Here is a 129,583-nt window from a genome sequence, read left to right as displayed (position 1 = left end):
GTGGGATGACGCCAGCGAGAGTGGCACTCGACTGTGATGAGTTGGAGGTGGACTCACAAGATTTGGCACTCCACTGTGATGAGTGGAAGGTGGACCAAGGGAAAGATAATTCATTAAACACGCGCTGCGCTGGTGCACTGAGAATCCAAACGCTATGAGTATAGCGTCAATTGGTGCAATGCAAAAGCATTGCACATGAAGTGCAATGCCTCCCTATTCCCATGCATTAGCATAGGGCTTTTTCGGGATGCATTGCACGTAAGGTGCAATATGGCTGAGGCATTGCACGTATGGTGCGATATCTCAGCTGCATTGCACCATACGTGCTATACTCATAGCGTTTGGAATCTCAGTGTGGTTTCGGGTTTGGATTAAATGACGGCATCGCACAGTGGATTCGCCAGAAGACCGGCGCAGGCGGCCAAAACTCTAGACGCGTTTCGAGCTCCAGAGTCGCTAAGCAGGCCTCGAACCGAACGAGTGACCCCACCAATGGATTCCTCGTTCGGAGAGCAATCCATTGGTGGGGTCACTCGTTCGAGTCCCATTTAGCGACACTGGAGCTCAAAACGCGTCCGGGACTTTGGCCGCCTCCGCCGGTCTTCTGGCCCACTGTGCGCTCCTCGCTCGACTCGCGGCGCGGCCCGTGGCCCGGCCATCGGGTGTCGCATACAAAAAGGCTGTCATTCACGACACGCGTCAAAAGCCAACGTCATCGCCTTGAAAGTCCCCGGCGTTTCCTAAAAACCAAAACGAAAACGCCAAACAAACAACGACAAAGAAACGCCGCAGCCGCCGCAGCTTGTCCAGCCCAAGGGCGAGAGGAGAGGAGAGGCGGGAGCCAAGTCCGGGGTAGGTCGCTCCGCCAGGCAGCGCTGTGTTGCGGGCCGGCCTACCCCGCTTTTCGCAGGCGGACTCGACTCGCGTGGCGACGCGGATGTTTGAAATGTCGCGAACCCCTTGAATGTTTATTAGGGTTGCACACCATAAAACGCGGTCCAATGACGACACTCATTCTGCCTGTATGACAGTGGACCGGCGGGGCGCGGTGCCTCCGCCGCTGTCGTCAGCGTAAGCGACGTAAGCTTCGCGAGCGCGCCCTCCTCCCATCCTCATTGCTACATCAAACACGCCAAGTTCCAACAAAGTCATCTGATGGCAAACCGTGACACTCGGAACGCGTCCTGATTCCGTCCAAATGTTGCCCGTGGTGACACTGTGCGTTTCTCGCGCTTATCGGGCCCCGCGCCGGCAAACCAAAACCACTATGCGGCGTCGCGGCGCGCGCTGCGGGCTGCCTCCGAGCGTCTCTCGCTCTGTCTCTCTCGCACCCCTCCGAGGCGCCACTCGAGTGCGAGCGAGACAGAGCGGCGAGAGCGCAGCCTGCTTTCGGCAGAGTACTCTCACGCACGTTGCCAAGGGCTGCCTTGCCTATCCCGTGCGTATCAGGCGGGGGGAGGGGGGGGCGGCCACTTATTTGCCAATCTCTCATAATATTCAGGAGCTGTTGCTGGCCATGGCGGGGCGGGGCGGGGCGCCGGGGCGTGCGGTGGGCGCCGTGTCCTTTGGAGCGCCCCGGGGCCCCCGGCCGGGCCTCGCAGCGCCGACAGCAGACACCGCCTGGAGGCCTGTAGACACAATGCGACGCCTACTAAAGGCGACAACAACGGCTGGAACGCTCTGTAGACTCATTCCGATAGTCGTCGCTCTGTCTCTCTCGCACTCAAGGGGCGTGCCCTATAGGTGCGAGAGAGACAGTGACGACTCTCGGAATGAGTCCGCTGGGGGTGAACGCGCTCGCGGCGAGGCCGCGCGCTTTCGACCAGCGCGCTGTCTCTCTCGCCCTTCAGCGGGACGCTCCGTGAGTGCGAGAGGGACCGGGCGGGTTGTGACGTGGTCCCTACGAGGGCAAATGGCGAATGCGCTCGTCGTCACGGCACTGCCAAGGCACCGCCCCGGCGATGTGCTCGACTGCCAATCGGCAGTGCGGCGGCGCGGCCGCTCCGTGGCGCCTCGAAGATAAGCGGCATCCACGTGGCGCCCGTGGCGGTGACGCGGCCCTCTCTGCCACGCCGCGTCGCCGCGCTCCGCCACCGTCTTGGAGAAGCGCACTTGCTGCACCTGACGACACTGATACACTGATAGTGGCGCCGGTTACGCCACATGAGCGTGATTGGCCTTTCGGCTTTCGCACTCGCGCTGTCTCTCTCGCACTCGCGGGCCGCGCCGTGCCCGCAGTGCTTCTTTAGCGGCTCCCCCGGCAGCCGGCGCACGCGTGGGCGGCCGGCGATACCCCTTGACTGCGGAATGGCGCGGGGTATCGAAGCGGTGACGCGATGCGTGTGCCCCAGTGTGTCCGCCCAGGTTGGCGACAGAGTGACTGGGGACTGGGCGGCCTGGGTAACACACGACACGCGACTTTCTCTCTCCCTCTCCCTCCCTCCGCCGGACGGACGCACGGACTTTCTTCCGGCCACCACACTGCCACCGATGACGCGGCACGCGGCGGGACGGCGGCTGGGCCGGCGGCGTGGTCGTCATGACGGCGATCAAGTGTTATCGGAGAAAGGAAAGGGGGCACCTTTTACCTCAGCGTCTCTCTCTCTCTCGCACTCGTGGGACGTCCCGTATGGTTGCGAGAGGGACGGCCTGCCCGGTGTGCACCGACAGTCCACACTGGGCCTCTGATCTGGCCTTCCCTCGCGACGTACCCGACACTGGAAGCACGTTTCGATAGTATCGATACAGCGACGCCGGTGTATTTCGGGAGCGGGGGCGGCGCGTCGCGCCACTGTCGCCGTGCGTCCCATGCGGCCCTTCCTGCGACAGGCCGGGCTGCACCGGGCGGCGCGGCACACCGGCAGGGCAACCAGGCCGCCAGCCACTTAGGACCCATGCGCTACCACGCAACACGACGCGACTGCCGCCCCGCCGGTCCGCCCGGCCTGCCGCCAAACATACTTTGCAAACCCATTCCTGCTGACTGATTCCGCCCCGCCCTCTCTCTCCCTCTGTCACACTGTACGGCGTGGGGGTGCGAGAGAGACAGGGCGCCGACACACTGTGTGGAATCAGTCCACCAGAGTCCTTGGTTAGGACTGTATTGTTTACCGACCCTCACCCAGAGCCACACGCACAGTGGGCCAGAAGACCGGTAGCGGCAGACGAAACTCAAGTCGCGTTTTGAGCTCCAGAGTCACTAAGCAGGGCTCGAACCGAACGTGTGACCCCACCAATGGATTCCTTGTTCAAAGAGCAATCCATTGGTGGGGTCACACGTTTGATTCGAGTCCCATTTAGCAACGCTGGAGCTCAAAACGCTACTAAAGTAGTTCTGGCCACCTCCACCGGTCCTCTGGCCCACTGTGACACGGCCACGCAACGAGCACAGTGTAAATCCCTCCCGAACCACCCAAAGTCCCGAAGTGTGCCGCGCGCCTCACCTCTCCTCGAAGGCCGCCAAGGCCACCAGGGCGACCGAGCGCGCAGACCGCCTCTCGTTGTGTAAGCCGCACGACAAACTCACGCCTAAGTTGGCAAAAGTGTCAATACCTCCCCTCCAAAAAACAGAAAAAAATGGCGGCAAAAACAAAAGAGTGAGGCTCGCCTGCGCCGCGCGGCGCCGCATAGCGCACGGTTGCGTCGGTTACGCCTTCCATTTTCCACGGAAATTACTCCAGGCCGCCCTGCCTGGCCCCGCCGCTCCGGTTCCTTTAAGGTGGCAATGTTGGCGGCATTGATCAGCCAGAGCGGCTGGAACGGCCCGGCACTCCAACAATCGACTTGCCAGTGGTGTGGGCTGCCGGGCCGCGCTGGCCGCCCTGCCGGCGTTTATCTCCATCCACTGTTTCGCTTTGCGCTTGCCGCCTGGCCGGGCCGCCTTGCCGCTCGCACCATGCTCGCGCCGCGCCGACAGGTCGACACGTTGTTCGATGTTCGATCTCTCGATAAGATGCCTCGCGCCTTATCGGCATCGTTTATCTCGACAGCGAGAAGTAGAAGAAGAAGAAGCGGCAAAGGGCCGTCGAGCCTGTCATCACGGGCCGCCCTATTTGCAGGTCATTTCGCAGAGGGCGCCCCGCCCCGCCCCGCCCCGCCCCCAGGCTCTTGAAGGGTTCCGAGCGACCAATGGGAGCGCGCCAGGCCATGACGTGCCGTGCCCTGCCTTGCCTGTCATCGCGCACTTGTGCAACCTGCACGCGTGTGGCGTTCGCAGGAGACTGATTCCGAGAGCCGCTGTCGTCGCTCCGTCTCCCTCCAACCTTTGCGGGACGTCGATGAGTGCGAGAGAGACAGAGCGACAACCTGCGGGGCGCAAGTGCCTGCAAGTGCCGCGATGCACAAGAGGCCCCACGATCCGATTCACGCGCCGACTTCGCCAACCTCATTGGACGGCAGCTAGGCCGAGCGGGCTATGGACGCCGCCGTGGCCACGCGTGGAACCAGCCGAACCAGCAGCAGCAGCAGCGCGCGCGGCCCTAGCGCGTTTTGAATAGTAAACATGTTAAAATCTAGAACCGGAAAAAAGGAACACGGGTCTTGATGGCACGCGCGCGCACGGTACGCACGCACGCGCACGTGTGTGTGTGTGTGTGTGCGGTGTGTGTGTGTGTGTGTGTATGCCCGCACGCACGCCGCGCGCGTGGGCAGGGAGTCGTGTGGTGCCTGCCGGGCTGCCGGGGTGGAAGCACGTTCACGCAGCACGGCGAGCACGGCGGCGCCCTGGCGGTGTAGTGGCGGTGCGGGCGGGCTGTCTTATTCACTCGCAGCCACTCCCCAGGAGAGTTGACTTCCCCGCTCCCCCCCCCCACTCCACCCGTCGCTTCGCACTCGCCACTCTGTCTCTCCGTCCACTCCCTATGCATCTGCATGTTCCTCATCCTCCTCGGAGCGACCACTTTGCCGGTCTGCATGCAATTAAATTGGGGTGACCTTGCCGCCTTGCCTCCGGGACTGGCGGTGGCGAGTGTCTTCTGCCTCCAGCCGTCGTCGCGCGGCCTGCACGCTCCACAAACGCAGTGCAACGCAGTGCCCATGCACGCTGCAGGCGACATGCATGCCACACATGCAGCGCGTGTGTGTGTGTGTGTGTGTATGTGTGTGTGTGGTTCGTCTGCCGGAAGACGGCGCAGTGAGCTCGAGGCCTTACCAGCCTTATTCCCATACCCCTTCGCCTTTACGAGTGTTTACCTTCCTTGACCATGCCTGGCCGAGTGGCTGGCCGAGTGGCTGGCCGGGTGGCTGGCCGGGTCAAACGCCGCGGCGAAACACAAACCGAATCCCGACTGCTAACTGAGCGCAAGGCCGGCGTGCGTGGATCTCGGATCTGGAAGGCAAGCGTCGCTAACTGGCATCGCAAACCGAGAGCGACGAGGCTTGGGAAGCGAAGCGGGTCACGTGGGTGCCGCCGTCCTAACCGAAACAACCTTGTCATTTTTGGGGCACGCCGAGTGCCTCCGTTGCCCCGTCGTTCTGTCTCTGTCGCTCTCTCGGGCCCTTGCGGGACCGCCGCAGGAGTGCGAGAGAGACAGACTGTCTCGGACGTGCCGCGCGGCGCGAGGGCGGTGCCAACCCTAACGGCTTTTCTGGTGGTCTGCCCCCTGAAGCGCCGCCGCACAGTGGGCCAGAAGACCGGCGGAGGCGGCCAAAGTTCTAGACGCGTTTTTAGCTCCAGAGTCGGTATACAGGATTCGAACCGATCGTGTGACCCCACCAAAGGATTTCTCGTTCGGGGAGCAATCCATTGGTGGGGTCACACGTTCGGTTCGAGTCCTGTTTAGTGATTCTGGAGCTCAAAACACGTCTAGAGTTTTGACCGCATACACTGGTATTCTGGCCCACTGTGGCCCCCTCCAAGAGGCCCGCCGGCCACGCGGTGCGGAAAAAACAGCAGCAAGACAAAAAGCCGGGATGGCTGGAGTCGAACCCGCAGCAAATCGGCGTGAGCCATTTTGGACGCGTGGAGCGGCCGGGCCGAAGCAGGCCGAAGCTAACCTTGGGCCTTGGGAGGACTCCAAGCGCCGCGTCGCGTCGCGAAGCGCCAAGCGCGCAGCCAGAGCCGAGCCAGAGCCGAGCCGTGCAGTTCGGACCCGGAAACCAGCAGCGGTAGCATATGGCCTTCCCACACCGCGACTCAAAGCGACGCAAAGCGACGTACGCGACGGACGCACAGCCCACAGCCCACAGCACAGCCCGCGGCGTGGCTGTCTGCCGCCCGCCAACACACAGGTTGTCTACCTCCTCGCCCGCCCGGCTGTCCGCCTGTCTAGCTCCCGTAGCTCGCGGACCCCTATCGCCGCTCGCTCGGTCTCGCCCACATCGATCTCTCGAACCCTCGCTGTTGCTGTGCGCGCCCTTCCGCCCTGCCTCCTGGCTCGCTGCATGGCTTCTCATGAAACCGGCTGGAGAGTCGAAGTTAGCGGTCCAATTCCGAAGGCGACACTCTGAGGTGCGATGCGCTCGCGTCACGAGATGAGAGTGTGCAGGACAGGGCAGTGCAGGGCGCCGCTCTCCGCGACTTTCTCTGAAACAAGGACAAATAATTGACGGAGGCTTGTCAATGGACAGGGACGGTCGGGGACGGTCATACGAATGAGAGTGAAAGCACGGAGGCTGGCGCGTGCTGCCGCGCCAACGGCACACTGGCGTTGGGGTGCAAGCGAGAGAGTGGATCGGCGCGCCGGGATCCAATCCCCGCTCGGAACGCCCAAACTACTCTGGCAAAGGCATGCAGAAGGAGGAGTACTTTCCTGAACGCGGAGTTCGAAACTCAGCGTGGATTGGACGCAGTCGCCGCCGAGAGTCAGTCAGCCCGAACCACGACACATTCGTCACCGTTTTGACCGGTTTTGACCAACTCCCGGCTCCCAAACTACGGCGGTTCGGTTATCGCACTCCGTATAGAAGTCGTGGTAGAGTGAGTATGAAGCAGCAGGCCGCCTTCCAGGCCGTGGCGCTGTGCGAACCGAAGCCGAAATGGCAGTCATTAACACTGGCGCTGTGCGCTGTGCACGCTGTGACGGGCACACTGGCACACGTCACGGCAGTCACACGGCCGGCCGGCACCACCAGGGCACCGCCAGGGCACCGCCAGGGCACCGCCAGGGCACGGAGCTAGCACGCGTCCACACCTCATCAGTGTTACGTCACGGGGAATGGCGAAGCCGGCGAGGCAGGCGGGGCCGCCAAGCCAGCGGCCGTCCAGCGGCAGTCCAGCGGGCCGCACAGTGGGCCAGAAGACCGGTGGAGGCGGCCAACACTCTAGACGCGTTTTGAGCTCCAGAGTCGCTAAACGGACTAGAATTGAATGTGTGACCCCACCATTGGATCGCTCTCCGAACGAGGAAGCCATTGGTGGGGTCACACGTTCGGTTCGAGTCCCGCTGAGTGACTGGAGCTCAAAACGCGTCTGGAGTGTTGGCCGCCTCCACCGGTCTTCTGGCCCACTGTGGGCCGGCGGGACCTGACTCAGGGCCTGCTTGACGCGGCCCAGGCGGGCTGGTGGCGGGCCCCAGCAATGGGCCCCAGGAGGGGCGCGGTCGGTCGCTTTCTCCGGAGCGCTGCAGGAGCCCCGCCAGATGCGAAGCCCCGAGCCCCGAGGGCCCCGGCCGCCTGCCCCCGCACACCCTGCCAACAACAGTCCGACCGGTACACCATGAGAACGGCCCAGCTGTCCAGCGCTGTCCAGCTATCCGTGACAAGTTGACCGAACTGTTGGCGCCGGGGAGCACCGAGGAGGCTCGATTTGGCTGGAGTCGACGCGCTGGAGGCACTGGAGTCTCATTCCCATTACGTCTCGCTTTGTCTCGTCCAGCAGGTGGCAGTCTCTGTTCAGTATTCCAGAGTGAGAGCTTCCGCGATGGTCCCGTCTGGGCCGTGCTGCCTCCGCCACCCACCTCACGCCCGGCCCGTGACGGGGCGTGGTCTGGAGTGGCGCGGAGACGAGTGGGGCGGGCACAGAGTTGAGTGTCCCCGGACAGTCCCTCTTCCTAGCGGACCCATATGCAGCAGCGCCATTGTCGGAGCTTCTGCCCGTTTCCGGCATTGCCTCGTGCCTGCCTGGATACGGAGACACGTGCCGTTCATTCATTCATTCATTCATTCATTCATTCATTCATTCATTCATTCATTCATTCATTCATTCATTCATTCATTCATTCATTCATTCATTCATTCATTCATTCATCATTCATTCATCATCATTCATCATCATTCATATCATTCACATTCATTCATCATTCATTCATTCATTCTTCATCATTCATTCATTCATTCATTCATTCACTCACTCACTCACTCACTCACTCATTCATTCATTCATTCATTCATTCATTCGATTTTCCACCTTTTTGTTTGTTGCAGCCCTGCCACTGTGAACCACCCCGCGCCATGCCACGGGCCGTCGACGCGTGTTGCTGCACTGTAAACCGAAGGGCCGGTCGGCGAGTGGGCGGGAGGCGTTTCAGTTTAACTCGCCTCTCCCCGTTCGCCCCCGTCCCCGAGGTTGTTGTTTTCATCCACGAAGCTCGTCTGTCTAGTCTGTGCGCAGAGCAAGTGTGTGGGAGGAGAAGAACCACGTCGAAGCCCGAAGCAAACCGATTCCATTTTGGCGCCAAAACGGACGAGGCCGGCAGTGGCAAACCGATTCCATTTTGGCGCCAAAACGGACGAGGCGGCATTTGCAGACCCATTCCATTTTGGCGCCAAAACTAGCGACACGGCAGTTGCAGCCGCGTGGAGGTAGATGGCACCAGCGGCCGGGTTGCGGTAGATCAGAGAGGGAGGGAGAGAGAGGGAGAGAGGGGGCGGTGACCTTCGACGAGCCACGGCTCTTCCCTATCTTATCTCGCCACACGGGACTAGTTTGCTCTCTGATTAGAAGGCGCAACAATTGAATTCTGTTAAATTACATCCGCGAATCGGGCGACCGCGTCACCCTGCCGTGTCGGCATCGAGTGTCATCTGCGCGGTGGATAGATAGATGGATGGATAGATGGCTGGATGGGTGGGGGGGTTGGATTGCCACCGGGGGTAGCCTTGCAATCCGCGAGCACGCCCGGACGCCCGATCGGGCGGTACTGCGGGAAGTCTATTTGCGTCCTGAGGGTGCCCCGCCCCGTAGACGCACGCCGCGCGTGGGGTGGCTGTGGCCGGGGGTGGCAGGGCGCGGCCTTAATGCCGTCGTCATTATGCAGTGGGTTGACGTGTCCCCGTACCTGTGGAGTCCGCGCCGAGTCCGCGGCAGGACGCCATTGGTCGGGGCCTCCCTCATCTATTCCGTCCAGTCCATCGACCCACGCGCCAGTATTTCCTATCGAATCTTTATGAATTCTTATCAATGAGTCACGCTTTTTCAGTACACGGGATTCTCTTGAAATGCATCCCTGGCGTAGCCCCTGGTATCGCATGATATGGTTCTAACAGCACAGGTATTCTATATGGGTTTGTGTTAGTGTTGGCTCCAAAAATTCCAGGGGGTGCACTGAAGGATTGCCAACTTAAGACCCTTCCTAGGCAACTGCGCGAGAATAAAGCCCATTGCCCAGTAGGCGGTCAGAGGTCGACACATTGGAACTTTAGAACTGAATCATGGCAAGTTTTGCCTATTCATGTGTCCGGCCTCTCATACATTGCATGCGACGTTGCGGCGTGACTTGGCGTGGTTCGAAGTGGTTCGGCGGCAGGGTGGCGCCACTGTGACGGCGCGGGCGGCGCGGGCGGCGTCGACGGAGCGCCCAGAAGAGGCTGTGAGAGGCGCGGCGCAGCCCTCGTCCGCGAACGGGCGCTGACGAAATCGACGACATGACTTCGCCCTCCACCAGCGCGCCCAGCGCGCCCAGCGCCAGATTCGCCGAAACATGTAAACGCGATAATATCTATCATCTGCTAGAAAAAACGATGCTCGCGTATTGCCGTTGCGTTGCGCGTTGCCGTTCACGTGGCGCGAGGAGAGTCCACTCTCGGTGGCATTACGGTTATTTCCGCTCTCGAGAGCTCGGGCCATCGCCTTCGCGAGGAGCGCCGGGCGTTGTCGTCGCTCTGTCTCTCTCGCACCTGTGCGGGGCGGACCATGAGTGCGAGAGAGACAGAGCGACGACAATGACTCTCGTAGTCGGTCTCCTGGGGGGAGCAAGGAACGACGCAGATAGGAGGGCCGTTTGGGCACACGTATGGTGACGTGGAGTGGCGTGGCGTGGCGTGGCGAGTCACGCGGCACGAGAGGGTGTCCAGACACGAGCCGGGCGTGCATGCGCGGCGACTCGCTCAAGTGCAAAAGGACGGACTACGCGACGTGCGCGCGTGGGCGGCACGGCACGGCTGACCCATGCACCTGTGCAACGCGCCCGTCTCTTCGCTCCGTCTCTCTCGCACTCATGGCGCGTCCCGTGCGGGTGTGAGAGAGACAGAGCGGCTCCTCAGAACAGCCCGGCGGGCTGGGTGACGTCCGTTCCCCGAGAGCATTTGCCTAGCCGATTTTGTTTAGACCCCTATTTTTTCTGTCCGAGAGCGTGTGTTCCGTCCGAAGGGCATTTCTTCTGCTCGAGAGCATTTCTTCCGACGCGTGTTTGCAAAAAGACTCGCGAGGCGGTGACCTAGTTCGCGCGGCCACAGCGGCCACCCCTTCCCGGCCGAGGCCGTCGCCAGGGCCAGGCCGTCGCGGAAGCACGCCCGAAAAGGCCGCGTCCTCGTTGCCCTCAAGACCCCCGAGATAGCGGCAACGCGTGGTCCGCCAAGCATCTGCGAATCGTCCGCAACACGGAGGTGCCGCCTTCAGCCCTCCCCCCAACAGTGTGGCATTCGTACATAACAGTGTATCTACTAAGGGATTCCCTATGAAGATACGTCGCTCTGTCAGATGACCACAGAACCAATAAAGGAACCAATAAAGGAACCAATAACTATTTTCCGCGTCGAGTGACTTCTGCATCGCTGCAGCTGCTATTCCTCGCACGCAAACAACAACAACAACAAGGGAAAACAGCGGCAACAAAAACGGACACGTTGCATTCGGCAAACAGCAGACGACGCGGCGCATTTGACGAGCCGTTCCTGCTGAGTATACATAAAGCCGGGCCGTGTGGACAGTGGGGGAGGAGGGGGGGGGGGGGTCGCGCTCCCCTTCCCGATGCTGTGTGCTTTGCTTGATTCGCGGTTTCGTTTCGCCTCCCCGCTGAGTCGCGTCCCGGAAGTGGTCCGCCAGAGGAGAGAGAGAGAGAGAGAGAGAGAGAGAGAGAGAGAGAGAGAGGAGAGGGGGGGAGGAGGTCTGATTAGGGACCACACCACTCCACCACCGGTCACACTCCCCACTACACACCCTCATCACAATAGAAGGGCCGCGGTCGCAAATTCCCGTAATTTCATTTTTTTTAAATTTAGAATTTTTTAAAATAAAAACACGAAGATGAGGCGAGGCAACCGAAAACCCGGTTACTGGTGTGTGTGTTTTGATTTGCGGACTGGCCCGGCCTTTTTCCTTTTATGATGACTGTTTAACTGATGAGCCGTCAGGCGACAGCGCGCCGGCCGTTCTGGGGCGGCGTGGCGGCGTGGAGGCGTGTACCGAAGCTGTTGACTGCGATAACCCGTGCCCGATTACCTGGATTCGGACCGCGGGCCGCGAAAGCCCCAGTGACACCAAACAAAACCACACACAGACTGTGGACTTGGCCCTGATCGCCGCGAGGCTGTGAGGAGGCTCGCCAAATCACAGACAGCGCCGTTTGTTTTGCTGTTTAGATTTGGGAGTCACCTTCCCGTCCAGTTCCCCAAATCGAAAATGTATAGTGTACGTACGGCAAACATATGCGTTGCCGCCTCGGTCGGACGTGTCTGACCTTTCGCGGCGAGGGCCGTCACTTGAGCGCGAAAGGCAAAAAGAAGGGGCAAAGTCGATCCAACCCCCCAAGGGCCCCAAGGGGATCATTTCATCGATCGGATGGCAATCGCGAATGTCGCCGGTGTGCGGCATGGCAGTGTGGCAGCGCCCGGCAGCGCCGCCGAGCAAATGCAGGCGAAATGGTGTGTCGCTTTAGAAATGGGACACGACGCCTTATCGGAGTGTCAACAGCGCCTCCCGAAAATAGCGCGCCTTAAAAGCCGAGCAGAAAGCCCGGCAGAGAGCCTACCCCGCGGCGTGCCGCGTTGTAGCTCCTGACGGCGAAGGAGGGGGCAGGGCCCGGCAGCGCGCACAGTGGGCGGGCGAGGCGGACAAAACTCTGGACGCGTTTTGAGCTCCAGAGTCGCCAAGCAGGACTCGAACCGAACGTGTGACCCCACCTTCCTCGTTCGGAGAGCAATCCATTGGTGGGGTCACACGTTCGGTTCGAGTCCCATTTAGCGACTGTGGACCCCAAACCGCGTCCGGGATTTCGACCGCCTCCACCGGTCTTCTGACCCACTGTGTGTCGGTAGAAGGCGTGAGAGTGACAGAGACAGGCGCCGCCTTATCGCCATGTCACTCCGACACATCGCCTCGCGGCGCTGACGCTTCTCGTCCGATTTGCGAAATGCCTCTTATTTTGGCGCTTGTTTTGCCTAGCCTTATCTGGCTATACTTCCCCTTCCGCGGCGCGGCGCGGCGCCACGTACTGCGTATTATTGTCTCCGCCAACGCTGCAGCCTGTCGCGCTGTACCCATAGTAATGCAAACACACGCTGCTGGCTGGGCGGGGCTGCACCAGCCAGCCAGCCAGGCCAGGCAGGCAGCGCGCACCAGGAAGCAGCGGGTACATCACACTGTTGTGGTGTCCGGAGTCGCGAGTCTCTGCTCACTGATTATGCCACGGCCCTGCGCTTTTCCGCCGCGATGGCGATACTTGGCAGTGTACACGCGTTTTACGGCGTGCCAGCGAGGACCTGCAGTGTCGCGGGCGCTGCGGGCCCTGCAGGCTGGAGCTCCTGCGAGAGCAAGGATAGGCCGCCCCGCAACGCACCCGCGTGGCGGGGTTGCCTACCCTCGACTTCGCGGGCGCTAGATTCAGCTTCTTGCCTCCGCGAGGGTGCGGTCCTCAGTCCTCGCCCGCCGCCGGGGACTGCAGGGATGCTTCTGTGACCGTTCTTATGGAGTCTAAGGGTGTTGCCGGTTGCCTGGCAACCAGATCCAGTCAGGCAAACAAGCACTGCTTTTACCATCATAGTTGGTAACTGTCACAGGCATCGAATGACCACCAAACCCGCATCCCTCCGGTTGTTCGAGCACCTTTCGTCTAAATTGATATTGATGCATTTTTTATGGCTGTTGCATGCGCCCTAAGCCAACACGACGCCGTTCGTCCTGCCTTGCGACACACTGGTGGCGGGGCAGGCCGCGGCCGAGGCATGCCGGTCCACAAAGGAGTCCTTCCAGTCACTTCCCGAATCGGCGCTAGAGCTCCCTTACTCCATTTTATGGCGGCGTGACAACGTGACAACGTGACAACGCCAAGGCGGCGGGCGCGTCTAGCGCGTGGCTGGCTAGCGCCGGGCCCGCAGCCCAACCCGTGCGTGCCGTCCACCGACACTACCTGACCTTCAGGCGGCACGGCACGGCTCAGGACGGCGGCAGACTTGGGCTGCGGGCATGGACGCTGATCATCATGGTTTGGGCGGCGATTTGGAGGCACAGACGGACACACAGACACCTCGCCGTCGAGCGCCGAGCACGGCGACGACGACAGAGAACGGGCGATCTGATTGCTCTTCGGCCCGTCCGCGTGCGTACGCCGCTACACTGCCAAAACGATTCGCGCGGCTGCTTCGTATTTTATTCCCCCTCTCCCGCCGATAGGACGTTCCAGTGTGGTATCACAGCCGTGCCGTCTGGAAAGAAGTTTAAAAGGCTCCGTCCAGCCGCGCTAGACCGCCTGGTCTAGCCGGCTGGCCGGTGCAGCCTATTCTTGACCGCGCCGTCTCCCTCGCACCCGCTGGGGACGCCGCTGTGAGTGCGAGAGAGACAGGGAGACCAATATCGCCCGGCAGCCGTCCGGCCAGTCCGCGGCATTTAAAAGTGTCGCTATCGCCTGCACGGCGCCTCGCCGCGCCTCGCCGCGCCTCGCCGCGCCGCCGCGAGTGCGAGAGAGACAGACATCGGCTTACCGAGTCGCGCGTGGGGGTAGCGATGCGGGCGATGCGGGCGATCCGAGCCGTCAATCCCGACCCATGCAACGCACTGCCGCCAACACCGCCACGCTGAAAACCAAACGCATCCACCTGGAAAAAAACAATAACAAAAGACAACAAGCAAAAATGTGGTGTGGCGGAGCATTGTTCTGCCCGCTGTCCAGAGGCCCCTGTCCTGTCCGTGCCGAGTCAGAGTGTAGTGGTCAGGTTGGCTGCAGTTCCCGGCTTGCCGGTCGACAGTCACTTCCAAGGGCACTAGCCGCACTAGCGAATGCACCGCCCGACACAGCCGAGTAGTCCCTCGCGAGCAGCGGGGAGGGGCGAATTAAAGACCGAAAAAAAAAGAAGCCCGCCTCAGCCTGCCTATACAGGATGCCTTTCTTTCGACAGTCGCGACATCGGCGCCATAATTGCCTGATTGCATTATTGTTTTCTTGCCCGGTGTGCCAATCACTTTGCTGCCGAGGCCGCCATTTTGTTTTCGGATTTATTGAACCGAGTGACGCGGCTGACGTCGCCGGGTCCACGCGATGTGACGAAGTGACGAACCTTGACTGGTTATCGGCGTTACATTTGTGGGCGGCAATCGCCCGTCCGGGCCTTCGGGCCTGCGGGCCTTCGGGCCTTCGGGCCTGTCGGGCCTGCGGGCCTTCGGGCCTGCGGGCCTTCGGGCCTGCGGGCCTTCGGGCCTGCGGGCCTTCGGGCCTGCGGGCCTTCGGGCCGCGGCTCGGCCGAGGGCGTTAACAACAAAGTGTCTGTGGTGCGGCCACTGCTAGCCGGCCCCACCACGCCGCCGGCCCGCCACGCCGGACCTTCAATGTTCTATTGTGATTAGCGGTGGGGTGACGACTGCAGGGGACAGGCCGGCCAGGCCAAGCCAGACCAAGCCACGGGCAGCCGCAGCCTGCCAAGGTGAGTGTAGACAGCCCGCGGCACACAGACGGACGCCCGGCCGACAGTGTAGGGGTCGCCCGGCCCTACACTGCCGAAAGCAGCACGGCTGCGGCTGAAAGCACCAGTGCAGTGTCTGGGAACACGGGGAGAAATTCACAAAATTGACAGAAGTCACAAATTTTACTAAACCTTAAAAGATTTCCATTTTTCCCAATTTTAAAATTTAAAATTACTCAGTTTAAAAAAAAAAATTTCGACACAGATCGTTTGTAAAAACCAAAAGTGGACCTGGTTTTCATCGAGCGCAAAAACTAAGAAAAGTGAGCCCCTTTTTCCTCGTTCCGTTTCTTCCCATTCCTCGGCTTATTTTTTATCGGTGGCACGTGCGCGATGTCAGTCGGATGCTCGGTCGGCCATTTGCGTGGAAACACAATCCCCATTCCTGTCTCTCCGGGACGAGGCAGCGAGGCAGCCAAGTAGCGAGGCTAACTGTGAATCCGCTTTGGAGGCGAGGCGAGGCGCTAGCCGTGGCGCTGGCCGCGCTAGCAGTGGAGTGGAGACGAGCGCACTGGAAGACCATTTCTACCGGCCAACGTCTCTGCTGTACTCTGCCCAAAAAACTCGCAGAATGAATCTGTGTTTATGGTGGTGAAATTTGTCGAGTTGTTCGGTAGCGTGGCTCGCTCGCAGGTTTGGCCTGCCGGCCCGCCACTCCACTGTCCACTCATCCGCCATACGATTCCGATGAAATTGGCCGTGGGAGCGCTGCGCCGCGCTGGCTGCCAGCTCGGGCCGGGCGGCGCGTGCGGCGGCGTCCACACACGTGTCCCCGCTTGAAATCCACTTACAATGCACCGCACACACAGCGACAGACAGACAGACAGACAGACAGACAAGCTGACAGACAGACAGGCAGACAGACAGACAGGTAGCCGCGGCTTGCCGGTCACTGTCGGGTCAGGTCGAGTCCGTCCTCCCGCCTGTCTGCCTGTCTGTCTGTCTGTCTGCCTGTCTGTCTGCGTCTGTCTGCCCGTCCGCCCGTCCGCGGCCTCAAACCGCTACAAACGCGGCAGCTTCTTCTCTCAATGGAATTCCTGAGGGCAGCGCCGGGCAGCGCAGCGGCGGTGTTACAGTGTTACGTGGACCCCATTCACGAGGTCGCCGCCAGGGGAAGATCAAACTACCGGCTGCACTTTTTAAATTTCAAAGACAATGCATTAAATCTTGCTCCAAACAATCAATATTTTCGATTTGCGACAGCAAGTTCCTCCGTGACCGTCGCCACCGCACCTTCGGTGTGCCATTGGATTGACCCCGCCGGAAAAGTAGGCGGGGAGGGGAGGGGGGAAGGAATATGGCTTTACCGGCCATTCCGGCCGGCGCCACCTTGATGCGTATACAGCGTGAGTCACAACACACCAGGCGCTGGATTTGGGTCCCGGCCGTCACGATGCTACACTGCGTTCAGGACCTCCTAGGAGGTCCTCCGGCCCTCCGGCTGCGTCAGCAGAGGCTCTCACGCTGCTGCGGCTGTCAATCCCTCGCTCACGTGGACCGCGTCACCGTTCCGCTGCGATAGTTTGTAGTGTTTTTTGCTCGGGCCACTTGAAACGAGCAAAACCAACTGCGACACCTGTAAGGCAAGAGCCCGCCACTCCGCCGAGCCAGTCAGTCGTTTTACGACAGATAATAAACCGCGTTGTGGGTGCGTGTGTGTTGACGCGCTCGCAGGAATCGCTCGAGGTGGGAGGACCGGATGGGGTCGGCCCGGGTCGGATCAGCTGAGGTGTCCGCCGCATCGTTTTGTCTTTTGGGCGGCGCCCGGTGGGCCGGACTCGGACTCCTCGGCGGCCACCATGGTGCTACCGTGCCGACGACCTGATGGAGAGGTCGTCCCGGGACGGCCGTCGGCGAGGTGGGTCCCCGCGGGGTCCGCGTCCACGCCGGAGAACCACTGGCCGACCTGGTGGACTTGTCTCACGTTTTGTCTGGTCCAGGACGCAGTCCGAACTTGGAGCAGATTGCTTACCGACCACATCCACCCCTGCTGTATCCGCGTCCCCAACACGTCGTTCACAAACCACGTAACAGTTTAAAGTGTACCGGAGGAACGGCCGCAGTCTCATGTCACGAACGGCTTGGAATAAAACGCCGCCACGCCGTTTGCAAACGGTCCCTCCCCACAGTGGCGACGCAGCAACCGGACACACCCGTTCCCGAGTCTCTCCTTGGCGGCGATCCGCGACACGAAAGTCCACAAGTCCAATCCGAAATTTTGTTTACCTCGCACCGATCCTCGGGGTCCACGACGGCGGCCCGGAGGAGCGGAGGAATCCGAGCCAGTGTCTGTAGTCTTGTCGAAACGCGACATCGGAAGACGATCATTTGAAGAACATTGAGAGCGACTCTTAATGGAAAACATTTTAAAATTAGGCAACTTCTGGCAATACTTACTATTTTAACAGTAAGTTTAGCATTACTGTGCAGTGGTATTTTTAGAGCCGAGGGCGAGCGTCCCATTGCAAAATAGTTTGACTCACTTTCGCAGACTCTATCATTCTCCGGCCAGCTTTGCGAGGCCGATGATCCCACACTGGCGGGCCACGAAAAGAGGTGATCTTAAGGGCAAACACACGCTGCGAGAGGGGTCACCTGCTGCTAAAATTTCCGACGCCTTGATGATTATTTCTTGGGAGTTTTTTGGTTTGTTTTGCCGTGGAGATAAGCCATTTCTTTATTGGGCGGGATGAGAAGAAGAACCGTCCGGCTACACAGCAAGGTTTGGCCTGCTCGGCAAGGACACGATAACATTGGGTGCGTTGCACTCCCCGGGCCGCACTGGAAGGGGGAAGGGGAGGGTGAAGGGGAGGGGGAGGGGGAAGCATCACGCTCGTCAAAGTTAATTCCAGTTCGGGCACCGCGTCGCACCGCGTCGAGGCGGTGGCAGCACACTGCAGCCAAGCCCCGATCACTCCCGAGGATCCGCACTAGCGAAAAATAAAAGGCTCCCTTTTACTGCCAACAAGACAGAAAACGATTGGCATCACTCTGAAAAAGCGTCCGACGGACTGGTGTTGTGAGTGTAGCACACACACGCCATCCACGCGTCCTCCGGGACTCCGGGCCGCCGGGCGGGAACCGCCAGGGAACCTCCGACGGCCGGCCGCGGTCCCGGAATGCTCCGTAGCCAGCAGATTCCGGAGAGTGCTTTCGTCGCTCTGTCTCTCTCGCACTCGCGGGGGTCCCAGAGCTGTAACGGCGATGTCCGGCGCCAAAACGGCCCCGAAAGGCACTGGTCTCGCCGCCTGGACGCGGCGCGCGTCGCTGTGTCCGTGGCAAAGGACGAGAAGACTAAAGGACGACAGTGTAGCGGACCGGTAGCAGGCGGGTGCATCGCGGGGAACGGCCAGAGAGAAAGAGAGAGATGGGCGGACGGGGAAGGGAGACGGCGAATGAAATCATCATGTAAGTGGGATTTAAGGAGGGCAGGCAGTGAATGGGACACGCTACAGTGCGCTCCGGGTTGACTGCCATTGACTCGCGCCGCGGGGCGAGGCGGGGTGGGGCGGGGCGGGGCGGGGCGGGGCGGGCGGGGGGGGCGGGGCGGGGCGCTGGGGGGGGGCAGGTCAACAACCCGCTGCTGGAATCTGGACAGGCTGGACTTCGCTGGAGCTTCGGGTCATACTACTGGCCGAATTCCAGCATGCTCCACTCCACCGCTCGGCGTGCGCACGCGTCGGTGTACGGCCGCCCCCAGTGGACCGCCCCCAGTGCCGCCCCCAGTGGACCGCCCCCAATACACCGCCCCCAGTGCGCCGTGACGGTGATGGCGATGACGAGGAGGATGGAGCCGCGTGGCTTGGTGACGACGACGTCGACGACCTGAGCGAAGCCAGGCGTCCGCCGGCCTTGAAGACGCGCTCCTCGCTGTTCGCGCGCCAAGCGCCCAGGACGAGCCGAGCCGAGCCGAGCCGAGCCGGGCCGCATAAAGGATTGAACTGGACGTGCGAACTGACTGTTGAAATGCAATGCGCATATGATAATGTCCCGCGGCGCGCGAGGGCCAAGCTGTCCTGACTTATGGCGAAACGTGTTCCAGGAAGAATTTTATTTATTTCTATTTAATTTTTATCATTTTTTTTTTCGCGCGCTTTGGCCGTCATAAAATGATGGCATCCAAATTCAGAACGGTCGGGGTTTCCATGTTGTTTCCCGTGCCCAATCTCCATTTCCACGGGGCGGAAAGGGCTTCGCGCTGCGTGGGGGCCACCCCCATCTCGCTGGCGTTTTGCCTCCCCCCCCCCCCCCCCCCCACCCCCCTCTTCTCTTCCTTTTCCTCTCCTCTCTTTTCCCCCTCTCTCTCTCTCTTCTCTCTTCTCTCTCCCCTCTTCTCTCTCTCTCTCTCTCTTCTCTCTCCTCTCTTCCTCTCTCTCTCTCTCTCTCTTTTCTCTCTCTCTCTCTCTCTCTCGAGACCGATTGCTAACGTGCGACGCCAGTGTGCTCCCCGTGTTTACCTAGTTTTAACTAGTTTCTAGGCTTTAGAACGCCTACCATCACTGTTCCACCAAAATGTAAGGAAGATACCGACAAGATGTGACATCAATCGCAGCTTGCTGGTGCCTCCCGGAAGAATAAATCAACTTTAACAAATCCATCAACCAACCCGGTAACTGTCATGGCTGCCTTCCGTGAACAGCTTGGCAACAACAACATCTCACTAAACTACGCCCAAGCCGCCTCTCAAGACTCAAGAAATTTCTCCAGACCAAGAACAGCATCCAATTCTTCAACAACAACCCCAGGTTTTGTCAACAACCAGATTTTCACCAACTCTTCAGTAAGTCAATTTGAACTTGACCAGCGCGGTGCTTCAACATCCTCTGGAGACGCTCATTTTTCCCGGTGGATTTGGCGCCAAAGCCCCTTCCGACCAACATCGACCAGCAACGATCGACAACATGCGCTCCTCGAACGCACCCAACCCAAACAACAACACCAGCAGTAGCAGAAGACCACTTGTGGACCGAAACAACGCAAGTACATCAACAAACTACAATCCTTCAAGAAAACTAGCCATTGTCATCGAAAATGCCAAGACAATATCGCAAGACAAATGCTTGCGAGCAGTCGCAGACATCATCTTGGGATCCAATATTCAATATTGCACCCGATTAAGTGGCGGGCGGGTATGCATGTACCTAACCAATGAAGAACACGTCAACACAATCTGCCAAGGAGGTGGAATCATCATCGACGAAGAATATTTACCAGTTAGAAGATACGTCACCGAAGCCACCAAATTCACCATCTCCAACTCCCCCCCAGAGTACCCTGATGAAGAATTAAAGAAGTTATTGGAGCCTTATGGAAAAATTGTTTCCGAACCTTCCAGACTAAAGGTAAACACAGGCCATGACGATCTCAAACATGTAAAATCCTGGCGTCGCTCTATCTACATCATGATCCCAAGTGAACACAATGACCCGCCAAAGAAAATACCAATGGTGAACAGTGATGGCAGAAAATTCCTTCTCTATGTGGAAAGAGATGAATTGGTGTGTGCACACTGTCATGCCCCAGGACACACCATAGACAAATGCAAGAAGCGTGAAATAGACGACATAAATTTCCCACTCATCCGACCAGCAGCAGCTACAAGACTTTTCAACACAAGAAAGCCATCTCAATCTAACTCCGTCCCACCTCAAGATCCCCAACCAAGAGAAGCAGCAGACTTCATGCCTACTTTTTCTGCGCAGCCCAGCAATCAACAACCAATCACTCAAGATAAACCTCAACAACAAGTAAGCTTTTGGGGGAGAAATTTTATCCCCCCAAAACTTATAAAAACCCAAAACCCCCACAGAAGAGAGAAGACAAGAAGAAAATGAAATTTCATGGGAAAATATTGTACCTTCACCAGCAGTCACAACTCAACCAAAAATATCACCCTTTGATGTGTCAATAGGGAGCTCAAATGATGAACAAGACTTCAGAGGTTTTGAGATAAGTGAACAAATTTCTGTAACTCAAGACTCTCTGCGGGTTGAAGTTATGGATATAGATCCAAGCATCAGTAAGTTACCAGCCAAGAGAATGCACTCCCCAACAAATGAAGAAGAATATGATGACTCTAGCAGTGGAGCAGACCAAGCAGGAAAGCCAGATAGGAAAAAAGTAAAAAAAGCAAAGGAGCAATTAGCAGTCAACCAATTATTGAGCCACATGAAGGAACAGCCATCTTATCTCAGCCAAGAAGATTTCCGATCCTTCTTGTCAGAGTGCAGAGGAAAAGTAAATACACTGAAAGTTGCGGCAAAATATACTACTAATATTAGTGCATTAATAGTCCAACTAAATGATGCAGCTAATATTTGTCAAGATTTCAATCTACAAAGAAGAATCAAACGTGCAAGTGATGCACTAGTCACCAAGTAATCAAGATAAACAAAAATGTTACTTTATTTAAATTAATTCAAAGAAAATGCTATCCCTTCTGTCACTCAATGTCAAAGGATTAGTGAGTGCTCACAAACAAGTCAGCCTTCAAGATTTTTGTCAACATACTTCAAGCAATATTTTACTACTTCAAGAAACAAATTTGAAAGAAGACACAAGTTTGGCAAACTTACAAAAGTTCAAATTTTTAATTAATCCTCCAGTGCAGTCAAATTCTGGAGTAGCTATTGCCATAGCACAAGAATATTTTCAACAAGTAGACTTAATTTCTCATACCATACTTTTAGAGGGCTACTTGCAAGCAGCCCACATAAAGAAAAATCAAAAAATTACCACCTCATAAATGTCTACATGCCACACAACAAGGAGAAAACAGACCAGCTGATCACCCAACTTGAAAACCACTTATCAAAAATCAATGATGCATCTTGCATTATTATTGGAGGTGACTGGAATGTAACACTCCATGAACAAGATAGAAGAAATTGTTCGGAAATAAGAAGAGCATTGGCCAATCAACTACAAATTCTCCTAATACATCATGACCTCACTGATGTATGGAGAAACTTCAGCGGAAACAAAACCCAATTCACCTACAGAGGATTGCAGCACAACCATCCAATGGCAAGATTGGACAGGATTTATATCAAGAAGAAAGACTTACATCTTGTAAACAACACCCAAATAAACCCGTCGTTTTCAGATCATGCTGGAGTAACCTTAAAAATTTTTCACCACTGGAGAACAGTATCAACCACCTTACTGGAAATTTGACATAACCCTTCTAAAATGTAAACAGTTCCAAAAAATTGTTGAAAACATAATAGTTTTTTTTGAAGAAAAAACTCAACTAGAAAACAGTGACATTACAGTCATCTGGGACCAACTGAAAGAAGAATTGTGTGCCGCTTCCAAAAGACATATCAAAGTTCTAAGAAGCCAAGTTCAAGAAAAAATTGATCTTCTACAAACACAGATAGATTACATTGATACCAAACATTTTCTGTCTCCCACTGATGCACAGATTGCAATCCAGTTTCAATCTGACATCTACAAAATGTACAAAGACAGATCCAAAGAAAAACTTCATTTTCTTGAAGCTCAATTATGCAAAGAAGCAAATACTCAATCAAAATTCTTCCTAAGGATGGCAAAACAAGCCAAACCTTCAACTACAATCTCCCAGCTGGAAATAAACGGCCAAGTTGTGACAGACAAGAAGACAATTTTCTCAAAGGTTCGAGAAAGTTTCTCAAACTCTTTTGATGATCAAGATCTGAACCCAATAAATTCCGAGAGCCCACTCTACCAGAAATTACCAAAACTCTCTGAAAATGAAAAACAATTTTTTGAAGAACCAATCTCTACAGAAGAAATCTACAACTCTATCAAGGATGCTCAACCCAATCGAGCACCTGGATTAGATGGGATCCCAGTAGAATTCTACAAATTTTTCTGGACACAACTGAAAACTTTATTTCATAAAGTGGTGCAAAACTTCCAGCAAAATGGAGCTCTACCAAAGTCCATGAAAAAAGTTGTAATCACTCCTGTACCAAAAAAGGGAAGCAGGCTCTACCTCAAAAACTGGAGACCAATATCCCTCATGAATACTGATTATAAAATAATCTCAAGAATTTTCAGCAAAAGAATCTCTCAAGTTATTTCAACACTACTTCAATCCGATCAAAGCTACTGCGTACCAAGAAGAACTATTTACCAAAATCTTCATACAATTAGAAACATCATCCATCACTCCAACACTGAGCAAACAGAACTAGCTGTTCTCTCTCTTGACCAGAAAGCAGCTTTCAATCAAGTTTCCCATAATTACCTTTATCATCTCCTCGAGAAGCAAGGTTTTGGAACGAAGTTCTGCAGCAACATCAAAGCACTTCTAACTGATTCCATAGGATACATCAAGATGGGCTCCTCACTTCTTGCTCCCTTCGATTTCAAGAAAGGATTCAAACAAGGTGACCCCATTGCAGGGCCACTGTATGCCATTTCAATCGAGCCATTTCTTATAATGACAAACTGCCTCATCAACCTGCAAGGATACAAAATACCAAGAACCAACATCTCCATCAAAAGTACTTCCTTTGCTGATGATATCACCTTCTTCATCACACGCAATCAAGATTTCAATGAAATCACAGAAGCCTTCAACATCTATAGTCAACAATCTGGAGCAGTACTAAACCAAGAAAAATCACAAGGTCTTTTCTGTGGAAAATGGAAAAACCCCACTGAAACTCCCCTAAATTGTCAGTGGAACTCCCAAGGAATGAAATTTTTTGGGGGTGTACATTGGAAATGAAAAACAATGGGAAGATAAAAACTGGGAATGTCTGCTATCAAAATACAAAGCTTGCCTCAACAAGTGGTCCCAGTTCGTCAAAATGACATCCTACAATGGAAGAAAAATAGTTTGTAACCAATTAGCGGGAGCCCAACTCATACATACTCTCAACGTTTTGGAACCACCAAAAGAATTTATTGATGAAGTCCATAAAATATCAATCAAATTTTTTGTGGCAAGGAAAACATTGGTTGCATCACAACTTTGTCTTCGCCCCAATGGATTTGGGTGGAGTGGGACTCACCAACTTTCAAGCCAGGATCCACTCTCTACGCCTCAAGCTAGCTTATGACATCCAACAAAATCTGTTGAGCCAGGAGCCAACTTATCTGTTTCACCAATACAACCTGTCCCGCTATGGTGAAATTCCTCCACAGCATTTCTTCAACCAGAAATTCGACCCAATTGCAAGAGCCAATCTCTCACCATTCTATCATAGTTTATTAACAGCATGGCTCAACTTAAAGCCAAAAATAGTCCATTCTTCACTTTCCCCTCAAATCTTGGCCACCACCCCACTCCAGGGAAGTGCCATAATTTCAGAAGAACAATTGAAAATACTTCCAGACTGGAAATATTTTAACTTCAACAATCTGCAACAACTCATGCCAAATGGGAATTGGACAATGCCTCCTGTAGACCAATTACCAAGCCCAGCCCAAAGAAGACTCAACAGAAATTTTCAAGAAATTAAAAACTTCTTCAACAAAAAAATTCAAGAGCAACAAGAGTCCCAAGATTCAATCACCCAGTACAAGATCAGCGAAGAAGACAAAATCTTTTCATCATCCAAGAAACAAAACTACATCCAATCCCTCAAAATTCTGCTTACCAAGCCTGAAGTCAGTGGCTCAACACCTTGGACAGAGAAACAGATTCCATGGATCTCCATCTACTCTCAACCCACCGATAAAAGGGATGGGGACATCTCTTGGAGATTACTCCACAATGCCCTACCAACGCCAAAGAAGTTTTATGATTGGAAAATAATACCTTCTCCAAAGTGTCCTTGGTGCCCCAATCAGGAAGGCAATTGTGCCCCCATGTTCTTTAACTGCCCAATCACAATCCCCATCTGGACTTTTGTATCCTCAAAAACCAAGAGCATAAATCAAGGAAAAAAATTAGACTACCAACAAGCCCTTGCTGGATTTCCCTCTACAACTGCAGCTTCAAGATACGCAAATTTTCCCCGTAAACTTGGCAAAGAGCACAATTTATAGGACCTACATGACCCTCATCAAGAAATCAAATCCTCCTCAACCAAACTATCTTATGCTCTTCAAAAGAAGATTGCAGCACAGATTGGCAATTGAAGAAAGCTACGCCAATCTAACCAACACCACTTTGAATTTCCACCAAAACCCTTTTAAATCAACTGAAACCCCAAGATGAACAAAAACAGAAACAAAAAGAAGATCCTACAAGCAACCAAGAATACTTGCAAAAAAAAGAAGAAAAGAAAGAAGAAAAAAATGAACTTTTAAAACTTTTTTTAAATTTAATTATTCTTCAAAAATAAATTATATTTCCATATTTTTATCTAGATATGTAACTTAAATTTAAAAAAATATATCACAAAATTGTACAAACCGCACCACAAACATCTGATATAAAAAATAACATGAACACCGCATGCACAATTTATTGACAAAAAATTTAACTCATTCCTGGCCCTAATTGTAAATTAAATCCCCCCAATAAATACTTGTAAAAACTAAAAACCCCCTCTCCCTCCCCTCTTTTCCCTTTGGGGGGAGTGAGGAGGACGGAGCTGCTTTCCCGGCGGGTCGGCGTGTTTTGCACCGAATCAGCAAACTGGCGGCGTTAGTTCTGAGCTTAGACTCGGCGCGGCTGGCGCGGCTCACACTGAGATAGCTGCTGATGCAAGGGTTCAACGCATGCAGCACGCAGATGGCATGGCTGTCTTCGGGCTCCGCACTGCGAGGGGATCAAAACTCGGAACCGTGGCTTCATTGCGGTCTATGTCTCGCGCGAGCGCGCTGGTAGGCGTTCTGCAAGGAAGTGAGCGAGAGACAGAAGCTCCACGATGCCGGGATTGGACTGAAGGCTTGCAGGTGCAAGCTTGGTGCAGTCTAGCCGCTGCGCTTTCTCAAGCTGGTCTACTGCGAGTTGAGTTGGGCTCCCCTCCGCAGCCGGTCTCGGCTAGGCTAGGGTAGACTCGGCTCGGTTGAGCTCGCGGCTTGGCTTGGCCCTGGCTTGGCTTGGCCCGCGCGCCCCGATCGCTGCCTTACGGTTACAAACCTTGTACCGGTGTGCGCGCGCCCCCCCCCGCCCCGCCCCGCCCCGCCCCGCCCCGCCCCGCCTCACTGCTGCAGCGGAGTAACGGGCTTCCTTCCAGCGGTGTCCTGTCCGGCCGAATGGAACGACCGGCAACGGGCCTCCACGCCGTCCACGCCGTCCACGCCACCAAGTCCGTGGAGTGGCTTGCCGGCTGGCAGAGTCCTCGCGGCTCCCATTTAGCGACTCTGGAGGTCAAAACGCGTCCGGGACTTCGACCGCCTCCACCGGGCTCCTGGCCCACTGTGCGCCGCCCAGCGACACTTGACCACACTGTAAGTGGGGAGTAACGTCCGCGGGGCCGCTGCCGTTTTCGAAACGCCTTACTCTTTATTTTTAGCCCGTCACGCCTTTCCGCTGCAGCACGACGGGCCACGACGCCCTTCTGCATCGCGCTCTCCTCGCGCCGTCGCTCTCTGTCTCTCTCGCACTCGCGGGCCGCCGAGCGTTCCGTGGGCGTGCGAGAGAGACGGAGCGACGCTTCCTCGTGCTGCGTTTCGCGAATCGCCGGCCGGTCAACCAGCGCACTGCAAAACAAGAGCAAAACTTGGGCCAAACTGCTCAAATACGAAACCAAATCGACTCCGGAAGCGGTCTTCGGTTTCGTCCCGCGACGAATGGCCATTTACGTGGTAAATAAGCGGCCTTAGAAAAAGACAACGAAACATTAGCATTTTGATGACGTTATAGATTTTCCAGCCGGCACGGCGCGGCGCGGATCGGACGGGGAGACAATGCGTTCATCGTGTCACCGGAGAGAAGGAGAAGGAAGGCCCGGGGAAGCAGGAAGAAGAGCAGTCGAGAAAGAAGCGTCTGGAAGGGGAGGAAGACGGCAAAAAGTGAAGCAGATGGCACACCAGAAGAAAGAAGTCGCGCTGCCTAAAATCCGGTTTGTCTGTTTGCGAGGCAGCGCGGCGGCGGGCGGCGGGCACCTGCAGCGACGCTGCTCCACTTGGCACTGTCGGGATGTCCACTCCACTCCTCGACGCCCAGCTCCATCACTCCGCCTTTCCCCGACTCGAACCGCGACTCGAACCGACGGCGCGGCAAAGCGGAATCCAAACCGAATCGGTGATTCACGTCTGCAACGTGTGCAGAGACAGGCCTCGTTCCCCGGCATGTGGGGTGACGTGCAGTCGTAACCACTAACTTGCAGCCAGCTGTGCACTTGTCTGACTTGTCCCACGTGGGTCAACGCGTGGCCGATTTGGCGCGTGGCTTTGGCGGTCCGTTCGTCGAAGGATCGTTCGAGTTTTCGCAGTGTGCTGCCGCTGTGCTGCTGTGCTGCTCCACTCACTTCCGGAGCGCTTACTGGTGCGAGAAGGAAAGTCCGCCTCTGGCGTGGCGTGGCGCACAGTGGGCCAGAAGACCGGTGGAGGCGGTCGAAATCCCGGACGCGTTTTGAGCTGTAGAGTCGCTCAATGGGACTCGAACCGAACGTGTGACCCCACCAATGGATTGCTCTCCGAACGAGGAATCCTTTGGTGGGGTCACACGTTCGGTTCGAGTCCCATTGAGCGACTCTACAGCTCAAAACGCGTCTAGAGTTTTGTCCGCCTCCACCGGTCTTCTGGCCCACTGTGTGGCGCGGCGTGGCCGCCGACTGTCCTGCCGCCGGTCCGGACCAGAGGCGTTCACATTCAAAGCGAAATTCCGCCGAACCCAAACATTGGACCGGGTTCAGTTGGAACCACTCCAGGCTCGGCCGCTTCACCGCTTCGCCGCGGTAGTATACTTTGGTTACGCAAGGCCGCGCGTCTGTCCACAGCCTTGTGGGAAGTTTGCGGAAAATTTCGGGACGCGCGTACGTCCGCGATAAACCCTAGCGGTGACGGCCGGCCACCAAGTACACGGCCAGGGCGGCCGAGCTCGGCGGCAGGGCAACGCGAAGGTCACTGTGTCGCCTCTAGAGGCGCTGTCGCCGGGGTTCACGGCCGGTGTCATGCGAACGCATGGGTACGTCGGGGACGTCCAAGCGCGCCGGTTTGAAGTTTGGCATGTTGGCGCCGGTGGCGGGCGGCGCCGGCCGGGGAGGCGGAACTGGAACTGGGTGAGCCGGCGCGGCGGGGCGGGGCGGGGCGGGGGCAGTCCGCCCGAGTCCGACCAGCGGAGCGTTCTGTTCCACCGGCATCCACCGGTAGCAGCACTTCGCGTAGCCTCGCAGCCTCGCGTGTCCGGAAGGGCCGGCAGCATGCAAACTCGCTCGCCAAAAGGGCGGGGCTTCCGGCAGGATTCGAACCCGCGTCGGGCTGGGCTGGGCTGGGCGTCCCAGTGGAGCGCGTCTAGCGTCCAGGCGCCCATGTTCGCCGCTATCGCTGCGACGGACCGATGACGCCGAACCCTTTTGGCTGTTGGGCACAGCCTGGCACAGCCAAGGTCGATTTTCATCGCCTCAGCGCGTCGCAGCGTCGCAACGTCGCCGGCAGAGGCAGTCCCAGAGCGCAGCAACATGGCTACAGTCGGATGAGCCTAGCAACCTTCCGAGCATTCGTTCCGTGTCGCCAAAAGCGGCCAAGCTGCTCGCTCTGCGCGCTCGCGTGGCGCGTGGCGCGTGCACCGTGTCGCGGGCTGCAGCGCTCCGTCGCTCCGAATCTCTCGCACAGTGGGCCAGGAGACCGGTGGAGGCGGCCAAAACCCTAGACGCGTTTTCAGCTCCCGAATCGAACGTGTGACCCCACCAATGGATTGCTCTCCGAACGAGGAATCCATAGGTGGGGTCACACGTTCGGTTCGAGTCTCATTTAGCGACTCTGGAGCTCAAAACGCGGCCGGGTTTCGACCGCCTCCACCGGCCTTCTGGCCCACTGTGCGATGCTTTCCATAGGTTCCGCTGCTCCCAGCCGCACCGCGCTAGCCGTCGTCGCCGATTGCTGATTGCACTCGCGCCGATGCAGCTGCCTTGCCGATGGATGCAGCCGAGCCGACTTGGCTGCCGCTACACTCGCTAATCTGGCCCCGGCGCCGCGGCTTTCTACAAGGCGCCACGCCGCCGCCTCGAACTCGAACCAGTGACGAGAGCAGAACGAGTATCGAACTATAAACGGGCAATCGGGCCTTGCACGGCGCCGTCGGCGTCTCCACTTTGAATGTCTCCGGCGAGAGAAAACGCTCACTTCGCGAATCGAACGACGGGCGCTCCCCGCGGCCGCGGCCACCGGTCGATGTTATTTAGGAAAGTGTCCCTCTGAGCGTAATCGTGCGTAACACACTCACACACACACTGGCGCGTACACACACACCGACACACCTGCACACACTCGTGCAGACGCCATGCAAGGCCTTACTTCATACTGCGTGCACGCAGGCAGGGCCGGGCAGGGCGACGACGCGGGGCAAACACGCCCGTCATGTGTGTGAAGAGGGTCTTGTTATGCAGCTGCGCAAAGAGCGTTAAAAGGATCATAGAGTGCCGGGCTTTGAAAGCGCGCACGCCGATTGGCGCGTACGCCGCGTACGTGGCCTTTGGACCCCCTTTGGCTTGAGACTGCTTCACAGAGCCGTTTGCAGGCTTGATGAGCTCACAGCTCGGCATTGCACAGTGGGCGAGGTGGAGGCGGCCAAAATCCCGGACGCATGCTCTCCGAACGAGCTATCCATTGGTGGGGTCACACGTTCGGTTCGAGTCCCATTTAGCGACTCTGGAGTTCGTAACGCAACTACAGTTTTCGGGCCCACTGTGCGCCAGGGAGCTTGCGAGCTAGTCTGGAGTCGCGTGCTGGTGTAAGCACGCCTCGCCGCGGCGGCCCAGCGGATCGCAGCGAAGGCACTCCGCCAAAAGGACCTTCTGAGGCTTTTTCCGAGCTGCATTCGGACCTGGCAGGCAATCGGTTTGCGAAGTCGCCGCTGGAGCAGTTGAGGCCCGGGCCGGGCGGCACAGCCTTTGAGTGGTGGCTGGAGGGGGAGTTGCAAACAAACTCTCTTTCTCCCTCGCCGGGTTGTCCGGCCAGCCGAGTGCGAGAGAGACAGAGCGACCTCTTGGAGGGCACGGCCAGGCACGGCCGGTGGAGGCGGCGGAGAAAGCGCGACACCGGGCCGTGGGGCCGTGGGGCCGTGGAGCCCCGCGTGGGGCGACGTAGACGTAACAGCCTGCCTTTGGCTGTCTTTGCCTGCCTTTGGCCGTCCGGGCTGACTCCTTCATTACACTGGGATGTTCTTGGACTCGGTCTGGAGCGCGGCGTGCGCGGGGACACCGGAAGGGACATGCGTCTCGTCGCTCTGTCTCCCTCGCGCTCGCGGGCGGCCTGTGGGTGCGAGAGAGACAGAGCAACGCGTGGAGGATCAGTGCGCTGTTTTCTCGGAGCGGGAAGTCGCCTACTCACGAGCGGGTTTACAGAACCGAAATAGTCGCATCAACATCGGCAGGTGTCCTTAGCTCGGCGCGTTCGAGCAGTTCGAGACCCGGCGTGGCGTGGCGTGGCGTGGCGTGGCGTGGCGTGGCGCGGCAAGGCGCACGCCGCGTGGCGACCTCCCATTGGGCACCACAATGCGGTCGATCGCCACGGTGGCATGCGTCGAGTGTTGACTGGGTGCCGCGTGGCCGCGTGACCCGCACGCGGTGCCTGACGCCAGCCGCGCGCCGTGCCGCGCCGTGCCGCGCAGCGCGGACAGTTATTGGAAGCAAACTTTGATGAGACGGTCTCGGTGAACAGATGCCGACGGCCTGCCGCGTCCTGCCGACGGCGGCCACGTGGTCCGTTGAAAAATCTCATTCAACGAACGTTAATGAAAGCAGATGATCCATCGCGTTTCACAACTGCTGTGATAGCCGAGAGGTTAGAGACGTGGGATCGAGCTACCGCAGACCGGCGTTCGAATACCAGCGTCACAAAAGTTTTTTCGACTTGCTATCCTAAGGGTGGTGGTTCGAGGCCGTGAGAGCGCGGAGCCGTGTGCAACAGGCCCACATGCCGGAGGTTCGACTCCTAACAAATATTTCCATTTAATTTTACTGCCTCACCCAGTGCGGTTCAAACCCGTAAACGTGAGCCCGCTCCGAGCATGGGACGTGGTGGTCCAGGGAGTAGAGGCGTCGGTTCTCAGTGCTAGGGTCGGCGGTTCGACTCCCCCAATTTCTTGCGAAATTTTGACCGGGTCGGTCGAGTCCTGTTGCGTCAAGAACCCACCTCACGCCGATCTCCACATCATGGGCCGTGGTGGCCGAGAGCGTAAAGTCGTGTGACCCCGGTGGCGGGGTCCGGGGATCGAATCCCATCATTTCATTACATTTTTCGACCGCCTTCCTCCCAGTGCAACTCAAACCCGTCGTCCAACACGCTGCCAGACGTACAAGCGTGATAGCGTAGTGGTCAGAGTCACATTCACCTGGCCACTCCGCTGTGGGTGTCTAAAAAGCAATCCGCTTCGGCGGGTTGGCCTCGGCACTGGAGCGATGGAGTATTTGATCCATCAATCCAGACCATCCGGTGTGTGGTTGCGGGTGGTGCCTCCTTGACTCGTCGGGGAGGCGATGATAAGTCCTTTGAAGCTGGCCTAAAACGCTGTATGTTCGGTACGGGAGCGCCGGACAGTGGGGGTACCATGGGGTACACAACCAACCCTACGAAAACAAGAAGCTCCCACCAAACCTCTTCTCTGTCTGAGTCTCTCTCTGTCTCTCTGTCGTCTCACTCTACGTCCCGCCCCTCAAAGAGCTTCGTACTGGGTGCTCTCACCCTACTGCCTGAGCTTTGGGGTCCTACTGGGTCCCCCGGCGAACGCTTGGGTCGCTGACGGGATTAACCCCAGGTACCTGATAGCACCGGTTCCCATCCCGAACACCGAAGTAAAGCAGGAGGCCTCCCCATTAAGACTGGGGAGGGGGTGTAGAGTTCAAATTTTTTCTTTTCCCTTTCAAATTTCTCAGTCAATACTCGTTCGGTTTCCTTATACGGGGTAGTATGCGGGCTCATTCCAAAGAGAGTAACTAAAATTGTGTATGAAACAAAATGTATAGACCCGAGCGAGGTGGCCGGTGTTGGTACTAGAGCGGCGACCCCCGCGGCGATACTCCACGCGCGCGGGTCATATTCGCAATGCCTATCGGTGCCGGTTATGGTTGTACCACCCGCACGCGCGAACCTCGCGGCGATACTCCACGCACACGGAAGCGAGGCTGTCTGGCCGTGCAGCGCGCGTGCCTTGCAGTGTGCCCCGCGAGGGCCCCGCGAGGTGGCGATAGGGAGGCGTGGTAGCACGCGGCTACACGGGCTATTTTAGGTATGGCAGCGGGCTGCTGCCGAACGGCGCCTCTGTCTCTCTCGCTCCCACAGGGCGGCCCGCGGGTGCGAGAGAGACAGAGGCAGGCCGGGCAGCGCCGCGCGCCACGCGTGTTCTATCTCCCTCGCGAGGAAGGAAGACGGAAAGACGTCTTCCCGGTCGAGGGGTTGGAATCGAATCTCGGCCACCACTGCGAACGCCTGTCCACGCTGGTTCCGTCTCTCTCGCACCCACGGCGCGTCGTGCAGTGTGCGAGAGAGACGGACTGCGGGTCGCCGTGTTGACCCAGGCGGTCACGGACGTCACGGAGTGGAGCGGCGTTCGCGCCATTCGCGTGGTTCCGTTCGGACCGGCCTTTTACCGGAAAGTGCCCACACTTCGCTCGTTTCCGGTGTAGCGGGTGCAAGCGGGTGGCGGATTGGCGCGGAGTGACGTCATGCGCCGTATCTTTGGCGGTGACGATATGAGAAATCCAGCTTGGCGGGCGCCGCGGCTTTCCTGGCCGGCTGGAGAAGTGAGTGAGTCACCCGCGATCGCGCGGCGCGCCATCTCACTCGCACTCCGCGATCGGACCGGCCGGCCGCCGAGTGGCTGAGGCGACACATTCGTGGGCCGTGAACAGGCATGGAGCAGCGCGGTGAGCTGGCGGCCGGCACACTGCGAGTCGTTTTCGTCGCTCTGTCTCTCTCGCACCCATACGGGACGCGCCGTGAGTGCGAGAGAGACAGAGCGATGGCCGTTCGCGCCGGCCGTTCGGGCTGGCCCCCAAGAGCGCAAACACCAACACACTGACGGCTGACGCACACGCAGGTAGCCGGCCAGCCGGAGTGAGTGCCGTGTCGGGTCCTCGGGTCGCCGCGCTGGATGGCGCGCTGGATGGCGGGCGGGATGCGAGGACCATGACCCAGCCCACCGCGGCGCCGCGGAGCGCCGCACAGCGCCTCGGCACCCACCCAGGAGTGCCCAGGCAGCACGGCCTATCGCCCAGCTGGTACAGCCATGCAGGTTGCTGAACTGTGACAAAATGTTTACTCGCGTTTTGGCAGCCATCCTGCCCCCTGCTCCTCGCCCTGGCCAGGACGCGGCGGCTCGGCGCGGCAACGGGGGCAGGCACCTGGTTACACCGATTCGTGTTACGCGGTTTAGCTCTCGACGCACTCGCCCCACCGACCGCGGAGCCCCCGAAGGGTCGTCCGTTAATTACGTAACACGATTGACAGGCAGTCAATCGGCAACAAAGACGTCAAAAATTGTGGAAATGGCGTCTATATGGCGTTCGTCACGAGGTGTGAGACATTCGGGCGCTCTCTCTCTCTCTCTCTCTCTCTCTCTCTCTCTCTCGTCGGCGCGGTTCGCGGCGAGGCGCGGCACGGCCTGCGGCCTGGCGGGCTTGGCGGGCATGGCCGGCGCGGCCGTCGGTACAGCGCTGCGGTGTGTACTCGCGGCCCGCCGTGCCGTGGCCTGCCGTGCCGGCCACGCCGCGTCTGTGTTGTGACTCGCTTAGGCTTACTGCGCGCTGCGCCTGGCTGTGCCTTCGCAGCCCCTCTTCGCCATGCCCGCCAGTCTGACTCAGCCTGGCCGCCGTCTCAGTCGGGTTCCGCGCCCCGCAGCCCCGCCCTCCGCGCTTTGGTGACTGCTGTGCTTTTGCCGTGCCCACCAGTGCTCCACCGTGCTGCCCCTGCTCGACGTGCCTGGTCCTTCCCCCGCGCCCTGCCGCCCTGCCCCACCACTGGTAAGGAGCCTCCAGGCGCGTGGGAGTGCGCCGCCCCGCCGCCCCGCTGGCCGCGGAGTGCCTGACGTGCCCGCGGGCGTCCTCCGTGGGGCTGCTGTGTTGTCTGCCGCTCCCTGGTCCGCGCCGCAACCCGTGAAGCCGGCCGCTGTGACAGTTTCAAAGCGAGCCCCGTGATTGGCGGTGACCAATCAGGACGCTCCGTTCGGCTCGGGTTTAAAACCTTTGCAACCTGTAAGCGCAAGCCCCGCGGTGTGGCCGAGGCGCCCACGTTGAGTGTCTCAGTGTCTTCCCAGTGGCGTCGCGTCGCGTCGCGGAAGAGGAACGGGACGGAGCGGCCGCTTCGTTTTTCCGAGCGACCGCCAGACTGTCTCTGTCGCTGTCTCTGCATCTCGTCAGGTTGTGCAACGCTCCTCCCCCTCCTCCTGCTGCTGGTGCCGCTGGTCGTAAAGAAGGAAGCGGGCATGTTCTGTGGAGTCGCGTTCGGTTCGAAGGCCTCGTGGCGCTGCAGCCCTTTATGCCCTTCGGGCGCCTCGGTCGTCGTCGTCGTCACCGACCGCCGCATCCCGACAGTGTAGTGTGGCCGCCGGTGGCCGCGGTCCGCGACGCTGCACTTTAGTCAGCTGCCTCCTCGTTCCGAAGGATTGTCTCTCTCACACCCTGGCCGTGCGCCCCAGGCGTGCGACAGAGACAGAGTGACGACCCAGGCTGCCGGCGGTCGACCCAGGGACTTCCCTGTCGCGGGCCGGCTTCGCGCTTCGCGCCGCGTGACCCCTGCCTTGGCGGCGGATCATCTCGGCGCGTGTTGTCTCTCTCGCACTCCTGGGGGACGCGCCGTGAGCGAGACAGAGCCACTGTCCGGCCCGGCCGGTCAAAGAGGTCGCTCCACTTGGCCGGCCCGTGTGCCTTTAGGCCTCTGCCTCGCTTTGCCGGCAATTAGAACCATCAGGCACTCTGGCAGGGGCAGGCCAGGGCAGGCCGCCTCCTAATCTGTCCGCTCGGTCTTTCCTTCCACAGATCGGCCGGCGTTCCCAGGAGAAGCACCACGTCAGCGCGGTGACCGGGCCCCGGGCCCCGCCCACGCAGCCCAGCGCAACACCGCGCCTCCCGGCCCCGGGTTCCTCCCGAGCCCCGCCCCGCCCCGAACGGGTCGCGCTCGCGCCTTCTTGGCGGCTCCGCGGCTCGGCGGCGACGTTTCCCGGAATGGCTGCCTCTTTTCCCGCGGGAGGCAGTCAGTGACGCAGTGACGCATTGCAGCGGATGTGCACGCGACTCATCTCTACGAGGAACCTCACCGGTAAGCAGGGAGTGGGGCGTCACTGGCGCGGCTTGGCGGCTTGGCGTCGCTTAGGCCCGACGGACGGCCCGCGTCCCGCGGCACCGCGAGGGTAGGGGCAAGGCGGCAAGGCACGGCGGCAAGGCGCGGCGCGGCGAGGCGAGGCTGGTGGGGCCGCACCGCACGGCACACGGCACCGCGAGGCGAGCCAAGAGCCAGAGCCAAGTCGAGCCAGTAGTCGCTCGGCGAGCCTTGCCACGCCACGACGCACGCACCGCACGCCCGTGTGCCGCGTCTACCGCGTCTACCGCCGTCTTGTCTTCGAGTCCACACCGTGTCGCGCCTTGCCGCCGTGCCGCCTTGCCGCCGTGCCGCGCCGCCAGGATACTCGTCGCCCTCGTCCGCACCCAGCGTGCACGTCGCCGTCGTCGACCCCCTCCCGGGCGCCAGCAAATGTGCGGCTGGACCGCCGCGGCCGCTAGCGCGCCCACACTGTCGGCGACCAGGGCCACCGGGACCACGCCGTCGTCCTCTTGGACCGGGGAATGGGGCCAGGTGGCGAAGACGACACCGCAGCCGCAGCGTGTCCGCAGCGTGCGCGCAGACCCGCCGACGCCGACCCCCCGCGGAAGTTGTTGTCGCTCGTCTCGCCGAACGCCGTACGCCTCGCAGCGTGGGGCTTATCAGGATCAGACGCGAGTACTAGGCGCAGCAACTCCGGGGCCGCGTCAGCGCAGTGAACGCCAGCGCCGTCAAGGAGGCACCGCGCACCGCCCCGCCGGCAGCACCCGCTCGCACCGCCACCCTCGCCTGCCCTCTGGCCTGCCCCAGCCGCCGCACTTGGACTTGGACTAGTGGCCCAGTGCAGCCGCCTGGAGCCTAGCCTAGAACCCGGCCTGGGCAGCCAGCCTCCAGCCTCCAGCCTTCAGCCTCCAGAAGACCGCTGGGGCCTCCCCGAAGCTCGGCCGGCCCGCCACCGCCACTGCCCAACCGCAAGCGCGAAGCCCAGCGCGCCCGGCACGGCCCGCGCCACACCGCGCCGAGCCCCCGCCACCCCTCCGCGCCGTACCGCACCGCGCGGCTCGGCACGGCTTCCACCACCACCACCTTGTGCGGTGTGTGTGTGTGTGTGTGACTTGTGTGTGTGTGTGAACGTGAGTGAGTGAGTGTGACCCCCCGAACGCTGCTCCAAATCGGCACCTCTAGTTATGGAAATGAGTGCCGATTTGGTTTTACAAACAGCCGTCATCGGTCTGTGCTTGGCTGTGGTGGCGCTGCTGCTAAACCGATTGAGGTCGACGAAGGAAGAAAATGTGCAAAGTAAGAGCCATGAGTTGGAGTTGTACCTCTCCTCTCTCTCACGTTGTGGTCCCGTAGTGCCTGGGCTGGCCCAGGGCTGGCCCTTGCATCGCCCTGCACCCTGCCCGTGTTCCTCGACCCGCCCCGTAACGTAAAGCTCCCCAGTGTAGGAGAGGCGCCAGCTGCCGTCCATGAAGCTCCAGAGTGATGGAGGAGGCCACCCAGTGCCCCAAGCACCTCATGGCGAGGGTGACCTAACCTCTCCAGGCGTGTGGTAAACACACGCCGCGCTGGCCCGCCAGGCCTGCCTTACGTGCTTCCCTCTCTCACTCTCCGTCGAGTGGAGGAGATTGGACGGCCCGGGTCGCAGCAGCGGATCTCTAAAGTTTGAGAATTGCGGCTTGGTTTGCCAGTAACGTTTGTGATTCCCTTAGACATTTTTCCGTAGTATTTGACATGTTTGCTACCCTACTTGGAGTACCCCTGCAAGTGTTTGCCGGAGGCCCTGCTAGAAAGAACCCTGCTGTTTGTCGTCTGCCTCCTTTTTGCCGTCTATATATTTTTAGACGAAAGGATAGTGCGCATTCGCGACGAAATTTGTTACTTCCCCTGTAACCACATTATTTCTTGGGTTTTGAAAGATAACGGAACCATGCATGTCTTCAAGGCAGATGTCTGCTTTGATTTTGTTTGATTTGATTTCCTTCCCTTATTGTGTCATTAATCTTTCTAGTTAAATTTTAAAATATCCATTTTCCCCCTTAATAAGTTGTCACATTTGGTTTTGGTCAAATAATAATTTTTCAAAATACGTCGCTTTTAGTGGTGGTGTTGAAAAATCGACCCTCCTGAAACTGCCTTAAGATTTGGTATTCATCAATTTTCTTTGCATTCAGTTATCTGTCACCACAACGACAGTATTTATCTTATCTTAAATCATGTCATTATGATTCAGAACACACCTCAAAAGTTTTTCTGTAGATTTTTTTAAACTACTGTGCTGCAAAATGCTTGCAGTATTGCAGTTTTTAGTTTTACATTCCCCTTTGGTAGATTGACTCTCTGCATGTTCTTGTAAAAGTGGTTATTCATCTACTAATTTTCTGGTTTGTTTGTTGCAGGGAAACCAGAAAAGAAAGAGAAGAAGGTCGACCACCACCAAGCAGCCAAGCCAGCTGCTTCAAAGAAGAAACAAGAGAAATGGGCTTCTCGTGACTCGAAGGCATTCACCCACCCTTGGATGTTGACTTCTTTGAAGGGCCACACTGGAGAAGTTCTTGACATGGATTTTTCTGGGAATTCGAAATTCTTGGCTACCTGTGCTGATGGTGAGTTAAACTCTTTCAAGTCTCGTTTAGATGTGAAGTCACAACCTTTTCACCATGTCGAAGTCCTGTTTGTGGTATGATCACAAGTTGAGAAGCACACCCTTTTCTTCTCCTCCAAAGTTTCTTTGTAGAGTCCTCTTACTCAGCTTGCCAGTCTATTCATAGATGCTGATTTGGTGGTGGCAATGCATTGTTGGCTGTGTGTCGAGGGGGGCGGGTGTGTAGCTGAAGCATGCAATGTAGGGCTGCAGTTCGAGGTTAACCCAATGATTGACAGATTGGCTCCCCTTGCAGTTAGTGACCTAGATTCTATTTTGATCACTGATAGTAGTGAGAAGAACAAGTAGTTAAGCAGTGCACCGTTCAGTAAAATGCACTTTAAATGCAATCTCTTAGGCTCTCCACATTTCTGTCTTTATTTGTCTTGGTGCATTCTGCACTATTTTGTCTTATTCTGGCAATTTCAATTTACACACACACAGTTATCTTTTTCTCCAAAGTAATAATTAAATTACTCATTTTAAAAAGGATCTTTTTTTTGTATATTTTTTTTTTCTAAATGTAGGAGTGTTATTTATTTGCTGTCTTTGGTTGTCCAAACATTCAACCAATTTGTAAAAGAAAAAATATGTAAGTCAATTTAGAAAGTGTGAAATTTGAAGAGCCACAGAGCAAGAAGAGCATATTGGAGGATTGGGGAGTTGTCTATATCCATCGAAGATAGATGCAAGGTTAGTTTATTTGTTTCTGGGGCTATTTTTTTTTTTTTTACAAATCTCTGAGAACGTAGTTTTATTTATTTCACACTTGCTTTTTCCATTTATTCCTAAAGCCTGTTTTCTTTTAATAATGCTGTCATTGAATGTTGCTTTGAGATGCTATGTGTAGTACTTAGTGTGCCACAGAATGCTGATTTGTGGGAGGGGTGGGGGGACTGGTACCACCTGTCAAAGAAGACAGAGTAACTTGCATTATTAATTCATGTTTTTCAACAACTATACAGCTAGACTTATTCTATGATGCTTGCTGAATGCTTCGGATTTCAATATAATTATTAGTATTTGTTTTTAAAATTTTATTTTCTCTGTTCTGTTTGAAGATTTGGAGGTTGCAAGCACAGAAGACGGCAGCCCAGGAGACCGCAGTGGAAATAGCAGCAGCAGTGAAGGCAACAAGGAAAACAAGCGTCCACCTGATTCAGGTGGCGGGGGGACTCCAAGAGCAGCAGCACGCAGCCGGAGGCAGAAAAAGAATGCGTCTCCAGGGAAGAAAAATAAAGCCAAGGGTAAACGTGCCAGCAATGGCACCAGTGATGGCAGCAGCAAGCAGGCTCAAAGCATTCCTCTGCGTCAACGTGCTAAACTGAAACTTACGGACAACGAGCTTGCACAGTTCTTCCTGCATTATGTCTTGAGTCCAGATCAACTTCTGGGCCTGTCATTTCCTGTGGAGAGCACGTTGTACCCAGGCCGTGCCATCATCTTCAAGACTCCATCCAACAGGCCATCGCAACCAGTAGTCCACCAGCCCACCCAACAGTCTCATCTGTTTGATGTCAATGCTCAAGAGTTTGTTCCGAAGTTCACTAGCCCATTTTTGTATCCGTCACCTTCCAAAGTGCCCCAAGCCTCTGAACTCAGTGAAAACATTTATGTATCTTCTAGTTTAGTAGGCAATGGAGCATCTTGGAAGGATGGGAGCAGTGATAGTGACAGCTCAAAGTCTGAAGACTTTGTGAAGCTCAAGGATGAGCCCAAAGTGACGCCAAGCCCAGTCAAGAGCAAAGCTCAAGAGGAACTGAGCAGAGGAAGTGATGAGAAGTGGTGTGTTCGCTGTGGCAGAGGTTTCTTTGTCTCTAATGATGGAGAATACTTGACTCAAGAGAAGTGTTTGTATCATTGGGGTAAACTTCAGGTCAGTTCCATTGGGGTTGCCGACTACAGTTGTTGTAAAGGCCGCTCCAATACTAAAGGCTGCACAACAGGGAAACTTCATGTTTGGAAAGGCATCAATGATGGCATTAATGGACCATTGGATGGTTTTGTCAGAACTCGATCAAGGAAAACAATTCCTCCAGATGGAAACTACGGTATCTATGCTCTGGACTGTGAAATGTGTTTCACAACTAATGGCTTGGAGCTAATTAAAGTTACTGTTGTGGCCACAGACGGTCGATTGGTGTATGATAGCCTGGTTAAGCCTGAGCACTACATTATTGATTATAATACCCGCTTTTCGGGTATAACTGCTAAAGACCTGAACAAAAAGGGTGCCACAAAATCTCTAAAAGATGTTCAGAATGACTTAATGGGCTTCATCAATGCCGATACCATCCTCATTGGACATGGCCTGGAGAATGATCTTCGTGCTCTACGTATTATTCATGGAACAGTGATAGACACATCAGTTGTTTTTCCTCATTATTATGGTCTTCCTTATAGACGCTCCTTAAAATCTCTTGCAAACTGCTTGCTCAAGAGAGACATTCAGAGTGATTCATCAGGACACGATAGTTATGAAGACGCTCGTGCGTGTATAGAGTTGATGTTATGGAGGATTCGCAAAGAGTTTCGGTCTGTTCTGGATGGACAAAGCTACTATTCATAATGTGACTAGTACTTTTATTTTCATTTTGAATCTCCAAAATATCCTGCTGGGTTGTCTTCTGTCATTTATTGTGCAGTGATTGTGAAAGTGTTAACTGACCCTTCATTACATGGGAGTTGATGCTTTGAAACATTTTCCAAAGAATACTCAAGAAGTAGTGTGTTTGAACGAGTGTGTGTTTGTGTGAATAATTACATGGAGAAAGAATCAACCAAGACTGATATGAGGCATGGCTTACTGCACTGTAAATTTGAAAGGCCTTGCACTTGGATCAAGTTCTGAGATAAGGAGTATTGTCTTTTACCTTCACTACCTTGTGTGTTTTTATCTTTTTTTGTTAATTAACAATGGTCATCAGGTATGACTCAGATTTTTTGTTACTGCCATTAATTAGGTGTTTTATGAATTGGAAGTAGTGTCGCTTTTTCTGCTGAATGTAAGATTTTTTTTGTGCAAGTTTGTTTTATCTTTTGGAGAAAAGCAGTAAGCCATGAGTGAAAATCTGTGATTTGCTTGTATGAGTTTGTGTTATTACTTCTTTTACTTGTGAACTTCTTTCTTCATTTTGTTTTGTCCATACTTAATTTTGTTTCCTTCAATTTAGTCCTGATGTGTCAATGTTATTTTGTCCCCTGCTCGAAGTCTGAGCATTTTTTCCTGTGTGTTCATGCCCTACTGGTAAGTGTCTAGTAGATTTTTTTCCTTTTGTAACAAATTTGTAACTAGCCTGCCTTGTGACTTAAATGGCCTCCTGCCATTGTACTCCATAACTGATATTTTTCTTGTCTTCTCCATCTTTACTAAGTTAATGTATACTTACTTGTACATCGACTTAACCCTGTGTTCACTTAAGAGAATTTCTCGTAGTTCTGAATTTTCCTTTAAGTCACTGTTTTTAGTGATAATGTGCTACAATTGAAACTTCTGGATACGTAGTCTTATTATTTAAGTGTCTTTATGTGGAAAAGAGCCTAGAAGAATGGTCTGATTACCTGCTCAATATGTGGAAAGAAAATTTGCTTTGATAAAGTTTAGTAGGACAAAATTTTGAAGACTAATTCAACATTCCTATCGAATATGACTGACCAATTTCTTTATTTATGTTTATATTCTTGTTTCTTTTATACTTTGGCAATTCTTCTCTTTTGCTGCAATTTTCTAAACCTACTCCTGTGAATGGTTTGCAAAAGAGTTCTACTCGCTGTTAATGTTGTGTGAATGCTGAGTGACTGATGGTGCTGTTATATTTATTTTAGTGTTCATAGGTAGTTTTTTTAATTTTAAGTAGCTATGAAAATTTTGCTAGTCATTTTCCTTGTTTTTTTTTTTTTTTGTCTTTTTTTTAATGTTCCTATGTGACTGGGTTTTGATATGAATTGCATTGGGATTGAGAGGGTGTGGAGGCAGGATAATGCACTAGATAGGTCTTGAAGGTTCTGAATCAATAACTGACTCATAGCGTTAATTGATGACCATCAGTAATTGCTCAATGATGCCTAGTTAGGAGGTTGGTGTATCGTTTGACTAAGCGACATCCTTATGCGCTACAACACCAAGTTGCTCACAGTTCACAATTTTATTTTATTTTTGTCTAACATTTGTCACTGTTTGTGATGAGAAGGTAAACTATTGTTCAAATGGGTAATCTAGACCACTTAGGCACCCTTTTGTTCTATGAAAATGGCAATAAAGCTCTTGCTCTCCTTTTTTAGGAATATTCTTTTAGGATCTTAGAGTCTTACTACTGGACATCATCCTGATAGGATTTTGATTTGTACTTGTGACGTCTTCATCCTCTCCAAAAGTTCACATTATTGATATTTCCTTTGGTTTACTTTTTAGCTATGTGTTCATGGCAAAGTACATTAAAAATTTAGATGTCAGAATTAAGTGTTGTCTTTCTCATTTGGGTGTAAGATTAGGGTGACCCGTATCCTTAACTTACAACTTTCTTAGATGTAGTAGTTTTGGCCTTTTGTAAAAGTTTGTAACTGTTTTCCTACTTGTAGCTTTTGATGTTTTAGGATGTTTGTATTTCTCCCAATGTTTGTCAAGTTTGTTCATACTTATGACAAGTTGCAAATGTGTTCATTGTTATTAGTCCAAGGAATAACATCATGAAATTTTAGTGATTCATGATGAAACAAAATTTGTATTAACTGAAACTTTTAGGGTCCACTTCAGGTCAAATGTTCCATCAATGCTGGTGTAGGCCTCTGCACCTTTCACTGGAGTTCTCTCCCTCCTCCCCCTCACTCTATTTTAGATTTTAGATCAGATTATTTGTGGTTGTGAAAAATGTTTACTGTTCATGATCTCATTTCCATTGGTTCAATATATCTTCCATTTACTTAAAATTGTCAGCAGACCTTTGCCATGTAAAATAATCATCCTGTAAAAGTTTTTGTGGATACATGCTTGACATTGAGCTCCCTTTCCCCTTGCATTTTTATGTGGCCATGCTATCCTGTTTACAGTAACTCTGGGTAGAGCATTTGCTGGTTGTTAAAATTCTTCCTTGTATGGCACAAGGTTATGGTTGTGCTCTTCAAATACGTAATTTAAATTGTGCGTTTTGATAGTCCGTTTGGAAACAATTTGATGTGTTCCTCAGCTGGATTACTTAAAAAACCATTCTTTCAATTTGAAGTTTGGGCAGTGTAGAGTGTCATAAGGTGTTTTCACTTAAGTCTTTGAGAGCAGTTTGACTGCCAACCCTCAAACTTTCAAGAACTTGTTTAGATTTGAATGCTGGATATGTGGTTTGTTTAGACTGCCAGTTACATGTTAGTTGTTAATTCTTGTGTGAAAGTGGTTAGTGAATGTTGTGGCAGGATGGTAAGTTTCAGTATTGTCAATGAATTCCTCTGTACAAAGGGTACAAATTATGTGTGTATGTGTGTGTAGTAGCACGCACGCGTGCATTTGTGAAAATGTGATTTCATGTTGTATGTGCTGTTTTTTTCTACTTTCATGTTGTAAATTTTAGAGCAAAAGAAAACCTATATATTATCATGAACAAGGGTTTTTAATATGAAATGTAAAGAGATGTCTAGCTGTACATAATAACTTAAGTTGGATTGATTGTGTTAAAAATTGGTTAAGGCAATAGTTTCTTACTGGTAAGGTTCCATTGTTCATGATGGTATGTAGGTTTTGTGTGCATGTGCACACTTTCTCAACGGTCTCTGTGAGATCTTGCCACATTTCTGATACAATCTAAGCAATAGTTTTATTGTTTCATTCCTTTAAAGCCGTGGGTATTTACATATCAACTGTAATTTTTTTAAATCCTTTTTTTTTTACTGTGGTCCCCTAGGCTTGGTTGTCGTAAAACTAATTTTGTAGTTTTATAGAGTGAAAATGTCAATAAAATAAATAAATAAGAAAATAAAACTTTCCGCAGTTCTTTATTTTGCAGCACCGGAGCATCTTACTAACACCACACAATTCATTGAAATATTAACGAGAACTTGAGAAGCATTCTCCCTTGTATCAAGGAGCTATTTGAGGACGTATTACACAAAGTCTTCTTGAAGTATTTGCACAGCACAGGCTGAGCTGGAGTTTACAGTAGGTGGTGGTAATGGTGCCCTTCATCGTGCCTCGAGCTAAAGATTCGCTGTAATCAGAGTTTCGTTAATTTCACTTAACATTGGACCTTCTGGCTTCTGGGCGCACATTTCGTTTACGGAATTTCGTAGAACACCTCGATTCCGCAACAAGTAAAAGGTTCCTCACAACAGCCCTTTTTTTTTCCCCCACAGACCGCACTGTGTTGCTGTGGAATTCGAAGCACCTGGACCAGAAGGACAACAAGAGCCTCCGCGTGAACGTGGAGTATGACCACGCCACGATGGTGCGGTGGAGCCCCGACTCCAAGGCCTTCATCATCCACAAGGGCGTGGAGAACGTCGTGGAGGTGCACAAGGTGGTCAAGAAGGCGGACGGATGGATCGGCTCCACCTCCAAGGCCATCACGTTCGGCAAGGTGGGTGCCTGGGGGGTGTTGCGGGTGGACAGGACACTTGACTGCTTTCTCTTCAACTTACACTGTCGCGTTTTGCCGCCAGGCCCACACGGACGACGTGGTGGGGATGGACATCGCCGTCAACGGCCGCTTCATCATGACGTGCTCGGAGAAGACGGACCTGGTGCTGTGGGACCTGAAGGGCGAGCGCCTCGCCACGCTGGACACCCTCACCATGCAGACCCACCGCGCCAGGGTCTCGCCCTGCGGACACTTCATCGCCGCCTCAGGTAGGGAAGGCCGCCGACCTGTTTCGACTCGGACAGAGTTACCAAGCGACTCCCTGGTCTGTGCAGGCTTCACCCCCGACGTGAAGGTGTGGGAGGTGGTGTTCACCAAGTCGGGCGAGTTCGACCGCGTGGTCCGCGCCTTCGAGCTCAAGGGCCACAGCTCTGGGGTCTTCGACTTCGCCTTCTCCTCGGACTCCTCCCGGATGGCGACCATCAGCAAGGACGGCAACTGGCGAGTCTTCAACACCAAGAGTGCGTACCGCGTGCCGTTTTCGTCTCTACTCCGCGCGAGAGAGACTCGCGTGGGGTATCGACAGGGTCTCCTCCTCGGGACGTGACCGGGCGGCGCTGCTTTCTGCTTGCAGTCGAGTACCAGAAGGGCGAGGAGCCGCGGCTGCTGCAATCCGGCAAGCACGCCCCCGCGGCCGGCGCCGCCACCAAGTCCCACCTGGCCCTGGCCCCCGACGGGGAGTCCTTCGCCGTGACCACCGGCAGCGACCTGCACCTCTACGTGGTCAGCTCGGGCAAGCTGCTGGCCACCATCAAGGACCTCTACGGCGGTACGCTCGTCTCCCCCTTCCACCACTGTATCACTAATAATTCATTTAACTAACGGCATCGGCGTCTCTCGGCCCCCAGGACCCATCAACTGCGTGCGCATCGACTCGACGGGGCAGCTGGTGCTGACGGCCGGCGACCGCCACGTGCGCGTGCTCCACAACATGGCGCACTACATGGCCACGGCCGAGGTGTGCGCCGCCAAGCTCAAGGAGTCGGGGCTCAGCGCCGCCACCAAGGAGCGCCTCAGCGAGCTGGTGGCCTCCTCCAAGGCCTTCCTCGACAAGCACAGCGTCACCTACTAGCCGCACGGCGCCAGAGGGAATGCCCCGCGGGAACCCGAGGGCTAACCAGATACTGTCGATCTGTCGATACTCAAGACTAAAGTCATTTGATTCTCGCATTTCTAAATATAATAAACTTGTTTAATTCTGCGTGGATAAATTGGGTGTTCGATTTTGCTGCACTTTTGAACTTGAGTGTCACTTTTAAAGGACCGCAGTGTTTACTATGTCAACTAGAGACTTACGCTTGTCTTAGAATTAGCTAATGAACTGAGATTAACTGTCACATTCTTGAATTCATGATAAATGAAATGACTGTTTACGTTTTAATGAAGTCGATTGTTTTTGGTATTTTCGTTCTAAGACTGCAATTTGATTATTATTATATATTATATTTTCTTATCCTTGGCTTTTGAGAAAATTCACGCACGTGTGCGGGGACTTGAGGAATAAAAATGAGCAAGCTTATTTGCGCGAGTTATTGATTTGGTCAAACCCAAACACAACCAAAGAAGCACACAATTTAAGAAATTTTTAAACACTTTCGTTGCCGACTGGCCGCGTTGTGTCAACTCCAGAAATAAGACGCTTTGTGGTCGCGCTGCCCCGAGCAGCTGCAGTCTGTCTCTCTCGCACCTGGACGGGACGCCCCGCGAGTGCGAGAGAGAGAGAGAGAGAGAGAGGAGAGAGAGAGAGAGAGAGAGAGAGAGAGAGAGAGAGAGAGAGAGCCCGGCCCGCCGCACGCCACGGCCACTAGGCCACTAGTGCAGGCCGCAGGTGGGGCTTGACTTCCGGCGCGCGTCAGAGCGCGGCATCGACGTGGGGGATGCAGTTCAATCGCCGCGCTGGGCTAGGCCACGTCGTGCACCTCCCCCGCCCCTCGCGTGGGGCTGCGGGGGCGTGCTAGCCGCGCCAGCGCCCCGTGCCGCCCGGTACCAGCTCGTTCGGGAAGGCCTGCCCGGCCCGGCCCGGGGCCGTTGGGTGGCGGCCTGGCGGGGCGCACCAGCCCCCCGCGGCGCGGCAGTCCTGCTGGGGGCGGGAAGGAAACGCGACGCTACAACAAGTTACAAACACTGCGGACAGGCTGGGCTCGGCCCGCGGCCAGAGCCACTGAGCTGTAAAGGGTGCGCCGAACTTGCGGCGGAAGCGCATCGCGTTCAATCGCGCCGCCGTCGCCGTCACTTCGGGGCGGCCGAGTCTCCGAACCTCCAGCGTGACGGAATCAATCAGGGCGAAGTTGGCTTCGGCCGGGAGCGAGCGCCGGCGGGCAGGCAACCCATCGGGCACGCCAGTGGCGCGGGCGGAGTCGCAGTGCGGCGGGCGCGCGCAGCAGCGTCACTGTGCGACACTGCAGCAACAGTGCGGCGGTGACGCGTGCGTGCGAGAGTGAGAGGCAGAGAGAGTGCGAGCGAGTGAGAGTGCGAGGGAAACGAGAGTGTCAGTGTCAGTGTATCAACGTCGCGTCAAGACGCAAAACGAAAGGGAAAGTGTGTAGCGTGTAGAACCACCGCGACGCCATGTCGGCCGTGTCCAAGTCGAGCGGCAACAACGAGGTGTGGGAGGAGGAGCAGGTGACCAGGATGCTGGACCTGGCGGGCGGCGAGGATGACGACGAAGAGGACGAGGCCAGCGGCGGGGCCGCACCGCCGGCCAGACTCTCCGCGACGGCGCCGCGGCCCGCCGGCGCCCCGCTCAAGGGCGTCCGCGAGGACGACGGCCAGGACGGCCAGCCCCGGGACGACTCGAGCAGCGAGCAATGGTCCGACATCACGGACCCGTTCCAGGAGTTCCACAGCCACGGCGCGCTGCAGGTGTGCGCTTGCAAGTACCCATAGTGAGTTTTGCGGGCGAGTGCCAACGAGATGCTTGTTGTACCCGCTGCAGACGGAGGAGAGCCAGCCCGTGCCCGACCTGCAGCCGCCGGGTCGCGGCGCTCGCAGTTCCTCCGCGGGCTGTGCCTGTTCTCCCCCGTGCACCAGCTGGCCGTGCTGGAGGTGCGCGACCTGATGGGGAAGTCGCTGCTGGAGCGGAGCACCAGCCTGACGGCCGAGCCGCTGGACTTGCTGGCGCACGGCGTGCTCCCGCTGGGCCGCAGCTGCAGCCTGCCCGCCGAGCACCTGCTGCAGCAGGGCGTGGCGGCGGCCAAGGAGGGCGTGGCGGTGGCGGGGAAGGCCGGCAAGGCCCTGGGGCCGCGCAGCACGCGCAGTCGCAGCATCGCGGCGGAGTCACCCTTGCCGCGCCACGGCCGCCACCACCGCGCCAGCAGCAGCGTCCGGCCCGTCGTCCCGCCCGCTGCGGTGCCGCGGAGGCCCTCGTCGTCGGCGGCCTCGTCGACGCGCCGCACCAGCCGGGCGTCGTCGCGTGCCAAGGCCGCCGCCGAGCAGGACCGGCTGCCCTCCCTGGACCTCTCGTCGAAGGTGACCGCAGACTGCCCCGCGTAGTGCCTCTGAGACTGCAGCTTTGAGACCGGCTCGGATCGTGTTCGCAGAGCGGCTCGCCGGCCGGACGCTCTCGATCGCCTCGCTCGGGCAGCGGGACGCCCTCGGACCGCGGCCCAGGCCCGCCCTCGGCGCTCAACGCGGACCCTAACGTAAGCAAAGCGGCCAAGCGGGCATGGCGGCCAGCGCGGCCACCCCACACCCCGCAAACGGCCAGCAGACGCTGCACACCGCTAAAAATCCACCACCACCTGTCTTTCCAAAGGCAACAAATTGCGGCAAACTAAAACCATGAGGCCGGTATGATCTTCCCCGCAGATGGACCCGACTCTGGCGGCGCTGTTACGTGATTTGTGGACGGACCCCGACCCCCAGCGCACGCCGCGCCCTTCGCCGCGGCCCGACGCGGGCGCCCTCGCGCACCGCGACAGGCGCGACAGGGACACCAGGGGCAGCAGGGACGCCAGGGAGAGCAGGGAGGCCAGGGAGCCCGACGTGCAGTCCGGCCTGTGGCGCATGCTGGACTGCTACGACGAGTTCGTCTGCTCGCCGCCGGGGTTCCACGCGTTCAGACAGGTATGGCATTGCGGAACAGCGCTCAAGAGTCGTTTTGTTGATTTTCTTTGCCGGTATTCGAATTTGGGACGCGTGCTGCTTCGCGCAGGAAAAGCCCCATTGGCTGGACCAGGAGCCCATCCCCTGGTCGGTGCGCGAGGCTGCTCGGGAGAAATGCAACCGCTGGCTGCAAACGTGTCCACTGTCCGCCGCGGCGCGCGCCAGGGTAAGGTGCAGCAGGCTCAAAAAGATTTCGATTCTGGTTTTGATTTGCTGCAACGTGTCGTCACGTGTGCAGAGAGGGCTAACCAAATTCCAACTCAAATGTTTGGCTTGGTTAGGAGATGTCGGCGCGTCGCGACACCCTGGACACCGACCCGCGCAGGCGGTCCATGGTGGAGCCGCCGCCGCCGCGGTCGCTGACGTCCACCCCCGCCCTGGCCGACCACGTCCCCGCCATCACGGCCGTGCGCAAGCTCAAGCAGCTCAAGAAGTAGCCGCGCAGCACCGCGCAGCAGCACGCAGCAGCACGCCGTCAGAGCACGGAGAACGGCGTGGTCAAAGTCAGGTCAAATTGGGCCATGTGGTCTGTTGACATTATTTTGATTGTTCTGTTCTCCCTATAGGTTCTACGGCAGTCCCAAATTTCGTGTCAAGAAGAAAACGAAAATAAATTTAAAATAGAGCGTTAAAAGTACAAATAGATCGGCTGATGACCTGCGTATCTCGAGGCGCAGATTTCTAGGAATAACAAATCAAAATGGCATAGAATATTTTTGAAGTAATTTATTTTGTATCATTATAATAAAGGATTGCTCATCATCGCCACATGTTTTTTCTAAACCTCGAACTGGCTCGGTTCTAAAATCGGTTCTGTATCACATTTTCAATAAAAACTAAAAGGAAGAAACAAATAAATTCTTGTTAAAATTGTGAAATTATAACAAAACGCGACAAGACTTTGGCAACAAAGCTTCATCAAGAATACAGTAACACACACGTACATCTAAACATCCATTCTCGCGAACAGAAATCACAGCATTACAGTAAAGCTTACATTAGACAAATGTACAAACATTTTTCTGTTGTTCTTTGGACTTACTTTGGCATCGAACTCAAGAAGTCGCGAAGGGGGGAACTATGTACACCAGAATTAAAAGAGAAGGACCTACAGTAAAGCTCAAAAGACCAATACACGGAGTACTGCGGTATTTTGGAGAATGTCTTACGAAGTGCGTCGTCTCGTTGAAATGTTCTGTCCGAGCTCCGCGCCGCCAAGCGGAAGGATGTCGGCTGGCCGTGCCGTGCCGTGCCGAGCCGCGCGCCGCGTCCACCGCTGCAGCCGCGCGGGCGGCGGCGCCCCTCCACACACCCCTCCACCGTGCCTCCACACTGCCAGGCCGGTGCTGGGCCGCGGAGGCCTGTCGTCGCGGCGGTGGCTGGGGCGGTCAGCCCAGGTGCCGGGCCGATGCAGGGTTTGTCCGCTGGTGCGCACTGGCGGCGCGGCCGACCAGGAGCGCATCGCGCAGAGGAGGTCGCCGCGGTCCTGCGTCGCGGCGCGGCCGGCCGGCTCCGGCACTCCGGCTGCTCCGGGGACAGTCCCGCGCGCTGCCGGTGCTGCGGGCCGCCGGTCGATCGGCCGCGCGTCGGCTGGAGTCGACTCACACCTGCTCCTGCTTGAGCTCCAGGGCCCACACGTGCTCTGGCCAGCCCGTCCGGCCCTTGGACTTGGCGCCCTCCCCGCAGTCCACAGAGCCGCCAACCTGAGGAAGCGAGAAAGTCCGGGTGAGAGAGAGATCGCCATCGCCTCGCCGCAGTGATCAGATTAGTGTGCGGTGTTGACGTTATTTTCCCCCAATTTTCGCCCTCCGCGCGGCGCGCTCCCCGACGCCACCAATCCCATTAGCCATCTGGACCGCGGACCCCCAGCACGACGTCGCGCTGTCTCTCTCGCACCCCCGCGGCACGCCTGGCACGCCGAGAGAGAGAGAGAGACAGCCAATCAATGATTACGGGTCTTCGCAATGAGGATGACGCCACACACGACACCAGCCCACCAAGCAGTCGCGCACTCACTGGTAAAGTCGCACCACATTCATGGACACCTCGGTGTGCAGGATTTGCCTTGCCAAGGCCGGCACATATTTCCATCGTCAGTCTCTTCAGCTCGAGGTCTATGAAATTTGCATAAATTTTTCCATTACTACCCTGTCGCGTGGGAACCTGTGACCTTTGCGAAGCGAACGACACCGTTTCCTTGCGAGGGTTGGCTTCTTTATGCTCGGCGATTACCCTGTATTGAGTGCGCCGAGCGCGCGGGGAGTCACTTGCTGCTTTTTGTCTATAAAACCGCAACCCCTCAGACGAAGGGCTCCCTCCCCCCTCCCAGAGGGCTGTTTGACGCCTATTACGTGATGAGGGTCGCGCCGCTCTGTCTCTCTCGCACTCACGGGGCGTCCCGTACAAGGTGCGAGAGAGACAGAGCGACGAAACGATCCTTCGGAGTCAGGCGGCAGTGCCACGCAGTGCCACCAACCCAGCGGCACGCGCAGCGCACGCGTTGCCAACACCACAGTGCACTGACACTCCGACACCACTATCGCTCCCCAGGCGCGGAGTATGATGGCTCTATTTAGGCAGGCACTCTGCACCGCCCCCCAAAAACAAACGCCACAACAGTTTGCAACAGTCCCTTCGCTTCACGCGTGGAGGGATGAGAATGTGGTTGGATATGCCAAGTCGTGGGAACGTGAAATTTAGCGTTAAAAGTCTCGAGAATGCGGTTCGAGTTCTCGAACGCCGAACTCGCCGACTCGAAATTGAAGCAGCTTCCTCACCATGTCGCCGCCCCTGCGCCCCGGCCGCCTCCCTCCCGCCTGCGTCAGCAGCTCCGCCCGGAAGCCGTGGCCCGCCGCCGAGGTGTCGCCGCTCTCCAGGATGCCGGCCAGGTACGCGATGTAGGACGCCGCCAGCCGCAGCGTCTTGATCTTGGACAGCTGCAGCAGAAAGACAAGATAACATAAGTCAAATTTGGAATGAATGGATTTTTCCAGAGGCCGGAAAAAGCAAAAACTTGACAAAGTTAAAGTTTGGAAATTGACCTTGGTGTCGACGGGCACGTTGGGGATGCAGTCCCGCAGGTCGGCGTACGCGTTGTTGATGCTCTGCGTCCTTCGCCTCTCCTTCTTGTTGGCCGTGTTCCTGCGCCGAACCACACGCATCACAGGCTGGCCCTCGCTGGAACACACCATGTGTGTCCAAAACACTTGCCAATAGTCTTTTCAACCGCCTACCACTGGGGACTGCTGCTGGTCTTTCAGATCTCTGCCGCTAGATTTGGACGTCGTTCTAAGCGATTGCACTGACAGAATTTCGCCCACGAAACATTTAAGAAATTTACAGTCTGCGTACACCAAGCGCAGTTATACTTCCTCCCCAGAAGCAACAACCAGCAGCAAAGGGGATGGGGGAAATAAAAGTTCCGATCTCGGCCGGATCGGGTGGTGTTTGAACCCGGGCCACCGAACAGAGCGTAGCTGCGAACACTCACTTGAAGACGGGCGGCGTGTAGAGCTGGTTGACGGGCGGGTGCTGCGGCCCGTGCGCGTGCTCCAGGCCGTGGTCGTGCACGTGGTCGTGCACGTGGTCGAGGCCGTGGACGTGGTCGTGGACGTGGTCGTGGACGTGGTCGTGCACGTGCGCGTGGACGTGGGCGTGGACGTGCACGTAGGGCTGCGGGTGGTAGTAGTAGTCGTCCTCGGAGCGCGGCGGCGTCAGGCTGCTGGGCGCGGGGCTGACGGTGTGCCCGCAGTGCCCGGCCGGCACCATGGACGCCATGGGCCCCATGGGGGGTAGCCCCACGTCGGTGCCGCCCCAGTAGGGCGAGCCGTCGCCTGCAACGCCAGGGCCAAACGCTCAGGAACAGGTCAAGTCACTACAAACCGCCGCTATCTCGATCGGAAATCTCAAAGAACGTGTCCGCGGTTCGATTCTGGCACGAGCGGCACGAGGACGTTGGGGAGTGTCGAGATCGTCCCGGACGCGCGTTCAAGTCGCTGGAAGCGCCAGCAATGGCCGCGTAAAGCGACGCCTCCAACTCACCCATGTTCTTGGCGTGCAGGAAGGCGACCGGCCTCGGCGGCACGGGAACGTAGGCCATCGCCGCCCTTGCCTCGTCCTCCGCCTCGTCCTCCGACTCGTCCTCCGACTCGTCCTCCGACTCGTCCTCCGACTCGTCCTCCGACTCGTCCTCCGACTCGCCCTTGGACGGGCTGCTCAGCGCTGCTGCCCTTCGAGGGCCCCCTTCAAGCCACGAGGACGGCGACGAACTCTGCCCCGCGACGACCGGGGGGCGGCAGGACGGACTCTGGTGGCGGCCGCGCAGGTCCGCGTCGACGGGTAGAGGCCACTGGACACTGGGCACGATGACGCGGTGCTCGGCGAGGACGAGGACGGGCTCGAGGCGCGCGTCGGGGCGGAGGGCGGACACGGGGGCGCGCGCACGGGGACGCTGCGTGGCGCGGGGATGCAGGCTCGACGGGAACTGTCGCTGTGCCCCGAGCTGGGCTGCTGTGCCTTCCCTCCCGGCCCGTCTCCGCCCGCATGACGCACTCCCATTGGCTGGACCGCGAGGCTGCGCGCCACGCCACGCCCACCGCCCGCACCCGCCCCTCCCCTCCCCTCCCCGCCCCGCGGCACCGCGCCGCCACCTCCCCCTTTCTCCCCTGATACAAAGAACCAGGGGCGCACCTCAACGATGCAGCCGAAAAAAAAACAAAACTGGATTGTGGTGAAAATTTAATTTGTCTGGGTGAACGTCTGAAATTGGGCTTTCCATAAACTTCTGACACAAAGAAAATACTGACATTTCTCGCTCGCTGGTCGGGTTAAAACACTTGAGCCGTGGAATCACAAATGTAAAATTCACTCTGATTCTGGCAAGGTATTTGCAACGGCGACTTTGATGCACTGTACGCAAGCGCGTTGGTTTATCAAACCGCCCTTTTTTTTTTCAGAACCTTTATTCACTGCAGTCGTCGCCGTTACGTTCCCAGTGTAAACATTTATCTGATTCTTTTTTTTTCTGCCCCCGCGGGCCTTGGAGCGAGCAGCAGACTGGTTCCGAGAGTCGTTCTCGTCGCTGTGTCTCTCTCGCACTCGTGAGGCGTGCCGCATCGGTGCGAGAGAGACGGAGCGGAGGCTCTGGGTCGGCAGGGCGGCAGGGCGGGCGCGCGGCCATAGAGGAAAGCCCCCTCCATCGGCGTCGCCGCGGTGCCGCGGTCCGAGTCGAGCGGGGCCGAGACGCCGAGACGGCAGCAGGCCACGCCTTTCTCCCGCGGGGCCCACACTGGGAGGCACTGGGCGGCACCCACAGACCCGCTGGGCCCCGCGACGAACAAGGGTGACTTGTGTTCCCGAAGCGCTTCCTCCGAACATCACAAAGTCAATCCCTCGGCAGCCGAGTGGCTAAAGTAACACGAATTGAAACCGTGTGGCGCGAATTTTGTGAGAGTAGTTGAGCCCGCAGCACGCAATGTGGTCCACGAGAGACAACGGCTGCCTGTTCGGCCTTCGGCAACCTTCGGCAACCTTCGGCAGGCGTCAACTTCCGAGAACGCCGCGGGGTCCGGACTCTATCCGCCCACCGGGGAGGCCTTCCTGCCCGCAAACTTCCCCCTTACTTCTTTTTTTCGAGAAGAGACTTCAGCAACTTCGCCTTGGCTTCGCCTTGGCCACCTGTCGGGCTGACCCAGTTTTTTCTGCCCTACAGTGGTGTGGTTCGCTGCGGTGGGGCGTTCCAGCGGGCGCTCCACTACATGCCTGACATGTCCTTGACGGACATTTTACGAGTGGACGGGCGACGCGACGACGGCGCAGTGCTATGCGCCCCTCGTCTGTCCGGCGCCAGCCAGCCAGCCAGCCAGCCACACCGGCTGCGGTGCCGGGGCGCCAGCCCAAGCGATTCCGCACGTCGCTCTGTCTCTCTCGCGCCCCTCCAGGACGAGCAGTGCGAGAGAAAGAGAGGGGCGACCAGCCTCCAGGTCGGCGTGCAGCGCCCTCCTGCCCCTCCAGCCCATGGTGGAGCCCCATTAGGCCGCAGGGGGTGGTCTGGCTGCCATGCTTACTGCCATGAGCCACAACCACGCAAAAAGGACAAGAAATAAAACCCATTTCGAACCTGAAAAAAAATCTGAATCTGCGGGGCCACCGTGAATGCAGTCGGCAAATTAAAAATTTAGCGCCGAAAGCACTTTGTAAGAACACGGCTGGGAATCGCTTTCCGAGTGGGTACAATTTTGAAAATTTTACAGTCATATGTTTGTTGACCCATCCAGTGTCCGTCGCCCGTCGTGGTCTGGCCAGTCTAACCCGCGTTTGTGACCGCGCCTCGAACTGACAAGTAAATTTTCTTCGCGAGAGACTGCAGAGACAGCCCTCGCCGGCGTCTGCGAAGCGGCGAACGTCTCGATCCCCGAATAGCCGACGATTGAGATGGTCATGTTGAGCGGCAGGGCGTGGCGTCGTGGCGCCGAGGATGCGACACTACTCGGGGGCGGGGCGGGGCGGGGCGGGGCGGGGCGGGGCGGGGCGGGGCGGGGCAGCCGGCCTAGGCGACACATGGATGCCGTAAACAACCTGCGAGGCCCCGACTGCATGTCATTGAATGTGCACATCCACCTTCAAATCCGGCCCCGGCTCCAGTTTTTTTTCCCGTGTTCTTTTTCCTCTCCATTCGTTGTTTTAATATTTTTTTTAAGTTTCTCTCTCCGTTGCGGCGAGGATTGGGTTGGCACAAAGACCGGCGTGTGTTCAGACTCCCTTCTTTCCAAGAGCCGCGGAAAGGGGCGAAACGTAAACAAATCGGCGCAGGGAAGTCCTGGAAGCCTCGCGTGCCACTGCATGCCGCTTGCGGGGAACCGTCTGCCAAATTCGTGGTGGTCTTCGCGTCGGTCCCGCGTGCCGGGTGCAGCAGCAGTAGAGAGAGAGAAAGGGTTGCCGAGTGGCTGGCTGCTGCGCGCATAGAGAGAGATAGAGAGAGAAGACCGTGACTGACAAGGAAACCGTTTTACGCACGGCGAGCAGACCCGACCCCACGCGCTGCAAATATTCATCCGACCCGGAGAAGAAAGAGTAATGAACAGGAGGACGAGTTGTGGAACGCTGTTCAACATCAGCACGAAGAAGACTCATCTCGAATTTTGTACATCATTCATTTTCCAACCAAGCTCGCGAGCGAGGCACGCAGCTCATTTCTTCGAATTGTGAGAATTTTGCTTCTGCATCAAGTGAATGAAGCGGTGACTCGAAAAACGCCGGTGACACTTTGTCACCTCACTGGAAGAAATTTAGAGGAACCGCTCCAGGTTTAATTGGAGCCAGGCATATGATGATGGTGGGGGCGTGTGACCGCGACCGCCCCGGAACGCCCGGCCCGGCAACGCGCCGGTAGCAGTGCACTTGTTATCGTGGGAAGTGAAGTGGAGGCACCAGAGACATTGCATCATAAAGCCACTAAGTGAATTAGGCGGGGCTGGCGCGCGGGGTGTGGCGGCTAAAAGGCTAAAAGCGTGGGGGTGGTCGGGGCTGCGGGGGTCGCGACGGGAGGAGGCGGCCGAAGCAGCCCACTCCACACGGCGGCAGCCGGGTGGCCTCCTCGCACTGATACACTGATAACGCTCAGGCAAGTGCAGCAGCAGCAGCCTGCACTGACAGCGCATCATTGCTCCGTGCACTTGTTACCGCCCCAATGCTGCTCACAGTCACAGTATGCCAGCCATTCATTCATCCATCAACCCATTCATTCATCTTTCATTCATTTGTCAGCCATTCATGCATGCATTCAGTCTCTCATTGGTCATTCATTCATTGGCCATTCATTCGTTTCGTTGCCATTCCGCCATTCGCCAATCAGTCATTCCGTCATGCAGTCATTCTGCCGGTCGTTCAGCCCTTCTCCAGTCATTCATTCGGCGAGTCATTGAGTCATCGAGTCATTTGGCGTCTCGCCGGGCCGGGCTCGCTGGGCGTGGGAGCAGCACTGCACTGGACGGGAAAGCCAGGCGAAGCCAGCACACTGCTCTCGTCGCTCTGTCTCTCTCGCACTCATGGGGCGTCCCGTAAAGGTGCGAGAGAGACAGCGGCAAAAGCAGTGCTGCTGGCGCGGCCGGGCCGAGGAAGCCCTGCCGTGCTGCTGCCTTCGGCTGCCCTCCTGCCGTCCGAGTCTCCGAGAGCCTGGCCATGTGCCCGGCCGGCGGACTCAGACTCTGTCTCTCTCGCACGTCCACGGGACGCCCCAAGAGTGCGAGAGAGACAGAAAACGCCTCTCGGTCCGCCGCCACTTGACTACAAAGTCTGGTCCATGGCCGCCGCCGAGTCAAGTGCACTACACACTGGGAGTCGCACTGTGAGACGCGCCGAGCCGCGGGCAGCACCCAGGGTTGCCAACGGGTGCGCGCTAGATCGCGTGGAACGTGTCTCAAAAGAGCGGACTGTACAGTTGAGTGAGGGGCCAAATGTGGTGACAAAAGGAACTTACCTGTCGCCGTGCTGTTTCCCGGGCGGAGGAGAAGATGACCCCCCCCTTTTACACACGCACACACACATTCACTCCGCACCTCCTAAACGGGAACGCCGGTTGCAATTACAAACTAAAACTGACGAGGAAAATGTTTCTGATGCTCTGGCATCCTGTTTGGAAAGGGAGCCGGGCGGGGCGCGGCGGCGCGGAGGGTGTTGCTTCAGAGGCGCGGCAGCCCATCGTAAAAACTTCCTCTCAAATTTGGGATCTTTGCCTTTCCCGCCACGCGCCAGCCCCTCCCCCTCCCCTCCCCCTCCTCGCACACGTGCGCGGGGGCTGGCAGGTCCGGCCCGGCCCGGCCCGGCCCTCGTGGATTGCCGCCGAGTATTTATGAATCAGTTTGTAGAGGGAGGACCCTGTCACGAACAGCGGCGAACCGGCGAATAACAACCCGGCCGGCCGGGCCTAACTCAAGACTCGGCTGCCTGAAAGCACAGTGGACTTTGAACCCGACGCGATACGACCACGCGTTCAGGTCTCCTCGGACTGACGACGCCGTGGTGTAGCAGAGCGGCCCCCGGCGCGTGCGGCGCGTGCCAGTGTTTGCTTCCACCTTCTCGGAATGGGTTCGCCGACGCGTTGGTCGCGTCCACCAGTAAACCGTGCGATGCAGCGTGCAGCCAGTGTAGTCCAGAGGAAACAAACTCCCGTACGACTTACAGTGCCCGGTCCCGCCCGGTCCCCCTGAGTGGGCCCCACGGTTACAGTGTCCCGCACACACCCCTGAAACGGGTACCAGCCTTTGGTTCCACCAGGTTCCCGCGGGGGCACGCGAGCGAGTGGGACCGTGGGAGGGGGCGTGGCGTGTTGATGGGGGGCGTGGCGGGGCGTGGTGGGGCGTGGTGGGGCCACCCATTAGTTGATTGCTGGATCCTGCAGTAGCCGTGGCTGCCGCGGCAGCGAGAGTGGAGCCAACTTGAAGCGCAGCGTCTGTTTAGTATCCCGCCCTTCCCTCGCAGCGCTATTATCGCCCTTTCTCTCTCACTCTCCCTATCGCAATATTTCTTCTGCTCGCCTGCGTATCTCTTTCTCTCTCTGGCTGTGCGCTGGGCGCGATCTCTGCAAATCCGCCGGTTTTTCCTCCTTCTTTCCTCCTCTTCCTGTCCATGCCCATGGCGTTCTTTGGCTTGCTCGCTCGCCCTTTGGGCGTGTAACATTCGCACGGTTGTCCGGGCACTTCTCTCTTTCTCGTTTCCACCGTTTTCGACCCTTTTGCCCTTGGGCGCGAGCGGCGCGCGGCGGTCGTCGATTGGTGGGAGAAACCGACGTGACGCCCACGAGATAGTTTGAGCGATAGGCCGAGCGCCATGTGACACTACTGCCGCATTGCCGCGAGCGCGTCTATCCGACGAGTCGTCGCTCTGTCTCGCTTGCACCCCACCACGCCCCACGCCCCTCGAGGTGCGAGCGAGACGGAGCGACACCATGCATGTCGGGCCGGGCTAATTAGGGGACAGTGACTGAGAAGGCGCGGCGCCAGACGCGGCCACGCGGAGCGGCTGCGGACTGATTGCCGAATTTCTCATCAAATGCAGTGTAGGTAACAACGCCTGAGGCACCTGCATGTAGGCAAGGGTGGACGACACCCCCCTCTACTTCAGGCCGACCACCATCCCCTTGGTGGCAACACGAGAGAGAGGGAGATGGAGAGGAGGGAACGCATTTGTCGCGGAGCTAATTGACAAGGCTGCGGCGTGAAGGCGACTTATTCCCGCCACTTTTTGCCGTTGTTGTTGTTGTTTTTTACGGTGGCGCCACGGCGAGCCAAGGGCGGAAGGAAGCGCGGCGGCGAGGAAGGGAAGTGGAGATAGCGGCGGCGTCCCGATCAGCCCTTCTAATTGCATCGGGGAGGCGGCGAGCCCGAACGGGGCTCGAGAGCTCGAAACGCGAGTCTCGAGGAATCCGTCGGGGGGAGGAAACGGCGGAGGCACCGAGAGTCGCCTTCGTCGCGCTGTCTCTCTCGCACCCACACGGGACGCCCCTTGAGTGCGAGAGAGACAGAGCGACGAGAACGACGACTCTCGGAATCAGTCTGCCAGCGGAAGCAACGAAACGGAAAACCTTTGTCCGGCTCATTTTAGACTTCGTTACCAACAGGCGTGCGCTACTTGTGTACATAGAGCGTACCCTACACTGTACCGTCTAAACCACGGGCCGCTCAAAGAAAACCAGGGATAATTCACAGCAAACCCTGGCGACCCGAGTGTGCAAATTCCAAGTTTTACAGTCTTTAAAAAAAAACGGGATGGCGCCGCCGATTTATTTTTTGTGACTGATGGGACAACCTCCGCGCGTGAGGTATACATTGACATATTTTTCTCTCTCTCTCTTTAATTTTTTTTCAGGTGGGGGCGTCTGGGGCGCCAAGCCGTCAGCCTGCACGCATGAGTGGCTGCTAAATGACCCCGAGGTCCACCAGACACTCGCAGACTCACGGCAGACTCGCAGACAGTCCCTGAAAGCTGGGCGTGGCCAGGCGTGGTGGAAGGGGGGGGGGGTTCTTTCCCCCTTTCCCTGTCTGGCTGGGTGACGGGGGTTGCCACGCGCGGCATCGCCCCCCAAAACTGGCACGTCTGGAATTCCCGGCAAAGCGAGGCTGTCAAAAAATGATGTCAATTCGATGACCAGATGAACCCTTCAGTGTTTGTTTTGTTCGGCTGGAAGGTTGCTCATTGAACGGCTGGACCGACAGGTCCGACAGTGTTGTTATTCTGCCGCCGAAAGCAAGAGTCGGGTCCCACGAGAGACTCGGAAGGCTCGAACGGCGAGGGCTTTTCCTGGAGTCGTGGGCCCACTGCAATTTGATACTCCTCTGACGTGAAACGGATCCTCAGCGCGATGTGTGTGTGTGTGCATGCAGGTGTGTGCGTGTGCAAGCTTGTGCCGAATGGTGTGACAGAATAGACTATTTCAGCGGAGCCGAGAAGAAGAACAAAAGGCGAGCGGGCCACTTCCGCTTGGGTCACAACAAACAGACAACAGAGGATTTAAACATCGCCGAATATCTCTTTTTGAAAGTTTCACGGCGTTTTGAAGCTTACACATAATATTTGAGACGCATCCGAGTGAAAATAATATGTTATTGGAACCGCTGGTAGGTAGAAAACCAACGCGTCGTCTGTTTGTTGTGACCCAACCGGAAGTGACCCGCTCGCCTTTTGTTCTTCCTCTCGGCTCCGCTGAAATAGTCTATTCTATGAAGGGAGTTTTATCAAATGTGTCAATTTGGACGTGAGAAAGTTATTTTACTCAGCGGGACTTTCAGCTCAGCTGAGTGGGTGGGGGCGGGGGTAATGATACGCGGACTCCAGCCCGGCGCCTGGAACGCTGGAACACGTGTTGAGGTCGAGAACGTCTGCACGGCTAGCGGGGAGGGGGGGGCGGCATCCACACATGCAGCTGTCTCTCTCGCACTGCAGGGCAGCAAGGCAGCACGACCGTGGGCTAGCCCGCTAGCCCTTGCCGATGGAATGGCCTTGTCGGGGCTGGCGGGGCGTGTCACCGTGTCCCTGTCTGGACCACACGGTCTGGACCCGACTATTCGTTGCTTCATTTAGCGGAAGTGTGTGGCGGCTAATCGTCAGGCTGGCGCCTACCGTCCGACCCAACCCCGAATTCCCACCAAAGAATTTAAAGGAGAAATGGAGAGGGGGGGATTTGTCCTCCAGAACGCGGCCTCGCGAGGACTGCCTACTCGGGGCTCCAGCGCAGAGCGATGAGTGGAACTCTTTTCTGACTTATACTTTTTTACTTAACTTGTATGACATCGCAGTTTGATCTAGTCCCATTGCATGCGGACGGACTGTGTGGAGAGGCATGAGTAACATGACAGTATTCATTTTTTTTTGTTTATTTCAACTCATACGCTACAGAAATATAGTATAAAATTCAAATAGTATAAAAAGAAAGCTAACACATAATCATCTGATATAGTAACAAAGACTATTAATTTCCAGTCTCTAAGTTTTCCCCTTCTTAAACATTTTCATTTTACAAACAACCAACCGAAGAACTCATGAAACTGGAATACTGACAAAATTCCAATACCTGGAAGACCAACTTAAGAGCTCAAAATGTACCACAGAAATGTTAGGTCAAAAAGTAAAAGCAAGGACATTGGCACGGTCTTACATTTTGAGTTGAAGTCAGTAGTTGAATCACAAGTTTTGGACACTCTAAGGCAGCAGCTTACTTAAATGTATTCGTATAAAGAAAAGGAGAGAAACAAAAGTGGAAGTTGCAGTTCTTGAGATGAACTACATAATACTTAAATTTATAAGCAAGTGATCACATACAAACTAAGGCAATAACAATCTCACTGTTGGTTATTGATGTTGAAAAAACATCATACTGAAGAGTATAGATTTTGTCAAAATACATTTATTGCAAATTGACTGCAGTTTTCCGACTGAACCAGAACAATCTTCGTCATCTTAATCTAGATTAAAGCTGTAGAAGATTTCCACACAAATTGTTTGAGGGACAACAAAACTACGCATTCAATCAACCCTGTTCACAGTTCCACACCACCCTCACTGAACTTAATAAAATGATGAAAATTCACAATACAAATTCAGAGTTGCAGGGTGTAAGATAATGAATCATAGAGTCGTTAGTTAGTCAACCCTGTGTGCAAATCAAATTTGAAGTACTGCATATTTAAGTAAAAATTATATTTTGGGTATGCTTTGATATTGATATTCAAAATATTCTTAACTAAGACCATACAAAGTCATAACTACTAAAAGTAGCAACCCTTTGGTACAAAGCGGCACTCATGGTTTCCTTCTGACAAATATGGCACTTGAGAAAAAAAAAAAACAGGAATTAAACGTTTGGAATGGAGTGGTCCATGGCACTTTTCAGCAGGTTGGATGACATTCTGAAAGAAAAAACAAGATAAAATAAGTAAAAATGGTGCAATTTATAAGAATAAAGTTTAAGACAGGAAAATAACATACTTTTTAACCATGTGGTCAAACACATAAGTGGGAATGATGGTGATGGTAATAGTTTGTCCGCCTTCATTAATAATTGCTGTAATATCCTTGTCCGGCACACCAACCACATTCTGGCCATTGACTTCCAACACGTGGTGGTCAGTAAGAAGTCCATTTCTGGCAGCAGATGAGTCTTGGACTAGACCCACAATTTTGCCTTCCTTGAAATGGAAACCTACATGTCCTGTGCTATCTTTATGCAAAGTGACAGTTCTTTCAAAGGGCCTGAAACAAGAACAAAACAAGTGAGTATACTGAACAGATACAAAATATTTTGAAAAAATGAAAAAAGGGAAGGAACAAACCTGTCTCGAACAATAACCGAGATGCCATTGATGGGGCTCTCTTTGAACAATTTGTGAACCTGATCCATGGTGTATCCTGCCACAATGTGTCCGTTCACTTGCAGTATCTGATCCCCAAAGCGTAATCCAGCCATTGCAGCAGGTGAACCCTTAACCACCACACAAACAAACACACCACTGTTGACTGTCTGTACACGAAGGCCTACTTTCCCATGGGCATCCTTGCACACCGTCAGCTGAGAAAAAAATACAAACAAGTTGACATTAGCGTCTGTATGATTGAAATGGCAGATTTTTTTACTGAAAAGTAACAATACCTCACGAATGCCATGGGTGACCTGGGCTCGCTGCAGACCAAGGGAATGACCAGAGAGAGGAGCAACCATTCCAGAGGTTGTTGTAGCTGGCTGCAGTTGCATCTAGCAGCAAAAGTACAAAATAAATTAATTTCAAATTTAGAGACCATTAACATGTATAAAAATAATGAAAAAAGAGTAAAAAAAAATAAAAATTAACTCAGCTTACTGGTGGAACAACAGCCACGGTAGAATACTCAGGCATGTTCAGAGCAATGGTTTCTGGTGAGAGATCCAAGCCCATGTAATCATTTAGGGTTGGATAGAGAGGCGTATGGTACTGACGGACGCTGCAAGAGTCAGCTGTTGAGGGAGCTGTGGGTGTGAGACTGTACGGGGGAGGAGCAGAAACTCCATGGACCGGCACAGCCGCTGGCTGCGGAGCCATTGAAGAGTAAATGCCTGCTGCACCGGTGGACGGATACGAAATGAGATTTGATGTATTCCCAGCACTTCTTTGCTGCTGATGCATGAAAGCCTCCGCAGCATCAAATGGCCCCTGAGCCTGTAAATATTGAAGGAAATATGGAAATTACCTCATTACTACAGTGTTCTACAAAGGAGAATGAATAAATTTTACCTTTGAGAGCTGGTCGACTTTCAAGTCCTCTAAGGATGGATACAACATTTTGTCTGATTTCTCCTCACTCTCAGAGCCTTTGGGTTTTATATCACCTTTGTCCTCTGGATCCGGAACAGATTTTGATGTGTTGTCAGCACTATTCTGGAATATAGCAGATCTGAAATAAAAATAAAATAATTTACAATAATTTACCACCATCCAGTCATTATGAATGCACAAACAGGCTTCTGAAAAAGAATTATACATAGCAGCCAATGGATAGAGGGAACAACCATCCATAGAGGCCTAAAAAAACTGTTACACAACAACTGAACTGGATGGAATCTGTTATCAGCTATGAGTCATACGTCAGCCTTCCAGGCACCCACAGGCCAGGACAAGGACAACATTTGTCACCCAAGGCTTGTGCTGGGCAAAAACCTTGGGTGAAACAAAAAAATGCATAGGTGTCAAGCTCAGAATTAGTACAAACAAGGATAAACCAACTAGTTCTGGCAATCAATAACATTTAGGCCACTGACAAGGCAAGTGGCTGGACACAATATCCAGGAAACTACACAAAAGTAATACAGATAGAGTTTAACTAGATGAAAGAGAAAACCCGTATCTAATTACACCTACATGACAAGTACACCCAGCCTTTTCCACAATTAACTAAAATAAAGGAATTTATTACCGTCGTCTGTGATGGCTTCTCGGCACACTCCTCCTCCTCCGCTGCCCCACTGCCTACTCGATACTGGATCATTTGGAAAACAAACCAAGAACTTCGACAGCACTATGCCACGATGATTCATTCGCCATACTAGCAATAGCAGTAAAACTTATAGAAACTTATGAGTCAAAACGGCTTGCTTCTCCGTCTAACATCAGTGAAATAGTAAATATTTTACTGCTTGTGTTGATTTCTTTTGTTAGCCGTTGGCAGCTCTAGCAGCCTCACAACAACGGCAGTGCCAACAGCAGAAGCAGACGACAATAGCCTAAAAAGGGGGAAAACTTACTTGGATTTCTTGACCTTCCTTTTCTTGGATCTTGGGGAAGTGAATGAAGACGCCCCGCCAGAATACACAATTTCGGCTTCCCTTTGAATTCGTCGAATACTTCTCTCTGAAACTCCCGTGGCGGCAATAACACGTTTCGTGACACAACGGAGAGGGATTTGTTGTCCGAACTCGGCCTCCCTTTTCATAAACGCGAAAACATTCGCCACGATTTCTCTTGATTGACTCTGGATCACTTTACCATGCAGCATAGATTTTACTGAAGGGAAGGGCTCGATCTCAATGATCATGCCTTGTTTATCATGGTCCATTGTTTTTGTTTACCCGCGTGCGTGGGTTGCCACCCGTAGTCTCAACTCCTTCCAGTTAGGTGCAAGCTGCACGCAAGTATGGGCCAATGAGAAGGGCAGAACACCCACTCATGGACTGTGCTAACTGAACGGCTTCAGATGCGGTGCGGTGTAGCAGGGTGCAGACATCAATAATTTCAAATGCATTTGAGAATTGGATTGTGTGAATCAACGCATCAAATCAGGTGACCATGTCCACTTTGTCTTCCCTTGTTGCTGACTATGGGTCCTCGTCGTCCGGGACTGACGATGACAGTGAGTCAGAACAAGAAACGCCTTCAGGGTATGATTAATTCAAATTTTATTCAGGTTATGTCTCTTTGGGCTTAGTATTTTCTTTCGAGAATTTAAGATTATTTAATCCTCTTCCCATTTATGTTCCAGGCAAGAAGCATCGTCGCCAACGGCTAAACTCCCGTTGCCAAAGCCAGACTTTGCCAACGGTCCAACTTCGAAAAATTCAGTTTTCATGAATCCTTACGTAGAAGCTGAGATTGCTAAGAAAGCAATTTTGGAGAAACATGTGAAAATGGTGCCAAGCAAAGATGAAGTAAGGTTTATAAATGGCAAACAAATTTGTTGGAATTATAGGAAAGGAAGATGTCGCTTTGGTCACAACTGCAAATTTGCACACGACTCAGATCTTATTCAATCAGCAACTCATAGTAGTTCATTTTCTGGTAATGTTTCTGGACAAACTGTGCCGGAACGAGAATCAGCCTCTCCAGAACCTGAACCTGACCCTGAGGAAGGGGAGGATGGACAACTTAAACGTAAAAAGAGGCCAGGACTGAGTCAGACGTTGGTGCCAGGCAAGAAAGTCCTTAATATGTACAAAAAACAAAGGGTCAAAGAAACACCCTGGAAGTCCTAACTTCGAAACTATATGTATCTTAGTCTACAATGTTGACTTGTCTAGTGTGTCGTAACAAGCAAAAGCAATAATAGTTCCACAGATAGGGGCGTCTCCTTGTGGTAATTTATTCAAAATTTAGCCATAATTTTCAATGATCTTTCACGCTTGATTATAAGTGGCCGTTCACATATGCTAATTAAGGATGATTTAGAGAGCAGTGTTAGTTATAAAACTGTCCCTCTAAATAATAATCAATGCTAGTTTGAACATTTTCTGGCTGTGATTGTTCTGAACACAAACTTGTGCTGTATGATGTCTTAAGTGTTCAATGCAGGATACCATATCTTGGACTGTGAAATTCATTTATCTGACTGCTTACAGTTTAACAAGTAAGGTAAGTCATTGTATCTGAGAAATCTGGGAAAATTCTCAGTATTATTCTCTAGTAGGCATCATTGGGTCTGTTTACAGGGTCGGATTATTGCTCTGAAATTGTTGCAAACATTTTAGATCAATGTTTAAAGTATTTCATTACAGTTTTTTTTTTTGTTGTACCTATAGATTTTAGACTTTTGTATTCTGTGTTATGGAAGCAAAGTGTATTACAGGATATAAAATGACATTAGAAAATAAAAATTCTAAAGATTAGAAATTATTTATTAACACATATTGATAAGAGTTCTGTTGTAATACACGACTTTAATAATATATGAAGAAATGAAAAAATAGACAGTATCAGGCTGAAACTTTGTACATAGTAAATTAATTCAAAAATTGGCCTTAATATGGTGAAAGCTTCAACCAGCTCATATGTGAATTCATGATACAACTTAAGAACATGTCTTAAATGTTTTCTGACAACAAGGTACATGACGTGAAAATGAATGCAAATTAATTAACCACACTGATAGTGATAAATTTCAAGACTGCAAAATGAAGTGGTGACTGTACAGGGCCTGAAGAAATATGTTCAATTTACTAACTAGAATGGCCTGGCATGAATTTTAATAGCAAAACAAACTGGTAACAAAATACTGTTTGAGATTTCCAAAATGGTATTCCCTTTCCCCATACTGCTGGTCCCGCTAAAAAGAGTCCATCATAGCAGGTACTTAAAAATAAATTCTCATCACTCTCACACAATGTATCACAAAACAACTTACAGCTAATTATTCTGTACTTAAAGCCGTAATTTCAATATTTCCCTCCATAGGCTGTGTATGCCTGGACAAGTACCAATTGATTACAGTGAGATCTCATTCCAGGAAGCCTATTTTTATAAATGAATACAAAAGTATGCAGCAGATGTTACAAACTGTACATATTTAGTTCAGCAGTAGGACAGTTAAAATACTAGATGCAATTTTACTGGGTCAGACCAAAATATTACAGTTCAAGTAAAATCGCAACTACTGTAACAAAGTTGCATTAGGCTTTTCTGTTAAGAAAAACCTACTATCACATAGCTAGAAGTACTAATGTCAGCAGATTTATTCAAGATAAGTCTGAGTTTTACTTGGATCTGCTGAGGTGAAAATACATCAATGCATAAGCATTGATGGCATTTTCACCTTACAGTAATCTCAGCTCTTGCATGCTGTATTAAGACTAAAAAAGGCATCACTACATTTGCCCTAGGTTTTGAAACTTGGAAAATAATACATATCAAAGAAGATCTAAAATGGTATAAGAAACAAGAAGCTCAAAGTTTCAACAAGGTTTGCTGGACTTCCAACAATGTTACAACACATTTTCTAATGAATGCTGTTTCCTGTATTATTCCTAATTTCTAGTTTCTTCCAAAATATGTGGCACAATGCAGATAATTTTTCCTACTTTGTCTGTAATAAAAACTAAAATGATACAACTGCTTCCTGCAGGTAAAGGCACTGGGTAGGCAAGTTCTTACAGGACGAGCACAAAATCTTCTAAACCTATGGCAAGATTTCAACAGAAACCTCACATTTCAATGTTTAGTCCTTAATGTAAAGACTTTTTGTATGGCACTAGAGAAACCATCCACAAGAAGGCACTTAGTGGATTTACTTAAATCAACTAAGGACAAAGATGGGAACTAAAATTTAAGATATGTAATCAACATGAGATTACACACAACACAAAGAAAATTTGTCCACATTACAAAATAAGCAGCACAGATCTTACATAAGCCACGTAAATACTGTTAACCACAAAAATAACTTGAGTAATTGAGCCAAAGCTATAGTACTAGTATAACTGAATCACTTCCCGCCAGCTAGACTGATGGCAGTCTAAGGCGGTCTAAGGAGAACTTGTAACTTTTTAAGCTAAAGCACAATCACAACATACAATTTCTAAGACATTAAACCCCTACACTCTACAGAATGGATCTGTTTATCTGGGAGGACAGGAGTAGCAATATGCTTCTAAGCAATTACTAATACATGTCAGTGGCTCAAATACTATGCAATACAAGATACATAGAGTGCTCTGCAGGCCGGCAGGCAGTCACATCTAAAGCTTTACTCCTGTCTTCCCATGAGATTAGCTGCCATTGACTGCTATGCTTCCATTCACAGCATGCATCTTGGGACCAGTGCTGTCCCCATTTTCAGCCCTCTTCAGGGTATCACCAGACAAGTGTATCTTCTCAGCACATGCCCCATTGAAGATGCCACTCGACTTTACATTATTAACACCATTCAAAATACAGCCATTGGAGACCCCATTGTGTTTACCACATTCTCCGTTGGGGACATCAATTGAGACACCATTCTTGACGCCATTCTTCACACCATTCAACCGGACAGTGCCAGCTACACCATTAGGAATGCCATTTGATTTTCCCTCTTCAGATGTAACTGTTTTAAGAAATGCAGCGGTGGTGGGTTCAAGAGGCTTCTTGCTGTCGCCATCCATTGGATCTGTTAACACAAGAAATTGCAATAATAAGTTTTTGAAAATTGATTTAGGAAACATTATGAAAGTGCACCTGCACAAGGGATAAAGGAATCTCTAATAATGGGGCTGCATGCGAGTCTTAGAAGTTGTTATAAGAATACAGACTCATTGTAAATCTCAAAAACAGCCAATATTACTTTCATAAGACTAAATTTATCAAAGTTCAGGGAAATAGCACAGCCTTGAAATAACAGTGACACTATTTCAGGCCATGGAGTACTGTTGAAGGTAGTATAATTTATTATCATAAAGAAAGAGCTAAAAAGAGTAAAAATTTCTAAAGCTCATATTTGGGAAGATAGAGTGTTAAAAAACCATGCAACATTATTAAAAACAATGCTGTTTTCCTTAACTCATGCGTTTTCACTGTTGTGTTGAGTGTACTGTATCTAAACTAAGTGTGCAAAAAATATACTTTTAGGTCAGGATAAAACAATGTGTTGCTAGTTACAGTATGTGAATGTAAGTCTACAATGCAAAAACACACAAAAATCATAAGAATGTACAACAAAAAATAAACAAAATACTAATACAGAAGTCAAATGAGCATTGTCATAAAAATAAAACAGCAAAATTCCTCTTTTAAAAAAAGGCCAACATAAACACGCAATTTAGGTAAGCAGCTACAACACCAAAATAGCTGTGAGACAAGCAGTACGATTAACAGCGTACCTGCTAGGAGTCAAGAGTAGTCTCATCAACTCTTTCCGCTTGCCTCATCTGGTAACAGAATGTTGTTTCCAGTTCAGATCTAACAACTGTACGTACTAGAGACATAAACCTGATACAACTACTAATTCCAAAAGTTGGCCTCATTGCTTAATTATTTCCTCCTGTTAGCTGACAATTTATCCTGCCCTAAAATAATGTTGAGGCTTTTCCCATATCAAAATTAAACAAGGCAGGAAAGTTAATGAATCAAAACTCATTCTTTGGCTACAAAACTAATGAATCATTAGTTTACCAGTGCTATGTAGTATATATTTATTGTTCAAAAGTGCAGCAACAGGATGTTTAAAGAATTAATATAGTACTAAAATAAATGATTTTGAGGAAAATATTTTATTCACAGTTAGCACAACATTTTCCTTGTGAACCATTGGACAAACGTTTACCTTTCAGCCCATGGCAAAACTTATTTGTTGCATTCCATTCCTCCTTTAGCGACAAGTTGAACATTGAGTAAGCTGGGTTCCCAGTGACATCCACAACATCAGTCAGGAAAAATGGGAGAGTATTCTCAATGGAATCCAAAGCTGTGTAAGTTTCTAACAGAACTAGGCCCTTACACCTGAAATAAATTGAGCAGTGGTTAAAAACAGTCGAGGGGTGGTTTCTTAATTTAACAACAAAAGCAAAAAAAAACGGTAAAAATTGTATATTTTACCTTGGGTGACTTGGCTCTCGGTATATATCCAATTGGAAGTATTGGTTATTAATCAAAAAGCAACGCCGTTTTTTGAATATGGTGAAATGTGAATCATCTCGTTGAGTAAGCATGTTGACATAATCACGGTGAGTAAGCTGGGTTTTCACTTCCACAACTTGACCACGAAGCTTGGGTTTCCTAATAGTATGGATATAGCTCCAATGACCTACACAGCAGAAAAAGCATTAGTACCCACCACAATTTTAAAAGCCTGAACTCAATTGTCCTTTCATGGAAACCTGTACACAGTGAATCAGACTTACCTTTCTGGCCACGTTTTCGGAGACGAGCCTGCATTTGAGGGTTGTTGGACTGAAGGTAGTTGTGAACTACATCAAAGTCTTGGAATGGTGGAAAGTCAGCATCTGATGGGAGAGGGCCTCTAACCAAGAACTTGAGCTTGCGCGAGTTTGTTAGGAGACGGTCACCAACATCAATACCCAGCTTTTGGCAGATGCTCTATGAGGAGATAGAGATACCATAATATAAACAATGCACAAATCAACAAAATTAATAGTGCCCCAGAGGCTTACTGCTTTCTACACACATACCGAAATCATGCGACAAATTTTGGTTTCGAAGTCAGTAGAATTGTCTATGACATCAAAATATGGATGTCCCACCCACGCAGCTGCAGCTTTGTAGTCCAACTCTCTAGCCGTTTCAACACCTTCACTACGACAAACATGATCCTGACAAACAAAAATGACAAAAAGTGTTTAAGCAGAGGGGACTAATAAATCAAACACCTTATGCATCAAGGGCAATATTTTTACCTCTGTTGAATAAAAATCTTCTGCTCCATTTGCAGCAGACACAAGATGGATGATTTGGTTGTACCGGTTGTCTCTCAGGTCAACGGAATTTAAGTCGTTTGTAGCCAGCATGTACTCCCATTTCTCTTTAGATATGACTAAAATCAAATATTAATATAATTATTTAGTTTCAGTTCCAAAGTAGTAAGATTTTGATTGTCCAAGTACTTTCAAGAAGAGACATTGAAGATTGTTACTTACAAGCACTAGCATCCATAGCTCCACGGTCACAGATTATCAGACAGTTTCTTGTGCAGGACTCTCCCAGGGCGAAGAATGTGTTCTCAATTTGAATCATCGTCTTCAGGAGGTTTTCTTGGAACTTGAAAGCTGCAACATAGAAAAACAGTTTTGTTTAAGTTATTATTCAATAAAATTTTAATTGACAAGAAACAAAAGAGCTGCCTCTCTTCCTTATTCCTACTATAGAAGCTACTTTCATCCCATTAGCACATGTGACACAAATTATGATGTCACATTAAACATTTATCCAAATATTTAAAAATATTTTAATATTTTAAAATTCACTTTGTAAATTTTCAATTACTGCCCAAAAGCAACAGTTAAATTGATATTCATTCTAGATGGGGGTCAGTCAGATCATAGCAGCAAGCAATAAGGTGATGCAACTCAACTCCACGCAGCTGCAACAAGGCCCATCCATAAAGTACAGCCGAGTATCAAAAGAACCAACACCAGACGTTTCCAAGAGCAACTGAAAATCCCAATTTGTATTAAAAAATTCGAAAGTATTTTATAGATGAGCCAACAAGGAGCTTAATATGTCTCAGTCCAGGCACGAAGAAGACAAATCGACGTTGCAATAACACGTCCCAGTAGAAAGGGGGTTGGGAGTTTCCTTCGGTAGCCAGACGGACGTATTTCATCATGCTAGAGTGTCTTCCCTGAGCGTAGACTGCGCAGGCGGCCTGCCGACCCCACACTGCAAGACCCATCCCCTGCCCACCCACTAGGCGCCATGGCCCCTAACGGAGGCAGGGTAGGCAGGCCCGCCGACACGGCGCGTCCAACGGGACTGCCCACCAGCAGGCGCCATGGCCCCTAACGGAGGCAGGGTAGGCAGGCCCGCCGACACGGCGCGTCCAACGGGACTGCCCACCAGCAGGCGCCATGGCCTTAAGGCGGCAGGGTAGAGGCCCAGCGGATGAATCCTGCACTGTTGAGTCCACCCACACACAGGCCGCCCGCCGCACTATCCCTCAGCAGGGGGCGGCGGAGAGGGTGGCGGTGTGCTGGAGGGCATCAGGGGGAGTCCGGAAAGTCCCACTAGCTGGCAGCATGGCCGGCCCGACGCCAGGCCACGCCAGGCCACGCCAGGGCAGGGGCAGTCCAAGCCCGCCAAACAATGACGCCTAAAGGTTACCTTCCGCGCGCGCTTCGAGCCAGGGCGGGGCGGGGCGGGGCGGGGCGGGGCGAGCCAGCAGGCAGCGGCAACGCGCCAAAATAGCGAATAGGGGAGCGGAACGGAGCGGCAAAGACGCCGGCTGCACCGCGAGGGCGCGACGCGGCGCAACGCGAACCGACTGTCAACAAGGGGGACAGGACGGGGCGCTCTCCCCGGGGCCTTGCCCAGGGCCCAGGGGTCAGGCAGAGAACGAAACTAAAACCAACCAAGGTGCGACTAGCTGGCGACCGACAGGTCCCACCGCTACGAACGCGACCAGCCCTCTCAGCTCGAAAGCAAGTCCGGAGCGAGACGAGGCCCGGGACACTCCACTGCAAAGCTGGCGATTCTCGCTGCTCGCTCCGGAAGCGCACCAAGGGAGGCCGTCAAGGCTGTTGTCCCCGGGACAAGCGTGTTAGGAAAGCTGCGGGCCGGGCAGCAGCCCGCCAGGCCGCGGGTCCAGCCAACAGGCGACCAATCAGCGCGCTCCGCCAAAAAAAAGTTGCCGCCAAAACGGAGCGTCCTGATTGGTCCGCGTGCGGCCAGTGGGGGGTGGGGCTCGGTGCAGCAAGGTACAGCGAGGTACAGCGGGTTACGGGGAACACAACAGGAGACGCGGCCTCACTCACCCTCTCCCCGCAGAACTAAACATCGGTGACACAACCCATCGGCCGACTCTAAAACACGCAAATCCCGCAAGGGGCACGTGAGAATGAAACAAGGTACAACGAGAAAAAAAAAGAGAGAGACGGAAAGAAAAGAAAGACAGGCGGCCGCGCTTCTCCTCACAGGGCTAAAAATAGACAAGGGCGGGGCAGACCAAGAAAATGAATGAAATGATGACACCGACGAGGCTCTGAGCGGGGGTCGAACCCGGACCCGAAACAACCAAGCTACAACCCTGTCAGTGGCTGAGAGAGGGAGAGAGAGAAGAAATGAAAACGAGGCGAGCAGCAAGAGGGTGCAAGAACATGGCCGAGTACTCCAGTTTCACCGGAGAAAAGGCTCTAGGTGATTCGAATTTTATCTCACGCAACACTTTGATTTTGTCGCGCGGCCGCGTGGCGCGACCTTGAGGTGGGGATGAGAACCCCGCCCCGCCCCGCCCCGCCCCGCCCGGCCACGCGCCGCCACGCCTCGACCTTGGCCCACATTCACCGCCCCACCCCGCCCCGCCCGCCACCCCTAAAAGACCAGTGAGCTCGGAGAGACCCAAGGGCAGGGCCACGGGGAGGCTGTGCCGGGCCGCGCGCTCCCTCCCTCTCCCCCCCCCTCTCTCTCTCTCCTCTCTCTCTCTCTCTCTCTCTCTCTCTCTCTCTCTCTCTCTCTCTCTCTCTCTCTCCACGAGTGCGACAGAGAGCAGTCGGCGGGGTGACAAAAACCACCCCCGTGCGTCGTGCGCGAAGCAACAATTGACCGTTCGGGGGCGGATCGCGGGGGTGGCGATTGGGGGGGGGGGTGAAAGGAGGTGGAACGGGTGCCGCCAAGGTGCAGCGAGGGCGCAGCAGAGGACGAAGACGAGAAGCCTGTTAGCTTCGAGGGGGGGGGGGGGGGCAGGTGGGGCAGGCCCAGTCGCGTGGCACTAACACAATAAGAAATCCCCGTCGCCGGCCGAGCGAGCGAGCGATTCCCACAAGTCGTATCGACGCTCTGTCCTTCTCGCACCCCCCGCCCTATGGGAGCGAGACAGAGCGACACGCTTGGACCACAGCTCCCATCTGTTCCCGTCGGCGGAAAAAAATCCTGGGCGTGTAACGAAGTGCGCAGCGACGCCGGCGAGTATCTGCACAGCTAGGCACAGCTGCGAACTGGACCGCACCGCCTTGGATGACACATCCCTGCTCCACAGCGCGTCCCGACGAAAGCGCGCCAAAAACAACCGACTGTCGCCGTCCCCCCAGTGAGCTGTCGCCTCAAAATTTGGCAGTAAGTCTCACTTGCCCCCGCCAGGCCGCCAGTCGGTTCATTGTTCATTCACAGTCTGCTAACTCTGGCGCGAGTTTTATAGTCATGAAGCGTTGAGGGCGTGGAGGGCGCGACGCAGCTGGTGCCATGCGCAGCGCGCAGCACGCTCTGTCTCTCTCACTCTCATGGGGCCTCCCCTAAAGGTGCGAGAGAGACGGAGCGACGACTCTCGGAATGAGTCTGCAGCGTCGCTGGCAGTTGGCACTACTGGTTCGGGTCGGTTAGGTCCAACCCGCTTGGACAGTCCGGGGGTGCGCTTCGGCGGGCGGCGGACTCTCTGTCTCTCTCGCACTCGGACGGGACGCCCCACGGGTGGGAGGGAGACGCACGGCTCCAAACGGAGCGCGCCAACGAAGGGCAATGGCGCCAGGTCCGTGGTCTCGTCGTCACGGTCACGGCCGCGAGCGAGCCGCGAGCCACTAACGCGGGGTCACATTGCCGATGAGCCTCGCCGCCACCGCCCCCTGCCTTTGCCCTGTGACGAGGAAAACAAGCAGCCAACGGAATCACGAGTGTACGCGTGACGCCACTGTGACAACAAGAGCACGAGTGCGAGTGACGCCACAGTGACGACAAAAACAATCGTGGTCACGAGGAGCGTGACGCGTCGTTTCAAGGGGTGAACACAGCTTGCCAACTCAGCGAAAAATGAAAATTCTTCGAAATTCGTAGATTAGATTAATTCAAAAAAATTGGGCCCGCTTGCATGTGTGACGACGACGTAACGTCCACGACACTGTGAGGCTGACTAGACCGCCACACTGCTACACGCCCAGGCGGCGTGAACGAGGTGACACCATCCATCCACCTCCCCTCGGATTAATCACGGCGCCAAGGTCGCCTGGAAGGCGCTCCACAGGCCGCCTCTCTCCCTCTCTCTCCCACTCGCTGGGGGTGCGAGAGAGACGGCGCGACGCGGCCGGATAAGCTCGCGCGGCTGGATAAGCATGGCTGGAGGCTGATGGAAACTCCAGCTCCGATTGCAAAGGGGGCGATTCATCCTCGGGCCGCCGTGCGACAGCAGAAATAAATATTGGGCAGCGCGTCGCGTTGTGCAACCACTTCCTCGCAATCCGCTCCTCGCGTACGCCACGCCGGGAAAATTGAAAAAAAAAAAAACAGCAACAAAAAAAATTTTAAAAGAATTTTTTTCCTCTTGTACGCCATGCCAGGAAAATAAAAAAAACAGCAAAAATTTTTTTTTAAAGAAATCTTTTTTTTTGGTAGTTTTAAACAGGAAGAAGTAATACAATAAGACGCGTTGTCGATTCTCGCGCCTTGCGGCAATCTCGCCAAGAACCGATGATGGATCCGCGGTCGCGTCGAGGAGACAGATAGGCGGGCATGTGACATCTACATCCAATCACCTGGCGCCACTATCGGCTGTTCAATGCCAGGAATAGAGAGAGAGGGGGGAAGGGACACTGAACACACCTTTTCAAACACATATCGTCCGGCGCATTACTTCTGCAAACGACACAAGCCTTATCTGTAGCGTGTCTGTGTGTGTGTGCGCGCGCACGATGCGGCGTGTCATAGACCGCGCGGGCCGGGCGCACCGCGCCGGTGGTGGTAGCCTCACTGAGTTATTGTACAACTCTGAGGTGGTCCTCCGTCGTGGTCATTGACCCCCCCCCCCACACACACACACACACACTCGCGGCGCAATCGAACCGGTGACATAATGTGCGGGCCACGCATGATGACCGACGGCCACCTTGGACCGCCACAGGACCGAGGGCAGGACACGTCCGCGGCATCGGAGGAGGGGGAGAGAGAGAGAGAGAGAGGAGAGAGAATCCCTTTTCCGCGGCGATCGAGGCATTGCGCAACCAGTGGCGCCTCCTCAGCGCCTTTCAGCGTTTCAGCCGAGCCGCGTTGCCGCGCACCGCGTTTCGGACGAGAACGAGCTATTATTGTACCAGCGACGCCGCGACGCCCCCGCGGTGTGTGTGTGTGTGTGTGTGTGTGTGTGTGCGTGGTGTCGGTGCGCGGCTGCATGTAGAGCGGCGCCGACGCTGGCAAACCTTGCGAGTCAGGGCAGACGAGACACGGTCAACCCTCTCGCCGCCAGGCCCCGCCCGCCAACCCCCGGCCGGGAAGAAAAGATAAAAAGAACAAAAAATTGGGGAACCAGAAAAAGGGAGAGAGGGGGTGGGTGGGGTATTCTTTTCCCTTTCCGTCTCGGCGCTAAAATTAGCGCCACGTCGCTGCGGTCGCGAAGCTCGTCGCGAAGTGGCGCCGAGGTGAAGCAAGGGAGCAGGACTGGCAGGACGCAGTGTACAGGCGGGCGCGGGCGCGGGCAGGACGCTCACACGGGGCGGGGCGGGGCGGGGCGCCCCATGACCGCGGCACCACCACCGCGGTACAGTCATTCGCAGTGGGTGGCCCGTCGGACAGTCACCTAGTGACGCCGCCAAGACTCCCAAATTAGGCGAAGGCCTCGCTCCAAAGTCCCACGAGAAAGCCCATTTACAAATTGGTTTACTTCGCAAGATATTAAATCATTCACAAAATTTTATTTTTTCAAAAAAAAAAAAAAGGCAAGAAAAAGGTAGGAGATTTTTAATTAAAATATTGGAAATAAAGTAGCGGCAAAACAGAACGGGTCGCGTTTTCAATATACGACGGCCCCTTCCCCAGAAACGAAACAAGGTTCATTGTGCCTCGCGCACATCGACGGAATATTGGGCATCGACCCGAGCGTCCTCGCCGTGCGGTTAAAGCTTTAAAATAGGGAGGCTCTGGTCGCGTGACTACGCGTGACGAGGCGGAGACGGGCAGAGCGAAAGACAAGCGCGCTCCCGGAAGGCTTTCATAGCTGCTTTCGACCGCTTCGAGCTTTCGGGTCGCCCCGCTTCACCCCGCCCCGGTGTCTCGGCGTGGCCGCCAAGACGCGACCGCGGAACTACTAAATTAATTTCGGGGCCGACTGTACCGAAGCCAGCAGAAGTGGGGCGGCGGAGCCTCGGCGGACAAGCAAACTAGCGGACGACACGGAGCGCCACTAACCTAGACCAACAATAACAGGACCGGCAAAACGATTGCAAAAAAATAAAGTTAAGACGGAACGGTACAGAGCGCGCTCGAGAGGCGCGGCTTAGCAACGCCCGGCCGCGTGGCGACTGCACCGCCTGTACTTGCACTCGGCAGAATGTGGTACACTCCGCCGGCGTGGCAACGGAGAGCAGCATTGCGCTGCTACGTACTTCATCGCACCACTCCCTTTGCAAACGACGCTCTCATTGTTGCTCTGGGGTCTTTTTTGTTCCTCGGAATATTTTTAGAACTTTGCGTGGGTGCAGGGCGCAGGCTCAAACACCTGCCAGGCGAGGTCTCCGAGGCCCGCAAGGTCACGAGGTTACGCTGGGTCTAACTAGAGAGCACGCTCTAGAGTGGCGTTGCACGCGTTGCACGCCACTAGACACGCCTCAGCTCACACGTGCACACATGCACTCGCTCGCGTGACCGCGAAAGGTGACATTTTTGCACTCGAGGCGAATAACGAGTCTGGTCGGAAACAGTCCTCCTCACGACGCGCCCGTTTCGAACTCGAACGACTTACGACCTGCCCAGGAAGACGGGCACGACTGTTTTACGTAACCATAGCGACGACCGCCGGCGAGCGTCCCTGCCAAGAAATCTGAATAAATTGCAGTGGTGTGGATGGGTGTCTATACTGCTAATGGTCCGGTAACTCGGAGCGAAATCGCACAACGCGGTCGTCACGACCGTTTTCTCGCCGTTAGTGTCCAATAAGGCCCTTAGCTCGGTCGGTGCGAGGCTAGGGCACTCAAACCGGTTCCTATCAGCGGCAAAAAAATGAGTAAGCGCCCCACCGGCAACAAGAGGCAGCCGCGGCTGCTACACTCGTATGATAACCACGCACTAAATAGGTCACGCCTCGGTTTTCCTTTTTCAGGTGCAGCAGATCAGATCAACCCGTCTGGGCCGACAGACTACTCGGACAGGCCGCCGGACGAGGAGTGACGCGGCGGCGTCCGGGGCAAACTCGAAAGGCTACGGCCGCATCGGCTCCATGTCTCGTCAGTCTAATGACAGATCAGCCGGATAGAGACAGGCTGGTGTCTCCCTCGCACTCGCGGAGCGTCCCGCATGGGTAAGACGGAGACAGAGCGACGGGACACCTCGCTCGGAATCGGCCGGGCAGACCCACGTCCCCACAGCCCCACTGCACAGTGGGCCAGAAGACCGGCGGAGGCGGCCAAAATCCCGGACGCGTTTTGAGTCGCTAAATGGCACTCGAACCGAACGTGTGACCCCACCATTGGATTGCTCTCCGAACGAGGAATCCATTGGTGGGGTCACACGTTCGCTTCGAGTCCCATTTAGCGACTCTGGAGCTCAAAACGCGTCTTGAGTTTCGGCCGCCTCCACCGGTCTTCTGGCCCACTGTGCACTGGCCGCGTGGCCTCGAGTCCGCCCCAAATGATGCACTTTCATGCCCCAGACGCCCCGGCGTCCCCAGACGCGCCCAGACAGCTCAGGAGTCCGCCCGGCCCTCGGCCTGGCCTCGAGAGGCCAAAAAACCCGCCGCTTTTACGAGGCACCATTTTCCTACCGTTCAGATAGCGCTTTGGCGTTATTCCTCGGGAACAAATTCTTCGGCGCAGCAACAAAAGATAAAAGCGAACGACATTGGACTATCTCTCTCCCAAGTCTGAGACAAATCAATTGCACAGTGCGTCTACCGCGGTCGCTGCGCTCAGGCTCGCTCGCCCCGTCGCGGACTTCCCCGGGAGAGGGGGGGGGGGGGGGCAAAGTCAAGTAAACGGGAGCATCGCCTCAGTGCGACCCATCGTCGCATAAATTCAATCCCCCCTCCGTCCCCGGGCACCGCAGGCACTGCAGACACGCTATCCAAACACTGTGACACACTGTGACGAGTAGGCCCGGGCCGGCCCAGGCACCACGCCGCACCACGCGGTCCCGTAGAAAAGGAAGGAATCCCGGCGAGCCATGCGCCATCAGTGTTATCGCATTTTTCCTTCACCATTTTTTTCGCTTCCCAGGTTTTCCATTTTTTTTTTTTTTGGCGCTTTGCCCGGCTTGGGCCGTCTCGGCAGTCGTACCGCTCTGATGCGATCATCCACACTCGCAGTGTCGAAGCCGATAGCCCGCACGATAGGCTTGCGTCGCTTGCGTGTGACGACTGCGGAAGTCCCCCTCCCCTCTAGTCCCGTCTAGTCCACTGTGGACTCCACTCAGACCGCATGCAGTGACGCGGTGCCACTTCCGTGAGGGCCAAGTGGAGGTGCACCAGAGAGGAACCCTCAGAGAGGCACCCCTAGAGAGGCACCCCCTAGAGAAGCACCCCCTAGAGAGGCACCCCCTAGAGAAGCACCCCTAGGGAAGCACCCCCAGAGAGACACCCCCAGAAAGGCACGTGCCCAGAGCGTATCGAGGACAGGTGTCCCATGAGGGGAAGGACGACCACGAGGACCCACAGGTCGAGTCGGTGGTGCTCACTAGTGTACACATGCGCCGTGCCGCCGTGCCAGGTCAGGCAGTCCGAGGCTTCCGAGGCGCGCGAGCGAGAGAGGCGGTGTGAAAGGGACGGACGCCAGCAGGCCCAATCCGGACAGAGCGCTGTCTCTCTCGCACTCGTGGGGCGGCCCGTAGGGGTGCGAGAGAGACAGAGTCGAAAGCGGCCGTGTTCGCAGGCAGCCTGCAGGCGTACCTCCGCGGCTTGGCAGCATGCTGGCGACGGGGGTCCCGGGAGGGGAGGGGGGGGGGGGCGAGGCCGGGCGAGGCCGGGCGAGGCCCTGAGGCGCTGAGGCCCGGGCAGGGGGTAAGGAACGCCGGCGAGGCGGCGACCGTGAACGTCCTTTCCTCCCTTCCGTCACCAGAAAAGCCCGGCGGACCGGCTGGCTGCCCTGGCTGCCCGGCTGGCTGCCGGCTGGGCTGGTCTGGCGGTCGCCGCGCCGGCCGCGGGACAGGTCGCCCAGGCCAAGTAGAGCCACACACGGCCCGAGCGGCCTGAGCGCTCAGTCAATGCCTCGCTTCCTCCAATCCGTTGGCTCGCACCTGTCTAGCCACGCGTCCTCTCTCTTTCTCGTTACGCGAGCTGGCCACCACGTGGCACACACGTGGTGGCGACCGTCGCGGCGAGGCGGCGCTAGCGCGAGGCAGCGCGCCACGTGCAACAGGTGTGGGTTCGATCCCGCCTGCCTGCCTGCCCGCTCCGCGATGTAACGCCCTTTTGGCGCGCTAATCCGCGACTGCAGTCCGCCTGCCAGCTCGGTCGGCCCGGCCCGGCAGCGCCACGCGACAGCCTTATCACCGCTGACGTCACCAGGACGACGGCCGGGGCGGGGCGTCCGCAGGGCGTCCGTCCGTCCCCCGCGCGTGCCGCCGCCAGTGCGCCGACGGGCAGAAAACGCGGTTCGTGAATTTTTAGCATAGTGCCCCCCACCCTTTCCCCAGAATCAGCAGCGTCGCCTTCAGCAGACTGACTCCGAGAGTCGCTCCGTCTCTGTCGCACCTAGGCGGCGCGGCCCACGAGAGCGAGAGAGACAGAGCGACTCTCAGTCTGCAGCGCGCCACGTCGCGAGGAGCCGCCATCGCCGCGACAGCGAAAATGTGCGAGGCAGCGAACCTGAGACGGAGACAGAACCAAACGCCACGGCGGCGAGGCGGGCACGCCACGCCACCCCGCCAACCGGACATCGTTTCATTTGCATTTGTACGCCGCTTTGCGTAAAAAAAAATGGTCCAAAAAGAACGAAACGACATCGGGGAAAAGAGAGAACGGTGCGGCGTGCGCCGCGGTGTCGTTTGCAAATTCGTTTTTAAAAAGTATAACTTAGGATGGCACCAGGAAGGGAACGACCGTGAGGGCCGGCCGACTGCACGACGCGGTGCGACTGGGCTGCATTACACTGCCAAGCACCGCCTTGCCCAGTGCAGCCCAAAGGCCGTGAGTCAAAGCACGCCCCTCGGGCCCCGAACCAAACCGGAAGGCGTCTTAGGCCGGTAAGCCCGGATTCCGGATCCGAGTTAGGTAACAAGGTCCTTCGGTGCCCTCCGCATGATGGACATGTCTATTGCTTTGCTTTCTCCCTCCCACAGTCTAAAGCAGCGCCACGCAACGGCCGTCGCGTTTGAGTGAGTACGTATGTGTGCTCCAGCAACAGGAGCCCCTCCGGCATGCGTAAGCAGACAGCCCACCACACCCTTCGGGCCTCGCATACCTGATAGGTGAGCCTACCCTAACGTGTCCTTGGTCGTCTCCCCGGCAGACTGATCCCGGACACTCTGTCTCCCTCGCACCCCTGCCGGCCGCCCATCGAGAGCGACAGAGACGCAGCGACGAACGCGTCGTTTAGAGCCAGCCAGACGATAACAGACGGCGAGGGAGCGCGCACCCCGGCGGCTGCTCCGGCCGGCCAGGCCAGACAGTGGTGCAGGCAGAGCGGCTTCCCGAGTCCAGAGGCTAGGCCTTCCCCACCCCTTTCATTCGGAAAACAGCAACACGGGTGGATAGAGCAACGCCACTGGAAACCCTTCCTTTCATTTTCCGCAACGGCCGCCACCAAGACCTCAGAGCAGACGCCGACTGGGCATTCCCCGAAGCGGTACTCGAGCCACACACATCCCCGGTGGACAGCCAGCGCCTGTAGAGCGCAAATTTGGTGCCCGCTCCAAAACCGCTTCAAAAATTCGCAAAAAAAAGCGCGAAAACGGTACATAAAAGCACTCTTTTCGCGCTTTCTTTTGCGTATTTTTGAAGCGGTTTTGGAGCGGGCACCAAATTTGCGCTCTACAGGCACTGGCTGTCCACCGGGGATGACAACACTTCGCTCGCTCAGCGGCGCCAAATCAACACAGAGAAGAAGAAGGGAAAATAATGAAAAAAGTGATGAGTGACATACCTTCATCCTCCGACAGGTCGGTGAACTTTATGCCGCCACTGTGAACAAGAAACATTTGCCCCGGTGAAAAATTGGACCACTGCCGAGTCGGGATCTTTAGAGAAAACTAGAGACTAGAGACTCGGAGGGGAGGGGGCACTCTATCAGCACCGAGCTGCATGCGCTCGTTCGATAAACAAGTACATTTTTCGTATCGTGGAAGTCCCACCTCGTTAGCGAAAGCAAAATGCCTACTTGGACCCGGACAGTAAAGAGTTGTTGCTAAAACTATAAATATACGCCATTCGGCAATTTTTACAGGTAATCAAAACCATCCGAAATAAAAGCTACTGCTCTACCGCGTGCACCAAGGACTTCCGTGGGCAAAAAAAAAAAAAAAAAAAAAAAGAAAAGGCAGAGAGTGGAACATGTTGTTCAATAAGACGTTCATGTCGCGAGTTCCGGTCCAACAAGAAGGTGGCTCGTTCCGATTTAGACAAAATTTTCAAAAAATTCTATCGAGAGTAACAAGAAGGGCTTGCGCGATGCGTTGGAAGCCAACAAAACGCCGAGCTCAAAAAAGGGGGGAAAGGAGAACGATATGAGGTATAGGTACCTTAGCAGGACCGTGGCAGTCTCCGGGACGCGAAACACCTGCAAAACGACAACACCAGTCCACACTCTGAACAGCACTAAGCAACTACCTACAATACCTAAGTGTCCTAAGGGTATGCTAACGCTCTAGGAGTACATCCCAGCAGAGAGGTACCCTGAGAAGGTTTCTAGGGGAGCAGGGCAGACGCACCACACCAGTGGAAATATAGAAACCAACAAAGCAGGTCCGTCCTTTCACAGATAAGCTGCTGGACCTGCGTTTCATTTTAATGTTAACTCTTACTTTCAAGGAGTGTATGCTGCCACGCATCTACTGCATAGGCTACAAAGCACACTGAAGGCTTGAAACAAACACTTTGGCAGCAAGTAGCCACAATAGATTTAATAAGCAATGAACTGTTTCAAAGACATTACAATTAATTTACTTGGAAGTAAAATTATGAAATGACATGCTCTCTCTTCCTCTGAAATTTCTAATCTTACAGAAACACAGAGCTACCCCAAGTAACTTTAACCGTTAACTATGATGAGAAAATAAAACATCATTCCTGAATGTTTCCAATTTTGAGCTTTGAGCTTAAGGGATATTAGTGTGAGTAAAGGGAACAATCTGATCCAACACTGAAACAGTCTAAGGTCTTGTATAATTAACAAAATAACCATGAGAATAATGTTCATAGTTCAAACAAAATAAAATTGCCGATGTTTCATATTAATGATTAATTGTTTGTGAATTTTACTTTTGTTATTTAGTCAGTTCAGTAATTTTTGGGAATAGTCTACAACACTCTTAGGTCTAAATTTGCTCACCTTCCATCCAAGATTTTCGAAGAAAGTGCACAAACGGGACTGGCCAGTAGTTTTTCCTCCACAAGGACCTACAACAAACCATGTATTTTTTTGTCCTTTAGTTGAAAGATGTACATAATAAAGACAAATTAAGCGAAATTAAAATTTGAAAAAATAAGCATGAGGGAGGCTTTTTCAGTACATCAGGCTATGAATTTGACAAAAGAATGACAGAACCATGATAATATAGAATTCACCTATAAATGTCTAATTTATCATGAATTTGGTTGACAGCCCAGATGCAGGATAGAACATTAATAAAAGATTCAAACTATACGCAACATTAGCAATAGAAAGGAAAAGAACCTCTTTAATAAAAAGGCAACAACAAAATTAAAAATAAATGGCACGTCTGAATGAATGACAAAAATACCCACCACAATGCACGACAAAGCACCTACTTAACATCATACTCACCACCTGTCAGGACAATTTTGTATGCTCTTTTCTCCTTGGTTTCCATGGTTGTCATTTTGATCGGACTTTAACGCGGTTTCAGTGAGCTTTTGGGGTGTGTAATGACCATACTTTGGGCTCCTTGAGATTTTGCAGACAAACTACGGGCAGGGTCTGCTGGCACCGTACACCTTCTCTGTCACAAGTAGCGAGTACGCCGCACGAAACGAAGTACTCGGTCCATCGGCGAACTCAACCTCTCAGAGATAGAGACCACACTGGACTCTGACTACCCAGCAGGCAGCCACACAGCGGGAGCGCTGCTGAAAAAAATCAGCCATGAGGTTCAGCTCATCCCCACCCCTTTCCCACCGCTCTGTTAATAACAGAGGGGCACTATTCGTAGGAAAGAATGCTGCCAACAGTGCATTTCAATGTTCACACCAACTATCAAAAAAATTGAAGAAATCCTGAAAACAAACAAACGTGAATTGCTGCAAAACATTTTTTTAATTAAATTATTGTAATAAAAGATCGTGACATGGTTGGCTCGAAAAGCAGACGTGAAGTGTTACTTACTGCAGCAGGTTGGCGTATTTGGACTGAGGCATGTGCTATGAGAAACTGCGCTGATGCTCATGAAACTCATGACGAACTCATGTTGTGTGAAGCGTTTGGTTATGTGCGTTGTTTTGATATAGACGTATTCTTCTCCTGAAATCGAGATGGGGAAGCCTGTAAAATGTACGTTTACCGATAATAATTTACACTTCCTGTTAAGATACCCCATGGTATATGTATTTTGTGACTTCAGTTGTACATGCCTTCACCTGTGGGTTTGCAACCCATTAAATAATACATTTTTTTCTTTTTTTTTTCAAAAAATACCTTATTTTTCTATAGAGCTTGTCATTTTTCCCTACTTTACACTGTTTTGTCCCATGTCCTTTTATTAATTGTCATGTGTCATGCAGATGCGGAGCTGTCAAAGCAGGAACGTATGGTCCGAACAGTAGCAGAAATAATTCAGGAATTGCAACGTGCTCATAATGAATCACGTGATGTAGACTTGAACCGACTTAAAACAAGAATAGCATCTAAATATGGCTTGGAAAGCAGCCCACGATTAGTTGACATTATTGCGGCGGTGCCTCTAGAGAGCAAAAAGACACTGCTCCCGAAACTTCGTGCAAAACCTATTCGCACTGCTAGTGGTGTAAGTATACCAAACATGTGCTTTCTTGTTAAATAACATGTAACATTCCAGTGCTTACAAGATTTATTCTTACCTTCAGATTGCTGTGGTAGCGGTAATGTGTAAGCCACATCGATGTCCACACATAAATATGACAGGAAATATTTGTGTGTACTGCCCTGGAGGACCAGACTCAGATTTTGAGTATTCAACTCAATCATACACAGGATATGAACCAACATCAATGCGAGCCATCAGGGCGCGTTACAACCCTTACTTACAAACTAGACATCGGGTGGAACAAGTAAGGAATTACTTGATTTTTGTGTCTATTTACATTATAGGAACATAATATTAATAATTATTTCTGTTCAGTTGAAGCAGTTGGGCCACAGTGTTGACAAAGTGGAGTTCATAGTGATGGGTGGGACATTCATGTGTTTGTCTAAAGAGTACCGTGATTTTTTCATAAGGAATCTCCATGATGCACTCTCAGGCCACACAAGTAATAATGTGGAAGAAGCAGTAAAGTAAGTTATTTACACTACAAATGAGAAATTATGTTAAAATTAATCTGATAACATTGCTTAAAAAATTAATTTCCATTTAACAGGTACTCAGAGAAAAGCAGAGTCAAATGCATAGGTATAACAATTGAGACAAGACCAGACTATTGTTTGAAGCCCCATCTTTCTGATATGCTACGATATGGATGTACACGTTTGGAAATTGGAGTCCAATCAGTTTATGAAGATGTGGCCAGAGATACCAACAGAGGTCATACTGTACGAGCTGTAACAGAGAGTTTCTCACTGGCAAAAGATGCTGGTTTTAAAGTGGTTGTTCATATGATGCCTGACCTACCAAATGTTGATTTGGAAAGAGATGTAGAGCAGTTTACTGTAAGTTGGTTGTAAAAATAAGGCAATCAGTCAATTATGTAAGTGCAAAATTAATATCTATCTTCCCTCAGGAATTCTTTGAAAATCCTGCATTCAGAGCTGATGGTCTGAAAATTTATCCAACACTTGTCATCAGAGGAACAGGACTTTATGAGCTTTGGAAGACCGGTCGCTATAAGAGTTACCCTCCTGGTACACTTGTTGATCTTATTGCTCGGATCTTAGCTCTGGTGCCTCCATGGACTCGTGTTTACCGGGTACAACGAGACATACCCATGCCATTAGTCAGGTAAGAATTTGCTTTTTAACATTTATTTATTTTCAAATCTTAAACTACATAAATATAAATATTTATTTTAAAATTATAAAATTTTAAAGTCCTTTAACATACCATAAAATACTTTGCGATATCAGTAAAGATGGCATAGGAATATGAGGCAGCTTAAGTTACATAAAGACTGTTAAAATACATTTGACTGCATGTGTCTCACCTTAAATAAATCTTTGAGTTCACATTAGCATTGCATTTCGGCGAGTAGTTCTGCTCAAGAGCTCAGATATTTTTTTCTTGAATTCTTTTTTGAGGGACTCGGTGATTTTTTTCTCTTCTTGATCAAATGGTGTATAGTTGCACTGGAAAATGTAATTAAGATATCCACATTATTTTTTGAAGTTACTGGATTTATTTACTGTAAGCAGTGCAACTTCATACTAAACTCACCCATTCAACATTGACACTGGCACCCTTGGTAGCCAAAACAAGGCGGGGTAAATCATCAGAGAGCAAATGAGCAAAGGTATCTAAAGTTTCCCACCTCTGTGGGTGGTTGCATGGGAATCGGTCACATTGGCAAGTGTTAAACGCTGGGTACACATCAAGAGACCCTTTCATAATCTGAACTAGCCTCTGACAACGTGAAACAACTTTTAATCTATCATTACCTGCAAGGAAAAATTGTTGACAAAAGTTACTTGTACAACTCTGAGAAATGCAGGGCAAGTACTACCAAGATAATCAACTGTTTGTTACCAGATCCTCCCAAATTTGTGATGACTAGATAAGCTGCCATAACTTCTGTTTGTTGCTTGACTAGTTCTACCATTTTCCTGTTAGCTCTGACAGCAGGCATAGTTTGTGTGAATGGATGTCGAAGATCGCTGATGTAGGGAACGCAGTAAATTTTGGTCCTGCAAACAAAATAACGCGAGAACAAAAATGTTATAGACCAAATTTTCTTCAGGAAGCTAAGAGAGAAGCAAATTTAACCTTACCCATTCAAACTGTAACCGCAAACAGCTGCATAGACATCATGATTCTTCTTTTTCCTGCAATCTCCATCTGTGTATGCCACCAACTGTCTGTTAGTTGAAGTTTCTATTGTACTACTCTCTGGGTTGTCATATATTTCTTGCTTTGGACGAATGTGACAGAATACCTCTTCTGGCATGTCATTCATGTCAGAGGCACTAGAACTTGCCCATGATTCATTAATGTTATTCTGTGCTGCTTCATGTGACGAAGTTTGAGCTCTTACAGAGGTTGATGATGAACTAGTGCTTGCGAGCTGTTGCGACCTTGGATGTGGAGCAACATTGGATGCTGCCAGAGATCCAGCCCTCTGTTGGTTGTATGAATGCGGATTTCTCTCAGAAGTGGGTTGGTCTGAATGAACAGCTAATAATTCGTTTTGAGGAATGACGTTAATCCTTGGCAGCCCAATGTTACGTTGGTCTTTTGCATTGGTAGTTTTAGCACTAGTGTTACCACTTACTGAAGAGCGCGAAGAGATCTGAATATTTGCATTAGAACTGTTTGAGACAGTTGTTATTCCTGGATCATCAGTTGGTATAACTGTTACTTCGTCATCAATAGTTTCTACATTTTGTCTCTGCACCGAATTTACAACAGGCCGGTGCATCAAATTTGATGCAGAGGAAGACACAGATTGCGCTGAGTTTGTGGCAGAAGGGGCTTGACGAACACCAATGGATGGTCCTTGCACAGATTTATTGCCCATAGAGGGCATCCCTTGGGTTGATTTCTTGCCCAAAGGTGCTGTCTCCATGAATGACTTTTGAGCAGAATTAGATGTTCCTTGGGAGGATTTTGTGCCAGAAGGTGGTGTCCTTTGGGTTGGTTTTGAAGCAGAAGAAATGGGTGCCACTTGGGCTGATTTTCCGGCAGAAGAAATAGGAGTCACCTGGATGACTGATTTTGCGGTAGAAGAAATGGGTGTCACTGTCACTTGGGCTGGTTTTCCAGCAGAAGAAATCGGTGTCACTTGAGCTGATATTCCGGCAGAAGATATGGGAGTCACTTGGGCTGTTTTTGCAGCAGAAGAAACAGGTGTCCCTTGAGCTGATTTTGAAGCAGAGGAGATAGGGGACACATGGGCTGATTTTGAAGCAGAAGAATTCAGTGTCATTTGGGCTGACTTTGAAGCAGAAGAATTGGGTGTAACTTGGGCTGACTTTGAAGCAGAAGCACTGGGTGTCACTTGGGCTGACTTTGAAACAGAAGAATTGGGTGTCACTTGGGCTGACTTTGAAACAGAAGAATTGGGTGTCACTTGGGCTGACTTTGAAACAGAAGAATTTGGTGTCCCTTGAATTGATCTTGCCGCAGAAGCTAGGGGAGTCCGCTGGGCTGATTTTACGGCAGAAGAGAGGGGTGTCTGCTGGGCTGACATTGCAGGAGAAGTGTGTGTTGTTGGGGCGGGCAGCGCTACTGAGGGGGGTGCTTCTTTTGATGAATTTGTGGCAGAAGAGGGTGTCCCCTCAGCTGGCATTGCAACAGAAGTGGAAGCGCTGTTGGATGATTTGGGAGGTGGCCGAGAGGGGCCTGGAGCTGAACTTACAGAAGATGGCACAGATCTTGATGGATGGTTTGGCCCCAGAAATGCTGATTTTAGGCTTTCAAATGTCTTCTCTATTTTGGCCAACCTTGACTCAATTTTTGAAATCCTCTCCATACATATGTTGAACTCCTCTTTCGTAGCATATTTTTCTTCATTCTCCTTTGGAACTACCTCTATGTCCATGCTGTCATCAGTCCGTAATCTTTTACGGTGGAGGTCAGCATCACTCCCCTTTCTTTTCACTTGACGAGATTGCGGGGTAGGAACCTCGATTATTTCAGGATTATTCTGCGCCATTGGGACCACGGTAGTTCCAGCGGACCTGAAATTCAGAAGGATTTCGTTAGTCAAAGGCACTCGAAAGGGAAACTAACCTCAATTTCTCGATACAATCCTGATGAACACCCTACCTTAAACTGAAAGGACAATGGGTTGCAGGCGCTACATCAGCGTCATTTCAGACGCCGTTAGGCTGAAACTCCTATTCTTTAGTAGAATTTTATTTTGTGGCGCGTTCAAGAAGTTGTTTTCCTTCTCGACGCCGCCAATCGGCGAACGGCCCTCCCACTCCACTGCAGCGCGTGGTGTTGTTTGTTTGTTTCGTTTTGCACACAGTGTTGCGCGGGGCGCGCTCGGCGGCAGCGCTTGAAACGACTCGGAGAAGGTGCACTTGACTATCTGTGAAACTGAAAGGCAGGACTACGTTGAGGATTTTGGCGGGGAGGTCGTGTGCGGGTGTGTTCCCCGTTCCCGTTCTCAGTGCAAATATGGGTGTGCGAGAGAGATAGTGGGTGGGGGAGGGGAGGGGGAAGGAGGAGGTTCCGTCCGGTTCGCTGCGTTCGTTTCGCCCGGTCTTCTCCGTTTCGCCTTGTTTTGGCCGCGACTTGAAATGTATGTAGAAAGATGTTTGTCCCTGCTAATCGCTGCTCGTCTTCCCTTCCAGCTCGGGCGTCGAGCACGGCAACTTGCGCGAACTGGCGCTCGCTCGCATGAAGGACCTCGGCACGGATTGCCGCGACGTGCGAACCAGGGAAGTGGGCATCCAAGAGATCCACCACAAAATCCGGCCGTACGAGGTACGTATGACTAGAGCCCTATATAGGGCTCTATATAAGAGCCCTCAGAGCTCTAATAAGAGCCCTATATAGGGCTCTACGTATGACGTGTCGTATGACGGCACCTCTTCGCGTTGAAATTTATTGATGGCAGCGGCTGACGTGAATGACTTAGGTGGAGCTGGTGCGGCGAGACTACGTGGCCAACGGCGGCTGGGAGACGTTCCTGGCGTACGAGGACCCGGCCCAGGACATCCTCGTGGGCCTGCTGCGCCTCCGACGCTGCGCGGAAACCACCTTCCGGGCCGAGCTGGTGGGCGGCCAGTGCTCCATCGTCCGCGAGCTGCACGTGTACGGCAGCGTGGTGCCCGTCAACGCCCGCGACCCGACGCGCTTCCAGCACCAGGGCTTCGGCATGCTCCTCATGGAGGAGGCCGAGCGGATCGCCAGGGAGGAGCACGGCTCCACCAAGATCGCCGTCATCTCCGGTGAGCCGCTGTGTTGCTTCACTGTTTTTATTCGGAACTACCCTGTAAGGGATTCGCTAATTTACCTCCTTGCTTTTTGGTTGTCCCCAGGGGTCGGCACGCGCGACTACTACCGAAAGATGGGCTACGAACTGGACGGGCCCTACATGTCGAAGATGCTTTGACGGGCCAAACGGGGCCTTGTTTCGCGTTTCAAGTAGCGGAGCTGTGAATGTTGCTGTGATTGTTGATTTTGTACAGTAAAAATGGAATTTGAGCATCCGAGGGGAAAGGACAGCCCTTCTGTCATGTAGTGTAAGATAAATTAAAGATATTTACAACTAGGAAATAAAATGATTGATTTGAAGTGATTGTTTTCGGTTTAGAAACCCTTCACGTCCACCTGTCACTGATTTCTTGAATTCGGAGCTTCGCGCGCAATGTGTTCACGGGTATGAAAAAGTTTCCATACAAAATCAGGTGCGGCAACTTCGAAACTGAAGCAAACTTTGCTTCCTGTGAAACTGAATTGAACTTTCACGACAAAATATTACACGTAATCTATTGATAATAATATTTCACAGTAGGAATTCATCAGAATTGATCATAAAACCATAAAATCAAGTGCTTGAATTATGTGTGGGTTGGAGCCCCTTCACTAGCAGACTACATGTTTTGATGCTCCTGTGGAGTAGGGAGTCTGTTGTTTATTTTGATAGAGTTTTTCCACATTTCTTTATTGATTTTGACGTGCGAGTCCCCAAGAATCGCCTCCAGTTTTGTGCCAGTAGTTCTGCTCTAGCCGTCCATCATGTCGAAGCGAACGTACGATGAAATGTCCAGTGCGGAGATTTTGGAGAGGGACCTGGCGGGAGATGGACCAAAGAAGGCTGAACCCGCAATTATAAAGAATTCTCTCGATTCCGACGAGGAGGATGATGGTGACGAAAAGAATTACGATATTCTTGCAGATGACGACATCGAGGGTATGTCTTTCTTGTTTTCATGGTTATCAGTGCGTTTTTAGAACGTTAAGTGAGGTTATCCGGCTCCCTGATGGTCTTGGCTAGACACCCTTCATGTCTTAACAATGGCTAATGCACTGACAAGATAGAAATAGTTTGAATTCAAAGAACATTTTACTTCATTTAAATTAGAAACTTTCTCTTTTAGTATTTCTGTTGCGATGATCCCTGTTTCTTCTGTGCTGTAGTCCTCACACAGATTAATATTTGTTTCGATATATTTCGTCACTGATTTACTGTTTGTGTTCTAGGTCAGGAAGAGGGTTTAGCTGTTCAAGAAGGTGGCGTTCACATCACTCCTTTTAACATGCATGAAGAGATGGAGGAAGGCCACTTTGATACAGAAGGGAACTACCACTGGAAGAAAGATAAGGAGATTCGGGACAACTGGCTTGAAAATGTGGAGTGGGTAAATGTAAGTAATTTTTAATAACATAAGAAAAGCATAGAACATTTGAAAAAGAAAATTACATCTATACTGCAATATTGACCTCTTTTCTGCTTTCTCCTAGATAAAAAATGCCAAAACAGGTGTTGAAGGTGAAGAATCCTCTGCTGCTGATTTGTCTGAAGTAAATCCTCCTCCAGAGTCACCTTTTGATGAGATTGGCAGCTACAAAAAGATTCTGGAGTTTATGAAACCTAAAGAAACTGTCAAAAGAGCTTTACAAAGATTAGGTAAGGCATTGTTCTTAGAAAAAAAAAATGTTTAAATTGTATATTACAACATTAAATTTATTTTTCTTATGATTTTCATTCAAATCTTTTTTCAGGTGGTTCTGGTAGCCTGTCTGCCTCAGAAAGATTGCGCCGAAAGAAAGCAGGGCTGGACCTTGGTAATCCTGGTGACAAGCAGGCAGTAACAGATCTTTCAGAGATAGCAAATCGCATTTTAAGTAGGACTGGTAACATGGATATTTATCAAGAAACGTATGAATATATTTCACAACAGGTACATAATTTTATTTGGCTTTCTAATTTAGATAACTGTACTTTTAAAATGTTCTTCATGCCAAAACTAATAACTTTGATTTGCTGTTTCAGATCTCAACCTTTGAAAATAAAGAGAAGATACAACCAACTAAGGCTGTGGAAGCTGAACTGGACATGTATGCAGATGACTTTGACACAAAAGCAAAGGAACAGAAAGTCCGCAAGGAAGAAGCGGCAGCAACAGCAGAATCTAACTTAAAAGCCAGTCAGGAAGATGGAGAATACAGTAAAGGTAGAGTAACTTCAAGGTTTTCTTTTCTTTTCTTTTTTAATGCTTAAGCATTGTATTCCAAAACGTTTCGTATGTTTTGATGCACTGGTTGAATTTTTTTTTTCAGAACCTGAAGTAACATGGGAATACAAATGGAAGAAAGATGATGACAAGATCAACGGTCCTCATAACTCAGAACAGATGCAGAAGTGGTTAGATGAGGGGCACTTCAAGGGGGATGAGTGGGTGAGGAAAGTAAGAACCGATGGGGAAAGTGAATTTTACTCAATTAAGAGGGTTGATTTTGAATTGTATTTGTAAAGCTGCCACCTGTTATCTGTCAAAAACTTCCTGGTGTTTTAATTAATGCAATACCATAAGCATTTCTGCACACCTTTTGGTGAATCAAATCACATAGTTCTCCTTTGTATGAATTGTTATGACTATCTCTCTGTATTTGTTACGACCTGTTTCTTTATGTTTTGCTTCACTTTTCAACTCATTCCGTAAAACAAATCATGACTGAAATACACTTTGTGTCAAAAATTTCATGTCTTTTATTTTTTACCCAGTACCTGTGCCAAACCAATGCTGAACTGAACAAAACAAAGATATTATTGATTAATTTCATTTTTGATTCAATTTGACGATGGGCGAGAAAACCTGTTGAAAAATTCTAAGATATGAAGGGCCGTTGGTGGCCAGGCCCTGCCCTGAGCCCTGCCTGCTCAATCTCCCATTCCCATCCCAGCCAGTTTGAGGCCCGGGGCGTGGACACAGTGGCCACTGGCCGATACCGATGCTGTGGGGCCTAGCCTAGTGGGGCCCCACGAGGGGCTCTAGAGCGCACAACGCACCCCTGGGCCGTGACGCGGCGGGGTCGCAACGCGCGGCGCGCTGGCTCAAGCTCTAACAGGGGCGCCAAGCGGTGGGTTTCAATTTGGAGAAAGTTGCAGGACAAGTTTCCGAGCGCCCCCGCCCCTCCTGCCTCTCCACTGGACTAACAGGGGCGAGCTACGCGCTACGCGTCTCGGGGACGCGTCCCGAAGCGCGCCCGTGGTCCCTGGCCGTCCTTGTCCGCGACGCCACACCGCCCCTGCACCACCCGGCCGCCCCGACCCGACGGCCAGGCTGGGCCAGGCCGACAGCGACCGCGGTAGGGGCGCGACGCCGCTGCCGCCCCGGACGCGGCCCGTCCCCGCCCTCCCCGCGCCCTCCGAGCCCCCCGGGGACGGGGCCGACGGGACGGAGGAGGCCGCGTTCAATATTACGGTAACGAGCCTTTCAGAGCCACTAATTGCCTGAATTCAGCGAACAATGGCGCACCGTGGCGGGGCGGGGCGGGGCGGGGCGTTCCCAGGACACGCGGCACGGAGATGGGGGCATGACGTGGCGCCGCCGCCGCCCGCGCTGTCGCAACCCTTGCAGCAGCGATAATCCGCAGCCCCCAGCACGAGGCAGCCGGAGGCAGCTCAAGCAGCACGAGGTATCCGCAGGCCGGGGTTTTCATTGGCAGTCCTGCGAATACGCCGCCACCGTTGTCGGCAGGGTGGCGTTGTAACGCCCCATGCGGCGTGACGCGTTCGCGGGCCGGATTTCTAAGGGCGCTCCGTTACCTACCGTACCCTGGTTGGCCCGGCTTGGCCCCTTGAAGGGCCACACCGCCACACCGGCCGGGCCGGGCGGGTCGGCCACCGAGGGCTGCTACCAAGAGCTGCCAAGGTCCTGACGGGACTTAACCGGCCCGGGCGTCTCTTGTGTCCAACCCGCAGGGTCTTCTCCTTTCTTGGGTCCTCGACAGCGTCACCTGGAGACCGCCACCGCCGCCTTTGCGGGGGCCTGGACGGCCTGGAGCCTCCAGGCAGGCAGGTCTCGCGTCCAGGCCTCGTCGAAGCGAGCGAAGCGAGGGGCCTTTGCTGGAGCTTCTTGCGGGACTCCCCGTAACCCTTCTTTATCCCCGGTGCTGCGGGTGCTGCTGCTTGCCGGACTCCACCTGCGCGCTGTCCCACCCAAGGCGGCGCCACCCCGCCCCTCCCGCCTCACCTGTAGGAAACCATTGATTACACGCTGTTTGCCAATTTAAGAGGTCCTAAGTGATGGTCAACAGGGTGGAGAGGGGGTTGGGGTGGTTGGGGAGGGAGTGGGAGAAGAGGGCTGTTGTTGTCTTAGCTGGGTGGGAAATACCATTTATTTGTTCACCTTGGACCGCGGGATTTGAGCGGGCATGATTGCCAATTTTCACGTGTATTTTTCTGCGTCGGGGTGTTTCTATAGAGTCCACAAGGTGACAGCCAAGTGATTCAGAAAACTCTTTTCGTCGCGCCGTCTCCGTCGCACCCCGACAGGACGCGCCCTGAGTGCGTCAGAGACGGATCGACGAAGCCACCGTTCGGAACCAGTCCGCCGATAAGGTTGCCCACAGTGGCGTTACCGTCCCTGTCCTCGAGAAATCCACATTAAAAGGAAAATCGGCGGCGGCCAAAGCGATGCCGGCGATAAGAGCACCGGTTTATCGGACGAGGCGTGTGGGTGGGGGGCGTGCCGCGCCGTGCCGTGCCGCGCCGTGCGCCGCCGTTGCCTGGCAACGCGTGTTTACAAACAATCCCCTTTAGACTGCTTTAGACTGAGCTGCGTCCGAGTCCCCTCTTTCCGTCTGCAGCGCCACCACCGCGCCGCCATACCGCGCGCCGCACGGAGCGACCGCTTTAAATATTCATGCGCCTGTTTTAGTTTTAAACGCCACGCGCTGGGCGGCGCTGGGCCGAGAAGGATGAAGACTGGCCGAAATTCGTTGGAAACAACAACGGCAATGGGGAGCGCATGCACTACATGTGCCCGGCACTGTCAAAAATTTGGGGCGTCGTCCGTACTTGAAGTTTGAGGTCCAGGGCCAAAGGGGCCAACGGCTGAGCGTGGGGCGGCGCGGCGGCGGGGCGCCTCCTCGGGTCGTCGGGGTGCTCCGCGGCACCGCTTGATGAGGGGGATGAAAATCCGAGGCAACGACGACGGGGAGCTCCAGGGCGAGGCCCTCGTCGCGCTTGGTCATTCTCATTATTTTCGACTAACGAATTAATTATCGCGCGGAGCGAGGGAGGGAGGCCTCTGCTTGTCAATTGGTTGCATTCTTCATAACATTGCAGCGCGGCCCGCGTGGCCCACTGCCTCGTCAGCGTGCCGACCAGGGACCAGGGCCGCCGCCGGGGCCGCCGGGGCCACAGGTTCGGGGGGAAAGAGGGGGGGGGGTTGGCTGATCGAGTTGATGGCTGGGAAAGGGGTAGGCGGGGCGGAAGGGGGCAGATCGCAGCGGAAATACGCCTGCACCCGTTTAATTAGCCTGCCGACGGAGAGGCGATTCGTCGCTCCGTCTCTGTCGCGCTCACGGGGCCTGCCCGGGCCTGCCGCGGAGTGCGAGAGAGACGGAGCGACCAAACGACGAGTCTTCGGAATCGCTCGGCAGTAACGAGACGTGGATCAGGATCAGCTCTCCCCCTCCCCTTTCCCGCGGGATGCTCTGTCTCTCTCCCTCTCGCCTGTCTCGCAGGGGCGCCGTCGCGCCCGGGCTAACTCATGCGCCGTTTGGCCATTCAGTGTTTCGGGTGTCTTTGCGTGGCCACTGCTTGGCCACTGCTTGGCCACTGCTCGGCCGAGTCCAGCGGAATCCAGTGCAGTCCCCGCGCGGCCTATCCCATAATTCAGTCTCATTAGTCCCGAAGGCACTAAGGCAGCACCGCCAGCAGCACCGCGTGCATCTCATAGGCGCGAGCCTGCCCGGCCTGCAGGGCTTTCGTCGCGGCGTCTCTCTCGCACTCACAGCCACGCCGCGGGGCACGCGGGGGTGCGAGAGAGACAGAGCGACGCGGCGTATCACGCCCGCATCTTAACGTGGCCGGCGTAATTAACGGCCCGGTTATTTGAAAGAAAGCCCAACTATTGTGTTGCCTTGTCTGCTTTGCCGGCCTTGCAGGCCTCGCCGCGCCGCCAAGTCGAGCCAAGTCGTCTGGGAAGGAAGGGAATAATGAAGCCGTTCTGTCCGCGGCCTCTGCCTCTCTCGCCTCTCTCGCACTCGCGGAGCGGTCCGAAGGGGTGCGAGGGAGACAGAGCGGCGAGGGCGGTAGGTCCCTCGATGCAGACCTGCTCGACGGTTCGACCTCTCGCTCTGTACGCCGCACAGGCCGTCCTCGACGCACCGAACAGTGAACACCACTAAACACTCGTACGTCCCTTTGTGGTGCAGTTTAGCAGTGTGGGGCCTGCACTCGCTGCAGTGCAGTGCATAGTGCGCGGCGGCGCGGCGGTGCGGCCGGACGAGCCGGGGTCGAATAAAGTTTCCCCCTCGGAAAAGGCAGCGGCTTTTAGAGGGGCAGAAATAAAGGGAGTAGTGCGTGGATGCGCGTTTTGCGTTTCGCGCCCTCTCATCGGAGATCATAGAGCGAGCATCGCACGGCCGCTCGCCCCGCTCGTGGAGAGGGTGCAGTGCATGGTGTAGTGCACGCTGCACGCGCCGCCGAACTATGGACTATGGCGCGGCGTGGCGGGGTCAAGTGCCCGGAAAAAAGGCGCGGGTTTTGAGCGGCGTCGGCTTCGAACTCGAATACGTTCTGCTCACCTTGTCGACGGTGAGAGACCAGCGCTGCCGCAACCCCTACTCTGTTTGAACCGGTGTGGGAAGGGTTGGAGACACTGAGACAGACCGGTAGGAGGCCGAGTAGTATCGCAGTGCACCGCCGTGCAGCGCCAGGGTGGCAGCAGGAAGCAGGCGGAGGCCCAGCCCACCGCGAGTTTTTGACCCCCGCCGCCACCGCCGCGCGGCCCTCTGTCGTACACAGCAATTAGTGTAATGAAGAGGACGCTGCAATTGCCGAATGGAGGGGCCGGGGGGGGGGGAGGGGGGAGGGGCGCCAGCGATCCGCGGGTCAAGATCGCAAACACAGACAAGGCTTGAAACGGAGCCGCTTGTGGCGCTGCCGCACGCTGGCCCGCGCTAGCCATGGCGCTAGCCATGGCGCTAGCCATGCACACCGAAGGGCCCAAGGCCTGGACAGGTGCGGCGCACAGTGGGCCAGAAGACCGATGGCGGCCAAAACTCTACCCCGCGGCTGTGCAACGGGTTGCCTATCCCGATCCTCCAGGCCCTCCCAGGCCCTCCCAGGGCGTAGGTCAGTGCAGTCAGTGCGGCTCGGGGTGGGAGGGTGAGGAAGGCCAGACGAGCGTTGTGGGGATGCCTATAGGTTCCATGCAGTCGGTGAAAGGTGGCTGGGTGGGGTTGGAGTGGGGGAAGGGGGCTGTGTTCTAGCCGTGTAATTAGTGCGATAATTGGCGTCTCTCTCTCTCGCTCTCTCTCTCTCCCGAGCCCGGGCTGCTCGAGCTGCACGGGGAGTAGGTAGGGCCTGGAGCGCTCGCCAGCGCCCTGGAGCCCCCGAGCCCCGAGGCCGCAGAAATGCTACCGGATCCGCGAGCTTCCCCGCCCCCGCCCCCGCCACCACCAGGCGCTAAAGGGCTGTGCCCCCCGCAGCCCCGTACGGTGTAGGGGCGGATCCAGGCTGTGTCCAAAGTTACGAGGTGACCACAACGGGAAAGAAGCAGCTCCAGTCTGTGCTAGAAATAGTCAAACCCAACGAGAATAAATTTTTTTCAAGGGGGGGGGGGGGTTAGCAACAAAATGAGTTTGATTCAATTGTTTTTTCTATTGGTGGGTTAAGAATAGATGAGAACATGTTGATGAAAAAACTGGTACTTATTTGTGGCGTGTCAAAAACATCAGGTAGTTCGCGCTACTGTACAACTTTGTTTCCAGTGGCGTTCGCCCATCGCGGTTGCTAATGCGTCAGGATGTCTGGAGTCCTGCCGGGCCCTGCCGAGTCCTCGCCGGAGTCCTCCTTGCCGGAGTTGCCGGGTCTGCGGCGAGGACGGCGCCGCGCTATCTCAAGAGAGAATCTTCAATTCCAGCTCACTTCAATCAATTAATGTGACACTCAATTTGTCTCCGTCCCTCTCTCTTTCCCTCTCTCTCTCTCACACGTGTCATCTCATCTCATTGGAAGTAAGAGCCGGGCGGACGGGCGGTCGCTGCGCGTCGCTATCCGAGTAATGCAGTGCGAGCGAGACGGGGAGAGGAGCGGGGCAAGTGAGCGGAGGGAAGACCCTTTCAGTCACTCTGCGAAACGAGAGGGAAGAAACGGAGACACTGAATAAATGCATGGATGAAAGAAAGCTCGAGTGAAAGCTTGAGTGAAATCTCGGATAAAAGCTCAAATGAAAGGGCGAAGGGAACAGGGTTGTTAAAGTTAATTTTTTTGGTTATCGAGTTATCGTTAAGTTAATTTCCGACCCCTGTTAACGATAACTAGTTAACGTTAACACCTTTCGACCACGTTATCGAGTTATCGATAAGTTACTTTTAACGAAAATCGTTAAAAGTAACTAACTTTTTTTTAAAGGATGAGGGAATGAAGAAAAATAAAAAAAACAACATTAAATGCTCAAAAGTAATGTCTAATTGGACTAATATCTGTGCATTACCAGTCTTTAAATGATAAAATAAATACAATTAGGAATATAGAGTTGAAAAGATCAAAATTTAAAATTCTACAAGCTTATACTGACTGACAAGCGCGTTAGTAAGTGACTAGCGATGACTTACACCCAGTACTGGCTTGACTACCACTACCGTCGGGGCATGGCGAAGTGCCAGCGGCGCAAAAATACGAAGGTCAGAAACCTTTTTTGTTTAAATTTTGCGTGCATTTGTAAGTTTGTGGGAATTAGTTACTTTAGTTAATCGATAAGTTAACCAGAATCGTGTTAACGATAACTCGATAACGATAACTGGTCTGCAGGATGTTATCGAGTTAACGTTAACCGTTAAATTAACTTATCGAAAATCGATTATCGTCGTTAATCGTTAAATTAACTTTAACAACCCTGGAAGGGAAGCTTGAATCGAAAATGACGAAAATGGTACTTAAAATGGACGAATGGAAGCGCAGAAAAAAAGCACGCGGATGATCGGAATCGAACCCGGGTTGTGCGGGTGCATTGCCAACTCGCTCGGCGCGCGGCTACCAGGCCGTTGCCGTGGCAAAGAGCCGACAAGTAGGAACGGGGCGGCAGGCGGCTAAAAGTGAGAGAGAGGGATGGAAAGAGAGGCCGACTCGCTGGAAGCTGAAAGACGCTCTCCCAACATGGCTCTGCCAACATGGCTCTGCCCTGGCGGCAGCATGCACTTACCGTAATGTGACGATTGCTAATTAACGGGATGTGCAAGTTGGGCCGTGCCGCGCCGTGCCGTGCCTTTCCAGCTCTTCTCCTGTTGCCTCCTTCCTCCGCCACCGCGCCAACTGCGGCCAACGCGGGCTCAAACATTTTCCCGCGCGACTTCCGCGCAAACATTTTGTCGCATTTCCACTTTTGCGTGCGTTCGTCGAACAGATCCCGGTCCACGTTTCGAACCGATTTCCAACCGACATCGATCAGCTGAATGCTTTCGAGGTACCTTTCAACGCCTTTTGACCACGATTTTTCGGCAATTTCGGTAAGAGAAACCTCTCCGCCCGGATTCGAGACCCGCAGTCCCGGGCCAGGACCGCACAGATGCGGGGGGGGGGGGGGGGGATCCCTTTCGGAAAGGCCGGATTTGCCCATTCCCAAATCGGCAAACACTTTCGATATTGTGCCGACCGTTTTCGTATTCATCCGCACGAGTCCGCGCTCCGGCCATGGAGGCGTGCGCTGCGTGGCTGCGTGCGTGGGCCACTGACACTCGTCTCTTCACGCACATAACGACAGAGAGAGCCCCCCCCCCTCGCCCGGCCCCTGCTTTTACAGAGGAGCGAGGCAGTCCCCACTCCGGGTCCAGATTACTTGATGGAAGGCCCCATCAGGTGATTGCTAGACGCCTCTGGCGCCACGCCGCGCCACGCCCCACCCCGCCCCGCCCCGCCCCGCCGCGCCCCGCCGCGCCCCGCCGCCTTGGAGCATATCAAGTTCGCCCGCTTCAACAGCCCTCATCGAAAAGGAACCCTCGAGATTACAGCTGGAGAGAAAAGAAGGGGAGGGGGGAGACTTGCAATGAGAGTTTGCGGTCGCAGTTCCGAGTGAATGGCGCGGCTAGCTGAGACAGTCGGGGAGAAGGGGAGAGGGGAGCAACATTTTCAGTAACCCCCGGTTCCTAAATGTCAACACAGCAGGTGTCTCGTGAAAATAAAGTCCAAAATTGAAAAGTCTTGAACAAAAATTTAGAAAGAAAATCCTGGCACAACCTACTAATTAAAATTGAAATAAAATATGTAAGAACACAAATAAGTTTGTCTGAGATGAACGGTCACCCCTCGCAGCGAAAACGGTTCCTGTGTCGAATTTTGTTTGGCCCGTTTAGCCGCCCCTCGGTGGCGCCTTTAACAAGGGCGGGTACCGAGGCGGGGCGGGGCGGGGCGGGGCGGGGCGGGCGAAGGTCCCGTAACAATGGGCTAAGTCCCACTTATTAGCGAGTTTATAATTGGATACGGTAAATCTAAGTTGGCTCAACAATGGAAAAGGCGGGGGGTGGGGGGCGAGCACCCTGAGGCGCCGCGTGCGTGGAGCGTGAAGCACCCCCACCCCGCCCCACCCCGCCCCGCCCCGCCCCACCCCACCCCGCCGCAACACGCTGCTAATTAAAATCCTTTGTTGAGATTTTTGCGGAGGCTGCTGCTGGCGCTGCTGGCGCTATCTTGCGGCCGCGGCGCGAGTCTGCGACGGCCCACCCCTTTGCCGCCGCGCTGCCGCGCTGCCGCGCTGCCGGGCTTCGAGCTCCGAACGCGCGGGGCTGGCGGAGCGCCCCCGGAAGAAACAGAGCTGCGACGGGAGTACACTGATCGGGGAAAGCGGAACGAATCAGGGTTAGTAGTAAGACGGAGGGTTTCCACGGCGATCCGCACCGGACGCGAACTCTCGGACGGCGGCTATCCTGTCGTCACCGGGCCGTGGGCCGCCGCCTAGGCTCCCCGGAGAGTGGCACTCTGGCTCTCTCGCACCCACGGGATGCCCCACGAGTGCGAGAGAGACAGAGTGCGACTCTTCGGGAAGGCCCGGCTGCGCCATGGCTGCGCCGCGGCCGAGGAGCTCGCTGGCCAGGCGGCTGGCGGGGAGCGCCCGGCAGTGCGACTGTCCCGCCAGACACGCCGGTTGCACGGCACTGCCTGCCGCCCGGGCGGCGTCTGTCTGCGGACTCACTCCGAGAGTCGTCGCTCTGTCTCTCTCGCACTCACGGGGCGTCCCGTACAGGTGCGAGAGAGACAGAGCGACGAAAACGGAATCAGTCTGCTGGCTGCGGTCCACTCCACGACCGCGGCCATTTGACCAGTCCGCGTCGCTGTCTCAGAAGTCCCACACTCCGCGGCGCCATTTGTCCAGTCCGCGTAGCTGCGTCTCAGAAGTTCCACACTCCGCGGCGCCATTTGACCAGTCCGCGTCGCTGCGTCTCAGAAGTCCCACACTCCGCGGCGCCATTTGACCAGTCCGCGTAGCTGCGTCTCAGAAGTCCCACACTCCGCGGCGCCATTTGACCAGTCCGCGTAGCTGCGTCTCAGAAGTCCCACACTCCGCGGCGCCATTTGACCAGTCCGCGTAGCTGCGTCTCAGAAGTCCCACACTCCGCGGCGCCATTTGACCAGTCCGCGTCGCTGCGTCTCAGAAGTCCCACACTCCGCGGCGCCGTTTTCCACTTCCCATTTTCTGGACGATAATTTGATTTTGCCGTCTGGCCGAATATCTCCCGATATCTCCCCGGAGCGGGAAGGGAACCTGCCCGCATGAATCAAACAGCGATTTCGCGCGGGAAAACATCCCCGGCGCGCGTTTTGTGTTTTTAGCAAGGAAAGGTGCGTCTCGATCGGCGCTAACGAGAGAGAGAGCGCGCGAGTGTGAGCGAGCCAACAATAACCAAAGAACACACGGCCGCGGCCACCTTGCGCTGCATGTTATGATTAATTAACGGATAGCGATAAAACAACACTCGGCGGGCACACCTCCAGGAAACGCGCGCACACACACGCGCACGCCGGCGCACACGGACGGGGCGAACGCGGGCCGTGTGTGTGTGTGTGTGTGTGTGTGTGTGAGCGGGCCTGTAATATCGGCACGCGGGAGAAGAAAAATAAATATTGAACTGGCGCGGCGAATATAACGCGGGTAGCAGTGTACCGCCTTGCCCGTTTTCGCGCCGAAAGCAGGCGAGCGTGTTTGCGTTGGGCGCGGTGGCGTATGCGTCCACGCGGCCACGCTCCGCGTCTCCAACCAGGGTGGTATTCTCTCCAAACGACGCCCACTCATTTTCAGGGGAAAATGTTCGGAATACTGTTGAGTATCCATCCGATGAGGTGAATTTTTTAAAAATACTTTGAAAATGCGGCAGTACCAGGGACAGTTTTTTGAGCATGTCAGAATGTGATCATCCTCCAACATGACTACCTCCTCGGCCTGCCTAACACGGTCCGATGGCGGTCGTTGCGACGTCACTGCCACTGCCGTCGCCGGGTTGACCCAGCCCGTCCGCCCGCCCGCGGCCTCACCTCTGCTGCCGCGCTCCCGCTTCCGTCTCCTGACTCCCTCCCCCACCCCATCTTTCTGCTTTGTATGTGTTTATTAGGTGTTGGCAACTTTTAATGAGGGGCTCGCCTCATTAGGGCGACTTGCTCACGCGTGCCAAAACGCCCCAAAGGCCCGAAGGCAGCCGAAGGCAGCCGAAGGGGGCCGAAGGCAGCCGAAGGGAGCCGAAGGGGGTCCGAAAGGGGTCCGAAGGGAGCCGAAGAGGGACGAAGGGGGCCGAAGGGAGCCGAAGGGAGCCGAAGGGAGCCGAAGGGGGCCGAAGGGAGCCGAAGGGAGCCGAAGGGGGCCGAAGGGGGCCGAAGGGAGCCGAAGAGGGACGAAGGGGGCCGAAGGGAGCCGAAGGGAGCCGAAGGGGGCCGAAGGGGGCCGAAGGGGGCCGAAGGGAGCCGAAGGGGGCCGAAGGGGGCCGAAGGGAGCCGAAGGGAGCCGAAGGGGGCCAAGGAACGCGAGGGAGAGACGAGCGACGACGAAACCTTTCGGCAGGACAACCCCTAGCCGGGCATCCTCCGTGTTGGCAAAGCCGGCAAAGCCTCGCAGTTCCTGGCCGGAGAAAGTGCTTACTTTGATCGGCTCATTATGACTCATTAGAATAATTAGCGAGTTGTTTTCTGTTGCCCTTTCGCAGCCAATTAGCGCGGGCTGCTGTTCCGCCCACGTCCCCGTGTGCCAGCTGATGTGATGACGATGCATGCCTCGAACAACAAAGTTGATTTCTATCACAAATTCGCAAAACTACGCAGACATTTTGTCGCATTTAGTCCTGTCTGACGGACCTAATGCTAATCCCAGCCTAGACTTTCCACCTTGACTTTGGCAGCGCTAGTCTCCCCTCCAAGGTAGTCCCCCAACCCCCACCCCTGCTCCTTGCCCACCAGGTTGTCGGGAGGGGGCTGGGAGGGGGCTTCAACCTTCGGGCGGCCAACAGCTCACCAGCCACCACTCAAAGTTGACTCAATTATATTTCGCCGTTAGTCGCCCAGCTACACCACCATGCCCCACCCTTACGAGCGCCCTCCTCGCCCACCCCGCCCCCACCGCACCCCGCCCCTTCCCAATATCCGGTCAACAAAACTTATTTAAACGAGGTGGCTTCTGTGGGGCCCTGGCTGGCCCCGGCGGGGCGCGGCGGCACGGGTACACATGTAAGAACGATAGAGCGATAGAGCCGGATAGGGGCAGAAAGATTGAAGAGGGGGTGGGGGCGGAGGGTCGTGGACGCCTCAGAAGGCCAGCCAGGGGGAGGAGAGGGGAGGGGGCTGGAGGATCAAAGGAAGGACTTGGTAGACCGGGTTGAGTTAACGAGGACAATACCCTAACGAGTCTGCAGTCTTGTTACTTACTCGCACTGGGTCGCTCTCCCCTCCACCACAACACACTCCACCATGGCCATGCCCTTCGTCAGGCGCCGCCCGGCGCCAACTCGAGTCACGTCACCATCATTATCACCACGCCCGGATCACCACACTTTACACCACCACTGCCAAATCACTGCGAGTGATGACCATCACCAAGCCAGCGCCGTATCCGTGGTGACGTGGGTGACGTGGGCGACGTGGGCGACGGGTGGATAAGAACAGTGTCGGCATCACGAATCGACCGTCGAACATGTGTGGAGGGGCTGGAGGGGCTGCAGGGGGTGGGCGCGCACATATCCTGCCCCGATTTCCAATTAACTCTTCGGCGAGCTCCGACATCACACGGCCGCTAGCTAGCTAGGGCGCAAGCCGCTGGTGAGGGGTTGGGGGAGGGGAGGGGGTCCGGGCCCTGGCCGGGGCCTGGCCGTGCGTGGGAGCGAGACGGGGCGAGACGTCCAGAGCCAGAGAAGAAAGCAATTCCGTGGACTTGTAATAACAGCTCAGAATCCGCCACGCCGCCGCCACGCCGCCGCCACTCGCCTCTTTGAGGCACCCCTCCCCCCCCCCCCCCTTGCACGTTCCTTTGCTTTGTCTCGCTGTCCTCTCTCTTTCTCTCTCTCCTTCGCACAGCCATCTGAATGAAGAGCGTGCGGTCAGCGAGGGGCACCAAAAGTGCAGCGCCCCGACGGTCCCCGAGGGCCGGAGGTTCGAACCCGGGCCGTCCTTGGAGGACGCGCTGGCGGACCGGCCGCCCCAGGCCGCTCCAGGCCGCCCCCGCCCCCTTTTCATTAAGCCTAGACTTAGCAGTCCACTTAGTGTATTTAAATTCCTCCTAGCAGTGCGCCGGCTCTTTCATGATTAATTTCAAGTTAAAATTAGCCGAGGGCCGCGCGCCTCTGTCTGACTTACCCGTTCCCCCTCCCCTCCTCCAGCGAAACCAATGCGCGCGCTCGACTTGCCCCATTTGACAAAAATCAAACTGCGCCGCTCGAAGGGAGGGCGGTGGAGGCATGACCGTGACCTCTCGGATATGCAAACGGCACCGGGGCCCGCGGCACTGCCCGGGGTGCGCGGCATCACTGCGCGGCACGCGGCTCGGTCCAGCGACACCGATAAATTTCGCTCGTCTGTCGGGGATGTAAATAAGGAGCTGGCCCAGTCTCTTTCGGCGGCGCCCGCAGAATTTCTCATACAAGTTGGCGCGACTACCACCCGGAGCGCTGCGAACGATCGCCTGCACTGCAGGAAAGCTGGGGTTAGGGTTTTGGTCGGTCCTCGAGTCGAACTGGCCCCGGAGAGACAGTTTAGGAGACGTTTGGTCGTTTTTGGTCGAAACGGGAACTTAAGTTTAACGTGCGTGCAGCCCTCCTCGCGAACCGGCATCGGGCTGATTTTAATAATGAGCCCACCACTCCTCCCACCACGCTCCCCCGCCCCTGGATACGTGTCGCTCGCGTCCATTTGTGCCACTAGTGCGCATTATGCAGTCGGAAGACAGCCGCCGCGGCCCGGAAATGCTTTTAGTGTCGCTCCGCAAAGTGACGTCACGTCCGGTCGCCGTAAAATCGAAAGCGGCGCCATTTGACAATCAAACAACAATAACAGCGGTTGTTTTGCAACACTTACCCCTCCCATTCGGTGGTAATCATGACCAAAAAAACAACAGCCAATGGGGTATGTTTTTGCGTGTCCGATTTGGTCAGCGCCCCCGTTCATCCCCGCGAACTAACTGTCGTGATGATATCCATGAATACGCATGAGGCAATACGCGAGGCAGCGTGAATGTGTTTAACCCGAACGCAGCAACGCACAACGTCCACAACGTGGAACAGCGACGAACAGCCAGATGGCAGGGGCCCATGCGGCTCTTCTTCTTCTTCTTCTTCTTCTTCTTCTTCTTCTTCTTCTTCTTCTTCTTCTTCTTCTTCTTCTTCTTCTTCTTCTTCTTCTTCTCTGACCCCGTTTGCATGCGCTCATACCCCGACCCAACTGACCCCCTTTATGTCGGTGCACTGTGTGAAGGTCACAGGTCCTTAGTGATAAGGCATTCGTTTAACAAAAAGCCCGGCGTTATCGGCCCGTAACCTTTCCCGACCGCGGTCCACCTGTGCACAGTGCAGTGGCACGACCCTCGCCACCCCCTCGAGCGCCTTGCCCGAGCCTCCCCCCACCACTCTCTCAAACCATTCCCTGGCCATACACGCCACTTGGATTTTTCCAGTGCCTTTGAGGCCTTAATTGACACATCTCCCGGGCCAGGTAGTAGCCAAAGTAGCCAAAGTAGCCTGCATGTCATTTCAGCCCTCTCACCTGCTCGCCGGCCCAGCTCGGCCTGGCCCGCCTTTGCGCCGCCTCTCTAGAAATGCAGCCGGCCTTGCACGTGGGGGACAAACAAAAAGGAGCAGGCTCTTTAATTTTAATTGGGCTCGACGTGTGCGGGGGGCGGCGCCTCAACTTTGTAACTAACAATTATAAAATTATAATCATTCTGGAACAAAAAAACAACAACAACGACACCCGAGGAGAGACACGTTGTCGTGCAGTGTGGGGCCTCTTCGTTACGCCGCATTCATGTGACGATTCGACAAAATCAACAGCAACAAATTACGGCGTAATGTATTCGGCCGCGGCCTCGACATAGGCCTCGGCATAGGCCGCCACGATCAGGCATAACGCGCCACAATCAGGCGACTGGCTGCCGCCGCATTTCCGAGGGAAAACAACACACGTTTCGGAAAACCTCGCGGGGAAAAAATGGAGGGCCAAAACGTTGTAGCCGCAACAAAACGGACCCAACTGCAATTATGAGACTGGATTTTACTCCCGTTGGGCAGGGTCGGTGTCGAAGCAGCCATAAAAGTTGAGGTTAGGTTAGGGCTAGCGATGCGCCACCACGATGGCGGCCCGTGACTATGGACCAACCATACTACTCATTTGACCTCGTTGTCAACTGTGCCGCTGACATACAATCTCGTGCGGTTGCACGGTTGCATTGTGGTGGTTGTCGAAAAACTGCGCTGCGGCGAGCTTGCTTCTTTTTTGGACCCAGTTTACCTCTCCTGCCCCCCGCCCCCTGGTCCTGCCGCCAGTCCTGCCAGCCAGGCCTGCTGATGGGCATCACGACAGCGGTATTAAATGGCGCGGATGGCGACCGTGGCTCAAAGAGCGGCACTCCAATTAGACTTGAGAAATAATGCGATCCACCGTCCCAGCGTCTCTGCCCCCTCCCCCTTCCCCCTCCCCCTCCTCGGGACGCATAACGAAGTAGTGAGGGTGGTGGCGCCCGGTCTTCCCTTGTGGCTGAGGAGGTGTGATGGCCAAAGTCGTTATCCATCCGTCTAGTATTGGAAGGGGCGGGCCGAGGGGAGGGGGAGCGAGGGGCACGCCCTAGAACAAAGCAAAGCCCCTGGGTTTCAATAACGCGTCTCACTCGTTTTCTGTGGAAATGATTCACGAGGCGTGGTTCATGTGTCGCACTCTGTCAAAAGAATTGTAAAAAAATGTTTTTTGAACCAAATTTTATAATTGAAACCCTTTTTGTCGGAGAATTAATCCAACATCACCACCACTTAGTATCTTGTCCAGCTCAAGTGACCGATACGTTAAAAAAAGGGACCAAAATAAATCGGCGAGCACGTAGGCAACCGGGGCGTGGCGTCGCCTTGGCGCGTGGTCGTTATCTCTTATCATCCCCTCTCTCCCTCTACCCCCTCTCTCGCCCTCTCCGCTCTCCGCTCTGCCGCCACATCATTATAAGTTGCTGCACAATTTGGATGTCTTGGACGCCATTTTTGTTTTTAATGACGGCTGCTCCGAGTCGGTGGCAGATCCGCGTTCGAAAACGCCTCGGTCCGCCCCGCCTGCGTCTGTCTGTCCGTCCGTCCGCTTGTTCCCCTCTGATTGGGCGACAAAAGGTGATATCGCAGCTCAGCCTGTTGCGCGGGTTGCCTACGCATCGGCCTTTTTGTTTGGGACGAGAATGGCGCCAATGTGGATTGATTGAGGCTGCCCAATCATTTGCACACGCCGATACAGCCCGCGGCCCACACATTTAAATACCGACAAAACGGTGGAGAAAAAGAGGAAAAAGGAAAACAGAGAAATTGAATTGGTATACACATTCACAGCATCCCATATCCCAGTCAGCCAATATAGAAGCTTATCAAAAACACGTCGGCAACCGCCTGACGGTCTTCCCTTTTTTTGTGCCCTGCCGCGCTGCCGCCCGGCCCTCGAAAAACACGCTCTTGATGTGACGGATTGGTAGGATTCGGTTCGCGACCCGACGGCGAGCCGGGCCGGGCCGAGCCGGGCCGAGCCGGGCGACAGTCAATTTCCGGACGTATTACACGTTGTAGTGCTTGATACATTGCGTGCGGCTCGAGAGTGTGTGTGTGCTTCCGTGCCCGAGTGTGTGAGCGCGCGCGCATGTGTGTGTGTGCTTGTGTGTTCGTGTTCGAGCGGTGAGAGGGAACAGGGACAAAATCGTTCCAGCACTCCGGACTGTCAGTTTGAATAAATCGAAAGAAGAAAAAACCAAGCGGCTTCTTCCGATAGATCGACTTTTGTTTTGTACTATAGTATGGGAGTAATCGACGTGAGAGACACGGAGGCGCTTGTCAGGTGAGGTAGGTGTGCCTTCATTCCGCTTAGGTGTGTCACGTAGTGGCCTACATCCCAGCATGTGTCAGGTGAGTGTGGGGTTTGCTCACATTCTGTCTCGTGTGTTGCCCGTGCGTGTCGCGTGAGGATGTTCACACTGAAGACTTTTATTATTTTTTGAACAACACTGCGAGGTGAAATTTTGACTTTGCCCCTTTTTTTGCGCTCGCGTGCATAGCGGGCAGCAGTGCTTCTTTGTGGTGGCGTGCAATATGGTGGCCTCGATGCCGCCGATATGATGTCATCGGATCTCGGCACGGAATGCCTCTTCCTGTGTCTCTGCGGAGGGACCAGGGCCCGGCCCAGAAGGGCCTGTTGCAAGGACCGCCTAAAAATATTCTCCACGAACGCTTTTATTTGTGGCTCTGTGTGTCCAGGAAACTTCGTGGTCCTCATGGGCTTATGACACCCCAGTACACGCTCAAGAACAACGAAATCCAACAAATACACATTTGTACTGTCGAAGTTTTGAAGTTTTTTCCTCCTTTGCACAATGTTTGTGGGTTTACCGCAGCAAATTTGGTGGTGATTTTTTTCTGGTTTGGGCATCTCCAAGAACAGAGGCGGAGTCGGAAGGGTGGTGGAAGGGGAGGGTGTGTGTTCCGCGGGGGCGTCCCGGCCGCGGCAATATTCCCTAGTCACCTTTATTGCATATTTGCCGTATAGGATGGCCTCCCATACCTCGCGTCTGGGGGAGCTCAAATTTTGACGCTGCGTGGAAAGGGAAAGGGGGAGGATGCGAGGCGGTTTCGAGGTTTCGGTCAAGAGGGACTGCCGGAGAGAGAAACAAAAAATATGGACGGTAGCTTTGCTCACTGATGGTTACTCGATGTCTTGACGTCCTTCTGCCCCGACACCTGCCGAGACGGCTCCAAGGCCCCAGGCTCAAGATAATGTGCTTTTAATTAAGTTGGATTGGTTTGCGTTGCACCGGCAGTCTAACCGACTCACTGTCTTCGCTTTGTCTAGCAGTGCCTTGGCCTTATCTACGCAGCGAATTGCTTTCGTTTGTATTGCTCCGAGAACGCGCGTCTATAAATGAATACATCTAGCTTCCCTACGGGAGGCACCCAGCGTGAGTGTTGTCATTAATCTAAAGGGATCTAGAAGGTCGAACCTGTCGAATATCTTTGCGCTGGGAACAGTAATTGCTTCCCGTGGCACACATTGCTCAGAAAGCCCACAACTTATTCAGCGCACCAAACATCTCGGCAAAAGAGCATCAGTTTGACTCTTCTTACCCGTACGCCACCTGAGCGTTCCCCGATTCTTGTTGTCTTCTGTCACGCTCAGCGTGTCCGTGGTCGTCGATGACAACATGACTATCGAAAAAAGAAGGCATATTCATAATTTATTTCCTCCCAGCCTCCCTGAAATTCGCACACCATTACGCCGCGGCCCGTTCCGTCCACCTGCACAATAATGAGGCAATTAAAGGAAACTAACGTCGCTGCGCGTTGCTAAGAGAGTTGTAATTGCAACGTCCGCAATTAATTTATCTGCTCCGCGGATGAGGTAATTGGTTTTCACTCAGCGAGGAAACAGAGCTGAGCCGATGTACTTTGTTGCCGAGGAGGGCATGTTTTTGTTTTGAATTAGACCATGTCGCACGTCACATTATGTGGAAACGAGAAATCGAACGAACTGCAAAGCCTGAAGGGGGCATGAGGAGGGAAACTGTCAACTCGCAGTGCAACGACTTTTCGTTCACACCTCCTGCCTCCGTTCAGGTCCGCCTCCAAGGAAGTGCGTGGCCCGGCGTGGCCTGTAGTAGATTCACTCTGTTCGTCAACCGTCGTCGAAACCACGCATACACGACGGAGCGCACACAACTTGTTTCTGCAATTGGCCTTAAGTTGTCCCGCCTGGGGTACCCGGAGGGCCAGCGCCGCCCCACCCACTCCTCCTTCCTCCCCTCCCCCATCCTCCTCTCCCTCGAATGCTGTTGGGAGGTCCTAGTTAGTTTTAATTGCAGTCCCCTCGGAAGCAACTTCTGAGTGAACAGTGTGAGCTGTCGGAACAGGGCTGCTGGGGATATTGCAAAGCGGAAAGGGGCATGGTTGGGACGCCGGGTTGAGGGAGGGGTAGGGGGTCGGGAGGCCAGGGGAAGTGCGTGGGTCAGGAGGTGTCCTCTCGTGGCGCGGGTGCAGCGCGCTGGGCCCGCAGTCTGCGTGGCGGCGGTTCGATCCCACCCGGCGGCGCGTGCGTGTCGATTCGTGTGTGGCCCGCCATCGGCCCGCCCAGCCATAAACCTCACCTGCGCTGCAAAATTTCATCAGGTGGCGTTGTTAATGTCCATCATGGCCAGCTTGTGGCGCCGCCGCCAAACAATGCGCGAGCTTTTTTAAAGTGTGTGTGTGTGTGTGTGTGTGTGTGTGATTTTAATTAGGGAACGCCGCGCGCTTTTTCTGACGAGAGCTCCGGAATTCCCTGCCGTTTTTGTGAAGGTTCGCCGCCCGACGGCGTGGCTGCGTGGCGGCGTGGCTGCGTGGCGTGCTCGGCTTCCAAACCGCGCCGAAGCCGTCGCCGCGCGTCGCAGGGTGCCGCGTCCGCGTGGCGCACAGGCTTCGGAACTTCGGAACGCCCGGCCTCACAGGCTTGGCCGACGCCTGGGAGGACGCCGTCGTGGGGGGCCGGGCCGGGCCTAGCGGGGCTTGGCCTACCGGGGCTTGGCCTACCGGGCCGTCGCCGCTCTTGTTTTGAGGTTAAATCATTTGTACGTCTAGTTCTGGTAAGGTAAGGCGAGGCGGGTTCCGTACGGCGTCAGTAGTATGGAACCCCCATAGTCACCCGCAGCCATCTTGGGCCTCCCAGATTACCTGTCACAGCAAACGACCCAGTCCTCGGAAATCAAACTGAAAGTCAAAAGCGCGTTCGTGGATTGCAAAGGCGGTGCAGCAGAAGCCCCTTCTGGCCGGGCTGGTCAATTAGCAGTGGCGGCCCGGGCAGGCCGAGGTGCGCGCCAAGGCACGGCAGAGCAAGGCGAAGCCAGGCGACACTCGCTGCGCTCTGCTGCGCCCTGCCTCGCTCTGCCTCGCTCTGATTGGCGGATCGGCCGGCAGCCATTGGGCCAATTAAGACGACGGAACGAAGCAAACCGCCTCGGCGCCAGGGCGCGCCACCACTCGAAAATAAGCCGCCGAATTTCCACTTTTCAGCCCCGAAGCGACACGCGGCTGTTAATTGGCAGGTAAATGCCCCATTCGGCAACAACAAAGTTGGGGGAGCAAACAAAGAATTAAATCGAGCCGAAACCGATAGGCTTTCGCTGACAGTGGCGTCGTCGCCGAGTTTATAATGCCTCGTTATCCCCTTCAATCTCGAGGAATTTTAATTTTCGGTACTCGATAAAGGGCAAAAAGAAACCAGTCAATTTTTTCAGCGCACGAGTCAGTCTGGTTTCCTTCTTTCTCGACGAGGAAATTGGCTGATGACAGCGCGCTCATAAAAGAGTCGTACCATTGCCGCTGTTAGCGTGGAATCTTGTCCGCGCCGCACGCGGCGTGCACGCCTAGCCGGCCGGCCCGGCCAGCCAGTGCGCTATTGCCCACTGTCTTGGAGATGGCGACTGTCGGTCGATCATCTGTTCACGTTCCGACGAAAGACAACGGAGCTCGGACGGGCTGTCACTAGAGGTTCCCAGTGACGCCTCTGGGTCGATACTAAGGCGACCACCAGCGGGTGAATGGATTTCCTAGAGTGACCACTAGCTTTACCCAGGCCAACCGGACGAACGCTTTCAAACATCGATTTTCTTACGAGGCGTGGCGTGGCGGTGCTGGGCCGAGCCTCAATGAGACATGTCGACTTGCAGCTTGGGTCCGGCACAACCCTTCTCTCTCCCTCTCTCTCTCGCTCTTTCGGACTGCTCATTACGAACCGACCTGTGCGCCATCAGTCAATGTCCAACGACTCCGGGTCCGGGCCCCCTCCCGCTCCTCACCCGTCTCTCTCTCACTCGCACCGTTCACCCCGCGTCCCTTGCCGGGGAGCAAGGAGAGCGAGCGAGACGGAGGGAGCGCGATTTACCATCCAGCCGACCCGGCATGGGAAATACTATGCCCTGCTGCACTTCTGCCACTCTGTGTGTTTCGGTCCGGATTTTCTGATGGTGCCTCGCCCCCTTTTTTGGCTGTCGATTTGTTTGATCTGAAAGGGAAGGAACATGTTTCTATCCGAAGACGGCTCCCGGGCAGCAGACTACTTTGAAAACGTCCGAACGATAAAGACGGGTACTGAATGGGTGTCTCGCGAAACGGGGGAGAGGAAAGAGAGGGGGAAAGGGGGGGGGGGCGGTCTGATGAAGATAGGGGTAGCAGGACGGAGCAGGGCAGCACTTCCGTTTGAAGCAATCAGTGGAAATGGCACGTCTCCACACATGAAAGTACACACACACTCACTCACGCGCGCGCGCACACACACACTCACACACTCACACACGCGAGCACGCGGCCGCGATGCTATCCAAGTCATTCAATTAGAGTCGGAATGTGACGAATGTGCCACACAGGGGGCCCTCTCGGGGCCCTCCTTAGCCCCTGACCGCGCCCAGCTCTTTTTTTAACCCCTTTCTGTTGTTGTTCCTCTTATTTATGTCTATATTTCATGCCGATTCCCCTCGCCTCTGCCCGCCTCGCCGCTTCCGATCGCCGCATGTCCGCGCAAACATCATAATTGTGGCGAAATAATTGATATGACATTTTGCATCATTTGAAAAAGAAGACTGATTCATCACAAATCGACAGCTTGTTTGTTCCTGAACATGGAAATGCTTTCCAGCATAGTGTGAACGCGTCATCTGACCGGCAAACTCGCTCCTCGATTCCTTAATCCCACACCAACTGGATGAATGGGTCCACCCCGCTCGGCTCGGCTCGGCCCCGCTGCCCAGATGAGCGAGCCCCCGCTGCCTGCCGAGAGGATCCGAAGGACCGTTCCATCTCTCCGTCTCTCTCGCACCCCTACGGCCCCGCGGGCCGCCTCGCGAGTGCGACAGAGACAGCGTCGGCATCTTGCCGGCTGCTCGTTAGCGTGCGCAGTCTGAGGACCCCGTCTGAGGCTGAGGACACCACAGGCGACGGACGGCGGTAGCCTCGCCAGTCAGTCTCTTTCCGAACAGGGCTTTCGTCGCTCTGTCTGTCTCCCTCGCACTCGCGGGCGCGTCAACGTGCGAGAGAGACAGAGGCGCTGCGTGGAATCAGTCGGCAGCCTCGGTAGCGACCCAATTAGGGGGGCTCGTTCGAACGCGGCAACGCGCGGCAACGCGCGGCAACGCGACGCAGGCCGAGTGCCAAGGCCCGAAGCCGCCCGAAGCCGCCCGAAGCCGCCCGAAGCCGCCCGAAGTCCTTTTAGGAACCGCGACTTGAGACTGGACCACAGACGACCCGGGGAAGCAGCTAGGAAAGAGGCTGGAAGGCTTCGGCCCCTTCTCCTCCTCCTCCCCCTCCTCCTCCTCCCCCTCCCCCCTCCCCCTCCTCCTTGGCCCAACTCTTTTCTGCGAGCCGGCCCGCGCCGTCGCCGCGAAAATGCGATTTTAACGCGAGAAACAGGCGCCGCGAGTGTGTGGTGTGGCTAAGCGACGTTTGATGAAACACCCTCGCCCTCGTCCGCCCCACCCCCACCCCCCTCGCTTTGCGCCCGCACCGAAATCTCCGGGCATACAGCGTGGCGGCACATAGCGCCCGGGTCTACACGGCCTGGCCGGGGCTGGCCGGGCAGGGTGGGGCAGGGCGATACAGACGGCAAGCATCATGCCACGAGCTATTTACAAATTGGCGATCCAATTCACATCAAGCCACTCACACACACACACACGCACACACACTTTCCCGCCACCGTTGTGTGTGTGAGTGTGTGTGCAGCCAGGGGCGGGCAGCACGCATGCAAAAGAAAAAGTATACACGCCGCGTTTTTGCGCGGTATTCGACGCCCCGAAATATTTTTCCATGGCATTATGCTAACCGGCTGAAAAACGCGTCTTTCATACTCGGACGCAAACGCTGCAGGCAGGGCGGTGCATGCAGACGCCGCCACTGTTAAACGGAGGGGCACATCATTACGGCCCGTCTCTGTCGCACCCCTGGGAGGCTTACGGGCCGTGAGTGCGACGGAGACAGAGCGACGGACCGCGGGCCAATGGGAGCGCGGCGGCGGCGGCGCGGCCACCAATCGCAGACAATGCGTTCGTTTACTCCGTTCGGTGCGTCCGAAGCGCCCCGAAACGCTCCGAACGTCTGAATGCGCCGCGTCGCCGCGTGATTGTTGTTTAATATGCGCGTGGAAGGGAGAGGGGGGGGGGGAGGGGTGCTGTCCCTCTCTCGCGACACCGAAGACGTTGAGGTTACTTCGGATGTACGGACCATACTTCGCGTGAAACTGGGGCTCGTCAGCCGGAAACTCAGAGGAGGACCACACCCACTATTACCCAATTCCAATTTTCTTTTTTGCGAGAATCTATGCGGCGAAAAATTGTTGCTCGGTGAGGTCTTGACCGGGTGATGCGGCCTGACATTCCATTCCCCTACACTGTTACAGCGATGCCCGGCCGGGCCTCACGGCCAAGCCGCCTGCAGGGCCGGGACCCTGTTTCTGGTTGGCCGAAAAAGCAATTTGATCCGAAACAATATTGCATAGAATTCCAATGCTCATATATCTGCGTACCGGGTCCGGAGGCGCGCGGCGTGGCCGAGGGCGTGGCCCTGGCCCGCGTGCCGCGGCTGCCGTGGTCACTGGGCGCCTCGCCTCGCTGGGCGCGCGGCCCCCCGACAACGCGGATGCTTCGGCACCTTGGAAGGGAAAAAACGACACGATACGCCGCGAAAAGTTGGCTAAACTGATGCTTTGTTTTTGTTTTTTTTTTTTGGGTTGAGGGACGCCACTTTCGTGACACGGCACTCGCCGAAGTCGAAATGGGTGCATAAGGGAGTTTGCTGGGAAGTGGGTGGAGTGTGTACTCGAAGTGTGGACTGGGCGGACTGCACGCCGTCCCTCACGTCTTCCCGACGCCCCTCTGACCAATCCCCCCCCCCCCTCCCCTTCCCACCGACGCCTCTGCGAATAACTTTCCCGGAAACGGAAGCGCCTTGTCTGCAGCGATTGTTGCCCGAGTTGCCATCCATCAGCGAATCAATAATAAGAACCAATCAATCCATCAACCGTCAATATAATCAATCAAGTAAGGGGGGATTGTTTTCGATTTGAGACTGTCGGGCCGACATGTGTCCCCGATTCGGTCCGCTTCATCTGCAGCACATGGCGCGGTCGGCCGGCCCACCGCTCCCCTCCACTGCCAATAGTTTGGCACAGTGACCGTCCTGTGTGCCTCCGGCTGCTTCAGCTGCCTTCGGCCCCCGGAATTTGCGGCACTTGGATTAACTATCGGGCAGCCGATGCGAGCAGAAGCTCATTAAGTGCGCGAGCTAAATTTCTAGTGCCACCAGAACTTGTTCAAAAACATAGTCAAATTTTTCAACGCACTTTAAAGGCTTTTACTCGAGTTCTCTTTCGTCTGGACCGGGGTTCAAATTAACAGCAGCGCTTTACTTGTTTTTATCGGACCGTATGCCTGCTGCAGACGCGGCCTGTTTCAAGCGCGGACACCCGCCAAAAATTGACACATGTATCTTTTCCCCCATTCCCTCCCACTTCACACACACACACACACACACACACACACACACACACACACACACACACACACCACACACACACACACACACAGTTTCACACCTTGAATTGCCTGCCAATCTCGCAGCGCCGCCCCTCCCCTCGCTTTCAATCGTCCAGCGAAGGAGCCCCTGGCGGGGGAGGGGAGGGGGAGGGTTGTCCGTGGGGTATAATATCTGCTGCATAGCTCACCTGTCGCGGGGAGGCGAGGGCAGGGGGGAGAGGCCCTGCCCGTTGTGTGTTACGGTGCACCACGAATTCCAATCTTGCGAATACGCGAGCGCCGCGTCCGTGACTTCGAACTCCGTGTCCGACATGCCGAACTGGCTTCGTGCTTTGCGCTTCCACGCGGCGGCAGCCCCGACCGAGTCAAGCTGCTCGGAGTCTGGACAGCGAGGGTGTCATCTGGTCATCTGGCTTCCGAGGGGTTTTCTAGAATGTCACTTGAGTCTCCAGCGGTGGTGCCTTTCGAATGTTGATCTCTGTCGAGCCCCTTTATCTGGAATCGGCCCAGTGCAGCGCTGTGCGGCGCTGTGCGGCGCGGCCCGTTTTTTGAGCCTTCCCGCCGTTTTTCCGAGACGCTGGGCCGCCTCGGCTCGCCGCTCCATCGGCATTCTTTCGCCATCAAGGCACATTTGCTCCGCGTACACCTCATTAAGGCGGGTAGCTGATTAAAATCGGGCCGATTTCCAATTAACACCGTATTTACCGCCGTCGCGGGCCTGTGGGAAGCAGGGCGAGGCAGGGCCAGGGGATGCACAGGGGTAGATTTCGCGCTCTCCAAAAGAAACAAAAACCTGAAACAAGAAAAGCAGAAAGCTCGGATTGTGTCCACCTGCCGTCTCGACTTGAACCCAAAACACCCGGCATTCTCGTCATGACTGATAAATATGTGGGCGAATCTTTTGCTCCTGGAGGAGGCTCTCTGGTGAAATACACATTCTTTCATAAAAAGTTGTGCCTCAGTGGTTTCCGTTTGCGGCGATGCCGTCCCCTTTCCGAAGGGTTAAAATGACGCTCACGCTTGGAAGCCTGGAAGCTTAGAAGCACGGGACACTAACGTGGCCTCGGCCGGACTCAGCCTCGCATGCACCTTGCCAAAATGTTAAAATGTTTAAAATACTTTGGTGGAGTTGCTTGGACCACGGACCTTTGTGCTGGGACAAAGTTTCCCCCTGCCTCACGGCGCGCAGCGCGCCAAGCAGTGCAGAGCGCTGCGAAAGCGCCTCACGAGGCGTTTGTTGTGAGCAAATTCTGCGCCGCGTGTGTGAGTGTGTGTGCGTGCTTGTGTACGTGTGTGGTCTTGGACTCACAGCCCTCGGCAGCGCGGGGTCCACAGGGTGGCCCAGGCGGTACCGGTTCCCAAGTCCAGTTTAGCGAATTTTCCGCTCTGGTGCGCCTAACCTCACCAGCGTTCGTTTTGTGCGAGCACAATGCCAGCTTATACCTGAATAACGGAAGCATTTCTTTTCTTGCCCGCTCTCCAAGTCGCCCGCTCCAACCCTTGCCGCGAGGGAGACGGATGGGGAGGGGAGGGGGCGGCGCACATACAAATTATCGAGTAGGTGGACGGGTTGGCGTGGCGGGGCGTGGCGGGCCGTGGCGGGGTGGGGTGGAACTCTTGATTCGATGTATGCTCGCGGTTTGTTAGTGCGTCTCCTGCTCCCCCACCCCCACCCTGTTTGCATCGCGCGCTGCAGTGCCTGCCACTGAATAAGCATATTGCCGAAAAATTTCATCTTTCCTCCGAACGAAGTAAATCTTCCGCTCAAAATCTCGCACATGTGTTCACGCGACGCTTGCAACGGTCGCCTAAATTGCATAACTTGAAAAAATATTTGAATCTTTTTTTTAAGACAAGCAATTTCCATACGACATTCCCTTTTTTATTATTTTAATTTTTTTGTGGGTGACGTGGGGAAACTCCACCACTGTGAATGTCGGAGAGCAACGCGCTCGCTGCTAGGGGAGGTGCAGGACGACTCAATCGAATGAAGTCTACCGCGTATATCCCCCTCCCCTCCCCTCCCCCGCCCCGGCCCGGCAGCAGCCCCCAACCCCCACCTAATCAGCAAGGTGCTAACAAGGGAAGCGCTCTGTGTATGCTTTGCGACCCGCGGACCCTCCCCTCCCCCTCCCCTCCCCTCCCCTCCATCCCCGCGCCCCTCCCCTCGTTGCTTGACCCCGGACTTGGTGCCGGTCAGTAAAGCGAACCGTATACAATTTAATCAGTCCGATAAAAGCGCGGGAAATGGCGCCCGGCGTTTAAACCCCGATCGCGTCACTGGAGGTGTGGAGCCATCACGCGTCATCAACGACGCCGCAGGTTTTTGGCGCCAACTTTCAACGTGTTCTCTTTGTCAGAAAAACTGCTAGGAGTTTGTCGTTGGTTTATTTTGGGCAACGTGTTCGGAGACTTGAGTTCATGTCGATGTGTATCCGCCGCGCTGCGGCAAGCGAAATCGCCGGGGGCGAAATCTCTTTCGCGACTGTACTGCGCCTGGCGCGCTCCCTGGCGGCGATTCGCGGAAGCGGCGAAGCGGTGAAGCGACCCGGAGATCGACGAAGATGGATGTCGCGAGACATGACACTCATTATCGACACAATCAAACGGGACACCACCCCCGCCTCCACCCTTCCATAACAACCCAGCACCCCCTCCCCCTCTCTTCCGGTTTTCCACCGCCCTCCAATTGTTACATTCCGCTGGGGCTCCGGTAAATTACTTCGCATCGGCCGGCGAGGGGGCGGCGGCAGCGGCGGTGGGGAGAACGCCACTGTGCAAGTTGGCGGTCCGGGCGGGCCTGGCGGGCCGAGGGAGCCGGCTGCTTGTGTTCGTTCTGATCAATTGAATACGCAGTTCGCGCCAGAATCACATTTTGAGACCGCCGCAGCAGCGGCAGCCCAGCCACTCGGCGCGCCAACCCAATTTGCTGCAACCGCGAGTTTGCGCGATCAGCGAGGCGGTCTTGGCGTAATCCGGTGTAGACGCCGACCCCGCGCGGTCCGAGCCGCGTGTGTGTTTTGTATCAATTCGGTGTCCGTTGCGCGTGGGTGGCAGTGTGGGTGGCAGTGCAAGCGAAGCGCGGGGTTTAAGATGAACGTTGAAGCCAAATTAAAATCGACCCCACGCCATACAATGGGCTGCGCCTCACACGCGCGCCCACGCACACACTCACCGTACACACACACGCACACACAGACACACACGCGCGCGGGGTTGTTGTGGGGAGCGGATGAAGAAAGGGGTGGGGGTGAAATGGGTTTATTAATTAACCAGCAGCCTAATCAAGGTGGTGTTGTTTTTGTTGTTGCTGTTGGCTACTGTTGTTGTTTTCAGACGGTTGTGCTGTACTTGTGTTCCACCCTTCGGCCGGTGCCTATGCCGGCCGGTGAAATGTTTGCCTCAAGGCGGAGAGTGTTCGGGATTTTATCATTGGGCAGTACACTGCCTCGCGTTCAAAAATTAACGAAGGACGACCATTGTCGGTGTTCGATCTAGGCTAAGCCGGCACATGTCATCGCAGCAGCCCTAATAACCCCAGTCTTTCCCTGAATTCGTAATGCCCACTGTCTGCTGGCCTCGATTTAATTTCGGACTCGCAACCAACCACCCCGACGGCCGACGGCGCCTCCCTGGGGACCGAGTCCAACTAGCTTGTTTACGCGCGTGTGGCCGAAGCAGTGTCTCCGACCGCGGCCAGTGCCGAGCGGGCCTCCAACTTCGGCGTCCCGTTGCCCATTTTGAAACGAGTGCCGAATGGCCGAACGCCTCCCGAACGGCCGAACGGCCAAAGCCGAAGGGCCGAAGCCGAAGGGCCGAAGCCGAAGGCAGGCCGAGGGATACTCGCTCGGCGGGTTGGCTCGGCGCGCCGCGCGCCGCCACGCCCCGGTCCAGTGCGGACACCCAGGCGAGGTGTCTCGTTAGTGTCCCTTCCCCTCCCCCCTCGCGTCGTTCCGCACGCCTCATTACAGAGCGTTGGTCGTGGCGGGGCGGGGCGGGGCGCGGCGGGGCCAGAGGCTATCGCGGCGTGGCGTGGCTTTGTGTGAATCCGCGGCCCCGCATCACCATCGCCACCACAGCGTGCTTCTCGTCACCCGTCGTCTTCGCCCTTACGTCTCTCTCTCTCTCTCTCTCTCTCTCTCTCTCTCTCTCTCTCTCTCTCTCTCTCTCTCTCTCTCTCTCTCTCTCTCTCTCTCGTCGGTCATCGTTAAAAACTCTTTCCAACACAACATATTTTTGGTTATCATTTGAATTGGTTACACTGGCCGGAAGAATTCAAATCAAGTGAATCTCCTCCTTTCTCCTTCCCTTGGTGTCTCGGGCACGGCAGAAGGAAGACCTGCTACACTTGTAAATCAAGGTAAATACATTTATGTATCAGTCCGTGAGGTAATTAATGACTCGTGAGAAAACGAGCAGGTTTCCTAACCTAATTTAGACTTTTGGTCTGGCTAGCCCATGTGTGGCTATCGCACCAAAATCCCGACATACGATGCCATTCCTTTGATTTCAGGCGGAAGTCTGGCGACTTGGAGCTTCCGTTCGGGACTTTGCAACCTCGTTCCTCGACTCCTGCGTGACAGGTGTTCAAAGCGACGAGTGAAGACCCGAACCTGAATCATAAAACGTGCAGCGCCTTCATGTGTAGTGTCCTGCCCTTATCTGTGGACGCGACGCTCGCTTCGTTTCGATGATGCTGCTCCTTTTTGGCGTTGATGCCTCTCCCTTCCGTTTGAATATTGGCGCGCGTTTTGTCTTTAATTGGCTGTCGCTCGCCTCTCGGCTGGCAGCGCAGCAGCAGCAGCAGCGCTCGGGCCGAAATGAGGGATCGTAAACGGCCGAGTTGCTGCAAGGCAAGGCAGTGACATCCGTTTATACGCGATTCCACATCGCTGTTGGCAGTGCCTTGGCAGTGCCTTGGCACCGACCACTTTTTTCCCTGCCGTAAACGCTTTCTAGGGTTTCATATCGGTGCTGATGGGCGAGGCTCGAGCAATTCTAGGGAAATGGTGTGTTCGAAGCACTCCGAAGAAAGTGCTGTTTTGCCGGGGCAGGGGCTCCCGTTGGGGCCCGTTACACTTCGGCGTGCCGCGGGTTGCCTACCCTCGCCTCCACGGGCGCTAGACCCGCCCGGGCCACGGAACCTCTATGCGGCCATGACGGATCGACGTGGATCGAACTGCATGAGGACGCTTTTGCTAGAGCTCGTGGTCGCTGTGGACCAATCCGAACTAGCCATGGCCCCTACTTTGAACCTCGTCCGCTGCAAACCGGGTGAAGACTCCGACACGACGGCGCGGCCGACCCGCCTGCCCCGCCGGCCCGCCGAGATTCAAGATGTCGTTAACAGTGAGGTGCCTCCTAATCCCCATCGACAAGCACACCGTCCTTCGCGAGCCCCCATTGGCGGGCCACGGCGTAAATTGGCCAATAGCGTCGCTTCATTATAGGGAACATTAAATCCCGTGTAAATGAGCCGCAGAGAGAGAGGGGAGGGGGGGGGGCTCTCTGGAGAGAAACAGCCCACCGTACAGTCTCAATACGTATCGCGCGCCTCTGCACCTTAAAGCACCAGACGCAAATAATTTTCTCATTTTCACTTTCGACCGCAGGCAGCGCACGCCAAGGCGCGCCGTGCGCAAGGACACGCGGCGAGCCTTGCTAATGAAGTTCCAAATTTCAATAGAGCAGGGAAATGCATCCTCGTGTTGTTTTTTTGTGGCTTTTTTACGCGGCTTTTTTCGTGGCTTCTCTGCCCGCCATGCACACTTGCGCGCGTCGGAGTAGGGTGTCCAATTAGCTAACTGGCCGCCGCGTGGGGCGTGGCGGAGCGTGGCGTTGAAAAGAGAAAGAGGGGGGGGGGGGCTGAAGCTGCCTAACCACCGTAGCCCCCCTCCCCTCTCTCCGCGAGCTTTCCGGGACCACTCCTAAACCAAGTCTGACGTCACAGGTGACAGGACGGCGCTACAAAATGCATTCCCCGTCCGTGCGTCCGCCCGTCCGTCCGCGCTGTCGCGACAGCGCGTGTAGGTCTGACAGGAGTAGGGACGCGAGCCAACAATTAGCACCCCTCTTCAATTTTCGCTGCCCACCCCCACCCCTGTCGTCCCCCCACCTTGCCGCCATCCTCTGCTATTTATTTGCCCGCGTTTCCCGTTGGCAAGCGTCCTAGGCTGGTTATGAGAATGTTTTGCAAGCGTGATTTACAAGACGGTCGCCCAGACGCGCACGTGGCGAGGCAAAGCAACGTCTGCGCTAATTTCGACTACGTGTTTCAGGGTTCCCCGCAAAGTTCCCGTCCCGACTGGCTGGCTGGCGCCGCCTGGCGAGCATCCCGGTATCACTCGCGGAAGTGGGCAGGCAAGTCGAGGCAGGCCGAGGCAAGGACGCCACCGTTGCCCACCCAGAGGGCCCCAGGGCCCCAGGGCCCCAGGCACTGCATCGACCTTGCGCTGGGACAGAGCCAGGCAGGCCAGCAGACTCACTGACCGACAAGGCTGCACCAGTGTTCAACAGAGTGACTAACAGACTGAGTCACATGCACGCAGACGAGCACACTTACAGACTAACATGAACACCAACCTAACACACTTACAGACTGGCAAAGTAACCGACGCACCCAACCAATGGACGGTTCTGCCTGCCCACAGCACAGACGCCCCGCCATATGACCGGTCCCCAGCGCTGCGTCCGGCCAGCACCGAGCTATTGGACCAGATTAGCATTTTGAGCAAATCGAGGATCAAGTCACTAATTGCTGGATGGGCAGGCATTGACCAGGCATTGGCCAGGGGATGAAACTAATGGAAATGAATCCCAGTGCGGTAAAGTACAGGCTCCGCCAGGTGAAACTGTTGTGCGACGCGATTTCGAATCAACAAGTGAGGGTCCGCGGGCGACTGCATTAAATACAGTAACGAAAAATATTTAAATAATCGTGCTGTATGAATTTTCTCCTAACGACTGGGTTACTCGTTGACCGTTGCTTTCGCAAAGGCCAAGACCAAAGCTTGTCCCGAGTTTTCTGCACGCCCCACTTCGTTTGGAAATAGCGTTTAGCAATAAAGAGCGACAGAGCTAAACCGCTATCTTCCTCTTCTGCTGGCGTAGCTGCGTCAAAGTTGACGCGAATCGACTGGCCGGGCGAGGCTTGGTGGGTGAAGCACACTCGGCGGGCGCCTTATTTCCGGTGGGAGTGATTGGTTGGGATTGGCTCTCCGGCCCGGCGGGCCTGGCGGGCATGGCGGGCTCGGCCTGGCGGGCCTAGCGCAGGTAAAAGTATGCTAATTGTGGGGAGACTTGCGAGGGCAACCTGTTTAGCCGTCTGGTGGCGCCAAGGGGAAGGGGGAGGTAATCTAATGGAGGGAGGGTGGGGGCCAATTAGCCAGTTAGAGAAGGGGTTAAATGGGAATTGAAGGGAGAGAGAGAGAGACGTACTCCCGCATTCAGAGGGAATTAAAAGAGCTTCGGGTTGGACGGGCCGGTGGGTGGCGGCGGCGGTGGTGTTGCGGTGGGGTGGGGACAGGCCCGGGACAGGCCCGGGACAGCGGACTAAGTGCCAGACAGGGAAGTGACGCGAAAAAGGGAAGGAAAGGAAAGGAAAGGAAGGAAAAGGAAAGGAAAGGAGAGGAAAGGAAGGGAAAAGGTCAGAGGGCAGATAAGGAAGCTTTGCGAAATGTGGACGAATCGAGGCTGGTAATTAACTCTGTTTCCGCCTGGTATATCACTGCCTCTCACGCGGCCTCGCGCGGCCTGCCACTGCCGCAGCCACGCGCGTGCTATGCAGGCTATGCGCCGCCCCGTGAAAGGAGAAAATATTAAAAGCCTAGCTTGTATATCATGTTCATGATAAAGTTGTTTCATTGTGTGAAACCTGTAATAAATTTGCCTCCAACACCTTGGCCTACCCCCTGGCCGTGTGCTCTAGACCGTGCGTCCGCGTCCTCTTCCCCTGCCCCCGGAAGGGGGGGGGGAAGCTAGGCTTCGTCCGCCCGGAACGCGCGCCTCACGGAGATATCTATGCTGAAATAGACGCTAATTACCGCGATGCCTGGCTTCGGCTGTTGTTGTTGCGTCCTTTCTCTTCTTTTTGTTTCCTGCTTTTCCTGGCCGGCTGCTCATCGTCGCATTACGGCGTCGCTAGCGGGTATAGCTGCTGGGGATTTCAAATAACGGCTTACCGCTGTGCAGCTGTTCAGTAGACTTCGCAGTGGACTCGGTGGTTTTGAAGAATCATAGCGTGTTAGTGACCTTGTCAATGACTGAGAAGGAGCATTTTCTGAAATGCCTCAGTGGATTGGTGCACACCTGATAATCTCTTCAAACGCAAACGAACAAGACTGTTTTTGTTGCTGCATTGCACCGGCTCAAATCTTCCGAGTTGGCCAAATTTGTTGTTGCTGCTGCTGGCAGACGCTGGAATCTCTTCTTCTCTTTTAACGCGACCTATTCCGGGGCCGCGATAAATTAGGTAGGAAAGGAATTTAATTACTCAGCACTTGGCGGGCCTCGGGCCTGGGGCTCGGGCCCCGGAGCTCGCAGCGCAGAGGGCGGGACAAAGACACGCCAAATATTTCAAGCTCAAGTGTTGTTGTTGTTATCAACGCGGAGCCTTTGACAGCGTCTGAACAGGTGGTTAACAAAAACAACAATAGCGGAATCGCCTGCCTGTGGCTTTAAAAACTTGCAGCGTAGTGCCCTCGTGTACAACCAGGTGCAGTACAGTAGGCCAGCCCGGTATAATTTATAATTTGGCCCCCACTTTAATTTAGTTAATTAGTTAATTAATTAGGAGTCCTTAAATTGGCGACGGGGACGGACGGCGCCAAGGTCTGCGGTCGCTTGTGGTCCTGCTAATCTGGTGATGGGGATCGGGATCAAGACCGGGCCAAATTTCAAAAAGAATACTGTTGATTCTCTTTTCTCTCAGAAAATAAATTAATAAGAAGTCTTTGGTGCAAGGTCACTGGAGGGCCACTCTAAATGTTTGGCGGGCTCCGCAAGGGCTCTGCCTGCATCGCTTGACGAACCTGTCCCTCCCCTGCCCCGCCTTCCCTTCACCCCCTCCCCGAACAAGCGACCAACGACTGAATGCCGACTGATTCGCTATTATTGTGAGCTAAATGGGCGAGCGGGCACCCCCTTTGCGCCCATTCACTGGCGGTGTGTTGGTGTGTGTCAATGCGTACGCCGCGGGTGCGTCTGTGTGTGCGTGTAGAAAAGTAACAGACGAAGGCGAGTGACTTGGGAGACTTACCTTTTTCTAGTTATCCTTTCGGTTTTCGTGCCTGTACTGCTGAAGGATTTTCTAGTACGGTGAACGAAGTCATCAACTTACACTTTCTTCTAAGTGCAGTTACAGTCCATGAATGAAGTCTTAATACTCTTGTACTGTTTACTGTGGTTCTATTGAATATCAGTGTCATATACTCTACAAAGAGTTTTCGTAATACGACGCCGATGAACAGTCTTGAGTTGCCACTCCCAGTCTGAGGCAAGGTTTTTTGAACCCCCATTTTGAACGAAATACCCGGTAGCTATCCAGGGTGAGCATTTGGCCCCTACTATCCAGTCCACGCTATTTACAGTCCCCCACCCCGAGCCTCCCAGCCCCAACCCTCCCCGAAGTGTTATGCCCAATGTGTGCGGGGTGCAAAGGGCAGTGTGATCATCTCGTCACCTTCGCTTCACTACTCACAATCCCGACTCGTTATCGCCAGGGGGAGGGGGCGGTGCCTTCACGGCCCGACGGCAGGCACGGCCCGGCAACGGCCCGGCAAGGCTACGGAGGTTCGGAACACTGCGAACACTGCGAACCGAGGGACATTACGTCTGTCTGGAAAGAAGGCGGGAAATCGCACAATTTTACATTAGACCATGAATTTTTGGAAGAGTCCTGTGCACATGGCCTTTGAAAAAGCCCCCTTCCAGCGACAATAAAAATCTGGGGTATCGTTAAGTCGCAGCCCCAGGACTACTTTAAAGTTTCCCAGTTTCGTTGATGGCGATTATGGTCCCAGTGCGGGACTGCCGAAGCCTGGCCGAAGCCTGGCCGAAGCCAAGAAAGCGCTGCGAGGCAAGGAACGGGCTAACACGACAGGTCCCGAACCGAGCGACCTTGCTCCAAGCATCAGATTGCGAGGCAACTTATTGGGGCGAATGGACAGAGCAAAAGGGCCAAGGGGGAGCAGAGGGAGGAGGGGGAGGGGTGGGACGTCAGCCAGATCGGAAACAATCAATCAACGGCAGCCCCTGCCCTGCCGATTTGGGACGCGTTCGCGAAGCGTTCGTGAAGCGTTCGTGGAGGAAAAGCAAGGCAATAAGCATGTCGTTCCCATCGAGGCGGCGAAGTGGATGAGTTTGAAACGCAGTGAAACTGACAGTGCGGAGAACGGCCCCGGGGTGGGATCGAACCCGGGGTGCGGGGTTGGTGGTTTAGCTCAGCCGGCCGCCCTGCGAACCCAGCGTCGCCGAGCGTCGCCGAGCGTCGCCGAGCGTCGCCGAGCGTCGCCGAGCGTCGCCGAGCGTGCGTGCATCTCATTTCCGGCCACACACCGGAAGTGGAAGGGAGGGGATGACTCGGCCAATGAGCGCCACAATGACTCAATTAGATCGTCAGCGTGACTACGGTGGAAAAGGGTAGGGGGAAAGCGGGGCCCAGCTCCTTGGTTTGTTATCGACCGCCATTTTGGTTCAGTTTTTACCTCGGCCGTTCGGTCTGGAGCGGTGGCGGTGTCGGGTAAGACAATCCGGAACCACCTCCGGAATGACAAAGTGGAAGGGCCTGAAATCAGAGTGAAGGCGGCGCCTTCACAGAGCGCCGCTCGACGCGGTGCGACGCGGTGCGAGACGTGGTGCGACAGATTACGCGCCTATTCAGATACCACCACAATTCTTCATTTGCGTATTTCATTTGTCATTTGTCTCTCATTGTTGGAGCCGGGCCCGGACGGCCCGGCCGGCCCGGCCGTCTGCAGTGGAGGGGGAATCGGGCGGACATAACCTCCCAGGGCTCGCAAATACCGGCGCTGATTATGTTCACCATGTTCACTGCAGCCACTGCTGCCGGCGTTCTAGCAGGAAATATTTATATTTTGCTTACACCAGCCTGGTCTTTGAACATGCGTCAGTTCCGTAAACTGTCACCATCAGTATGAGTCAATCGCCTCATGCGCTCTTGAACACACTGGCTCCAAATTTTGTAAACAGTGTTTGTGTGCCCAAATTTCAAGTTGTTGGCCTCGGCTCCACTCCCCCTCCCCTCGTTCCTTTTATCCAGCGGTTTATTCCTTAGGGACCCTATACGGTAGCCGGACGGGCGCTATTGTCGGCTCGGGGTCGAATTGCGTTTTGTGTAGTTAATAGTCACAATGGCTGCGCAGCCCGCGCGGCCTGGCCTTCTTGGAACAGACACCCAATTTCAGTACACTGCTCGGCGCGATTTCACTTTGCAGCGAGGACTCCAACAAGTGAAATTGAACTTTCGAGCCTCGCCTCCAGGATCGGGGAGCTCCCGCTCTAAAATCTTCATTTCACTTAAGGAAAATTTTAACTGACAGTGTACAGACATGAGGGGATTCGTCGCTATTGTAAAGAATGCATTGTGTCTGAGGCCGCGTCCGGACCATACTCCCATTGCATCTTCGCCAGGGAGGCGGCCACTTTTCACGCAGCCCTGCAGCCTGGTCCAGACGCACCTTTGCTAGGTGGCTTACGCGCCTCTCTGTAGAGGCCTTCCAGAGGCCTTCCAGAGGTCTTCCAGAGGCCTTCCAGGCGAGTGGACTAATTAACACCTTCCATTTCATAGCGTATATTAGCTGGTGTTCCGGGAAGTGTGCCGCTGCAGGGTGTAGTTTGCATATAATTTAGTTAATGAGCTCGCATTCTGTGGAGCCGGCCGGCCGCTCATTAGAATGAGTAGCCCGGTGGTCACCCTAGCACTGCATGGTCAAGTGGTCACCCTACACCAACTCGAAACGAGTTGCCAACGCCCCATGGTCACTCTACCTGGCCGCCTGGTCACCCTAGCCCCGCCGGCTCGGCACTGCCCTCTACTCCATAAACTGAGTTTCATTTCGGCCCGTGCTGCCCCCTCCCTTCCCCCTCCCGATCCGTTTAAGTTTCCCTCTAATTAATTTGGGGCGTATGTCGTATTCGTGTCCGGGGCGCGAGCTCCCCCTCCCTGGCTGGCCTTTCTCGGCCGTTGTGCTGCGGGAAAGGGGTGCGGGGGGGGGGCACGCGCAAATGAGAAGCGAAATAAGTTGCGCACTGTAAGCTGATGTGAAGCTGGAGATTAAAACCCCCAGACATTTCCTCTCCTGGCTCCTCTTCGCGCCCGGCCGGCCCGACCTAGGGTGGCCGCATGTCCGTCGACGCGGACGTCGCGGTCGCGTCCAGGACTCCAGGATGCAGGCCAGGTTCGCCATGCTGGAGTGAAGAGTGATTGGGCACCCTACGCTGCGCCGCGCCGCCGCCGCGCTGCCCCTTCCCGTTGCCGTGCCACCGCAACGGTCGGCAGGGCTGGCAGGGCCGGCGAGCGGCCTGGCCAGCCAGTTCGGCTCGACGCTCGACGTTCGGCTCAGCGTTCGGCTACGCGGCTCGACACGTCTCGGCTTCCTCCTCGTC

General features: G+C 54.5%; 9 protein-coding genes across 19 annotated transcripts; 5 read left to right on the top strand and 4 right to left on the bottom strand.

The window, feature by feature from the left end:
- The first annotated feature begins 33,929 nt into the window (after positions 1-33,929).
- Positions 33,930-46,138, top strand: LOC117651503 (transducin beta-like protein 2). Of its 5 annotated transcripts, XM_034395550.1 has the most exons (7): positions 36,388-36,654; positions 37,755-37,961; positions 44,336-44,559; positions 44,642-44,828; positions 44,895-45,080; positions 45,194-45,388; positions 45,468-46,138. In XM_034395550.1, exons 1-7 carry the CDS (start codon positions 36,543-36,545, stop codon positions 45,689-45,691), a joined length of 1,335 nt encoding a protein of 444 aa, XP_034251441.1. In that variant the 5' UTR covers positions 36,388-36,542; the 3' UTR covers positions 45,692-46,138. The 5 variants fall into 5 exon arrangements, with proteins under 5 accessions (XP_034251437.1, XP_034251436.1, XP_034251441.1 ...); XM_034395546.1 differs by lacking the exons at positions 36,388-36,654; positions 44,336-44,559; positions 44,642-44,828; ... (1 more) ...; positions 45,194-45,388; positions 45,468-46,138 and adding exons at positions 33,930-34,061; positions 35,076-35,355; positions 39,061-43,967; XM_034395545.1 differs by lacking the exons at positions 44,336-44,559; positions 44,642-44,828; positions 44,895-45,080; positions 45,194-45,388; positions 45,468-46,138 and adding an exon at positions 39,061-43,967 and having other exon boundaries at positions 36,384-36,654.
- A 2,435-nt stretch (positions 46,139-48,573) lies between these two features.
- Positions 48,574-49,487, top strand: LOC117651710. Its single transcript, XM_034395984.1, has 3 exons — positions 48,574-48,684; positions 48,773-48,889; positions 49,005-49,487. The coding sequence occupies exons 1-3, from the start codon at positions 48,625-48,627 to the stop codon at positions 49,158-49,160; spliced, it is 333 nt and encodes a 110-aa protein (XP_034251875.1). The 5' UTR covers positions 48,574-48,624; the 3' UTR covers positions 49,161-49,487.
- Positions 49,488-50,307: 820 nt separating this feature from the next.
- On the bottom strand, positions 50,308-53,189 carry LOC117651701 (heart- and neural crest derivatives-expressed protein 2-like). 2 transcript variants are annotated; one of them, XM_034395967.1, is made up of 5 exons: positions 52,765-53,189; positions 52,214-52,556; positions 51,765-51,900; positions 51,501-51,659; positions 50,308-50,426 (listed from the first exon to the last, which is right to left on the bottom strand). In XM_034395967.1, the coding sequence occupies exons 1-5, from the start codon at positions 52,820-52,822 to the stop codon at positions 50,325-50,327; spliced, it is 798 nt and encodes a 265-aa protein (XP_034251858.1). In that variant the 5' UTR covers positions 52,823-53,189; the 3' UTR covers positions 50,308-50,324. The 2 variants fall into 2 exon arrangements, with proteins under 2 accessions (XP_034251858.1, XP_034251859.1); XM_034395968.1 differs by having other exon boundaries at positions 51,765-51,864.
- Positions 53,190-61,421: 8,232 nt separating this feature from the next.
- LOC117651921 (syntenin-1-like) lies at positions 61,422-64,851 on the bottom strand. Of its 2 annotated transcripts, none has more exons than XM_034396512.1 (7): positions 64,490-64,851; positions 63,483-63,642; positions 63,072-63,407; positions 62,864-62,965; positions 62,547-62,782; positions 62,203-62,466; positions 61,422-62,123 (listed from the first exon to the last, which is right to left on the bottom strand). In XM_034396512.1, exons 1-7 carry the CDS (start codon positions 64,798-64,800, stop codon positions 62,069-62,071), a joined length of 1,464 nt encoding a protein of 487 aa, XP_034252403.1. In that variant the 5' UTR covers positions 64,801-64,851; the 3' UTR covers positions 61,422-62,068. The 2 variants fall into 2 exon arrangements, with proteins under 2 accessions (XP_034252403.1, XP_034252404.1); XM_034396513.1 differs by lacking the exon at positions 64,490-64,851 and adding an exon at positions 63,730-63,787.
- Positions 64,852-64,894: 43 nt separating this feature from the next.
- On the top strand, positions 64,895-66,727 carry LOC117651923. The gene is made up of 2 exons (XM_034396515.1): positions 64,895-65,122; positions 65,224-66,727. Exons 1-2 carry the CDS (start codon positions 65,031-65,033, stop codon positions 65,711-65,713), a joined length of 582 nt encoding a protein of 193 aa, XP_034252406.1. The 5' UTR covers positions 64,895-65,030; the 3' UTR covers positions 65,714-66,727.
- Positions 66,335-84,322, bottom strand: LOC117651920 (TRPL translocation defect protein 14). Of its 4 annotated transcripts, XM_034396511.1 has the most exons (13): positions 84,005-84,322; positions 83,549-83,616; positions 82,740-82,777; positions 82,145-82,182; positions 72,914-72,961; positions 71,081-71,209; positions 70,841-70,977; positions 70,616-70,756; positions 70,328-70,523; positions 70,023-70,230; positions 69,751-69,926; positions 69,308-69,355; positions 68,466-68,598 (listed from the first exon to the last, which is right to left on the bottom strand). In XM_034396511.1, the coding sequence occupies exons 1-12, from the start codon at positions 84,057-84,059 to the stop codon at positions 69,333-69,335; spliced, it is 1,257 nt and encodes a 418-aa protein (XP_034252402.1). In that variant the 5' UTR covers positions 84,060-84,322; the 3' UTR covers positions 68,466-68,598; positions 69,308-69,332. The 4 variants fall into 4 exon arrangements, with proteins under 4 accessions (XP_034252398.1, XP_034252399.1, XP_034252401.1 ...); XM_034396507.1 differs by lacking the exon at positions 69,308-69,355 and having other exon boundaries at positions 66,335-68,598; XM_034396508.1 differs by lacking the exons at positions 69,308-69,355; positions 72,914-72,961 and having other exon boundaries at positions 66,335-68,598; positions 84,005-84,321.
- Positions 84,323-84,585: 263 nt separating this feature from the next.
- LOC117651919 (elongator complex protein 3) lies at positions 84,586-90,827 on the top strand. The gene is made up of 9 exons (XM_034396506.1): positions 84,586-84,727; positions 84,958-85,199; positions 85,279-85,482; positions 85,554-85,708; positions 85,792-86,080; positions 86,152-86,369; positions 89,882-90,014; positions 90,169-90,481; positions 90,572-90,827. The coding sequence occupies exons 1-9, from the start codon at positions 84,709-84,711 to the stop codon at positions 90,643-90,645; spliced, it is 1,647 nt and encodes a 548-aa protein (XP_034252397.1). The 5' UTR covers positions 84,586-84,708; the 3' UTR covers positions 90,646-90,827.
- LOC117651918 (sialidase-like) lies at positions 86,429-89,652 on the bottom strand. Of its 2 annotated transcripts, XM_034396505.1 has the most exons (6): positions 89,349-89,652; positions 88,661-89,260; positions 87,353-88,624; positions 87,111-87,268; positions 86,802-87,022; positions 86,429-86,713 (listed from the first exon to the last, which is right to left on the bottom strand). In XM_034396505.1, exons 2-6 carry the CDS (start codon positions 89,233-89,235, stop codon positions 86,591-86,593), a joined length of 2,349 nt encoding a protein of 782 aa, XP_034252396.1. In that variant the 5' UTR covers positions 89,236-89,260; positions 89,349-89,652; the 3' UTR covers positions 86,429-86,590. The 2 variants fall into 2 exon arrangements, with proteins under 2 accessions (XP_034252396.1, XP_034252395.1); XM_034396504.1 differs by having other exon boundaries at positions 86,436-86,713; positions 87,353-89,260; positions 89,349-89,651.
- A 286-nt stretch (positions 90,828-91,113) lies between the features above and the next one.
- LOC117651922 (CD2 antigen cytoplasmic tail-binding protein 2 homolog) lies at positions 91,114-93,236 on the top strand. The gene is made up of 6 exons (XM_034396514.1): positions 91,114-91,446; positions 91,737-91,900; positions 91,998-92,163; positions 92,259-92,437; positions 92,530-92,710; positions 92,817-93,236. Exons 1-6 carry the CDS (start codon positions 91,272-91,274, stop codon positions 93,008-93,010), a joined length of 1,059 nt encoding a protein of 352 aa, XP_034252405.1. The 5' UTR covers positions 91,114-91,271; the 3' UTR covers positions 93,011-93,236.
- The last annotated feature ends 36,347 nt before the right edge of the window (positions 93,237-129,583 follow it).

The sequence above is a fragment of the Thrips palmi genome, unplaced genomic scaffold, assembly GCF_012932325.1.
Source record: "Thrips palmi isolate BJ-2018 unplaced genomic scaffold, TpBJ-2018v1 HiC_scaffold_6, whole genome shotgun sequence".
Classification (NCBI taxonomy): domain Eukaryota; kingdom Metazoa; phylum Arthropoda; class Insecta; order Thysanoptera; family Thripidae; genus Thrips; species Thrips palmi.
Note: the sequence above shows the minus strand (reverse complement) of the source record. Positions and strands in the feature narration are given on the sequence as shown.

Bases quoted from the DNA above. Each gene is read 5' to 3' on its own strand.
- LOC117651918 (XM_034396504.1), bottom strand. From the start codon at position 89,235: ATGGCGCAGAATAATCCTGAAATAATCGAGGTTCCTACCCCGCAATCT. The intron at 87,023-87,110 runs GTAACAAACAGT...TTTTCCTTGCAG, and splicing joins CACAAATTTGGGAGGATCTG to GTAATGATAGATTAAAAGTT. The intron at 86,714-86,801 runs GTGAGTTTAGTA...TACATTTTCCAG, and splicing joins CCAGTGTCAATGTTGAATGG to TGCAACTATACACCATTTGA.
- LOC117651923 (XM_034396515.1), top strand. From the start codon at position 65,031: ATGTCCACTTTGTCTTCCCTTGTTGCTGACTATGGGTCCTCGTCGTCC. The intron at 65,123-65,223 runs GTATGATTAATT...TTTATGTTCCAG, and splicing joins GAACAAGAAACGCCTTCAGG to GCAAGAAGCATCGTCGCCAA.
- LOC117651921 (XM_034396512.1), bottom strand. From the start codon at position 64,800: ATGGACCATGATAAACAAGGCATGATCATTGAGATCGAGCCCTTCCCT. The intron at 62,467-62,546 runs GTTTGTTCCTTC...TTCTTGTTTCAG, and splicing joins TCGGTTATTGTTCGAGACAG to GCCCTTTGAAAGAACTGTCA. The intron at 62,124-62,202 runs GTATGTTATTTT...TTTTTCTTTCAG, and splicing joins TTTGACCACATGGTTAAAAA to AATGTCATCCAACCTGCTGA.
- LOC117651503 (XM_034395545.1), top strand. From the start codon at position 36,543: ATGGAAATGAGTGCCGATTTGGTTTTACAAACAGCCGTCATCGGTCTG. The intron at 36,655-37,754 runs GTAAGAGCCATG...TGTTTGTTGCAG, and splicing joins GAAGGAAGAAAATGTGCAAA to GGAAACCAGAAAAGAAAGAG. The intron at 37,962-39,060 runs GTGAGTTAAACT...TTCTGTTTGAAG, and splicing joins CTTGGCTACCTGTGCTGATG to ATTTGGAGGTTGCAAGCACA.
- LOC117651919 (XM_034396506.1), top strand. The intron at 85,483-85,553 runs GTAAGGAATTAC...ATTTCTGTTCAG, and splicing joins CTAGACATCGGGTGGAACAA to TTGAAGCAGTTGGGCCACAG. The intron at 85,709-85,791 runs GTAAGTTATTTA...TCCATTTAACAG, and splicing joins AATGTGGAAGAAGCAGTAAA to GTACTCAGAGAAAAGCAGAG.
- LOC117651922 (XM_034396514.1), top strand. From the start codon at position 91,272: ATGTCGAAGCGAACGTACGATGAAATGTCCAGTGCGGAGATTTTGGAG. The intron at 91,901-91,997 runs GTAAGTAATTTT...GCTTTCTCCTAG, and splicing joins AAAATGTGGAGTGGGTAAAT to ATAAAAAATGCCAAAACAGG. The intron at 92,438-92,529 runs GTACATAATTTT...TTGCTGTTTCAG, and splicing joins ATGAATATATTTCACAACAG to ATCTCAACCTTTGAAAATAA.
- LOC117651920 (XM_034396507.1), bottom strand. From the start codon at position 84,059: ATGACAACCATGGAAACCAAGGAGAAAAGAGCATACAAAATTGTCCTG. The intron at 70,757-70,840 runs GTAAAAATATTG...TTTGTTTGTCAG, and splicing joins AAGATTTTTATTCAACAGAG to GATCATGTTTGTCGTAGTGA. The intron at 70,524-70,615 runs GTATGTGTGTAG...ATCTCCTCATAG, and splicing joins AAATTTGTCGCATGATTTCG to AGCATCTGCCAAAAGCTGGG.
- LOC117651710 (XM_034395984.1), top strand. From the start codon at position 48,625: ATGCTGGACTGCTACGACGAGTTCGTCTGCTCGCCGCCGGGGTTCCAC. The intron at 48,685-48,772 runs GTATGGCATTGC...TGCTTCGCGCAG, and splicing joins GGTTCCACGCGTTCAGACAG to GAAAAGCCCCATTGGCTGGA. The intron at 48,890-49,004 runs GTAAGGTGCAGC...TGGCTTGGTTAG, and splicing joins CCGCCGCGGCGCGCGCCAGG to GAGATGTCGGCGCGTCGCGA.
- LOC117651701 (XM_034395967.1), bottom strand. From the start codon at position 52,822: ATGGCCTACGTTCCCGTGCCGCCGAGGCCGGTCGCCTTCCTGCACGCC. The intron at 51,660-51,764 runs GTCAATTTCCAA...TTTCTGCTGCAG, and splicing joins ACGTGCCCGTCGACACCAAG to CTGTCCAAGATCAAGACGCT. The intron at 50,427-51,500 runs GTGAGGAAGCTG...TCGCTTCCTCAG, and splicing joins GGCGCAGGGGCGGCGACATG to GTTGGCGGCTCTGTGGACTG.